Genomic DNA, 121,896 nt, shown 5'->3' on the forward strand with positions numbered 1-121,896 from the left:
GTTTTCCCCCCCGGCTCGCCGGAGAGGCCTCCGGGGGGGCCGTCAGGGCCGGGCCGGGCCGCTCCCGCCTCTCCCGGCCAGCAGCGGGAGGGAGGCGCCGGGCGGGCTCAGCGGCCGCGGCCGTGGCCGCCATGGAGACGCGATCCGGCCCGGGGGCTGCCCGGGGGCCGGGGCACAGCGAGCCCGCCCAGGGCTGGGAGAACCGAGAGAGCTCAGCTGAGAGAGCCAAACTGGAAGAAAGCAGCGCCACGCAGTGCTGGCGCGTCTGAGGGGGGATTTTTGCGTGGTGGGGTTTTTCTGTTGTTTTATCTGGGGTATTTTTGTTTGGTTTGGGGGAGGGTGCTTTTTTTTCGTGGTGGGGAGAAATCGTCCAAATGCAGTCAGCATTTAGTAACCATTTGTTATATTTATTGAATTTAATTAACATAGGAAAGCGGCAGCGGGCCGAGCTGGCGGGTTTTTTCCCCTGGGTGAAAGAGGAGGAATTGAGCGCGGGGAGGCAGCGCTGGGGCCGGCGGGCGGGAGGTGCCGGGGCTGGAGAGAGCCTGAGGCGGGACTGGAGCGGCTGGAAGGGCGGGAGGTAGAGAGCATGAGGAGGGACAGGGCGGCTGGAAGGGCGGGAGGTGGCGGGGCTGGAGAGAGCATGAGGCGGGACAGGGCGGCTGGAAGGGCGGGCGGGAGCCGCTGGAGGCAGATGGTGGTGCAAGTCTCCTCCTCCTGTGTCTGGCAAGAGTGGAGTGTGGCGGCTGCAGCTGCCTGGAGGGACCTGGTGTGCGGGGGGTGGCGGGAATGTAAAACCTGGGTTTCTGAACAAGGCAGAGATACCCTGTGTGTTGAAGGGGAGGGATTTTAAGTGTGCCTGGGAAGTAGAAACGCAGCAGGAGTACTCTTCATCAGTTCCTCCCGAGCTTGGGGGAGCGCCCATTACCCCTCGGGGCCGACTGCCCACAGCCGGTGTGGCCCCAGGGACACCGCAGCGCACACCTCTGCCTCCATCCCTCTTCATGCCCTGCACTGCCCTCTGCTCATCCTGCCCACAGCCAGGGCAAGGAGGCAGAGCGGTGGAGGGGCTCATCCCTCCCAGCTGCAGAGCTCAGGGCAGCAGGATGTCCTCTGCACATGGAACAGCTGGGCTGGAAACGTGGAGCTGCGCCCACAACTTGCTATTCCTCTGCTGTCAGTAAATAACAGTGAGAAACCATCAAGCTCTTGCACTGCTCATCAGTGTAAAAGATGGCAATTTGCCACTGACAGAGGTTAATCCTCCAGCTCAAATGGCAGAAGGCCATGTTGTGGAGTTACAGCATTCATCAAGCCTGCTAATGATCTTGTGGTGACATACATGAATTCTGATGATGGGTGTCCTCCCTTTGCTTTAAATATGATCTGAAAGATTATGCTGCAGGGCTTGTTCTTAATTTATCCTCCTCCTGCATATATTCAGCATGTTGCAGGTTGTAATGGTAGATTGTGTGTTGTTTTCCACAGGGTGCCTCTGTTCCTCAGTGCTTGAGGTGGATGGTGTTCTGGGGATGAATGGTAGTTGGACACTTAGAGGGATGTTGTCTGGGTGGCTCCTGTTCTTGTTTTGCAAAAACTGGACCATGTACAGTGAGTGATGTGGGGGAGGCATGATGGAGATGGGATGGTCTCAGGAGCAAGATAGTTAAATGCCACTTAGCATGCATGACAGAGCTGCTTACACAACTCTGGGCAGCAGCTTAAACTCTGGCTTGCTGGCCACTGGTATGTGGCCCATTCTCAGATATCCAACCTGCATTGTCATGGCTACAGCTGAGGTCACCAGACTTCTAGTCCCCCCCTCAAAAAAAAGCTAAATACTTTGAAAAAGTAAGTTAAAAAAAAAAAAGTTGGAGGTGTCTCAGATTGAGAATCCAAAGTACCTTGTCCCTTGTTCTTGTTCTCTATCAGCTATAAGGTTTTAGTTAAATGAAGATTTTCTGTCAAAATTCAGTTACATCTGCCCTTATGCTGTTCCTGCTCTGTGTGGCAGCTCCACAAATGCACTAGTGGCACTGTCTGTGCCTTGCAGTGCAGATGATTTACAGGCCAGCCTTGTAAATGATTGTGTCAGTGCTACTATGGAGGCAGCCAACTGTGCTGCCAGAGCGGGAGTGGGAAGCTGGAGACAGGAACCAAGAAAGAGAGGATGTCTGCTTTTGCCATGGGAGGGAATTTTCCTGTAACAACATCGTGAGTCCATCATCACTCAAGTAGTAACACTGGTGTGAAAACTTGCCCCTCTGCTCTTGAAGGTGTCTAACAACATCTGCATTAGCAGTGGTGAGAAACTGTGCTCTCTGAGCCCCTGAGGCTCACCAATGAATAATCCTCTGCAGAACACAGCTGGGGCAACATTTGGCTTAGGAAGATGCACAAACACAGGCAGAACAGAAAGAAATCAAATTACTGAGCAGGCACTCACCAAGTGGTCACTGGCTGTTCTGCTCACCAATGATGCTAGAATCCCACAGGAAAAAAAACACCTTAGAACATCTCACGTAATTACAGGCTGCATCTTCACATAGTTGTGCAAGAGGCACAGTTCTAAACCAGCATTTGACTAAAATAGTAATATCCTTTGAGATACTCTGTTTATCCAAAAATACCTCTCTTCCCATTTAGACCTGGTCAGGGTGGCTGTTTTTCCATTTCAGCCTGTCGGAGTGAGGCCCCTGGGAGGGTGCTGCAGGCTGTGAGACGCACCCTGGAGCCCGAGGAGTGACAGTGAGCTGATTTGGCATTCCAAGTGCCATCTGTTGCTGGGGCAACCCAGCCCAGCCCATCGCTTCAGCCAGCCCCGGCTGCTGCCTTCATTTCCCTCCCCTGAGCTGCAGGGATGGAGAGAGGGACTGCATTCCCCAGGAAAAGGCAGGCTCTGGGATAGTTATTGATTTGCTGGGGGAGGCTCTTGCTGGAGGGTAGTGAGAGAACAGGGCAGCTGGGCCCTGTGAGAGGATGGCTTGCCCAGCCACAGATCAATATGCTTCAGCAAACCAGGGAGCAGGCTCTGGCAAAGCCAGAAGTTTCCTTTGTTCTGTTTGTCTTGTGGAAAAAATAGACAAGCAAATAGGCTTAAGGGTTCTGGGATATAGAGAAGGGGAAAACCTCCTTATTTACAGAGTAGCACAACCCATCCAGCAGTGACAGTTTTAAACCAGACTGTTTTAAGTTTGTGTGTAGCTGAGGAAATGGTGACTAGTTAGGGTGGGGAATCTAGAGTTTAGTGCATGTCTGTTGGGTTCCTTTTGGTTTGAAATAAGGGCAGCTTCAGGGACAAGTGACCAAGTTCCCAAGTCAGTATTTTGTGGTTTTACAATCACACTTTCAAAAATGTTTTCTCATTCTTGTTGCTGGTTGGAAGATCCACCAAAATAGCTCTGAAGATTGCCAACACGCCAGGCCAAAGAATAAAATACTACTAATAGCATCTGTTTTGAGGTTTGTGTGACATACAATACCAGGAGACAAATAGATTTGAAATGCAAGTGTGTTTTCTATTGTTTTTAATTTGACAGTGACTCCTTAAGAACATAACATTGCCTCCAGAGTTTATTTTACAGTTCACAGTAAGTAAGAGTTAGGCTGCCAGGCATGGTTACTTTGTTTTGGGGTTTTTTTCTTTCTTTCTTTCTTTTTTTTTTTTTTTCAGTTGCTCCTAAAATCATGGTCTAAAAACTCCTAAAATGCAGATTGAACTGCTGCATGGTTTTGGAAGGACTGGGTCATTGTGTCCCCATAGCACCCCATACTCTGTTTCCCTGTTGCACAGTTGCCTGTAAGTCTGTATTCCAAAGAATTGTTTTCATAACTACTTTGTTCTCTTCTGAAGAGCATTTCCCTTTTTTTAATAACTACAATATAAAAATAATGAGCTAAACAGGGCACAAGTGGTGACTGATGAGTTCATGCTGACAGCATGCTTCTTGGGATGGCTTTGGTCCATGCAGCCCATACTTCTCAAGCAGTGCCCAGACACAAGCCAGAAACTGTTCCCAGGAGACATCATGGAGACTTGTTTTAGGAGACAAGGGAAATACTGCCACATGGACACAGGCTGTGCAGTGCCACTGGCCTTTAGAGTCAGAGGACAGGCACTAAACCTGTTCAGTGTAATGCAGATGTAACTGTGATCAGGTAACTAGAAGAAAAACCAACACAAATTTCAGCTTCGTTAAGTACTTAGCTGTCCTGTGTAGTGATCCTGGTCCTCTGCAGAATCTGCTAGGAGGGTCTCGAGCTGTTAGAACATGTAGGGTGCATGGAGCTGTTTGCTTGGAATTTTTATAGAGTATATAGTGATTTAAGTTTAAAAAAATACAGATTTCAGCAGCATCAGATATATCTGAGGAGTCTTCTTTTTATCAAAAAATGTGGGTTTCTTCTAGGCTGTGAAATATAAACTACAAGGTAAAGGGAGAAATAAGATGGATGTAATTTGTGTTTTCTTCTCCTGCTGCAAGTCTGTAACCTCTGGCAGTGAGTGTCATGTCAGCTGGGCACTTTCACGCCTCAGACATTACTGCTAAGCCTTCCAGCATTTCTCTGTGAGAGACCATTTGGAAGGAGATGAAGAAAGGAGATGTCAGGAACCTGTCTCCTTCAGCATGTCACTTCAGCTGTTCAGCCACTAAACTTAGGGATTTAGCTGTAAAACAATAAAATAAATTCCAGCTTCGCTTCCTCTCCCTCCCCAAGCCCCCTGGGTTCTCCCTAAATAATGTCTGTGGTCACCCATTTAGGTTATTTGCAAAGTTTCCACTTACCACAGTAATTTTGTAGGAATGACTGTGTTCCTTCAGTGCTTTGTGATAATAAGAATAGAAAAAGGGAATGGAAAAAAAGAGCAGAGGAGAGTAGAGGCCTCACCTAACCTAGAGCTGCCCTATTACTAAGTAGCCTGAGCAGAGTGTTAGGGAAAAGCCAGGCAGTCCTTTATCCTGAGCTATCACATCACTTCAGACTGAAAGCAATTACTGACATTTTCACAGGGCTAAGACCAGATTTAGGGTTGAATATGTTTGTTCAGGAATAAAGTCTGCCTATGCAGTTAACTTCAAGACATTTAGTTAGTCTGATCTGTGGGTTGTCACATCTGAAAATGGTAAAGTCCAGTTGAACTGGGAAACAGAACATGAGGACCCGTGTGCACCTTTAAAACTGCCTTCCTTAACAACAAATGCCTTAAATCCCTGAGGTTTTGCTCCTCACACCTCCTGTTAGGCTGTATGAATACCTGGGGACTTCAAATCATAGAGTTTCCTAGGATAAGTGTGTTGATGACATGAAGCTTCATCAGAGCAGTATCCTTATAGCCTGCAGCAGCTGTCTGTACAAGACCAGGTGGGTTGTGCACTTGACAAGCCTTTAAAATCAAGTAACAAGCTCATCTGCTACAAACTTAAGATAGACCTTTTTTAAGGCAGGGAAAATACAAATGTTAAAGAAAAGGTAATGTGCATGAAGTATTGTGTGCAGTTTGGGGCACAACAATATAAAGAGGCTGTTCCAGAGCATCCAGAAGTGAGCTGTGGTGATGGTGAAGGGCCTTGAGGGCAGCTGAGGACACTTGGTCTGTTCAGCCTGGAGAAGAGGAGACTGAGGGGAGACCTCAGTTCAGTTTAGAGCTTCATTGTGAGGGGAAGAGGAGGGACAGGCACTGATCTCTTCTCTGTGGTGACCAGTGAAAGGACCCGAGGGAATGGCCTGAGGTTGTGTCAGGGGAGGTTTAGGTTGGATATTAGAAAAAGATTCTTCCCCCAGAGGGTGTTTGGGCACTGGAACAGGCTCCCCAGGGAAGTGGTCACAGCACCAGGCTTGACAGAATTCAAGAAGTGTCTGGACAATGGTCTCAGGCACATGGTGTGACCCTTGAGGATAGTTCTATGCAGGGCCAGGAACTGAGCTTGATGATCCCTGTGAGTCCCTTCCAACTGAGGACACTCTGTGACTCTATGCATACAATAGTGAAGGAGAGCTATTTCCAGCACAGAGTTGGATGTTGTGGAATCAGGATGTAGCAGTCCAGATTTGCACAGATAACACGCTAAATTCACATACACATTTTTCTTGGGAGTTTCAAATGGTTGAAGGTGCCTCTTGTAATTAGGTATTCAATTTGCAGTGATACCAGGGTGCTTAAAAGCAGTAATTAGAAGTACAGGTTTACTGTTAAGACATAAAGAGAAAAGCTCAGAGATTCTGAGTAATAGTTCTATGACTCAAAGCAATGCCAGTGTGTGGTCCCAGCTCCCATAGCTGTGCAGCATTTCAGCAAGAATGGTGTAATGCCACATCCCTGGGAGTGTTCAAGGCCAGTTTGGGTGGGGTGTCGAGCAACCTGGTCTAGTGGAAGGTGTCCCTGCACAGCAGTGGGGCTGGAATTAAATAGTCTTTAAGGTCCCTTCCAACCCAAACCATTCTATGATTCTTGAACAACTCCAACCACTGTGTGGTAAATTGGATTTAAGGGTACTAGGCTTTCCTTATTAGCATGGAGGAGGAAAAGCACCCTGAAATATTTGTTGATACTACTCTTTATCTTATAAGCAGGGCCATCCTTGGCTTGATCCAAAGAAACTTTTGGTGCTTCAGAAATGAGTTGTCACTGCTTTTGCATTGCTCTTAAGTGGAATGCTTTCTGTGCCTGGCCTTGTAAGTGTCAAAAACCTCCAGCCTAAAGTCTACAGCCACATAACTCTCTGTTCCCCTTTTTATTTTACTCTTTTCTCAGAACCTCAGAATACAGAAATATGGTTCAATTTCCCCAAGCAGTTCTAGTAATCAAATATGAAAACTGTAGAAAAATCTGTCTATGAAGTTAAGGAGTATCTTACAGAAAATTCGAGTGGATTCTTGAATAGCATAGTTTTAAAGCTAATCAGTAGCTAGAAATGCACTTCATCTTTGTAACTTCACATGAAAACCACTTCTAAAAGAAAACACTCCTGTTTCTCCTTTTGCTTAATTCCTGGGGTAATTGCAACAGCTTGTATTTTGTGTGGTGAAATTAGTGTATTAGGCACTGAATGGAAAGAAACTAAACGATACTTGTGCTTTGTTTATCTTGTTTATTCGCCAACTTCTTTCAGACCTGAGTCAATTCCTTCTGTCCTTTACAGAAATAACACTCCTTTACATCGTGGGGCTGAGCCACCAGCCCCTTGGAACAGCCCACATTTTAGGCAGTAGCAACCTCTCCCATCCCTCTTTTAAAAGGCCAGTGAGCTGAACTTGTTAAACTCTTTTTGTGGAGTCTCATGACATGTGTAAGGGAGTGGCAAGGAGGCAAGGCCTGAACATGGTAAAGGGAAAAACTACAGTGCACTACAGAGCCAACATATGTAGAAGATGGCTAAAGATGGTACGGAATGGCTGAAGAAAGAAAAAACCCAAACCAACAGAAAACTGTTTTAAGACCCTTTCAGCAAAGCACTCGTGTGCCTACTCTATGATGCTGGGTTTTGTGGCAGTGCTTTACAGAGTTTGTCAGCCAGACCCTTTAAAAAATCTTGGCTTCCACCCTACTCACTGACATTGCCAGCTAAGCCAAAGATTTCACTGTCTTTCCCTCCTTCACCTGCACCTCCTAGGAAAGTTCCTCCTCTCTCTTCCCTTTACCCACACATGGTGCTTGTTAGCTGTCCACTACCTTCCAGCCCTTTACCCTTCTGAGTCTGACCATATGTCTCAGATACTTTTAAAATATTTTGGAAATTACTACATTAGAATGCCTCCAGTTTTGAAGCCTCTCTTCTTACATTTCCCTCAACTATACATTGGCAGATCAAAGGAGAAATTGTTGCCAGTTTAAAACATCTCTGCTGCATCTAAGCACAGCTCTTGATGAGCACAGACTGTCCTATCATTTTTCTCTTCCTTCCCTGTGGCTGCTGTCACTACAAGCCCATTTTTCAGTTTTCTTCCTCATCTTGTGCCAAAACCAGGATCCAGCTATTAAGGTATAATGAAGTGCATTAGAAGGACTCAGAAGTTTATCTTCACAGCAGGCCAACAAGCACCAGCCTTTCAAAAAGCAGGGCCAACAAAAGGGTGCCTCCTTCTCCTCCTAAGCAAACTGAGAATTTTAAATTGTACTAAGATGTGAATTACATTCATGTGAATGGCATGAGTAATGAAGAGAAGTGTTCTCAGAGTAATAATTGTGATTATTTGAACAAACATGATAGGCACCTTGTAGGACATGTAACCCTAGTCCTCTTTATCTACATCACCACTTTCTCCCTAACACCATACGCTGCCTCCCATCTAGACTTAATTCAACACCTCAAATTGTGTTTGATCAGGGACAGATCAAAGAAGTTGCCACCAGACATCTTTGACAGATTTTAGAAAGACCTAGTTTTTTATTTAAAAACAGAAACTTAAAAGGTCTGTTGCTTGTCCTCAGGGATAGTAGTTTGCTCAGTTTAAAACATGAAATTCTCTGCTTGCTGTAACCTGTCAGGCCAGGCTTCTGATATCTATCAGAAATGGTTTACATGCATGCTGGCCTTTGCTGTGCTAAACAAGTAACCAGAACACTTTCAGTTCTAGTATTTCAACACAATGTTTTTGTCTCATGTTCAGGATCAAAACTGAGAAAAAAAATTACCCCCACCCCCCAGTGAAATATGTAGAAATCTTCTCATGTGGAAAGTTTCATTTTGAAATCTTCCAATTCACACTAGTTCATTTTGGCTTTGTTTCACATGGAGATTTATCCTTACAGGTGGTTTTGGTGCTTTTCAGTCCTTGGGATCTAGATCCACTCAACACTGTCAGTTCTCCTCATGCTCCACTCCAGCCAGAAAAGAGAATGATGTGAGGGGGAAAAACCCACCTTGACAAGAACCACCATCCCAAACTTGTTTCTTGTATGTTCCAACAAGACATGTTTGAGTTAAGATGATAGAGTCATTGATCAAATAGTTCATTCTTCAAGGAAAAAAAAGTCAACTTCCCACAGTTGCATTTTCCTATAAAAATTTGTTTTGGTGCAAGTTTTAAAGCAGCTGTAAAATGTGATATATTTGACAATTATCCTCTTATTTATGGACTTTATTGTAGACTAAAGAAATCCAGATTCAACTCTTCAAAGTTTTGGTTAGGAAAGAATGTATTCAGATGTTCACTGAACAGTACTACTATATATTGGATTAATCTCTACCATATTTTTCCTAGATGGAAATGTCACTTCCAACTTGATTCTCCCCCGGTGTTGATAATCCCCTCCAGTCAGTGAGTACTGCCTGCAGTACAAGCAAAAGAGTTCTGTTGTGAAAGAAGAAAATCAGCTTGGCCACAAATTGTCAGCTCAGAATAAAAATATAGTCCCAGAAGAAGGGCTGACTTTGAGGGGGACACAATTCAGAAGATGCAAGAACCCAAATTACTCAAAAATTGACCAAATGGCAGGGAAATGTTGGGTGAAATTGAAGCAGAAGTCCTCAATACTGTGGCTTTCACTACATAAAGCTTGCATTTTCATTTTCTGTCACAAGTCTTTAGAAATGTCAATTCCTGTTCAGAGAACCTCACTGCTGACTGTACCTCAGTTGGAGGTATCACTTTTCTAGTTTGGTTTGTCTTTGCCTGTGCCTTAAGACAGCTGCACTAAATTTCCAGTGACACCTGCAGTTAAGATCCCTACAATGAGAATTCAGAAATTCTTCCCATCTGTCTGTCTGAAGAGCTGTGATAGTCAAGTGTTTCCTCTGAAGTCCACGTGCATCCTTCTCCCCCACAGCCTTTGTACCTGTGCTCTGACAGTGTTTGAAGTCAGCAAGTGAGCAGTACACACTGCAGAGCCTCCTTTCTGGACTGAGGCATTGCTGTTGCCTGCACTCTCTCCCCTTCCCCCTGATGAAACCTGGAGTAACAAGGAGGAGTCATGGACTCAAGCTCTGTCCATCTTCCACTTTGGAATCTAATCACATTAGGTTTGTCTGTATCCCTTCTGCAGATTTAACTAGACACAGTGCACAATTCACTTCCCACTAGAGCTTGCCATGTAGTTTCTTGGGTGATTGAGATACAGTTCAGCAAGAAGATAGTGGATAGCCTTTGTGTATCTGATGAAAAATAAACAGCATCTGAAGAGACTGAGCACAGCCTTGAGTCTTTAGTCTATGAAAAAAGAAAAGCCCTTACATCTGCTCCTGAAACCTGATCCCTGATGAAATATGCACCACACACTCCAGTCACACCTTAAGATCAGAGGAGAAAAACATCAAAACCCAACTCAGACCTCTGCAGCTAATGGTTCACAACTTGGGGCTCTTGGTGGCAGGAGGCTGCCCAGGAAGTTCTGACACCCCAGGAAATTCAAGAATGGCCTGAGAGAGAGAGAGCCCTTCTGCTTTGTACTGGTAGCACAGTGCAGGCTGAGCAGAGAAGCCCAGAGTCCACATCCCATGGGAACAAAAGCAGAAACTACCCCTAAACTGTCTGCCTCTCCTCTGTGGGTGTCAAGCACATCACCACATCAGACAAAGAGCAGGTTTGCACACCCATTTCATCAGTGCTCTGCCAGTTCTGGGTCCAGCTCCACCATCTGTCCACATCTTCTTGTTCATGCTGTGAACCAGCAGACTGACTGCTCAGCACATCTCTGACCAGCCCACTGAGATAACTGTTACCACTGTTATTTCAGTAGCCCTACACATGAAACACCATTTCTCTCCTAAAGCCTAGGAAATCAGAACTCCACTACCCAGCAAAAAGAAAGAAAAAAACCAAAACTAAACAAAACAACCCCCCAGAACAAAACAACAAACCCAACCAAATCAGAACCAGTCAGGCTTTCTATCTCTTTCTCTCTGGTGAATCATAAGGAACTTGAATCACCAGGACAAACAATATATTCCTCTCACAAACTAGAAGCTTTTGAAGTCTTTGAGGCTGGGCCATGCAGCTCTGTGAGTCAATTTATGTCAGCTGTGCCCATCCACACCCCCTAGGAGGGCAGCTGCCCTCCCTGGTCTGTGATATATCCCCAGCACATAAGGCTCTCCAACACTTGGTAGCCATTTGTTGGCTTGCTGATGCTAATACTCTGTGAACTCTTATCAGATGTATTTATTACCACAGTTGTTAATGTTTTGGGAAGGCACTGCCTGGCTTGAGTTCAAAGAAGAACCACAAGAACAGAAAATAAGCCCTGAAGGTGCTTATTTCAGGAGGCTGACTAATGCACCTTACTGAAGAGAAGGTTGAAAATGCAACGTGGTGAGTGGGTGTTGCTACTCACAGCTGTAAAAGGTGTTTTAGTGCGGGGCTTTTCAGTTCTTCAGAGCAAGATCCAGTTTCTTGCTCTCAATCTTAGAATCTTCAGCAATATATGAAGTATATTTCTGAGAAGGAAGTATAATTAATCACTGGGGCTGGAGAGTGGGGCTTTAGTGATTAATTGTAATTGATCAGCAGGGAACACAGGGGGCATCAATTAACTTGCTGTTGTTAAAGATTTTAAAACAGAGAGAGGATGCTGAGCTGCATCACATGAGATGTGATGGTGTGTTGAGGAGATTAGTGCAGGTGAAGAATGTGAGGTAGCAACATCCTGAGGTCTCTTTTCTAATGCAATAACATGCAAATCATTTGTGTGTCTGCAGTGTAGCTTGTAAGGGTGGCAGTGGAAACATGTTCAAGGTCGTGTTGTGATCTAAGAATACAAAACAGTGAGGTGCTGCATCTTATACTGCTCTGTATTCAAATAAACCCATCTTACTAATGGATTTATTTGAATACAGAGCAGTATAAGAAAAGACCACGGTCCCATTTAATTCCAGAGAGGCAGTGCTGCATGTGCAAGAGCTTAAAGCTAAAAAACTTAAATGCATTTTGTCTCTCTCATCTCTGCAGATGCTTTGTTGAGTGCTTATTAGCACAAAACTCACATGAAGGAAAACAAAATGAAATCACTTGTTGCTCTTCTAGAATCTCAAATAACTCTCTTCTTCCCAAGGAAGGGGATAGTGGGGACAGCATGGGGCTGGTACTCTGGAGGACACGAAGCCATGGAGAATACAAGCTGGATTTTTCTAGAAGATGTGTTGCTTCATAGAAGATTAATGTAGGCCAGGATGAAAATTACAGTTTAGGTGCTGTCCTTGTTCCTTTCTGTGGCTCCTTTCAGTGGCTCTTTTTTTTCCCTGAGCTCTTGGGGTGCTTATTTGGAATTCAGGCGCTTGTCAGGATTTCAGTGATCAAGGGAAAGAATATTTTTTCCATCATGTTCTATGTTTCTTTTAAAATCAAGAGGTTTAATTAACAATATTCATGCTACAAGCTTCTTAAATATTTTGTGGAGTTTGGTATTTTTTGACACTCTTTATCACATTCATAAATATAGAATACATACATGCAGTTGACTACTTCAGACTATCCAGGCCATTCCTTTCATGTTTCCTTTAGAGAAGAAGAATGAAGACAAGATTTCCTTGCTATCCAGGGCCAATGTGTTTCATACACTCAAAAGGATTTACCACAGCTAAAATAATGTTGCTTAAAACCAGGGAGAAGGAGAGAAAATGTGCACAGGGCTTCAGGTGTTCTTGCCTGGTGTCAGCCCTGTGCGAGACCGGCTGCTCCAGTGTGTGGGAGCTGCAGAGGGATGGGGCCAGCCCGGGCTGGGCAGCTCTGATTTGCCTCCTGCTTCCCACCAGAGGAAGCAGCCCTGGCTTGTCCTTGGGAGAAGGAGCATCTTCCCTGTTGACTTTCCAGCTGACTCTGCTCTATTCTGACATTTCCAACTATTCTGCTCAACTCCCTCAGCTCTGGGAATGCTTCAGCCCTGCCAGCAAGCCCAATTTGCAGGGACAGGGAATGGAGGGGTCCCAGGACAGGCTGGTAGAAGGGAGGCAAGGGGATGAACAGAAAAAAAAAAAGTGATTTTTTTTTTCAGAAGTTAAAAGAGAAAGAATCAAGAGGCTGCCAGTCACAGGTTTATTTCTTTATTTTCTCAGCTTAGCCTTGCCATGAAGAGCATACTTAGGCGTTCCTCTCTGTAGATGGAGGTCTTTACTGTATAAAATTGTAACTGTAACTTGTGCAAAAATAAAATGAAGACATTAGAAGGACCTTTCCATTTGCAACATTTTTACTGGAAGTAATGCCTTAAGTTTTAGCTTTCATGTTTTTCAGATTCTGTACTGCATTATTATGTAACTCTGTACTTCATATAAAGTGTTATCAAGTTCTCTTCACAGTTTAGTCAGACAAAGCGATCCTTTTCCAGCCCAAGAACCAAGGACACCATTGCAGCTTCAGGCCCAAAGGGTGTAAACAACAGTGAATTGATGAAAGCAAGCTAGGAAGATAGGACTTCATAACCTGAAGCTGTAATTGGACAATTAACCCCAATATATAAATGGACCAAAACTTATAAAATATGAAAACTCGTGTCTCGGAGTCCATCTTGGGTGGAGCCACAGCCAGGCTCTTGCACTGCCCAAGGTGTATCCTTTGAAAGCCTTTTAATAAATACCTACTTTATTCCTTTAATAAATACCTACTTTATTCCTTTAATAAATACCTACTTTATTCCTTTAACTCTGTCTAGGCTCTGTTCTAGGCAGCCTCTTTAGGCATCAGGAGCTGAATCAAGCCTAATTGAGGTAAGCAGAAAGGATTGTGGAAGGACACACAGCTTGACTGGAGACACAATGGGGAAATGAAGTTGAAATAAATGTAGGTTTTTACATATATATGCAGCAGTCACACAATCACTCATATGGCAAAAAGGCATGGATCAAAGAGGAAGAGCTAGCATGAGATTAAAGGGGGGATAATTGCAAGCAACCAGAAAGTTTTATAATAGAGGTGATAATAATATACAGCAGAGGAAGGAAATGGCAAGGAACAGAAATGAGGATAAAATGCAAATATAAGAGATCCTTTGATCCTTCTGGCTTGCTCCTATATAACAGAATTATTTTATCACCCACTTACTTCATTTCCCTTCCACTTTCATCTTGCTTTCCTCTGATAGCTTTCTAGTTCCCCTGCCCTGACACCATACCCCCTCTGCCTCTCTCCACATGTCTGGTAGCAGTGCAGTGCAGGATGTGTCCTCATCATAAAGTGCTGGTTCTAAATACGAAACATCTTCAGTGAGGGACTGTACTTCTCATTTTGCTGCTGACTTTGGGAAGCAACAAAGCTGGCAGGGGGAGGAGTGCAGAAAATGAGCACATGTAGCGAGCCAAATGGTCTAAGTTCAGCCTGAAATGCCAAAACCCCTCACCACCATTCTGGGGGAAAACACAAATATTTAAAGAAAAGAGAACACAAGAAACAAGCAGCCTGGGAGTGGGAGTTTCCAAATATTTTTGATTTTCTGTTTTTTACCAAAGCTGCGGAAGTAAAAAAAACATTTTCCTTCCTCCTTCCTTCCCTTTTTCTGTATCCTGTTTAGTTTCATAGGTCAAGAGGTCTGTGACCAGAAGGAAGGAACCAGCCCTTTTCTAAAGAGGATGTCATTTAAGTCTCCAAACAGAAATCTCTGCCCTATAGCACTGCAGAAAGCCTGGTCAGCCTTGGCTAAAAGCTGAGGCTAAACTTGGTTCTGTGAGTCACCACTTCACTGACTTCATACTGCAGGCACGACGAAGCAAGGCGGTGATGCTGATAGACACCAGGGCAGAGAAGAGGGGAGAAATAACGAGAAACAAAAATAAAGTGCCAGTTTCTCCTCTTCCATGGCTAGAAGGTGTGTTGATGGCCTGAAAAAGACTTAAAAGCATATCTGGCAGTGATTTCTAGGGGTGGTTTGCTGACTGTGCGGGGGTGGGACTTGAAAGCACAGGATCTGCAGCTAGAAGGATTTTGTGTTTGTGTTTGAGTAGCAGTTCCAGCTGTGAGGTAAGTTGAAGGCATCCTCGGTGTGCTCTGGTTTCAGAGGGTGCACTGGGAAGGCCTGCTTTACACACAGTGCTGCCTCTTTCTGCCAGTGACAAAAGAGCAAGGCTGCAGGAATAAATTTGCTCCCTCTTCTGAGGTAGGACTCAGAGCTCCCTTTTCACTGAACTCTGGTATGGGCACTGTTGGTCAGAGCCTTGTGTGTGTGAGGGTAGGGAATGCCCTGCATCCTCTGGAGAGTAGGTGAGGTGTATCCAGGGACAGGGAAGCAGGCCTAGTGGCACAGGTATAGGTGTACCAAAATGAAAGGGTACCTAGTGCAACCAGACTTCAGGGTGGGGTAAGAATATGATAATCCTGGTCTTGTCCCAGCCCTCAGGCTCAGCCAGTTCACTCCTGGCAGAGCGAGCAGTGTCTGCTTCCTGTGACCTTAAATGGGCTCACCACTGAAGGATGGTGTTAAATATATTTGGGTTCCCACTTACTGACTCATTTTCTGATCCTCTGGAGTCTAAATGGAATGAGTGATTTGAATGATGTGAGCAAGCCCTTCAAGGAGTGAATATTGAGCTGCAGAGCATGTGTGTTGCCTCCCTTGGACAGCTGTGGTGTGCACCGTGCTGGTGGGGAATGCAACAGCAGCAAAGGTATCAGAAGTGAGACAAAAGACTTGGCCTTCCACAGATTAATTAGTCAAATGGTCTCAACCACAAGTAGTAAGAGAGGGATGCTCCATGCCTTGTACACTGTGAGATAGCTCAGTGTTGGTGACGACACAAACACAGCTCTGACCTGCAAGGATGAAGGACAAGATTCCAAGCTAAAGCTGCTCATATTTCTTTGCAAGGAATTTAGAGCAACACTTCTCAAATTTAGGAACTGTTTTTACCTGATTCATTCACCATGTTTAAGTATTGGGTAAGATGCAGGATTTTGTGTGCATGAGAGTTGAACACCAAAGTTTAACGGGGCGTGGGATGTGTGTCCTCTGGGACGTGTTCCTTGTGTTCCCTACGTTCCCAGCCTGGCAATGGAGGACCAGCCTATCGCTGTTTCTCCTACCTCGCCGTGCTCTTGACTTCTGGCTACTATTTTTGGCGACTGCAGATTCCTTACGTACCACAGGAGGTCAGCACGGGATAAGTTTTTACTTCCACTGAATGCGTGGAAAAAAATGTGTCTCGATGTCGAGACTGTGCAGTTCCCACCTGCTTCAACAAACGTGGTGTTGCTTTTGGTATCAGTTGTATGTAATATAGTTTTAGGCTGCACATATTTTTATTCTCATCTTTTCTAAAAAGGGCTAGTTTATAGTTTTTCCCCCTTTTTCTGGATGTTGTCACTATGAAAACTAATTTTGTGAAAAGCATCTCTGAAATATATATACACACACATATTATCACATGTATCTTTTATAGATATATATACTAAGATATAGATATATATACTTTTATAGATATATATACTATATACCTATATATATTTTTACAGATATATATACTATACTGCTTATAGTATTTAGAAGGAAAGCTAAAACTCCTGCAAAGCTAACAGTTTGAAACCCTGGGAAAGATGGGTAAGTTTGCTTTTAGCCAATAGCCAAGGGGAATGTTCACATATTACTGAAAAATACTGAAAGGAATGTGTGGTGGACTAGTGATTGTCAGAGTCAGACAAGACACTGGGAGCTGTGGCCCTTGCTTGGTTAAAAACAATCTTGGTGGTTTAATCCAGTCCTTGGTAGTTCCTCCCTTTCTCGCCACCCGTAACTTTTAGCTTTTTACAACTTGGAAAAAAACCAGTGAAGTCTTGTCTCAGAGCAAGACTTTACAATAGGTATCACAAGGCAGAGCTGAGATAGAGTAATGAGAAATTTGCTTGACATTTGCCTTGCATTGAAATAAATGTGTTTGAAAACTCTTCTTCTTCCCCAGAAATTATGGAAAAAAAACCAAAAAGAGCTGTGTCTGTTCACAGTGGTATCTTCTGGGGATAAACAGGCAAAATATAATTCAGGAAGGTGCAAATTCGTTTTCCTCTCCAACGTTAATTTTAGAACATAAATCTTAACATAGTGTTTGCTTTTTACTTTGTAAGCCAGAAAGAGAAGTGTAGCTTAGTCTTCAAACAATTTTTATAACATAAATATTTTCCTTGGCATCATAGAGATGAGTGTGTGGGAGAAGGAGAAAAAAGTTGGCAGTTTAAGCAAATAAACTGGAAAATAATATGTTCGGTTAAGGGCACCAAAATAATATTATTGTTCTCTAAGTGACATTTGCATTGCTAAAAAGTTGCTTCTGGTGCAGCAGATTTCCATGAGGACCTCACATCAGAAGTAATATTATAACATAATGATTCTGTGAGGCCACATTTGGAGAACAGGTCTCAAATGCAGTAGAATAAAGCAGGACGATGGCAGCATGCACAGTACAAAACACACAGGTCATTGAAACAAAAATTGTTTTCTTGCAGCTAAGATTATTTGAAGTCTAAATTTGAACCTAGTGAATTATTTTACTACAAGGAATGAGGTTACAGGAAGTTACTGATGCAGGTAGAGACTGAATCATTCGGTCTCAAAATTTTCTCCGGGAAGTACACGAGACAAAAAAGAGACAAAGCCTGTGCAGAAGTGGAGGGAGGGAAGCATAAGTATTGAATTTTGGTCTAAAATGGAATCCCTTTAATGTAGAAACATGATAAGAACTGTAATTCTGAAGACAGCCCATCTGTCTTCAGCAACATCAATTACAACAGAGATTATTATCTCTTAAAGTGGCATTTAATTAGTGGAATTTAGTCTGAAATATCACTTAAATGCTTCTTTGGTAATTATACGACTTCAAATCTCTTCCTTTTTATATCTACAGGAGTCAGCCATAGGATTCCCCACTCTGATGGTACAAGTGAGGCAGCTCTGAGTACCTGCGGGGCAGGAGCGGGGCTGTGGAGACAGCGGCAGTTCCAGCAGTGCCTGGGGCTGCAGCATCCCTGCCTGCGGACGGACGGAGGGACACGCCCGGCACCGGCACCGGGACCTCTTGTTGGGAGCAGGGCGGAGCCTTCTGGCCAGAGCTGCTCCGCCTCTGGCCCGGAGAACAGGTTTGTTCACGGATTTCCTCTGCTGGAGAGGTGACCGAGTGCGCACGGAGGTGGTGGGGAGGTGCTGCTTGAAGGGAGGAAAATGCGAGCACAAGGAGAGTGATTAAAGCACTCATTTACATTGCACTTGGCATTGCAGCAGGAGGTAGGAACGCGTACGCCAAAGGAAAATCTAAATATGACCTAGCAAAGCTGGAAGGGGAGTCAAGAATTTGGACAGAAATGGTATTTGTTTATACTTTTTTTTTCCCCCAAGAAACCACTCCTTTTTTCAGGGATGCCTCTCCAGCTCGCAAGCTTCAAGCAGTAGCTTCATCAGCTTTCCTATGGCGAAGGCACATCCTGGCCAAACGATCCTTTGCTGCCTGATCTGCATTTTGCAAAGAACACTTCTGGGAGGGTAAAACTATGTGTGGCTGATAATGAGCACTGTGGTAAGCTGCAGCAGCTGCACCAGGTCTTTGTAATCCCAGAGCATCATATTTCCAGACCTAGGAGAAAGGCATTATAAGAGATATTATCCAGAGTCCCATGTGATTTAGAGGCATATGAACCGTTTTTTAAAACTGACTTACTGAGAAGTGATGGGCTGGGTAGGGCCTGTAGAGAAGTCAGATGGGCATTTTTGAAAACTGTACCCCTTATTTTAAAAGAAAGGAAAACGTGAGGCAATCACAGCTGATTCAGCATCTGGCAGCCTCAGCCAAGTCATATTTTACCTCTTCCCTTCCCTCCCTGCACAAAACTTCCAGGAAAACCTGCAAAGAAAAGGCATATGTGGGTAGGAGGAGACCTGCTTTTAATTTCTGTACCTTCTTTGCTGCCAGGATTGCTCCTTGCTGTGCACAGGGAGGCTGCCAGGCAGGAGCAGGACAGGGGAAGTGTTGCTTGCAGAATGCATCAGGAGGAGCAGCGTGGGCATGGAAGTGGGAAACCACCGTCACCAGCTAAAGGCTGGACTTCAAATTGCCAGGGGCAAAACTCAGAATTCAACATCCCTGTCCTGTGTGTCTTTGCTCACAGTGTGTAAACATCAGCCCTCTGATGAAAGGGAAGGGAATCAGCCTGCTCGTAACAAAGTCAATGCACAGGTTATCACTGACTGACCCCAGCTGGTCCCTGGTTGAGGCACAGGCATTCATGGCTGTGGAAGAACTGAGATTCACATAAACAACTAACAGAAGTTATACACAAGGGATTTATTACATGAATAATTTGACATATTCCATGGTAGTCAGATACAAGTGCATTTAATTAATGTTTTGTGGACATCATAACAGTCGGAATATTTCAGCTGAACAGTCAGTATTTGGCTGAATTCAAGCCAGTGCAATTCATGACATAACCAGAAACAGGGAGTTACAGGTCTACAATGAGGTTAGACTAGATAGCAACAGCATATTTATTGTCACATCAAAGCATTACAAAGTATGAAAGCCCAATATTTCAACTATCTCTAAAATGGTATTTGTACAAAGCTGTTGTAGATACTTAAATGTAAGGATTTGTCGCATCAGTAATGGACCATGACTTTATTTTTGGAAGTTATTTGAATATTCAAAACTATTTGGGGCAACAAGAAGAAATGTAAACATCTGACAGTCCTTTGAAGATCCCTTCTGAGAAAATACATTGTGTGCCACAGGAAAAGTGCATTCTAACTGGTGTGTCTGCTATGGCCAGTTTGACTCACATTCACTTAGCACCAGGTATTTATCCATTTCTGCAGTAAAAAGTTAGAAAATCTTTGTATTAACTCAGAAAAGAGAAAACTAAGTCAAAAGTTTTTTTTTCTTCTTCTTTCTTTAGAGGAACAACAGGTAAATTAAAAAAAACCCCACCCAACATTTAAACAGTTACCTCTTATGTACAAAGGAACCAGGAGCTAGCAAAGCGCATAGCCCCTGAACAGTCTTTATTATTTTTTTCTTCAGGTTCATGTACCTGAATATATGAGTTTATTTACAGGTGGACAGGTATCCACAGAAGTAATAATCAGAATTTTTCTATTTGGCTAAAAGTTGTATAAAAAAAGACAAAACACTGTTCAAATACTTTCCAAATATATATATATATATTAAAAGTATTCAGTATTTCCATCAGTGCCAGAGTTGGAAGCTCTTCCTCATTGTAAAAAGTTAACTTTGTGATAGTAAGTGACAGCAAAGGACTGACAGGGTCAGTCAGAGCTTTGATTTGAGGGACTGCAGCTGGAGCTACCCCAGGCCCACAGGGCAGTTGCAGATTGCAGGGAAATGAATCCATGTGTGTCTGTTCTAGTGACAGGCCTCGTCCTGGGAAGGGTGACCTGCTGCTCCAGAGAGCCTCCCACTCACACTGGACAATCCTGTGGAACTCTCTGGGGCAGGTTCCCTTTGAAAGCAACCACCCAAAAACCTCTGAAGTAGTGGAAATATTCTTTATGCAAATGAACAACATTTTTTAGCATGGGTGGGCAGGTAGCTCAAGAAATGGAAAAACATAATCGCCACGCTAATTCTTGTAAAGAATATAAAATTAAAGACTTGGCCCCTCAAATGCAAATACATACCGCAAAAATATTTTTAATTAACATAACCTAGATGAGTGCAAATCTCTGGATACATAAGAATATGACTACCTTCATACTGGTATCAAATATTTAAACAGTTTGCATATAAACAAAATCTTTCTTTGTTGTTGAGTCCATGCTTGCTTTAGTCTAAAGCAAGGATATTCTTATTACTTCTACTTTTTTGGTCTTTCTTCCTGTAGGATAAAGCATAAGAAACACACTTCATTGAGTAGACTGGGCTGATGTATATTACAGCGACAACCCAAAACTGAAGTAAGAAATGTTGCATGCAGTATCTTTTTCCCATATTTAATTACACTGGCTACAAAATCAAGACATCCATATTCCATCTTTCCTGCTCCCTTCCAACAGAAGGTACACTAAACCCAAGCTCTGATCCTTTGTCCCTTGCACACCCCAGCCCTGAAGTCCCCCAGTGATGAGGATGAAGGGCTGAGCACTTTGGGCACTGCATCACCTGGGGCAGGTGCCAGCAGTGAGACCACAACCCCTGCAGAGCCATCCCTGCCTCGCACAGCTGGGGAAGGGATGGCCAGAATGAGTCTGGGCTGCTGGGGTGGCTGGAAAGGCTGTCCCAAGGGCAGGATGGCACCTGCAAGCCCAGGGGCAGTGGCCTCTCCTTGGCACAGATCTCTGGGTGTGGCTGCAAACTCCTCCTGAGAGCGGCTGCCAGCCCCGCTCGGCCGCGCCAGCGCCCAGGATGCTGAGCCAGGGTGCCAGAGGTGCTGGGGCTGGGGCAGCTCTGGCAGGGGGAGCACAGACACCACACCTCTGCTTGGCCACACTGGGCCTGGCAGCCCAAACTGGTCCCCAAGTTCTTGACTGGCCACAGGCCCCCAGCCCCTCTGCTCCTTGGGCTCTCCAGCTCAGCATTGCTCTGTCCTGCATCTAGGGTTTTTGGACAGCAGAAACCAGACAGGAGATAAGTATCTGCCCAAGGAGGTGGGGACACACCTTCTGCTCCTTAAGTTTGGGGGTTTCTAAGCTAGGGGAAAGGTTGCAGTGATTCAAGATACAGTAAGCAGCTGTGTGAAAATGCATAGTTTGTATGTATACATTCATTTACAAAGACCAAAGGAAGGTCCTTTGCTATGTAGTTTAATCACCATCTGCTTTTAACAAAAATGTGAGCTGACAAAGCTACAGGATGTCAGTTAGACACACAACCTGGGAGTTAATAGTAGCTGAATGGCATTTCCCAAAGAGTGAATTAACTTTTCTTTTTGCTTTTTTGAGATAATTTTTTCAGTAGTTTTTCATCTGAAGTCAGTTGTTTCTCTAATCACGTGTTTTAGGATTTCAAGAGATTCCTGTTCAACTGTGGTCATCTCAGCAATGACAGACCCTGCTTTGAAGGCCGTTAAGAAGGAAAAACCCCAAAAGACAAACAAGCAAATCAACAGAAACCTGGGTTTAGCTATGGTGTGTGAACTAGATCAAAACAGGGCTCTTTTAAGCTGCTGAAATTCTAGTTCAGTAGTGAGTAGTGCTTTTTTGCTGTTTTGTTTTTGGTCCTTTTTTTGCAATAGCTGAGCTAGTACTAAGAAAATCCTATGAGTTTGCTCACTTTCTTTTCATTTAGTTGACACTTTGGAACCTAGCTGCTTCCTGTGAGGAATGTCTGTTGTCCTGAGCATTCCTGAACATACAACAGTAATGTAACAGGCAGGATGGGCTTGAATTGAGAAAATCTTGGTCTAAGTTATCTAGTTTAATGTTTTTTTCTATTTGCACTTGTTCTGAAGAAAAACTCCTTTGTCACTTGTGACACTAAAACACAGTGGTCTGCTTCTAAATGTAATTTTAACAAAGATCAGTGCTCTCTGCTAATCAATGTGTTCTATAAATATTTAATTCAGCAATGGATTGACTTTTCTCATGAGACTTTACCTTCATGTTTGTTTCATGTACTTGATTTTTACTTAGCATTTGACTTAGATTCTTCTTTGCAATTTTTATTCAACCGTATCTATGGAAATTGCACAAAAGCATTTTTGAAGGCTAGAAAAAAGTAAGAGTCTCATATAACCAGATTCACATGGAGGAGAGTAAAATTATCTAAGCATATTTTGCCATCTAAAGTCAAGAAACATTGCATGTTGCTTAGTGAACTGATCATTCACTGGGAAATGGAAAAGTAGTACAGGGTTTTTTTCCATACAAACAATGAATATTAGAAGTGCAAGAGGATAAGATTTGCTCATTCTGAAATGCATTGATCAGAAACAAATTATTCATTACTTGAACTACTTGAGTAACTTGAGAAAAAAATAAACCTTCTAACAGAATTACTCTGCACAAAGGTGGTTTACTGTGTTGATGAAACTCAGGAGCTCATGCTTAACACATCACAAATTCAGTAGTCATTCTTTAAAGTTTCAGGTGCAAGCAAATACTTCCCAGTATTATATACCTTAACTCAATTATTTTTATCAACTTTTAGGCATTAATATGCATATTGCTAATTTTGCAATGTTCCTAATTTAAGAAAAATAACTGAAATGTTTGGAGAGTCCTGACTTGTACTGAGAATGATTCCCAAGATATCTGAAGTCCACTGGAAGTACTCTTGGTTCAGCAGGCAGAATTGACTCATTTGCTGACACAAAGATTTTAACACTTTTTTCTTATGAAATAACAACAAAATTCTCAGAGGAATTTGGCAGGGCCCAAGTCTGGGTGGCTTTGATCCAGCACTAAACAAGGCATTTTCAGCGGCAATGGACTGCAGAGGCTTTTTGATGAGTTATAGCCAAGGTCCTCAGAATTCTTGAGTTCTCCCCAGTTGCTGGTGCTACAGGAGACTGTGAGAATTTGACAAAGGTCTGTAATGGTGGCATTTTGCTGTGTGTTTTTAATATTGTAAGAATGAGAAAAGCACCTGTTTCTTACAAGAAACAGTTTTTTGCAATGTCTAAGTCACTGTTAGTGGAAGCCCCTTATCTAAATGTGCTGTGCCAGCCCATAGGCTGCCCCCAGAGCACAGAATCCAACCAGACTGTGAAGGAATAGCATCTGCAAGTCTTCTCTTCTGAACCTTCCTTCAAACATACATGGAAATACAGCACCCAGCTGGACCACAGAGCTGCTATTTGTGCTGCCTGACAGAACCACCTTGCACAGGGCCTGTCCCTGCTCTTGTTCCTCAGCCAAGCATGGACTGAGTTTTCAGACACCCTGTGCTCACTATAAAGGTTTTAAGCTTGCTTTGCCCCATAGTTCCAAGAGCTGAGCCATGCTGTGCAGCCCTCATTTCTGGGGCAGGATGGACAGGTGGCATCAGCCCACACTTCTCTTCAGCACGGGTACCACTGATGATAAGCACAAGGCTTGCACAGCACTGGCAGTGTGCTTGCCTTGCTCCAGGGACTCCCAGAGGGCCCTGGAAGGACAAAACAGCTTTGCAGCACACACAAATACCTGGATAGTGCCCATCTTTTGCAGGAAGAACTGCAGCTTGATTGAAAATGGCAAGGTGATACATTTGCACTCCAAGGGGAAGCTATACCCAGGCTATTGGAGCAGCAGGCAGCTTTTACTTTTACCTATGGATGTAGAAATGAGCAGAATGTCTGGAAGCCTCTGAAAAGGAGCTGGGGTCTCTGGGAGGTGGCCAACTAAGAGCTTCTGCAAGGATGGATTTTACCTGACTTCCAAGCTGTGCATGGCCCATGCACACACACACAGCCTGGGAGAGGGGAGCCCAGCAATGATTGACCCTGGGAAGGAAATGAGCATTGCTGTCTCTCCCTCCCCTCTTCACTGCCATGTGCCTTGTTTTCCCCACTTTTCTTCGTGTGATTTGGAATAAAGAGTTTGGACAAAGTAAAAGTCAAAAAGGTCTTTATTTTTCAGCATGCTCCATAAGATTTAAAAGGATTCTGTGCTGGGGCAGAGTGGCTGTTCTTTGTTTAAAATGCTGAAACTGGCATCTACAAATTAAGACAAACTATGTGCAATAGTGTGAGTGCTGCAGCTTAACACCAAAACCAGAGGGAAGATGAGTTCATTAACTCACTTAGGAACAAAAGGATTGTCTTTAGGACACTAGCTCCCAAAACTAGTGGGGATAAAGTCAGGAAAAACCAAATGGAAATACTACTGCCAACCTGGAAGTAGCCCTGCAAGTTGGGAGAGTGGCTGTTCAAAGAGGAAAATCCAAACTCTCCTATGGCTTCTGCTGCTGCCTTGTACCAGGAGGAGTTCACTCCCTGCAGAGCCCAGGGGCCTCACAGGCTGCCCACTGCACAGCACGGGGAGAAACAGCTCCTGGCTGCTTCACCTAAACTCATTTCCAAATTTCTATGAGCTCCTGGCATTTTAAACTTGCCTATCAAACAGTTTCACACTTCTTTAAGCTAGATTAGGCTATTTGTTTAAACCCTTATCAATTAAACTAATGCAGGTTTTGCATATAAGGAAATCTACCATCTAGAACTTTGTGTCCTTCTCATTCACATTCTACTTTAAACCATGATATCCATTAATGTATTGAATTTACCAAATGATAAATAATTTCAGAAGCTACAATATTTCTCAATGTATCATTAAAAAATGTCTCTGACCCAAACAAATTATTTACTTAATTTTAGGGAATTTGCATTTTTATAAAAACATCTTCGTTTCATGGCTAATTTCAAGTTAAAACTAGATTAATAAAATGTTTACTGTTCTGTGTATCAAAAATACATGGCCCAAAAAGTGGAAAAAAATATATAAAGTGCAATGCAGAGCAAATTAAAGCTCCGTAATTTTACACTGAAGTGAAAGAGGAAATGCTCAGCTTCTAAAAATAATAATTCAGAAAAAATGTTTTTAAAAAAGAACTGGAACTTACTTTATACTCTCTGAAACAAGATTTGATAGGAAACAAAGGAAGAACAATGTATGCAGTAAGGTATTTCCCTCTTGTGACTGAAGCAAGAAAAAAGGATGTGTGGATATAAATACTGCAGTCTTCTGCAAGCAGAATGTTTTAGAAATCCCTTACTCATAAAAACTAGGCAGTTGGGGTTTTAGTTTCCTACAGCTGCTTACCCTGTGCTAAATTTACCCCCTTCTGTGATGGAAACACTTTTCTTACATGAGACAACACAAATAGCAAGTGACAAGAAAACATGCTTGCTGTTTCAGAGTTAAAAAACCCCACAATGCCACTGGTGCTGACGGTCCTTTCTCCAGTTACCTGATGACCCTTTACTTCTTGCCCAGCTTTCCCATCACTATTAAACTGAAGCTGTAAAAAAATGAGCCTGAAACTCTGCACTAGCAAAGCAGCTGAGGATCATTCCTAGCTGTTACCATGTCTGGATGAGAAGTATACCCTGGTTCTCTGTAGCCCAGAGATTTACAGAGGTCATGACTTCCCAGCCCCTTGCCTGAGATTACTGTGAATAATTCCAGACTGGTTCCAGGGAGGAACAGGATCCAGTAATGTTGTTTTTCACATCCCTTAACTCCACCAATATCTGCTTAGCAAAATCATGGTGCAGTTAAGATGCAGTCTTAAGATGCATTGGATGTAAAGTTATTGATCTAATTCCTCTCTTTTCCCCCATATATTTAATTTCATACCAAAATCAATGCCAACAGCCACAGGTGGAGCTCTCCTGAGTTTAATGTTGTAGGGTATGTGCAAGTTCAGGTCCTTAATGAGACTCCAGACAAGAGAGAGTGGGATAAAGGCAGCATTACCATGCCTGCCCCATGACAGAGCAGGTCACAGACCCAGCAGGCCATAGCATTTTACACAGACCTACACTTACAGGACTGGCTCAAGCCAGCATAACTCAGGAACCTTCTCTCTAGAAATGTCTCTGCTGAGGGTAGGAAGAGCTTTTTCAACAGCAGCACAAGCTTATGTCACCTTAACCTGCTGTGGAATTACAGCCTGATGCAGGATGCAGAGGTCTAAATCTAAAATAATACCCCAAACTCCATGACTGACCAAGATGATGTCTGGCTCTTTGCAAATGCAGCAGTGGATGGTGCTGTGTTAGAAGTGCCAAAGGCAAGCGATGGGGCAATGTCCCCTTTACAAAGGTCTACTAATGAAATACTAACCTAGGTAGTCTAAGAGTTGGGAAAGAGATGGGAAAGAGCTGGAAAGATCCTCCTTTACTGGGGGTCCAACTTGGGTTAGGGCTCAGTGTTGAGTTCCAGCAAATGCTTGGGAAAAACTTGGTTAAAGTTCCAGGGCTCTGTGGGAGCCCCCACGGGAGCTGCAGCAGCATGGCTCTGGAAGGAGGGACACAAGGGACACAACCATGCCTGATTCAAAGTCTGACAATGCTGGGACTCATTCAGCAACTTTCTGTAACATAAAAGCTATTCCACAGTTTGATTTTAATAGCTGAAAAAGAGATTCTTTCTCTTCAAAAGAGTGTTCTGTTCTATGAACACATCATAAATGCACGTGGATAACCAACCTCCCCCAAGCTGGAGACAGCAAAGGCAGCACTGGAGCCAACAGCACAGGGACTGTGGTGATGGTGACTCCTTTCCCAAGGGGCTGGCTATCCTGGATCCCATAGTGAGAAACCCCCTTCTCCCTGGGGCTGGTGTCAGCAGGACACATTACAGGCTGAATACCACCAGCCTAACAGCTCTGCAATCTGTCACCAGGTAACACATCCAGAGTGCTGCCACTTTGGTATTACCAGAAACTCTTCCAAGAGCCCCGCACATGTGCAGAAGTATCCACTGTATCCATCCCTCTCACAAAGCTGAATGCACAATCAAGCCCTCAGAAAGGGAGATTCACAATTTCACACTCCCAATCCCGGTGGAAAGTACACAGAGGAAAACCCACGTGCCTTTGTTCTACAACCATTATCTGTGTGAACAGCCCTGGTCAATGAAGTTATTCATGGGAATACCTGAACTCTCCTGAGAAAACCTCTACTGCTGTGAGGGCTCAGCTTGTTACAATGTGATCTGCATTCTGCTCTTAATTGTGGAATAAGACTTTTTACCAGACTTGTAATTCACAAAAAAGACCCCAAAACACCAAAAATCAACCACAGAACTTCTGTAATTGACTGCTTAAGACCAGGTTCCTCCTACTGGGATCCAATTCTGAGCAATTTTTTTCAGGTCTTGTCTGACTGGCTCAAGCCCCTTTGGCTACTGTCTCTGCATTTGTACTTTGGCCCTTTGTTACAAGTCTGTCAAACAGGGAAAAGAACCAAACAGTCTCTGTTCAATAGACCTGATTATTTCTGTCTTTCAGTTAATTCTGGACTCATAGCACAAGACAAAAACAGTAAGAGAGATGGGAAGATGATCTGTATTTCATTATTTATCAGCAAAAAAATCCCCAAACAGGGGTGAGATAGCCAGATACACTGTACACGGCAGCCTGTATTCCATCAACCCTGCAGTGAAGATGGAGAGAAGAAATATATGAGTGGAGCTTTTAGTTTGATTGTTCAGAACTTTCTCATGACTGAACAATGAATGCTCAATGCAATCTTTTCCTGTAATCTTCTGCTTGTATGAACTCTCTACTTAAGCTGGAGCAGATCATGTTGCATGATCTCATTCAGACTGTACAGTATCATGAAGAACTCAATTTTGAAAGTTTTTTTTCAAAATGATACCATTCAAGCCAAATACTGGTAAATTTAGGAATGTTTTCACCATCAGAATACAAAAAAACCCCAAAACTTTGAGAAAATACAATAGACAAATCAAGGGAAATTTCAGAGTAAACTATCTCTGTAACCAAGGGGAGTAGATTTTTTTTCTTTCAATTATCCAGAATTTGTGTGGCTTTGTAAAGGTGTTTTAGTTAACTTTTGTCATGGAAAATAAGATACCACTAGTCTATGTGATTTACAATTTCTCCCTCCTCCTTTTGGTTCTTAGGAATTCCCAAATCCTGTTTCATAATGTATAATAAGCAGTTATAAAATTATACCAACATTATAATTTCAGAGAGGTATTAAGATCCCAGTGCTATAAAAGTTCATTTTCAGAGAGTGCATGCTTGCAGTGATGTACAAACACACATCACTTGTTTCCCTAATTTAGCCCTTTGTAAGTATTGCACCTGGTTAATAAGGCTACTGCCTATTTTCTTCTAACACTAAAAATTACACATAGGCAACATCATGTGTGGCTTAAAAACATAGTATTCCTAAAGTTTTTAGGTAAACTCATTTATTTCCTTGCATACTCAGAGCTCCTATGCCTCCAGTTGCCTGGAGGAGTGTTGAGTGTACAGGAAATACAGATGGAACAAGAGAAATTTATTTACTGTGACCTGCTTATCATGTATTTTTTTATTCTGTGAGCTCAAGTAGATTTCTTTGAGCTTGATGTCAAATACACACCTTTTACAAACTTAACCAATGCTTTCACATGGTGAAATGTACAGCTGAACTTGTCTCTTTCTCACCTTCCCTTCTGCAATGCAAAAAACCATAATAAAACAATTCTGTAAATTTGTCTGGTCTTCTAAACACAAGATAAATTGCATAAATCCAGGAAAAGGTAGATTGTCTCACAAAGTGCATATTTCAGACAAAGCTATAGGAGTATCTGCTCTTGCCAAAGCCTGATTTCAGAAGAGCTCAAAAATGTGTGCCAAACTTTAGGAGCACACATGAGGAGTCTCATCAACAAACTCCACAGGTGGAGGCAAACACATACTCGAGTGCTCTGATGAACCTGAGCCTACATTTTGTTCTTGTAATACCAGCAGTTCTGTGTCTGTGCAATTGTACTTTGTAATTCACAGACTAGGTGCCCCCCTGCCCTGAAAGATTTGTTGGCATCACTTTAAGAATTAATTACTACAGTTAAACACTGATACTGAAAATTCTGATACCATGTAAATGCTATTTACATTTGTAGTTCCTAATACTGAGGATGCTGAATTTGTTCACTTCATTATACACATTTGGGCAGTTGCAAAACAGAGTGCCTGGACACAGGAAAAAGAATTGATAGGAAGAGATTATTACAAATCAAAAAGGATTTTTCTGTGTAAAAATAAAGCAAAATTGAGAATTTGCAAAAGTTGTGGAATTTCAAAACCCTAGACAGCCCAATTCTAAACCTTGGTTTACTGAAGCTGATACCTTTGCAGATATGACAAAAATATGTGATGACATGTTTTCTTTTAATTTCATGTAGAAGTAGCCCTTTGCGAAGTGCAGTACACCACTCTCCAGGATATCATGCTGACATACTGCTTTTTTGCTTGCTGAAGTCATTTGGTAAGAAATAATTCAATTACAGACAAAGCATGTTTTGACCAAGCAACTTTGTAGACAAGAAGCCCTTATATTTACACTAGATCCTGAAAAGATCTACACAAATGTATAGATTTACATTAAAATTAGGTTATGTTTTAAGCTAATTTTCTGTATTTTTATCTAATTTTTTTTTGTATTTGGAACTTCCTAAGCTACAGCCTTAAGTAAGATCATGTTCATCAATTAGTGCTTAATTCTAATTTTAATAATTCAAGTAGTGACATATTGCTTTTTCCATTTTGCCTAAAATAGAAAAAAAAATCATTCTCTTAGATATCTTCCATTCAAACAAACTCACATCCTGCCTTTACAGCCCTCTCACGTTCCCTGAGGAAATCTGTTTCAACTGTTTTCTTTTTTCTTGTCTTCCAGAGACAGCTTTTTACAAACATTTTAGTAACTTTTGTTTATCTGGCCATTGCCATTAAACATCATATATTAAATGATGCTGGGTATCACATACTATGTTAAGGACTCTACAATCAAACCTGAATCTTTAAGAGGATTGGCAAGCAGTAAATACCAACACTCAAACATTTTAGAATGTTCAAGTCCATCTTTTGTTTTAATTACATAAAGAATTCAGATTTAATGCTGAAAGAGCATTTATATTGCTAAATTTATTTCCCTCAAGGGTATATGAGAGATCTCACATTCAGATTCAAATACATAAGGAGAAAATTCTAGGTGTCAAGATGTGTCAAAAAGTAGCAGAACACCAGCTTGTTACTAAATTTATCTATTCTCTTCTGTTTCATCAGCTGAAAAAATTCTTGCTGTGAATGTGAGGAAACACCAGAGCAACCTGTACTTTCTTCTGGCTGCTGCCATCAGAAACAGGCTGATTTCCCTGTTCCCAGAGTCCTTCTGCACTGCTGATACAAATGGTCTGTGTGAAGCACAAAGAACATGATGAGTGCTTTCTGTATTGAGGAATAAAAGTTGCAAGTGGAGACACACAGCTCCTTCAATCCCCCATTTGGATAGAACTGAGAGCATGGTCAGTGTGAAAGCACTGTAGTCCAAGATGGAAAGAGCAGTTCAAGTGGACACTCAAGTGGAGGTGTACATTGGCTGTTAAGATTTTCCAGCTCCATATGGATGCAAAGAAAGGCTGCTCCCATCTAGCAGACAGACAGTGTATCTCAATGCTCAGCTTGATTTCTGCCCATGACTTCCTTCTAGGTATTTTCCAAAGGTGCCATAAAACTCTGCTGAATGTGTATTAGAATAAAATCTACACTATGATACCTTATACCTGCCTGGTTATGTACTAGAAAAACCTGACAAATGCAGATTAAAGCCCAAACTCCACACTGCTCTCAGTTCCAGTGCTACCACCTCACAAGAAGATTGAATAAAATATAAGATCAAGATGAGGCTTTACAAATGTTTCCATATCAAAATATTTCTAAGAAAAGGCACAGCAGCACTGTCTCCAGCAGATGCCTCTAACTTTGAACCAACAGAAGGAAGACTCAGTGGCAATCTCCAACATCTCTGCAACTGGCTACCAAGCCTCTAATTCCATGTCCTGCTTCCAAGATCATGTTCCAACACATTTACAGGCAGCAGAAGAAAGAAATCACTTTGCAGTGCAACACTTACAGCGATTGTCCTGGATTCTCAACAGGGCCATTTTAGCTGGTTCCAGGCCACAGCAAGCAATAGAGAACCATCCCAATGTACTGGATCAGAATGAATGACAGAATGAAATTAGTGCCAAGAACATCTGGGACACTGCATGGTGCTGGAATCTATTGTGCAGGTTCTACAAGAGCTTTTGGCTAAAGCTTTACCTCCTGTTCTGCTGCCTATCTAGTCATTATTGTGAAAAACAAAAGGGACAAGGAATAAAGATAGCCAATGACTGCAAGAAACTTGTAGATAATTAGACAGCTAACATTCATAGCAGGCTAAGGATGTAGGAAAAGTAAATGACAGGCATTCTGCTCAGCTTACTCACACAAGCAGGGCTGGCCTGCCAATAGGTATGTGCTAGGTGATGACTAAAGGTATTGGTTAAAAGTGTAAACTTGCAAATTGGAACAGAAGTTTTATTCACTTTGCATCTTGTATTTCCTGTTGTGTTTGTGCAAGGCACTAGAGAATCAGGCACATAGTTTTGTGTGGAAACCCTTTTATGACTAAGATGATCTGAGTTTTAATGTTCAATAGCTGCATAGAGGAGCAGCTGGAGCACAGTCAGTATTAAAAACTGCCATTAAAATTTCCCACTTCTAAAATTATCTCATTTTCCAGATCTTTTGGGGAATGGGGTGAATGGGGAATTGGGAAATAGCTTTGTTTTAACAACAAAATATTTTTCTTTTCCTAAAGAAAAATATTTGGGATGAGTATGGTTGATCTCCACTCTGATACTGATGCTGGCAATTTCTTTACCAACGTCAATAATATTAACAATAAAACAGATCCTTAAATTTTTATATCAAGTTCTGGTTCTTGACATAGATGAACCCCCATCCAATTCCCTGTAGCACACAGACACTGCATGATGTGTTCAAGACATTCTCTGGAGGGTCAGAGACAATGACCTACCTCCCACAGAGAAACCAAAAACTGGAACTGTCATCACATGTAGTGATGACAATAAATGACCACAGCACTCAGGCTAGCTCCTCCTCAGGAGAACAAAGAAATCTGACTGGTTTGGAATGGTCAGTGCAGAAGTGTGAGATAAATCAGGTGTTAGGAGGAGAGTGACACAGCTCAAAGCAACACAGAAGCAAGAGACTGAAAAATGGAAGCAATTACTCCAGATTCTGATCAGTACTGCCAGCAGAAGGGAGGCTTAGCTGACATTTCTGTTCCTGCTGGCTGTGTGAGGATCACAAAGGGGATCTCAGCAGGCACTGAGCTGCTCGTGCAACACGAGTTAACTGGAGCTCAGAGCACAAAGTGACTGCAGAACATTCTCTGCACGGCCAGGCTGCCGCCAGCCTTGCCTCACACACAGAACCTTGACAGGTGCCTGCTCATGAATCAAAATGCCACAGCCAGAAGATCCAAAACTGATTTAATATAAACCACTGATTAAAGGTTGAGTCAAAATACTGGTAATTTAGCTTTGTCCTGCAGGATTTATCAATACTTCTGACTCGTTAACATCAACTTTCTCTCCAACTTTGATGGTTTGTGGCTTTAGTCCTTTATGTAATCCATATTCAATTTGTACCAGTGGGCATTCTGGTCTGGCAACAAAACCATTCTTCTGTGCAGAAATTTATAAAGAATAATCTTATTACAATAATTCCTAAAGTGCCCTCGGGAAAGTTGCTCACAATGCCATGACATTATAGAAACAACATTCAATCTCATACATTATTTTCAAAAAAATCCTCCAAAGCAAAAAGGAGGTGAACAACAAATATATAGGCAAATTCTATTAGTCCAACAACAGTCGAATTATGGAACGCTTTATAGTCTTGGAGTGCCTTTAAAATGGAAGGCGGGGAACAAATTGACAGGAATATCTTGGGAAAGTCCCAAATTTTTTAAGTTTTATCAAAGTAAGTACACCATCAGCAAACCCAGTGTTTGAAGATGAATTACCATGAGGTATTTAACCATGGAAATTGAAAAAATAGAACATGTAAAGAAAATCCATGTTTTACTAAGAGGAAAGAAGATAATACAGTGTCTATGTATATCCACTGACCCTTAGTGTCTTTTTTTTCTATTTGTAAAGAAAACAATCTTTCTCTTCCCTGTTAATTTCAGATTTTATATACACATATAAAACTATATAATATATATAGTTTTACATGTATATACACACACACATACAAAAATACTCATACACACTCACGTGTGTATATATCTCAGGGTCTTACTGCATTTCAGAGTCTGTTTTTCTTTGTTTTTTTTGTGACTTAGAGAACACAATTGGGTAAAAAATCAAGTAATTGCATGCATGCAAGCGTATCTTGCCACTTGTGCATGTAAATTACACAATTTGTGAATAACTGCAGAAATAGCATGCTCAAATTAGGCACCTGATTGCCCAATTATTTTGTTCCCAGAAAATCAGATGATAACCTTCAGTAGCTCCTATTATAGATTCTTCTTTTCACTGCTACCCTATGGAATCCACAGTGTATATTCCAAACAACTGCATTGTTATTTTGTGCTTTTACACAGACACAAGCAGCCCTGCACACTTAATAAAGCTATCAAGTGAACTTTGGACCAGATTTTAGAAAGTTGTTTAGATACTTAAAAGTCTTCTTATAAGAATGAGCTATCTTAGACAATTAAAAAAAAAAAAAATTTGGTCTAATTTCAATTGGTTCAAATGTTATGAAAAAAAATAACCCAGGAATTTGTGGCCCTTCAGCCTCTATTAATAGGCAAAGTTTTGCTTCTGTGTCTTTGATTTTTTTAAGGTGTATAAGTATTATTTCACCATATACATTCACTTCCTAGTAAATCCTTCCTTTATTTTGCATTTTGAAATAATCATTAATTAACAGTAATTTGATACAAGTGGACACAGAACACCAGGCTGCCACACTCCAGTGTATACTTCCTAATGGACAGAGAAACTGAAATACCCCAATCAATCCGAGTACTGCAAACAGAGAAACTCATTAATTCATCTATCAAAATGAGTTAAGAAATGGTCTTTTACCACAAATGTGCTGCTTCTTTGCTGTTGTACTTCTTTTTCTGAGATGATGTTGTGGAAAGAGGGTATTTTCTTTTCTCTACCAATTTTTTGCATCAAATAAATCTTAGTAACTTTAAAAGAAAAAGCTGAATGAACCATTATCTTAACAACAATCTCTGAAATAAGAGAAAAGGGAGCAAAAGCAGAACTGCTGGGCTGGATCATTTCCCTGAATAAGGTATTACATATAATCCTAGTGGCTGCATTTACCAGTTCTTCACAGGCCTCCTGCAGCAACAGCTGTGCTGGTCCAACTGTTCATCCCCCCTTAGAAAGGGGAGAGTAATAAGAAAAGCTACTGGAGCCCCCTTATATCCTTGTGGGTTTCAATCAAGCATCACCGTATTTCTTCCCTCAGACTTCTTGTGACAGTATCTGCTGGTGACTTGCCATTGCTGCTTTTCTTCCTCTAGAGGATCAAAATCCAATTTGGTACTTAAATTACTTTGTTCCACTCCACTGGTCTGTGCCTCTTTTAAAAAACTTCCAGGAGTGCTGCTTGTCCTTCTTGCAAAATCAGCTTTGCTTTTCTCCTATAAACAATCAAATGAAAATCCCAACTCTTCCCCACATGCCCTTTTCAAAAATATAATCATGATCATTTGTATCAGGAGAATTATTTAGCAGTCTCCAGTCTTAGTACAGCTTTTGTTGAGAAAACTGTAGCTTATATGACTCTGAAGTGTTTATTAGAAAGCTTTCAAAGAGATCTTCGTTTCAGGAAAAGAAAAATTGTTCAGTTTAGCAAATACAGACGTTCACAGCAGAAAGACTGAAATGGTTAAAAATGATCCTAGGGAGCAAGCAGCTCACAGAGTTAGCAAAATAATTAACATTTTCCTTTCTTTTACAGAAGAACACTAATAGCTGCTCTGGTTTCCACACTTACTGAGACAGATTTTGTTGTGTGGTCTTGGTTTTGCTTTTTTTTTTTTTTTTTGCTCTATTGCTCCACACAGGTTTTAATTAGTGCTTCTCCTTGGCTACAAGTGCTTCAAAAAAAAAACCAACAAAAAAACCAAAAAACCAAACCAAAACAAACAAACAAAAAAAACCACCCCAAAAAGCCAAAACCCCCAACACCACATCACTGGAGGGGAAAATGGGAAGTGATACAGTGCAGCTGCAGCAATCTGCTTCTGCTGTTGTCCTCCCCCTCCCCAAATCCTCTGCATAATTTCAATGGTTAGTCGATGAACCTTTGGCAGGCCTTCTTCCATCGGCAGGCAGTGCACCACATATCTCTGTTCTCCATCCCATAGACCTTCCGACACTTTTTCCCCTCCCCTCTAGGCTTCCTGTCAGAGAGAAAGGGAAGCTTGTTAACCAGATGCTTTTGTAGTTTTGCTTTTCACCCTAAGACCAGGACAACAAACTCAGTGGAGTGCAGGAGGCAGAGAACCCATGGCCTTTCATGGGGTTTGGGCTGGTTTCATTCCAGCTGGGAGCTGATGAAGTGACAGACACATGCATGGCTGTGACTCCATCACTCTCAGGGACCAGGCCTTCTCCTTGCCTGGCTTCCACAGCTTCTGTAGCAGCTGCTGAGCCTGCTCCTCTGCTCCTGGGATGATCCCAGGAACATACTGCCCTGACTTTAGCCAGCAACTCAACCTGGACTTAATGAATTATACTTTAGCCACATGAAGTGCCAAGCTGTAATGGGCAGCCATAGCTGTTCCACATACAGGCCAGGCCATGTCAGACTAAAGTGCTGCAGAGCTGTGGTAAAATATTTGGAATAGCTCAGAGCAGCAGACCTTGACCACCAAGAAGTATCAGCTATGCCAAAGCAGAGAAAAGCTACAGCTCCTAACCTTGCTGGTCCCTCCTGCAGTTTGCTCTGAGCTCATTGACTGAAAAACAACAAAGTGAGCGGGAAGTTTTAACCCTTGCTCTCACTTGCAGCACGTTCTTGTGTGCACCTTCTCTGTGGTCCTCAAAGCCAGCAAGCTGGGCAGCACATGCTTTTAAAGCTGTAACAATTGTCCTGTTTTCCATCTTACAACCACACTCAAAAGATCACAAGTTTAGAAAATGACCCAAGTAACTGGTAAAATGGATTTTTTAATTCAACACACAGCAAGGCAGCAAACCTGAAGAGCAATGCTTCACCAAGCAATCCAATGTTCACTACTGCAATGCCACCTGTCCCAGAATCTTTCAATAAAGTAACTGTACCAACAGAACTGTTTAATACCTGATTTATATGTTGCATGGCACACATGGGATTCCTTTCTTGCATACCCACATATTTTCTGATTACTGAACATGAATTCATGGGCACAATCCATGAATTGGGAAGATCCCAAGTTTGGTTTGTACCATATGCAATGATCTGAGAGTCATGAAGAAAATGAAAAGCATAAAATCTTCTTTTTGCCTCATTTTAGGGTACAGTCACCTTTAGGACTGTGAGAAATAAAGAGTTTCTTTACTGTAAGAAATTTAGCATTACAGTCTGAGTTTTTAACCTAGCTTTTTGAAGACTTTAAAAGTAGATTCTGGTCAAATATCAGTTAAATTTAGTGGTAATGAATGCAGCTTATGTCTAGGAAGACAAGGCATAAAAAGCTTTGCCTTAATCTAATTTATTGTAAGACAGGGCTTCTTATAGTTCAATTGAAGCCAAATGCCATTCTGACTGAATGGTGATAAACACATAAGACAGTCCAGCCTTTCAGGGAAAAGTGCAAAGCCAGACAGTGCAGCCGAACTTTACCTTTGATGGTAGTGAAAAAAAAATAGGTTCTGAATGCTTACTTTGAAGAGCTCTAGTAAGAACCTGCCTGACAAGTGCAATCAGGGCTGCTGGTGGGCTTTTTCTGATCCTCTGGCCACTGACAACTTATTTACAGAATACCCTCCAGGTTGTGAGGCTGTAGTGTCAGCAGGAGCTAATGGTCCCATACCTCAAGCCAAATGCTACTCGAGGCGGTGATGAAAGAACTGTGTGGGACTGTTTCTGCTCTCCACTCCCTGCAGCACGATTATGGGTTGGTGAGACCTGTCAATACAGACAAAAAAGCTGCTTACAAAGAACATACACATATGAATGCAGTAGAAATACTTTTTCCAAGAAAATGCAAATTATGCTGCATGGTGGCAAGGATACCCAGGAAAGGTGACTATATAACATACAAACATAATTAAGTGAAAAATTAATTTAGTATTAGGTACATTACATTAACTTCTCTTTGTTTCTCTGTATTCCTAGTCATCCTTCTAGAGCAATCCAAAATACAGATCAGCATTACTGAAGGTTTTGAAAAAGACAATAAATACATCCATTCTTATTTAAAAACTCTGAATAGCTCTTATGAAAACTTTCTCCAATAAGCAAAGAAAATAACTGGAAAAATAAACTCTGTTCTGTGCTGAGATCAATACCAAAAATCTCCTATGAAATAAAGGGATTTCACTTGTTGCACCTGTCTGTCACTTGGCACTCTTTGTGGAGAGACACCCTTGGAGAAGAGAGCTTGTTGAAGAGCACTTCCAGTGGGGCCCCTCGAGGTTTAACAGGCAGGGAGCACAATGCAGCCCTTCTGCTCAAAGTTGCTAACAAGATGTATCTCCTTACCCAACACAGTAAACCTTCTCAGCAGGTGTCCTCTTTGTGAATGGTTCCAAGGGAAGGGTGTAGTTTGGTCTTCTGAGACTTTCCAAAGAAGTCTCCTACATGAGCATGGGGCTTGGCAACATCATTCAAGTGATCACACGGCATAAAGCTTGGCCTTAAATGATACCTACATTATTTTACTATGGTCTCATTTTGCTCCTGTGTGAAGGCCACAACCACTTTACATCTAAAATACCAGAAAAAAATTCTGAACACTCATTTTTTTGTTGTATATTGAATGTAGCATCTAGTGCACAGTCAGCCTCCTGCTGCCAGGAACTGCAGATATGGTCATAGTTCTCTGCACTGCTATGACTTTTCCCTCCTGCCCTTTTCAAGTTTTACAATATCTGGAAGAGAGGGAACTGACTTCACTTGAAGAGAATTACTGTATGTGCTTTGATTTTTGATACAAAGTCTATTTTAAAGCTACTACATAGTAGTAAAAAACTAATGCTTGTAATTGAGTGCACACACTCATGTCAACTTTGCTCTTGGCTAGTAGCAGGAGAAATTTTTGATTTAACTGCGTATGTGGCTCACGCTCTGAACAAACTTAGACCATTATTGATATACAAAATATACCTGCAAAACTTGGAAGAAATTTCTTCTCTCTCTGCCAGCTCATCATGTTTTGTACATCCAAAGACCACATTAGCTCCTTTTGTTCTATCCCTCCAGAATACTAAGGGCAGCTTGTTCCCTGCTACTTTTTTCCAAATTTTTATCAACCACTTTTCTTGTTTTACCTAAGAATGACTGAAACACTGAAGACAAAATGCAAAGCAATAGCATTTTTGTAGTATTTGGCATTCACCAAACACTGTACAGTCTTCCAGTCATTACCAGTAACCAGAGAACTCCAGTCATTGTGCTAGGGTTCAGAAATATTTTAAAAAGCAGAAATTATTCTATGTCTACCACTAGTAACTGACACTCAATATATTAGCTGCTTGTCATTGAACAGAAGAATACTTGGATGGCCTCCTATGTTATAAGCAATTATCTTGCTACTTCCAAACAGAGATCAGGCTGGAGCAGTAATTACAGCATGCAGACTCCTCCCTTGCATTCTCCTGAGAGGGTCTCTGCACAATGGTTCCACAGACTGGCACACCAAGGCAGCTACACAGCACTGAAGCTGAGCTGGAGTGTATTCTGATAGGCTTTGCAGCAGGTCTAACCAATACCAGTCAGCTGCTCTCTACAGGGAACACTGAGAGCAGATTAAGAGCAAGCCCTGAGAAGGCAATCCTTGCTCTTGGAGGCTTTTCATGTCTGAAGCACTGTTGAATCAGAGTGAAATAATGCTGTTTGTTTCAAGCAAGGACCTGGAGTTTCCAGTTACAAATCCTGGGGGGAAAATTGTGGTTGGAGAGAAGATTTTTGACCTGTAAAGATCAGATTATCAAAGATTATCAGATTATCATTGCCTGTTCAACCTTTTTGGGTCTTACAGCAGGCAGATGTAAGTAAGTATCAGATGGTGGAGATCATACTGACATTCAGGAAGACTTTCACCACACACTACACAGAAGTGGAAGTACATGGTCATTATGTTAAGTCCTCCAGTACCAAGACATATGGACTTCACCATGGCACATCCCATTTACATAATTTAATTCACTCTCCTCACACATCCCTAGGGTGTGGCTGATTTAGTCTCCTAATTCAGCCTCCATTGGTAGAAAAATCAGTCTGTCCTTTCTGCTTCATGCAAAGAACAGTACCTCACAGTAACTCATAACTGTTCCAACATTCAACCTTCCACCTGCAAAGTTTTCTTGGAAAAATGTTATGAAAAAGTGTATTTCCCATCTGCCTTGGAATCTAACCTGTGCATGATTCAAAGCACAAAGGGCTTTGGAGGTTCCCCTAATTACAGAACCACAGAATAACCTGAGTTGGAAGGGACCCACAAGGATCATTGAGTCCAACTCCTGGCCCTGCACAGAACATCCCCAAGAGTCACACATGACACCATGACCAGTACCTGACAGCACTGTCCAAACACTTCTTGAACTCTGCCAGCTGCTGCTGTGACCACTTCCCTGGGGAACCTGTTCAGTGCCCAAACACCCTCTGGGGGAAGAATCTTCTTCTAATATCCAACCTAAACCTCCCCTGACACAACCTCAGGCCATTCCCTTGGGTGCTGCCCCTGGTCACCACAGAGTAGAGATCAGCACCTGCCCCTCCTCTTCCCCTCACAAGGAAGTTGCAGATTGCAATGAGGTCTCCCCTCAGTCTCCTCTTTTCCAGGATGAACAGACCAAGTTACCTTGGCCATTTCTCCTCCCTTATCACTACAAGACATCAAAATAAATGCCTGGGTTTAGATGTTGTGAACCCTCCTGAGCCTAGAGCAGCCACATACTGAGCCCAACTGATCCAGCAGCAGGTATGGGTTGTTTTGATGTGCTCAGTTACTTGCTGATAAGTACATCCATATTCACAAAGGTCTTTCAGTGCTGCTCTGCTGAAGACTTTCTGAAAATAAGGACTTAACACAACTCCTGGTGTTTGAACACCCCAGTTCCCAGGACAGAAAGCAGGAAGTGCTCCATGTCATTGAAATTCATTGTCCACAAGAATGAAAGGGGGAAACAGTATGTGTCAAAAAATAAATGTGAAAGGAGACTATATTGAAAATATGTAGATCTATGCACTTTTTCAAATCTGTACCTAACCTTTTCCTATTCAGTAGTTTGTCCAGGCCAGAAAAGTATTCCAAAGCCATTTTAGAAAACTGCTTGCTTAAATATTAAGGGTCAGACAAAAAGTAATGGTTGGGACTTACTTTCTGAGGTTCCCTTGGGTGCTACAGATTTGTGTCTCATCTCAGGGACTGTGTATGTCACAATTGTGTGAGTTTGTTATGCTGGCTCTGTCACATAGTCTGGTCTTAAATAAACCCCATCAGAGAAAGAGAAAGTCTGAATGTAGGTGAAGTACCTACACTCAGTGTAAGGGTGGGAACTGGCAGATCCCTGATTTTGTAAAGCAATTCCTAATTGACTTTGAAACAGAAGTAAAACTTTAATTTAAATACAAGTATTTAACATAAATTTGCATTTGTACCATCACTTACTGCACATAATTTTTCACTGCAGCCAAGCCTTTGTAATTCATAAATGATCACACTGATGACAAAGTAGTCAAATGTGTGCAAACCTGGAAGATTTTTTTCTTATTATTATTTTTTTTCTTTGTTAAACAGCCTTATAAATGTTGTTAGAGCTATAATGGCAGTTCTAACAGTTCCTTGAGCAGTTTATAATTCTGCATCACTGCTTCCCCAGGCTTTTGTATTGGGATTACCTTCAAATTGTACTTAAATCATTGCCATCTCCACCGAATTCTCAGAAAGTGATTTAGCATTTCTTAAATTCTATTGAGAACTCTCCACTCTACAGCCACAGATCAGCGTTGTTGCCTGAACAAGTAAACTCAACGTGTATGTGTCTAATCCTGCCCTATTAAGTGTCTGATTTACAATGTGACTAATTGCATTTTTAGATTCCCAACACTCCTGGCACCAGTTTCTGCTACTTCACAAAAGGAGCCAGTTTCATAATTACTCCGTATCAACCCCATTGTTGGGAAATCAAATTCTCAGGGAACTCTGCGGATAGCACACTCTGTCATGGCACTCTTGTTGAAATTGCTGCCAGCATGATGTCTTTCACTGTTAGTTGTTCCTTGATGGAATTTAATAAATATTCATTGGCAGAGTGCAGTGTAATTGATTCAGTCACTTTCATTTTTATCAGCTCTGCAGGATGCCACAGCTTCTGCAGAAAATCTCCAAGATTTGCCAAAGGTTGACAGTAAGAAGCTTTGGAGATTCACTTGGTGAAGAGAAGGGAGGGAAAAACTATCTCTTATCGCCTTGTCTAATATTCACTGTCAGGAGAAAAAAGGCTATATGGTTCTTTGGATGAGCAATGTGCCTTATATAACACATTTTAAAAATTCATAAATTCATAAAGTGTAATATTAAATGAGATGTTATGATATCAAAAAGGTTTATGATTAGAGAATATCAATTTATCACGAAAACAGTGCTTTCCAATAAATGAAGATACTTTACATTAATATTTATTGCTATTAATCATAGAGAAAATTTCCCATTACTTATAAAGAGTGATTTGCATTTACTTTCAGCAGTCCCCACACCAGACACTACAAGCTGAATCCCTTGCAACTCTTCATGAAGGCTTTTCACTCCCCCCACAGTACCACACCTACACACTGTGGTGTACTATATGTTTAGAATCATTGCAACTCTGTGTTTAAGCAAATATCACATTTCTGCAGTCCTGTTGATGCCTTAGGATTTTAGCATCACTGTTCACAGAATTAGGCCTTGTATGCCAGTTGTTTTGAAGAAAGGGTCAGCATTGAATTTCCATCTAATACATCCTCATTAAAAAGCTATCAAACTGCAATATGTATTAATAACAAAATGCAATAGATACTGAACATGTTTTCTGTATAAAACAACATTTTCCTCATATTAGTAGGGGCTACATACTTGCAGCCTCCTAAAACAGGACTTTGCAGTTCATTTTATTGTTTCTTTCAGCTGCCTTTCAAAAATGCTTCACCTTCAGAGTTCATTTAGGTAACAGCCCCACTGCCTGAATCCAACTGGCCTGTTAGCATAACCATCACCAGGCTGATTTTCCATCTAGTTTTTTAAGAAATCTCTTAGTGGCACAAAAATGAAGCACATAGTGCCAAGCTCTGCACTTAACAGAATGTGCTTTTGTAAGCATATAGTTAAAAAAATATATATACTATAGATTCAATTGCCTGTTTGTAGATACTGATGCAAAAATAACCTAACTGCACTGATAAAGAGAGTTACAAAGGTGTTAAAAACAGCTGGCAAATTCAGGCACATGTTTAATTTGTTTCCTTTTGGTATCTGCTGTGTCACATTTAATTCCATAATTACACAGTGTGAAACAAAGCAAAAAGATCTAAAAACCCTTTTTTCTCCCCTTCTTTCCTTTTTTGATGTGCACTTACTGGAATGCCGGTGAAGGTAACTGGAGGCGACTGCCAAGAGATGCTAAAGCTACTGCCATTGGGAGTGAATTTGGCTGACCCTGGAATGTTCACCGGAGGAGTGGCCTGTGTGAAAAGAAAGTATTATTCCAGCAAGAACCATTCCTCTTCCAAAGGATCTTTCATTCCTTGAAATGGTAAATATATGAGAGATTTTCCAAGGCATAAAAAAGCTCCATGGTGACAAGCATTTTACCCTTGTGAGAGGGATAATCATGGATAAGCTAGTAAGGAAGGGACAGAGCTATATATATATACCACTGTTCCTGAACCATGTTTAGAGAAAGATGATTGCTCTCAAAAGAATCCAAAGAAAAATTTAAGAGCTAGATCTGCTAAAAAAACCAGACAAAATCAAACGGCACATACAAGTAACTTTTAAAATAATGCCAGCAAGAAGCAAAAACTACTTCACAGATGACCACTTGTTCCACAGTGATAAACAAGGCCATACTTAAACTCATGGCAGTTGTTTTACACAATTTTAGTGTGGACAGCAAGGCTTCTTGGATGGAAGCGATTAAGAGTAAGTGTTGGCCATTTCTTATTTATCAGAAAAATGTTTAGAGTCATCCCAATTAAAACAGTTTTTCCTATTAAGAACAAGGAGCTGTAAATCATCCTTTGGATTCAAAAAACAGCTCTTGAAATACTAAACTGAAGCAAGTATTTGGGCTCACTGAACTCCTATGTTCTTCCCATCTGGGCTGTAATACCTAGTGCTGCCCTGGGGTACAAGGGTGATAACCTGAGCTTAGACTGTTGAGCATTTTTCATCTTGTGTCTTTCCTTTGGTTTTCTCACTGGGTTATGAATTTCCATGAATTCTTCCCTGTCTCTTTTTTAATCCCATTTAATTTTCAGAATCATGAAATTCACAGTTGTGTAGCTACCCTGCCTAGCGGGAGCGTGAGCAGCCAACATGAACAAAGGCTCACTGTGACCCTTGAATTTCAAGCTGTCACAACAAAAAAGAACCCTCCTTGGTTTAAACTTACAAAGAATTTGCTAAAATGAGTTTTCACTTCTGCCTTTCAGTTGTCAGTACATGACAATAACACAATACACTCATTTAAGCAGTGCTTGTGTTTGGGGCTGCTGAAATTGTCTCACTGGTTCAGGAAGAGAGTGCTTCCTTGAGCCACCAGGCAGAGAGAAGTGATGAAAAACTACAACCTGATAGTCCCCATTAAAGATAGTCTTACAAGTAAACAAGGGCTGAAGCAATCCCCTACAGCCTTTCCAGGAAAAGGAAGGTGAGGCCACCAGATGCCTCTGTGTATGACAGCGATGCTCTGTGGGCTGCCAAGCTGCTGACAGCTCCAAGAAAATCCACAAAGACATGCAGAGCAAACATCCACTGAGCTCCATAAAATATAAAAACCTCTCTGAAAGGTGTCAAGAACAATTTGGCAACTTCAGATGGTACCAGGAGTTGTTCAAATGTGAAGGAGTGAATGACCATAGAGCTCCAGACAGAAAGAACTGGAGAGAGGTGGATGAGCAGTGAGGCAGCACTGCCTCTGCTCAGCATCCCACAAGGATGGCAGCTCAAACCCAGGGTCTGCTCTGCAACTTCCTCAAGTATTTGAGTAAGACCTGGAAGGGAAATCCTAGGTGCTGAAAGAGCCTGTCCGTAGTTCTTCTGTAGTTAAATTTAACAGGTACAGGCAATAGTTTTGTAAAGAAACATGAAGTTTAAAACTGATGCAACTAGCAGTTGCAAATAAATAAAATACCATAGTGCTCAATTCCTTTTTCTTAGTGCCTAAATACCTACCTCAGACATGATCAGACTTAGATATCAATCACCTTGTTCACTTGTTTCCAGATGTGCATCTTTGCTCATCAAGCACAGTCCACTTTTTCAGGCTAACATTTTAGTCAATCTCTTCCATAAGATAAGCAACTAAAACATTACAACCAACGGAAGAATTCCTATACCCCAACTTTAATTTGCTTAGAGACCTCCATCTAATTGCCAATCAAGATATGTTAATGAATAATTTGCATTTATTTGTGCCAACATTACTCTTATATCTGAAATAGCCCATGCTCATCCTCTTTAGCTCATGCCTGTCCTTTCACTTTCTTCCCAGGCAGCAATTCCATCTTCTTCTTGTCCCTTGCTTTGCCTGAGGTATCAGTCCCAGGACTGGAGAGGCTGCCCATGTCCTCTACGTCCTCTTTCTACTTCTTCTGGTTGGAGCCCATCACATCAAATTTGGCTGACCAGAATTCTAATTTAGGATTTCAGCTGAAGTTATATGGGGGTCTTGTATAATGGCATTAAAAATCCCTCTCTCTCCCAGGTATTTCTTATCCAAGAGAGCTGACAACTATTTTTTCCCCCTTCACAGCTCTGTTGTTGTTGGCTCACAGTCATTCCGTGCTTGATTAATGAACATAGGCTTCCTTCTTACATAATTTTCAAACTACTCTAGTTTATAGCAGAAAAATCTCATTAGTTCCTTAAATGCAGGACTTTGCATGTTCTGACATTTAACTGCATCCAAAACCTATTATTCTTAAGATCACCCAGTCACGTAAGCCTGATCTGTAACTCCCTTACTGCTGATGTCTTCCAGGTTTGTTATCAGTGAAGTTTATTATAGTATTTGTGTATTACCAAAATGATTTAATGAAAGTGAGATCAGGGCCAAGAACAGCTTTTCATTTAACTTCACTAATGACATTTAAAGGCCCTTTCAAAATAACTCACTGCTGTTCTCTGTGACTTTCCAGCTCCTTCTCCTACACTAAATTTAATCTCTTGCTTAACAAATACTGCCTGTATGTTTTAAGATCAAATGCTCTCCTTGAATCCAGAGGGATTTTTCTTTTGCTTCCTGTATTGTTCCAGCATCACCTTTCTCCAGGGCTCCCCCAGTGCAGTTTGCCTCAACTGCTGTACTTTCCAGAACTTCTTCAATTATTTTTCTGAATAATTTCTCGCCCATAGGATGGGGTCAGGGAAGAGCATCAGGACTTTCCTCAGTTTCCTCCTATCTTTCTCACTACAAGTAGTCTATTTGATGTTTTCCAGTCATAGAGGAAATGGCAATTAACAGATCTCTTTAGGATTCTTGCGACCAAACTTTGGGTTCTGTATTTTTCCCCCTTTTTTTTAACAGGAACCCTGTGAAGAACAATATTCAGCCTCCCTTACACAAGTTCCTCAAGCTGCTCCCAGTGAAGTAATCTCCACTTTCTCCTCTGGCTGGTGAGATCTGAATCTCCACCCTGCCTCCTGGCCCTTCTTTCAGGGCAGAAGGGATCTTGGCAGAGGATGCCACTGACCTCTACAGAAGTTGCTTCCTTTGCCAGGACAGCCTGAATGCTTAAGCAGGGACCCTGCCTCCTGCTTCCAATTAACAGTGGGGACTGTGTCACTCCTTGCTAATGAAATTAAGCACTGAAACCAGAGCAACCTGAAAAGCCCACGGGGCTCAGGCACTTGTAGTCTTGTGTCATGGAATACATCAATTCAAATCCAATTCAAGGACTTTAAACACTTGAATTAGGATTTCCTTGGCCAAGTGCTGTACTCAGAGGTTGCTTGCAAAAAAGGGTTGAGTGGGTCTCTGAACAGCAGGGCAGACTGTCATGACTACAAATCCCAAATGAAGCAAAACTTGTCATCAGCCTAGACTTGTTGCCTCACTCTCTGAGGCAGGGCTTAAGCTACACTGAGAAGCAAGTCTTTCTCCTAGCTGGTTTCATCAGCCCCCAGGCTGGCATGCTACCTGATGCAGCTTCCACCTGCAATGCCAAGCTTCCCCCCATGCTTTTCAACAAGCACAAAAGTCTAAAACAAGCCTGTGAATTCTCTACAGCTCCCTCTGACCTTTTAGTAGGTGTGCTCCAAACACACCACAAAAGTTTTATCTGCACAATGCTATATATGATAGTTATTGAATCTGGTAAATTTAACAGAGTTCTACAGGGCATACACAGGTCATGGACCACACTGCTTCAAAGCCTCTATTCTTCTTTTATCTTATGGTATCCAGACCAAAACATGTCAAGTTTTAGTGCAGTTTTATAATTAATACTTTCTGTCAAAACTTAGCTGGAATGTTCTAGGACAGCAGTTTTTGCCATTTGGAAAGCATCACCTCCAAAAATAGGAAGGTACCATATTTGTTTTTTCATTCTTCCTGCTCTACTTTACAACTGCAAACTGACATCTCAGACTGTACAAAAACAGGAAATGAATTGTTCCTGGCATCCTTGAAATCAGTCTTACACTTGTTGACTCTTCAAGCAGAGCTTGTATTTATTCAATAAAAACAAAGCTGAAATGAAGACTCTGGGAGGGATTCAGCTGACTGGATGGGAATTTTTACAACGCAGGAAACCCCACCTGAGTACATCACCTAGGGTTCTCCTTATGGTCAGTGAAAATTGAACTGATGTAGGGCAGTGAGATACACAGATCAACTCTTCTCAACCTGAAGTGTGCACCTATGTGTGGCCAAAACCAGCTGTGGCAGGCACATAAACAAACAAACAATGAGCTCAGAAGAATGCATCTCAGTTTAAATAAAAAAAATGCCTTTGACTGCTCTGAAAACCTTTCAGCCCATGAAAAGCCAAACACTGTGCTGTGACATTTCTTTCCACATGAGTGAGATAAGTGTAACCCTGGAGCTGACAGCACTGGTGTTACCTGGTAAGCATGGTCCGTGTGTACGAGGTAGAGGTTGGTAGGAGCTGAGCGGCTCAGAGGTGTCATCACTTTAGTCTCGCTTTTGGCACAGGAAGTTTCAGGACGGATTGTGTCTTGGGTGGGAAAGGAAGGAGGAGATGCTAAAGATGGAGACACTGGGGAAAGACTGCTTAAGCCATCAGCTACTGAGTCCGTGTTGAGCCTGATTTCTGTATAGTAAAAATCCTCCTCTCCATCACTGTAGTCAGACTCTCCTACACGTCTGTATCGAGAGAAAGAAGTAAGAATTGATTGAATATATATGAATATATTCATATTGTCAATAAATTAATATTTGCAGTTTCAACCCTTCCTACTTTTTCTGCATTCTGACTGCAGGTAAGGGGAAGAGGAAAATAATCTAATCTGAAGGGAAAAGAAGTAGGAATTACTTTTTTCCCCTTTATGTGTTATTCTTGACCAATTCTTTCACCTTGGAGTAGATGTTTGACTACCTGAGATCAAGTATCAGTTTCTCATCTGCAACTATTGTAAAGTTAACAAGAATCTCAATGCACTCTGTCTTTGAAAGTCACAGCAAAGGTAACAGACACAGGCAAGATATACTTCACTCATGTTCCAGCAAACAATATGCAATTGTATCAGAAGTTACTTAATTATACAAAATATACTTATGGCTGCCATTCACTGTAACTTTCTGTAACATAGCAGAAGAATTTGCTAGACAACAGTCTCACCATGCAACTCACTCAGACACAAAGAAAGCACTCATATAGGCTGGCTTGCCACAGCCAGGACTTTCTAGTCCTGCTCTCCAGAGGCAGACTTATTAAAGGAGGGCATGTAGGAGGTTTAATTGCCTTAAAGTTTCATCTGATGTGCATTTGAGCACAAGTGCCAACAGTGAACAACCCACTCAAAGCAGTAGCTCCCAGCAGACTACATGTTATCTTGAAGTCCAAACCAGAAGGTGCTGAGAGAAAACACGTCCAGCAGGTTTGAAAGGCTCTGTCAGAGGTACCATCCATAAGAATGCAGCCAGTCACTCACCAAAACTACTCTTTCCAGAAAAGTTTCTAGCTCCAGCAAATTCCAGAAAGGTTTTGCTGTTTGTTTCTGCCTCTCCCACACCACACAGAGGAAGTCCCCATAATATAAAGCACAAATTAACATTCCTCACTGCATTTTGAGAGAGATTTTCTGTTTCCCACAGCCTTACTCTTAAGCCCAATGGTAATTGTTGACTCTTCAAGACCATCCTGAGCTCCAGATCTTTCTTGTGGTGGCTTTAATTTTTAAGCTGTGGGTAACACAGATCTACAGAACAGAGATGTATTTTCACCTAACAGGTGAAGACCATGAGTCCCAAATGTAATTATAAATGAGACAGGTACATCACTCAGTGAATTACATGGGAGAGTTCAGCTGCAAACTACAGCTCTGAAATAAACTTGTCTCCTAAAAGATCAATTTGCTTTTGCTTCTAGTCCAAGTAACATACATGTGTGTTCTGGTTTTGTCTGGCCTGGAGTTAACTTTTTTCCAAGTAGCTGGCCCAGAGATGTCTTTTGGATCTAGGATGAGAAGATTGTTGATACCACACTGATGTTTTAGTTGATGCTGAGCAGTGCTTACTCTAAATCAAGAACTTTTCTGTTTCCCATGCTCTGGCAGTGAGCAGGGGCATCAGAGGCTAGAAGGAAGCACGGCCAGGACAAAGGGATATTCCATACCATGGGATGTCATGTCCAGTAAATACCCTTGAAGGAGCTAGCTGGGAGGTGCTGATCACTGCTTGGGGACAGGCTGGGCATTGGTCAGCAGGTGGTGAGAAACTGTAATCACTGTAAACTGTGCATCACTCATTTCTCTTCAGTTTTGTTTCTCTGTCTCTCCCCTTTCCTTAGAAGTATTAGAGTCATTAGTATAACTGTTATTATTATCATCAGTGTTTTGTTCTGTTTAAGCCATTAAACTGTTCTTGTCTCAACCCTTGAGATTTACTCTTTATTCCTTTGATTCTTCCAGGGAAGGAAGGGGATAGTGAGTGAACAGCTTTGTGATACTTTAAACCATTGACAACATGCAGCTCGGTTTCCTTTTATTTTCAGGTTTCTTATGTGGTTTGTGGTTTTGGTGTGGCTTTTGGCATTAATTCAACTCAGAACTGGCACAAGCACCTGACCTTATGTGAAACAAAGCTGGAAAGTATTCATGCAATACCCTGAACCTGTCTGCTACAGAGTGTCATCCCAGACATGATGTGCAGACAGCACATATGATGTAATGGCACTGAGCTGTGCATCTGACAGGGAAGTGCAGTGTAACCTCGAGCTCCATTTGACCTAGCAAAGCTGACAGAATTTCAGAAAAGAAAGTGCCTTGCTGTTGGAATAAGTGCTCATTCACCTTGATGCACTATTCCACAATTTCCTCAGAAACCCAGGGATATGAGACAGAGAAGCCAAGGGCAATCTAGTCCCCTAGTTCATCTGTCCAGCCAAGGGCAATTGCTCCTCTTTTATACCAAATCCTTTAGACCCAAAAAGACTCTCTTACCCAAGGTGAATGGTCCGTATGTGTTTCTGAATCCCTGCAGCTGTGCTCAGTACCTTCCCACAGTTCTTCCATAGGCATTTGAACATCACCTTCATGGAGTTCTGAAAATTATGAGTAAAGCAACATTAGTTGTATGGAAGTTGTACGGATATTAAGAAAAGTTTCTTCCCTGAAAGGGTTGTCAAGCATTGGCACAGGTTGCCCAGAGAAATGGCTGAGTCACCAACCCTTGAGGTATTTAAAGGACTTGTAGATGTGCTGCCTGGGGACATGGTTTAGTGCTGGACTTGGCAGTGCTGGGTTCAGGGCTGAGAATTTCTGTGACTCTGTAATTCTGGGAAGGTAGAAAAAACCCCAAACTACCCAAACCAGATAAACAGTTACAAAACCCTGTAAAGACTCAGAGCCTTTGACTCCAAATTCATAATGACCTAATAGTCTCTTATCAAATGTGTCACCCTACTGAATTCAAGAGAATCCAGTGAAAAGCTGCAGTAGCAGCTTGTGACAAAATTTTACTTCTCTCTGTTTATTGGCAACACTTTTCCATTTTTAAGTTTCAGGTCCTCCACTAAGGGAGGTAGATGATATAAAAACTTCCTATACTTTATAAAAAAAACCCTGATGACGATTTTTCACTTAATCCAAGGCACCTTCTTAAATTAAGGTCTTTCCAAAGCTCTTGTAAATGTTTCTGCTCATGATATTTGCAGCACAAAAAAATATTGTGCTAGAAAAACATAGCTTCTGTTACGTCCATATTTGCCATGAGCTGGCACAACCTGCTTTTGTTTCACTCAGAAGCTGCTGTGGACCTTATCCAGACAAGAGAATGAGAAGTTATCAGTCTGTGTTCAATATTTTAAAAATACAGATATAATCTCATTTAAATATTCTTTTTATATTCTTTAATATAACTTAATTGATCCCCACTGAGTTATCATTGATTTAGAGCACACCCAACAAGGCTATCACTAGGCCAATCTTCAACATTTTGAAGACTCAGGAGACAAGTAGGCTTAAAACAACACAGCTGTAACAAACCCTAGGGATATTTAAAAGCTATTTTTACCTCAAAAATCAAAATACTGTATTACAAATCTATAACGTCTGTTACATATACGATTAAATTAATATATTCATATAAAATTAAATTTTAAAAAAGGGGGAGAACAAGCACATCCTTAGGGTTAAGTACATTTCACTGTGCCTTGAACAAAAGCTGACTTGGTGCTTCCTTCAATTTGGACCCTTTGTAACTGCATGCCAGTAGATGGTTTCAGCATTTGTTAGAAAGATGATTATTAGAATATAACTTAAAAAATAATCTCAGTGGATGGGCTTTTTAAAATAGAAGTTGATTGCAGTAACATGTTCTCACAGTTCCCTGCAGTCTAACATCCCCTGTTTTAAAGTATGAATACTTAAGGCTTTGAGATTTGAGGTCCCTGATCATACTGGTTGTACAAAAACTTCTGTTTGGAATAAATTGCACATAAATTGCCCATTTTTTATTTGATAATACAACTATCAGTCAAACAGAGAGAGAACTCTTTCTTTTCTCAAATTAAATATAATCTATCTAGCAATTCTGATTCATACTTTTCTTATTTCCATAATACAATACTAAATACTATTATCAGCTCAAAACCACACAACCAACCACCAAATATGTCAAAAAGATGAAGGCCATGTTTATAACTGATATCCTAGAAATTCCAATATGACATCATAAACACCATACACATCTTTATGAGCACAGAATGGTTTAACATCCATCCCCAGTTTGATGGTAAAATCTGTGGTTTTTGGATTTATTGTCATTGGTAGGAGTTTGCAAAAACCCACATGCTTTTAACATAATCAAGTGAAAGCTCACTTAGTAGAAATAAAGAATATGCTTACATTTCTTCCATTTCCTTTCCAAAAATTATTTTATTTAAGAAAATTTAAGAAAATTATTATTTTATTTAAGAAAATAATGGAACATAAATGGTTTGGTGAGGAATAACTACCTTAGAGGAAACTTTTAAGCAAATAGTAAGGTTACCAATCACTCTATTTCCAGGTTTACTCCTTCTGACTTTTGCAGCCCTGAAGAAGAAATAACCTGAACATTTTTGTTTCAGCTTCTAAAGGTGCTAATATGTACTCAGATCAAGTACCACCTGGAACCAGAATGAAGAAAAAACCTGCAGGAAAGCAAGTTCATTTATAAAACTAAGTTTGTCATGGAATGTTACTGTTTATCTAAATAAAACATTTGCCAAATAAAGCCAGATCCTTGTGAACCAGAACAGATAGTGTAATAGACCTACGGTGAGTACATAAATAGAAATATTTGAAAGCAACTTAGAAAACAATAAAGATGGCAGCTGCAAACCCATCTGTCTCATCACAGCTGAGCAGTAAGAGTGGGGCTAATAAGATGAAGGTTAACTGAGAAGTAAAAGGCAAACCAGGACATTTTTGCACTCCTACTCCTCCTGCCCCACACCCCCCCCCAAATTGTCTCTCTGTTTAATGCAATGCTCAGCTCCAACTTCTAATTTATTATAACAAAGGTGTCCTCCAAAATATATTTTTTCCTTCTTAGTAAGATGCACAAACATTTTCAACCCTTTCCCATGAACAAGGGAACAATTGCATGGGTCAGCAAATAAGCAGCTTCTGGAGCAAGAGGATAATCTGAACAGGTTTACACTATCATTAAAACTTCTTCCTGCTGGTGATGAAGCAATTAACTGTCACAGACTGAGCCAGAAACAAATTCACTAAGGGAAAAAATTCTCTGTTTTTTCTCCTTACAAAAAGCCCTTTTACATCTCGCTATGTAAAATCTATCCTGCTGTGTTGGGAGGGAAGGAAACTTGGACTAGTGCCATCTCTTTGTTTTCTTTTTCTTCCAGAGAAGCTTGCTGGCTAGCAATGGTGCTTTTTTGGGGTTAGTTTTGGACCTTTTTTTTTAATGTCATGTTTTATTTAGCTTGCTTTTGCACTCCAACTGAGGATAAATTTGGCTAATGCTAATACTATACCAAAAGCCATCGGGTTTGAGCTCTCTCTCTCCATTTTCACTCCATATGTTTGCACAGAGAAACCTTCACAGTATTAAGGTATCTGACACACTGTCAGACAAACAGCACTTTCAGGGAACAAGGAGTATTAAGGCCATAGTCAGTTTTTGTGATGACATGTAAAGGCTGCCTGTTGCATCCTGAACACAGAGAATTTGTCAAAGTAGGACAGAAAACCCTTCAATGGCCAGAGGCAACACCTTCTGGAAATCCCTCTAGTGTTTTCTGAGCAGGAGGATCTGTAGCACCTCACCATCTGGCAGGAAATATGTGGTGCTGAAGGCAGCATGTATGTGCAGGAGGTGACCATGTTGAATGAGACACAGTGACTACATGAAGTCCCTATGTTAAATGCATGCCAAGGGAGGATACACAAGCAGAGCTATTTGGATGACCTGTTTCTCTCTCACAACAAAATAAACCTACCAACATCCTATCTACCCATGGATGTGGAATTTAACATAAGGCTAACCTTTCTCTTCCTAGGAATGGGTTCATCAAAGAGAAGGTTGCTTGTTTCCCCTTCATCAATACCATCATCTGCCTGGGAAGGCGTCCGAAAAGCTTTGAAGCTGTCAGCTGACAGAGGTGGAGATGGGGTGGATGGGTTGGACTGGTCACTGGGAGCGTTCCAGCTCCAGTATCCACTGCTGCTGGTGCTAGAAGGCACAAATCCTCCTTCTTTCCAAGATCCATTCAGGGATTCTGTCAAGAACAACAAAAGCTATTATCACAACCGTATCATTGTGAGAGGGCTAAGGAGCTCTTTTTTCTAAGGTTTAGATGCCATGTTGGTAATTAAATGCAAATTCAGTAAAGGAATGTGAAAGCATTGGATGTAGAGAGGACAACCATATCTAACCCACTGCACACGAATTAAATTCCACATTTGATTTTTATTTAAAACAAAAAAACAAAAGCAGCAAAGTATTTTTCTAAAAAGAAATGTTGCATTTGAAAAGATAACCTGTTCTGAAGCATAAACAGTGATAAACCATCATATATTGCATGCATGATTTAAGGAAAACATTTAAATTGACCTTTAAATTGACCTCTATGATTCTAAATACATCCTCAACTTTCAACAGGAACACAGAACTCTGGTGTGGCACCAAAGCAAGCTCCAAGCCACCATACTGCCAACAGGAGATCCCCTGGGAAGGGGACACACACTCTGAGCCCCAAAACATTAAGCAGATCCACAAAAACATGACCATTGTCCCAGTACTAAAACACCAAAGAAAACCATAGTTACACTCTGTTCTTACAATCTCTCAATACACCTGCCTCTGCCCAATCTGAGCCTCCACACGAGGTGGGGTATGTATCCCTTGGGATCCACAGGTGTGCAGGCATCTGCACATCTCAGAAGTGACCACACAGACACTGGATCACCTGCACACCCACTGGAGGAACTGCCTCCTCAGTGCTGCAGCTCCCCATCCCTTACAGGCTAAGGAGACACTGGAACTAACACTAACACTCTGCATGCAGCACCATGGCTGGGAGCACCAGCGCTGCCTGTGCAGCCTGAGGCACAGCTCGAGCAATGCTTCATTCACATGCAGAGATCCTCAGGCTTTAGATGCTGGCACGTCACCCTCACTGTCCCTAAAGGGCTGCTGGCAGCAGAGAGCATGCATGCAGGTCACCTAACCCATGGCCCAAGCCCACCCAGGGTGCAGCCACAGGCAGCTCTGCCAGAGCCCTCAGGTTCTCACAGGGCTCGGGCAAATGAGCAGGGACTGTTTAGGTGCAGCTTCTCCCTAACTCAGGCATTGGAAGCTCTTCCCAATGACACTGTGGGTGCCTGAGTATTGTGCAACACCTGACTTTGGAACTGGCAAGCAAATAACATCTTAGCTGTTCATGAAACAGTATTTAAGTGTGAGACAAGTCCTTTCAAGCCGGTGCCTGTCTTTAAAAGATCTGCAGAAGTCACTCCGTCATTCCTTCTCAATTTCTTACAGATAAATTTAACTAATAATATTGGCAAGAAAGTGAGTTATCAAAAGCTTACCCCCAAACAAACCAGTGAATTTTTGTTTGTTTTTTTTTTTTTTCTCCTAATTGAGTTGGTTTTGAACAAAATCCTTAATGACTAACATCAGATACTCAAAAAACCAGAACACAGTGCCCCCTTGAGTAGGCAGCTGCTACAGTAGTACTGATTTACTGATCAGGACCACACAGCATAAATGGAATTGATCCTCTCCCTCCAGCCTGCCCAATTCTTCTTTGGAAAAGGACAAACATACATGTTCTGGCAGCTCTGAAGCTAACATGAAAATGTCATGTTTTGTCTCATGATTACAACCTTCATGTGACTGTAATGAAAGTGGGTTTTGTTTCTTTTATATATTTGGTACTTCAGTCTTGTGCCAAAGCCAAAAATTGCATCTGGTATCAACTTGTGACCTTAGCATAGCTTAAAATTTTCATGTCTTCAGAAAAACACAGGAACACTCTTTCAACTACTTTCTGAAACAGTTATGGTGCTATTTGTATTCTCAGTGTGTACAGTTCTCCTCACCTTGCTGAGAAAGAGATGTAAATCAAGAGCATTTTTTAAGTAGCTTGGAAAATACTGAATGAGGTTAACAACAGGAAAAAACCAAACACTGGTTCTCATTCATACTAACAAATCTGTTAATGTAAAGAAGTTTAATATATAAATAAATGCAACTTACTCTTATTTTGGGGCTCTTTTCACACTGCTGGAGTTGCGTGAAAGAGAACCAGACCAAATATTATTCAACTGCAGAGAAACAAGGGCCAAACTCTGATCCAGTTTACATGGGTGATCATTCCCAGGAATTCCAGCATGGATCTGACTTTAATATTAACGCTAATGTAATTTTATTTTTTACTTCTAGGCAAAATTCCATTTGTTTTAACAAATGGTCCTTTAATTATACTGCTACTTATTGCCCTTTTTTGGAAAAGCGTGTAGAAAAAACTAATCACTAATACATTTGTTGCTTGTATTACTAGGATCAGAGCCTAGCCTTGCTTTAAATTATCCAGTCTTTATACTTCTATTCAAGTCTTTAGTAGGCCCTGACTAAGGAAAAACTAAGATATTCAGGGAGAAGGTGCCCAAAACCAGCTTCAAAATCTTGTCTGTAGCTATTGAAAACATGTGAACTACACTTTCAGGCTAGTCTTCCCAGATTTTGGGAAACAAGCAGACAAGCTAAATGAAGAAATATCAAAGAGCACTCAGACTATGCTGAGAAATATCAAAGGCAGTTAAACAGCCACCATTTGCTATTAGCAATTCAAAAGGGCTTGTTTGGAAGATCTTGACAATCGACAGCTGCAGCTAATGTGCACTGCTGCTCCTGACAAGTGTCACCTGCTCAGCCTAAGGTGGCAGATACTGCTTCACCCACAGCAGAGCAGCTCCCCAGGACAGGGATGCAGCAGGGCACATGTGTATGCCTTGGCCACACCAAATCCCTGCTTGCCACATCAAGCACAGATCCATCTTCAGCTGTGGTTTTGTCTGTGAGCTGAGCAGCTGGAGAGCAGGTGTGCTTTTACCCTTCTGCTGGCATTTCCCAGGGGCTGGCAACATCCTGTCCTGAGGTGTGACTGTCACAGGGATGTCACTGCCTGAGGTTTCCCAGGGCTCCTCAGAGCAGTGGCACTCCAATAAACACTTCTGGCTTTCAACACTGGAAAGCATATGAACAAAGGCCATGGGTGTTCACGGCCAGAATTCCAACTAAATGGATAAAACTTACATTTTCTGAAAATAAATGGAAAAAACACAGCACTGACATTTGCTATGAATTCCTTTAAGAACATCATACTGTAGATCATGCCTGTTTCCACGAAGAAAAGCAAGTATTTCTCAATCTTCCAATGACTGACAGTAGGAGAGCATCTAGTGGTTTTTTAGCAGTAACAAGTGATTAAGAAAACTCAGTCATACAAACAATGCTGAGGTACCTTAACAAGGGTATCCTAATTCAATAATTCCTTAAAATAAAACACTCCTAAAAATTTGTATTTTGTAATAAATGTAATAAAAATTGTAACTCCAGTCAATCTTGCATAGATCAATTATATTTCATAATCTATCTCCTCATTACCTGAAACTTTTTACATTTTTTGAAATTTGGGTGTCTTCTGCTATACCATGAATGAAATAGTCTTTACAGGAATTATAGATTTGATGGAAGACCATCAGAGAGTTACACAGAGCACAGGAACTGGAGGTGCAGAGAAGGAGACTGCTTGCTGTGCAGATTGCTACTGCACGGCCTCTCAGCCAAGAGATCTGGAAGTTCTTTGCCTTATTGTGGCTTTGGGTAAAATCTGATCTCATTTCCATGGAGTGGATGACAAGAACAACTGCTCTCATGTTTCCTGGATATGGCAACTCAGGACATGGTTTAGAAGTGAACATGGTGGTGGTGCCAGGTTGATGGTTGGACTTGGTGATCTTAGAGGTCTTTCCCAATCCTAACCATTCTACAATTCTAGGACTGTAAGTGTGCAAATGCAAACAAACTCTTTGAAAAATTAAGTGTTTCAGAGGCATCAAGAGACTTTTTGAAGTGCTCATATCCCATTTATGGAATGGGCATCTCCCATTTCATAAACCAGAGCTGCTCTACAGTTAAAGAAAATGTTTCTTTTCATTTCTGCCAGTGCTGCACCAGACTTGGACTAGGTTGGAGCAAAGCTCAGTATGATCCCAAACATAGCAGAAGACAGCCACTCACCATTTGCTCTCCACCATGGGCACAGCTCCTGGGAACAAGCCCCCCTTCCCGCAGCCCCGGGCTCCAAAGGCTTACCGTTGGGTCGGACAGGAGGGCTGCGGACCAAAGGGCTGGTGGATAAACTGGTGAGTACCATGGCTGCTGTTACTTTATCCATGTCCAGTTCTTCCAAAGATTTCCTGAAACACAGTGAGTGGGAGGCAGGAAACACATCAACAAAAATTTAACTCTCTTTTAATGTTTTTTTTTTTAAATACCAGCCCAAATCCTAAGCCAGCACAGCACAGTAACAAAAACAAACCACTGCACAGAGTTCTCCAAACCTTGGTTTTCTGGCAACCTGAGCATATGAAGAGGCTTCTATAAGCAAACTAACTCAGTGTTAGCAGGAAAAGAAGTAGGAAAAGAGAATAAAACTTTGTATAAAATTTTCAGGATTACTGTGACTCTCTATACCTTTGACTTTGTTCCTTTTTTATTTTTCAGAATTTCTATTCTATTCCTTTTTTTTTTCAGAATTTCTATTCATATTCTTAGAGTGAAGTGTGTTCTTAAGGTGGTTTTCTTGGATGAAGACAGAGATGCAAATTGGGTGAGATTACTAGCAACATTATCAACATACATTAGTCTCTGTAGGGTAAAGAAAAACTGTGAACTGGAACTAAGGGATGTGAGTTCATTGCTTCTGCTTAACTACTAACATTCCCATGCTCTCTGCAAAAGATTAATCCTAAATTTTTCCTGGTCAGATCAAAAACCAAATATTTTAAGAAATTAGGAAACTGGCATAAAAATGGTGCAGGAAGGGTAGGAGGGTAGGGGAGAGAACGGGAGAGAGGGAGAAGAAGAGAGGGAGAGAGGGAGAGGAGGTTGTTTTGCAGGTGTGATGGGTGCCTGAACCAGCATGATGGCACAGGGGCCCACTGCTGCCTCAGCCTGGTCTCCATGGGAACCTGTGTAAGTCAGAAGAAAGGACATGGAGAAGGAGTAGTAAGGGAAAGGAGAGCAGCCAGCTTTTCAGGGAAAGGAAGAGAAGATTTGGACAATGGTAAATGCCACCAGGAACCAGGATACAGTGATCCATTGCTCAAGGAGTCATGGGGGGTTTGTTAAGCAAGGAAGGAAATTTTTTTTTGTCTGTAAAAATTATGTTCTGTCTTTTTTACCCAAGAGTAACTCTCTCACAATGTAAAATTTCTGAGAAGTCAATGCACCAAAATAAAACTACCAATCTCACTATATTAGCAGACTTTTGCTTTCCACCCTTGTGGGCTGGAAATCCTTGTGGGATTTCCACCTTGTGGGTGGAATCAAAACAGACAATTTTTTGAAAACGTTTGCTTTCAAACATATGACTGATCATCCAAAATCATCTTCTCAATTCCTAGAGATCAAGTTAATTTTGTTCTTACAAAAGGACACTTCCCCCCCAGCCCGTATTCTGCTTTCTGGGTCTCTGGAGATATCTCTGTGCCTTGTCAGGAGCTCTACTGAGCAGATCAGGCTGAGTCTAATTTAAAGCCCAAGATAATAAGTGGCCAGTACCTGCTGTTTCCCATCAACTGTTGGTCAGTAAGTCACCAAGAGGAACAGGATGTGCTGGGTGCACTCCCTTTTCTGGAATCCTATCTCACCCATCAGGTGGAAGATTCATTAACTGGAAACTATACTACAGTGAAAGGCTCTTGGTATTTTAGTGAGCAAACTTTGACCTTGCCCATGAAAAGGTTCACAGCTGCTTTCTGGCTGATGCAAGGACACACACAGATGCTGATGAACACTCTCCCACACCGCACAACAGCTTAACTCTCACAACTGTCTTTTGCAACACATCAGTGCCTGGAGCTGAACCACTGATGATGGTTCCTGCTACATTCTGATTATATCTGTAGAAACCCTTCTTTCCTCCAGCCAAGGCTTCTGCAAAGAGCACAGCAGCCATATGGTCATCATCAAATATTGGAAAGGTCTTGGAATGTCTGCTATAATCAGCTGAATTCTTAATCTGTCACCCATTAGCTCCTCATGCCTGCAGAGGACTGTTTCACTCAGAACGCCAAATTCCTCTGGGCTCAGAAGACCCTTCCTCAGGGCTGACATGGAGATGCTACACTTTCTCAACACCAACACTGCCAGATGATTTTCCAGTTGCCTAATATCCCAGTATGAAAATCTAGTTTCTGAGAAGGCTTCACCTGCTCTGTAGCCCATTCCTGCCAGACTACACCAACTGTCCCTGTGACTATCCAGCTGTGAATGAATCATTACTATCTGCATTTCTGCAACATACAAGGACAAAATGAGCAAAAGTTCCTGATAAGATGGAGAAGCTGATCCCCAGTGTTTGCAATCAGCCTTCCAACAAAGCTCTTCTGTCTGTGTGGCAACAGGACTAACATGTTCCCATCCAGGCCTCTCCAGGATTGCAAAATCACACTACAGCAGTTGCTGCAAGTGTCTGCCAAGTTGGTGTCAAGATGTCAGAGTCTAGACCCGGAGCTAATCACAAAGTTTCCCCAAGCAGTTTATAACTACCTTCTAGTTATTTTGATTTTTTTTTGTCCCCTCTATAATGAGAAGCACTGCTGTTCTGAAAATCCAGCCCTTGCTCCAAATAATTTTACAATGTCCCAAAATTGTCAGCACTGGCATCTGTACTTAAAGGGGAAATTTTCACAAGCAGGCAAAGACTAGGAATAGTCATGGGAATCCTTGCCATTTCCAGCCATGCTAAACTACACTCTTGCAATTACTGGAATCCTTTTTTCTTCCTGATCCAATTTACCAGGATAGAAGCCCAAATGAACTTTGGGCTTTCTCTTTGCCCATTCTGAATGACAGTCATTTTTACTATTTACTGCTCCTCAACTGCATCCAGCAAGCAAGAACACTCTGCTCATACTTCCCAGCCACAAGAATTTTAGCAGCTACAAGTGTTGGCTTATGTGACTCTGTTCCATTTTTACAGTTTGGCTCATAGATGTAAACACACATATTTCATAAATCATTCAGCCAGTACTGCAGCAGCAGCCTTTGAGATATAGGCAAGGCATAAAACTGAAGACAGCAACCACTAAAGCCATCTGCATTTAGTCAGCATCACATGTGAGTTCAGGCCTTAAGATTTTCCCAATATTTTCCAGCTTTCTCTACTAGAAAGCTGAACCTGCACACAGCTGTTCAACACTATTTGGACTCAGAGGGGAGAATAACTTGTTATGCATCAATTGTTCCCAAAACATTTATCTCACCATTGCTAAGGCGATTTTCTGTGCACTGAAATCATAAGCCCTGATGTTACTGTTTTTAGGTGTAATAAAATTTAAATCAGTTTTAAGATCATGTACCATGTCAATTATGAAGACTTGTTCTTTTCTCTAACTCACATCCCAGTCTCCAAATTCCATCTCCCAACTTCTGGATGGATGCATTTGTGTCAGCCCAGTCTGCATTTGAGAACCAAGCAGTTTTGGATCCTTTCCTTCCAAGTGTTTGTAAATCCAAACACATGAAATAGCCGAATTACAATGAATCAGCTGAGATATTAGCAGTAGAAGTTACAGGTCCTTGAGGTAGACCTTTTACCACCACCCCAGGTCTCTGTTTCATGTCTCCCTGCTTCCTCAGCAGGGGGAGTGGTTTCACTGGATCCCTGCAACACACTGATCTAGCCAGCCTGGCAATTAAGTGTCCTTTTCTTTAACAGTCAAGGCCAATCAGACTTGGTTACTACACTTACCCTTGATCAACCCTTTCTTTGATTTTCTGACGAATTGATTGCTTTTTTGATAATAATTTATCAATCAAACCACCTATCACAGTTTCCCCAGTCAAAGCTATCTACAAGGAAAGGCTGGGTTTAAGCTCCAAGAGATGAGAAAAAGAGTGTCCCAGACAAGTCCGAGGCTATGCAAATGCTCCAAATCAATGCAGTGTCCAATCTCCTGCTGTCCCATTTCTTCTGCCAGCTCCTGGCCACTGTTACCTTCAAACTCCCTCCTATGTATTATTCCCATCTGGACACACCTATATGACAGTTCTATTTATTTTTTTTTTCTATTCTTCAGGCTTGCTCTCAAAGAAATCTTTAGAAATACAAATTTTATTCTAGTTTTTCAGTCTTTACACTACTCTTTATTACTTGCTTGGCTTAGATCAAAAAGCCTGCAGTCTTTCCTCTTGGAAAGACTGCATTTTAAGTCTAATGCTTTTACCTAAGCATATTTTAAGGGTACTGGAGAATATTCTCAGAGCAGAGAAAGTGGTAGCAGGTGCTTTTGATAAAATTGACCCTATTGAAGAGCACAACCAAGTTTACTTGAAGAAAAGAAAAAAAAAAATCATTAACTAGGATTGATAAGAAGAGAAGCAGTCAAGCACAAAAATGCTATTATTCCATGTTAACTGTCTACTGTCCTCCACCCAAAATTCAGCTTATGACAGTGGTTCACAAAACACCTGGAGACCTTTTGTAAGAAGTACCATATAAATATGTGTGCATTAATAAGCTATAACTGGGACAAAATAAAACTATATTTAAATTGCTCTCTCCCTCCCATACTTACATGTGCTAAATTCTCATAAAGAAACCTCTGAAACCTGAGTCTGGTCACTTGACTACAGCCACATCACACTGATAATGTCATACTGAGCACTGCACCAATACTGATAAACACGTTGTTAGAAGCTTTCGACACCAAAAATCTGATTCATTATATAATGAATCATTGTCATCAGTATACGAGTAATAACAGAAGCACTTCTGAAGTAAAAATCCTAAATCACATTTTATAGGTAAAATAAAAATATTTTCATTTTCTTCAATTCATCATTAAAGGCAAAACCCAACATCCCAACAAAGAACCAGCAAGAAAATCCATGTACATGACTGTGACTCCATGTATCTCAAGTAACTACAACCACTCTTCTATAAAGAACTACATTATGCTTCAAAATATTCTTAGTCCATACAAGATTTCGCATTTACCATAATACTTGGTTACCATGTAATAACTCAAAATACTGACAGTACAGATAAATTATCTTACTTTGTGCTCTTGTGTTTGGTTGATGATTATGGAGATTAAAAATTACTCACTTGCCAAACACAAACCCACAAATGACAGAGAGAATAATCCATACAAATAGTCCAAGGTCTTCAGCATTCTTTAGTAAAAGCCGCAACTTTCACAATAAAGCAAAAAGCAAAGGAAAATATTTCCAAATATTATATAAAATCAGTATAGTACTAGAATGATATATCTCAGAATATTGAGAGCATTACTGTTTACATATTTAAAAAGGGAACTAGTGTTTGATATTTAAAAGAGAGATACACTAATAATGCACTAATTAGAAGTTAGGGATTTCTGCCTTTGCTTATTGTGGTCAAACATAAAATTATCATTTTCCATGCTAGCTTCATATTTGCAGACTAATTCGTATGCAGAATGGAGGCCCTTCTTTGTTTCTGCTGTCTTTGTTATACACAAGCAATTTTTTTAATACTGACAGTGAATAGAATTAATTCAGATGAAAATACAAATATAAGAATTTTTTTCCTAAAAAACATATATACATGAACTTCTCAAGGAAAAAAAGAAAAATGCATCAAAGACCACCTCAAAATTCCCCACCTCCTCCTGGCCAAGCTAATGGATTTTGTGGTTCAGTCATCCTAAGGGCCTTTGGAAATCTGGCTGGTGTGTTAGAACCTGAGAGCACTTGACAGAGTCCTCAGTAACTGAGACATTGACTTTCCATTTGGACTGTGAGGCTTAAAGAGAATAAAAAGCCTTTGCACATCAGTCCTAAGAGATGGAAGACATTCACAGAGTGGTTCTCAGCATCCTGGAGTAGAAAATACAGTTTAACAGAACTGAAGAGAAAGTGGTGTGTAACACAGGCAGGCTTCTCTAAGTGTTTTATTAGAACCTGCATCTAGCACTGCTCCACAAAGAATGGGCCTGTTTTTAAAAACACCTATTTCTCCACTGTCTCCACTTTCACTAAAACCACTGAAACTTGACAGAAGACAATCCATTCATTTTTACTACCAATTTGTAGATGTAGATACCCAAGAAATTGCAGTATTTTGTTCCAAGGGCTGGCTGACGGACTCTCCCACACACAGGGCTCTCCCTTGTCTCTCCCTCTGCTGCTCCAGCCACCTCCTCAAGCTAGATGGTTTCCCAGGCCAGGTGTGTCCCCAGGAGCACCTGGAGCACCCTTTCCCAGCGCCCTCCTCCCCTGAGGAGGTACAATCCAGTGATGACACCCAGGCTGCCATGGAGGCTACCACCACACCAGGCCTCTCTGTGAGTGCTGGCAGAGCTGCATCAGCAATAAACAGGATGTCAAATTTACTGTGATTTCTGATGTAAACACATCCCACGGACATGCTCCTGCTGCCCCCTCTGCAGTCCAGTGGCAGGAATAGCTGCTTTGCATCCTAAGGCTGCCCAGAAAAGTTTGCTTAAGTTTTGCAAAACAGATGGAAAATGCCCTTTTCATAGAAACCTTTTTATTACTGCTTTTTGAGCAACTTGTCTGACTTCCTTGAAGATAACTGAAATTTCAAACCTATCCATATGGAAACAGGATTGAACTCTAGATCTTACTATCTGATTTACAAAATATGGGATACAGTGTGCTGGGAGTAGGGAGGGAGAGGATGGGTAGTAAAACACTGCTCTCATTATTGGCTTGTGATAAGATCTCCAGTTTTAAATGCCCTGCATAAACAGGAACAGTGAGGCAAGCCAAATTCCACACTGGGAGATAAGCTGCAGTTTACAGGAACAATTTATTCTATATATTGAAAAGATCGATCCAATGAATAATTTTTACTTTTCAAACAGCTGCAACCTATCAGGAAAACTTATCTGGTGAAGAGCCCTTGGGGCAATGACTGAAGATTAAGTAGAAGCATGACACAGAAATTGTCTGCTTCAAAACAGAACAACCAAATAAAGGGTAATCTCTTTACAGATTATGAGTGCAAAGCAAAAATTAAATTAAGAAAGGAATAACAGAACCCTGCAGAGAATGGTTATCCCTTATGGTCATCCACAAATCTTAAGGATTTTTGGGGAAGATTTTCTGTTCCATTTTTTCTACTTTAAAGGCCACTTGCTGATGCAACAAATAACTCTGTCTGCAAACCAGACCTCAATAGTGCCCTGAAGCAACAGACCAGTTATTCCAAATTTATCCAAAATATTCATGTTCCATGCCTTTCCTGCCTGTGCCTTATGCTACTGTTCTAGTTTGTTCACAGGTACATCCCCACTCATAAATGAGATCACTTTGACAGGGTACTGTTTACAGAAAGAAAACTTCACACTTCTGATGCTTTCCTCAGGGAAAAGGGCTGGACCATTTGCTCAATGCAATACAAATTACATCTGAACATGAAAAAATATGGAAAAGAAACAAAACAAAAAGTCCATAAATCTTCTTAGTTTTTGAGAAGAATGATTAGCTGAAGATATCCTTACAGCAGATGCTACAGGAACTTTGTCTTTCCCAAAGAGAAAATGCACAATAAAAAATGTTTTGCTTTTCCTTCTTCCCCCCTTATCTATTGTAAACAGTGTGATTCCTACACTGTATGAATATTCCCTAAATATGTTTTATAATATTACTGCATATACACAGTCCTAATGCACATACATGGGTGATTTGCCTAGCACAGTTTGTCTCTAAACAGTTGCTGTAAGTCAAGTTTAAAATAATATTTAACTTTTTTCTGCCACACATTAAAGTATAATTTTTTTCTAATAAAATATACATTGATGAAACACCTGAAAAAACCTGCAAATCCTCATCTCACCAAATCAAAGAGCCACAGGCATGTTGTTCTGCTACTAATGTGAACACTTTCCTGAAATCTAGCAGTCTCAAAAATGACCCAAGGGTCAGTTTCTGTTTATTGTTAATATTTACATGTCATTCTTTCTGCACTTTCCAATTATTTGGAAATAATTCTTTTTTTCAAGCAAGAAGCAAAGAGAATTGTAAATAAAAAGCCACTGACTCTGGACAATGCTGAAAGAGATCTGGAGACTCCAGGCAAGAAACACCTCTGAGAGGATCCCCTGCTTCCTGCCAAAGTGAGATTGTACCTCCCAAAGAGTGGAACCATTAAGCCATTGTTTCTATGGCATGCACAAGACAAACAGTCACAGCACCATAAACCAAATTTCTGTCCTTCTCCATCCATTAGAAACCTGCTCCAGAACAGGGAAGGCACACAGTTAGCTCATTTTGCCCTCTCCAGTCCTGATTTCCCTTCATCTCCTGTCCTTGGGCCAGTTCTGCAAGGCTACACAGATTACAGTACCTGTGGCAGCTAATTCAAAGCTATTTTGTCTATGCACACATTCATGGAGAGCATCCAGGTACACCTCTCAGATGGGTTCTCCTTCCATTTCCCTGACCATCCTACAAGTCTGTGTTCATCTCTTGTTAATCAGAGGACATCCATCATGAAAGGTGCTCCAAGTGTTGTTAACATGGTCATGTCAACATCATCTACAAGAACACTGTTATTTTCCTTTTCCTGTTGAAATCTATGATTTGACTCACAAGGATAGCTCAGTCACCTGTAAGGAACAGTAGAATCCCACGGGTGCTCACTTCATCACTTGTTTACAACTAATGATGCTGGAATTATTTGGTGCTAATCAACTTTTTGTTTTGAACAGGTGATGAAAATGTTTCTTTCTAAATACAGTAACATACACAACTTAGCTTTACACCCAGCCTAATTACAGGCCAGATTTTAATGCTTTTCCTTTCTTGGTTTTCATTTTCTCAGGCAAGATCATTATTGAGATAACAGCACTTCCAGATACTTTTCAGGTAGAGCAGTAGGATGCATGGTACAAATACCAAACCACATAAACTCTCATACCTTATATGTGGGACTCTAAGACCACTTGCAGTACCTGCAGCCAGCACAGACTGTGTCAAAGGAAGATGCAATAGGGACATTCCCACAATTGATGAATCATCCTATCCCCATGATCTACAAATTTTCTTACACTCTGTGACCAGATTAAAAAAGCACAAAAAGAACATTTTAGATATTTCAGTACATCTTCTATCAGCTATGGCTCTTCTTTTATCAGCTATACTCTTCCTCATTTTCTCCCTCCTCCATAGACTGTCCTCATGTCTGGGCTTCAGTCACATTCCACGGCAGGGAGCAGAGAAATCTAGTTACATTATTCAGGAGACAAACAGTGCCTTGTAGCAGGTTTGATTTAGTTACTTCTGCAACTGTTCTGTTTTCAAGCTACCAAACATAGAGAGCAGAAGAGCCAAGCTCATCATTACTTTATTTGTTATGACATCACCTCCTATCAATTGCCTTTTTGATGTGAGTATATCCAGTAACTTCAGCATTTCTTTACATCAAGCTCCTTCCGTGTTTATCAAACCACAGTTCAGGATACACCCTGAACTATTGCTGAGACGAGAAGGAGTTTCGGAATGAAAATGTCTCAGTCAGCCAGAGATGTGAATGATGTACTTTGTAGCAACCCAGAGTTTTACTGAATTACACACCAGAGATACAAAGTGAAGCCCCCGAGGCTATTCCAGTGTCAAGAAACTGCCTTCGCCAATTTTATGCCATGATGACTCAAGAGACAAACTGATGTTCTGACAACACACTGCAATGTGTTGAAGAGCTAAAGGAGACCCGAGTCCTTCTGTTTTAGGAAAGAGAATGCTAGTTTACAAACTGAAATAAATCCCACCACATTAAAAATACATTGTGCAGTAAGCATCACCACACTCTACACCATATAAACTTGTTTTGGGTGACACACAGTTTACCACTAGGTTTTTCAGATTTTTCAGATAGGTTGCTTTTAAAAAAAAATCTCACAATTACAGATGAGAGGTTTCTGTTGTTTCCTTAGCACTTGAAATTTCAACTGGACATTTTGAACTGTGAAGTATCACCGCCAGATAATCTCCAAGTCTAAACAAAACAGTATTTTTAATAAGGACAACTGACTTTGAAACAATTCAGGCACAAAGCCATCTCTTCACTGACGCATCTCTTATAAAGAAGAAATACATCAAATCAAACATCCATCTTTCTTCTTGCTTTTTAAACTCCTCCTCAAACTTTTCAAAGGTCCAAACAACTTAGTTTCTTCCAAAGGAGTCAAATATAATCTCTTAGAGAGCCATCTCCTCATCCCATGAGTTAAACTTTTCCTGAACAGTTAAGAACTGAAGATGCGTTAAAAAACAATGGATATGAAAACAGACACTAGAAAAACAGTAAGATTCAAGTAGATGAATGGACAGCAAGAAAATGCCACTGAAGCTTCTGGGCAGAGTAGGACCTATCAGGCATGAGCCAAAGGTGCTTGACACTACCTACACATCCATGTTAAAGCATCACTATGGTTGCCAGCTTTCTTTTTTCTTTTTGGCTGAGCAAGCCACCTGCAGAGTCGGTGTGTGGAGAAGTTGGGGCTTTCCAAGATCACTGTCCCCTGCATGTACACTGTACAGCATGTGCATGTGACTGTCAAAGAAATCCCAGGCAGGAATAACTGCACCAAAATTTATGTATTTATGTACAGCAGAGTAATATCAACAAGAAAATGAGAAAGTATGGACCATCTAGACTGTCTATTCTAGACAGCAGCCAGTGTTCATTGATAGCAGGTATTAGACTCCATGACCATATATATTTCTTCACCACTCAACACTAACTACTGCATTGAAGATGCTCCTCCTTAGTAACCCCACTGAAGATGAATTTAAAATAATCTGAGGTAGAAGGCCCCTTCTGAGTCTGTAAAAAAAATCCTTCTGTATTTCCCAGGATGTTCTCCTAGGGTACAATTTTCTAACTGATAGGTGTTTACAAGGAGAAGTGGTTGCAGGTAAGTAATATTTTTTTTCATTCATGTAGTATTGTTAAGTGTCCAGCATCCCAAATAATGAGAGTTAAAAACCCCAACACTAGACCTCGAGCTTTGATTTAAACTATACCATGGGTAGAAGTCCCAATGTGAAAAGGGATGTTTCACACATAGATCTAGTGATGTTGCAGCTGGGAATGATCATTCTTGCTGTGACAGCATGAACTGAAAACGTTTGTCATGAAAGGAAAAACAGTACCAAGCACCTCTACTTTGCATTACACTGCACTAAGGCCATCAAGCAAGATGCCACAGTTCACTTAAACTATGTGACATTATAGTATCTATATCAGACCTTCAGATCTACCTTAAATTAAATTAGCATTTCACCTTTTATCCCACCACCACCATTTAAAGTAGACTTACTCACTTACAAACAGTTGTAGCACCCAAAAACCAGGAGTATGAGCAATGATTCCTGACAATTATGGATACACAGTAGTCTCTCTTTGAAGCTACGGGGAAGTCACTTAGTCCCTCAGGAAATTTCTGAACTCTGGTTTCCCACCTTTGATTCCCTTCTTTCAGGGAAGTGAAAACATTGCCCTTTTAGAGAGAGATGTCAATGAAAACCAAAACCAAAACCAACCAACCAAACAAAAAAGTTAATTGTAGAATGGCCTGGGTTGGAAGGGACCCTAAAGATCCTCTAGTTCCAGCTCCCTTGCCATGGGCAGGGACATCTTTAACTACACCAGGTTGCTCAGAGGTATGCTGGTTATGTTTTCAAAACACATGCCACAATCCTGGTGGAACGAAATGGACCTGAAGTTAGAATCTGACCCTGTAACTGAGACAACTGCAACACAACAATACCAAATCATCAACAATTAAAGGTTGCATAGTCAAGCAGAGGGTGGACAACACACAATGTGAGACCAGAGGAAGGCTGATATTCAATAATGTGCAATACACAAAACACCTTCCAAAACGATAGAGGATGCAGAAAAAGCTGGAGACAGCAATTACCACATATGTTTATATGGGGATAGAAGGAGATTTGGACAAAATTAGTCTGCAAATTACTGCCTTCCCTGTCATTTGTTTCCAAGCAATTAACCTATGATCTGTAATACCTTTACAGGGAATAACCAAAATACATATTTACATTTAGAGTGAAATAAAGGCAGAGCTTCATAAATGATCTGGAGATACAAAGATGGATTAAGAAGTCCTATGAAACTTATTTTTAATAAAGCATTGTAAGCATACAAGATGGTCAATTTAGATGGAATAAAACTGAAGGGAGGTTTTAGGCTATTTATAAGTACTCTTGATCTGAATGCTTTTCTAAGATGCTTTTAACATTAAACATTCATTGTGCTATGAAATATATTTGCTCTATGAGTCCAGGGCTTTTTGTTGTGTTTCTGTTTGCTTTTTAATTACTTGAATACTTTGTATTGAAAAGAATTAAACCACTGACATAATATGTGGTAGCTGAAGAATGCATCTGGTTTAACTCTGCTGTCATCTTTAGTGTTCTTGCTCTGAATTCAACCTTTTTTTCATTACAAAAAACTACCAAAACTGTAGCCTGCAGGTATCAAGGGAAATTGAGAGTACTAGCCTCTGGTTAGTACTAGGTCCATCTTGTTTCCCAGTTTGGTCTGCTAGACAGAAACACTTCCTTGGTAATGTATGTATTTGTGTTAGAAGCTGTTTAGAAAGCCAAAATACAACAATGCTGTACAGACTCAGTTGCTGAATATGTTCTTGTAGTTTTCATATCAGGTACCAAACCTGCTCACCCCCTTTATTTTTCAATATTATTTTTGTCTAGGAAAACACTGCTCTCTCAAATATTACAAGCAATAATTCCCATGACATAAAACAGCCAGTCACTTATTGTGGGTCTGGCATTATGCTCATGTTATCCATTCTCAGACTTCCATAAAGTTACTTCTGCTGCTGAGGGAAGTACAACCATCCTAACGGTCACCAAAAGAAATCACACAAAACATGATCTTCATTAACATCTTCGCCACTTTCCATACTGTCCTATGCAAGCAGTGTTCTGTATTAAACTACAGATGCATGTTGTAAAAATCTACCAAAGTCTTACTGAAATGTCCATGTTACACTGGATACTTCAAACTTTATTTCTGTTTCCATCTACCAAAGACAACACAGACTTTAATGACAAGAAGGAATCGTTTTCCATTACAGAATTCAATTCTCTTCTTTCTCTCAGAAAAGAACTGGACTCTCTTCCACTATTAGCCAATAAAGTACAACATTTTCCATCTTTTACTTTCTATTTTCATCCAATTTGCAATGGCCTAATGGTCTAGTTTCTTTGTCTTCAGATCACAAATGTAGAAGTGGCTAAGCATGTGGAATGTTCCACACTAAGGAATTAAGAGTATTTATAGGCAGAAAGGCATTGACATTTAAACATTTAGCTAAAATTATTTAAGGAATTCTCTCCATATGCAACAACAGCACCTCTTTCTTCAGAATAGAGTCTCAGAGGAGCACTGTTATTAGTTTACTCTTAAAATTATACCCACTAGAAACACAGGCTTGGAAAGCTGGGAGAACAGTAAATGCAATCACATCCCACTCTGCACGCTTTCAGGCAGATTGTCCACAGTTTTCCTAAAATCAAACATCCTTGCCCCCAATCTTAGTCCCTCTGTGATGCTCTACTCCAGTCTTTCTACACTCTATTTTCTTCCTAACACCAGACTTCCCCTAGTATCCCTGTCTTTTCCAACAACCATCAAAGAATTTCAGGGAGAAAAAAACCCCTACGATTTAATGAAAATTCTAAGGTTAAGGCAAATAAAGACATTAACAAATAAATAAATCTTTTCATAAAACAGATGAAAAGGAGAAGCTTTAGCCTGTGAGCAGCTGGCAGGGGTCTGCTTAACATCTGCTTTTATTAAGTCCTCTCTGCAGTCCTGGACAGCCACAGCCTCCTCCTTGCTGCTCTCTGGGGAGCCCCAGTTAGTGTGTTAGCTACTCTGGACAAAAGAGACACACCCTTCATGGAGAATGTGTTATTTCTTCATGAGTCACTGAAAGCAGCATTCACCTGACAGCAGGTTTTAATACAATACAAACATGAGCACTTCCACAGGGGGGTTACATTACTATCCTGTAGACACACTGTATTTTGTACAAGCTGGAGCACTGCAGCTATACACTATCTTTGCTGAACACTATGGCATTTTGAAAATCTACCAGTTTTATTTAAAGAATAAGCTACCTTGAGAACATCCATAATTTCTGATTGTTTTTCTCCACAGAAAAATGAAGGTGACTGAATTTATGCTTTCTCTATTACACATCTCAATACAGATGTAAAAACTGCAATGCAGCTGCAACTCTCCAGTAGAGCTGATAGCAGTCTCATCTCTACCATCACCCTCTGGCTTTTAAAAATAGATAAACCATATTATTTCTCTCTTACTTCCTTTCAACAATCTTTTCTTGTCCACACACAACCTTAACTCTTCTCCTCCCCAAGCACAACTTGGCAGGTCACTAATTCCCCTGGCTAGCTTAAGGTAATTTTTGCCTTATTTCATCTCTAGCACAAAGTCCTCATATAACCAGCCATTAAGGAAAATATGTAGGTAAGAAAGTATTCCTGGAACCCCAGTATGATCTACCTGACACGAGTCACTATGGAGAAGTGTCTGACAACTTGCACTGCAAAGAGCTCCTCCCCTGGGCAGAGGGAATTGCTCTCTATCCTTTAGGATTTGGCTGTTTGCACTGCAGATCTAAGCAGATGAGGAAATTTAGGCCAGCATCTTTCTTTACAGCATGCTGGGAGTAAGGAAGCCCAAGTGATACCAAGTGCATCTTAGTAGGATGTTTCTTGTTTGCAAATAAAGATGATGATATTCTTACAGCCCTGATTATTGGGGCTGCAGCTTCAGTAGTAGGTTCAACTCACCCCTTGGTCTGCATTGTCAAAAAGGTATTAATCTCAGACAGCACACACACATCCCTTCCCAGAATATCTGTATGCTTCAGGCACAACTCCATACAGACACAACTATTAAAACTGCTGGACTTGGAACTTTGAGAACCATGGGTCTCGCAACTTGGCCAACTAAATCAGATTAAAACCATATTTGTGACAAACAAATTTGGCAAAAAAAAAAAAGCATTTCTGTGCTTCAGGGATGACTGCTAACCATGAAGAAATACATGGCAGAGCCATTGACTACAACAGCTGGACATTTTTACTCATGTTGTGATAATGTACAAGATAATGTACATGATCAAACTGGGGCAAAATGGGAACAAAAAAAAGAGCACATGTGCACGTGCACATAAAACTAAAAAAAAGTACAATTTTATGACTCAATTTTTTGTTGTTTACATTTCATATTCCATCCTCTTGTCTAAGATCTTATAGTTGAATTTTTTTTTGTTCACTGATTACATATAAAATAAGATAAAGAATCATGCACCCAATGTATATTTGTCCTTCACTTTAAAGGAATATCTTAAAGACAAGCACTAACTTAACAAAGCTGAAAGAAAAATCATAGTCACGTGTTTGTATCTGTACACAATCCAGAAATGGATTTCCTAACAAAAGACATTCAGCTATAAACAGCAATATGCAGAGCATGATAAATCACTTAGAAGCAAGCATCTGTAATAACACAGCCTCCAAAGAACATTTCACAAGCAAAAGTATTATTAAAACAATAACACATGCTTTCAGACTGATTTCTCTGGGTCTCAGTTTGCAGGCAGGGAGTTGTTTGAAGATGTGAAGATAAACTCAAGGGCAGATTGAGCTTGTGACAGTTTCCATCCGCCTGCCCTCCCTCCTGCCCTCCCTGCCCACTGCTGTGCTGAAGGGATGCTCTGTCACAAGGGATACGTCAACCAGCCGACCAGCAAGGCTGTTATGCAACGCCTCCATCTGTGGTGCCTCTGCTGGCATTGACTGCTCGCCTCAGGAAAGCCAAGAGTGTCAGCAGCCTTGCTTTGGAAAGACTCTCCTTGTTCTTTAAATAACTCCAAGGATGACGTTTGTGTGACTCCTCGCTGCCATACCTGGCTCCTGAAGAGCAGTGCGTGGAGTCCTGGCACTACAACACCAATTGCATCGCCCCTGGGACTGCAGTACTGGGAACTGGGAAAATCCTGCCTTTCCAAAGCAGAAAGCCAGCAAAAAAACCCACAACACCCAACAGAACAGGAGGTGAAAATGCAACAGCTTCATCCCTGAGCATTTTATTTTACCTGACTCTTCATCCAGGCTGACATCTGATGACCAAGCATGTTTCTGGCTGAGCACAGATCCAGACCAGGAGGGGAAAGAGAAAGATGCTCCCTCCTGCTCCCACTGGTCTCTCAGTGGCCCAACCATGCCAGCATGGGAATGGGTAAGACTCCTACCCATTTGAACTGGTCTGGTTTCTGTATTTCTGCTCAGACAATAGAACTGCTGGTAACTGCAAAGATTTGTCCCCAGTTTAGTGGTGTTTAGATAAACACATTCCTAAGTAACACCTACACTGTAGCCAAAGTTGAATAATTAAAAACTGAAGACTTTCAACTGGATAGTGCTGGGTGCAAACACACAGTCAAATTAAAAAAAAAGAAAGAAAAAAGCTTTGGCAAACTTCTGTAATTCACACCTTCCTTCAGCTCACCTCATTCCCAAACAACATACCTGAGACAAATTTAAACATCTAAAATGTGAGAAGAGACAAGTGCACTATAAAGCTACATGTGTTGGGCTGTTTAAATATATTCATGTGCTGTCAACATCAGCAGACAAATGTTATTTTGGTATCTACTCAAGAGGACCATGTCTGAACCACCTTAATCACTTGATGGTGCATGTTCTATCAAAATGTTATCTCTTCAAAATACCTAATGAAAATCTAAAGCAAAATAGAACTGTGCTGTTGCATGTGTCCCCACACTCTGGAATAACCAGTAATTTGGGACACACAACCCAGCACAACATTGTAAGGAGCAGTTTTTCAGAAAAGTCTTTAGGTGAAAACTTTCCCAAAAAAGTTAAAAGCAAAAACAAAATGCCATTGCAATCAGTTGTTGCAATCAATGTGATCACTACAGCTTCATGCATCACTCTTAAATCAGAGAAGTGCAGAAGTAAAGCTGGCTTCACATTTCAGCCTGAGTTATTCAGGGAAGCCCAAAAGTCTTGCATAATTCTGCTGTGGCATTATTGTCATGGTGAACAGCCATGATTTCAGATCAATTGAATGCAATAATCAAAAAAAGTAATCACAGCATTTGTTTTTTGACTAATCTCCTAATTTTTTAGTCCTCAAGAATAAGCAGTTTCTTACTCAGTTGATTTTTTTTTAAAAATACCATTATTGAAAGAATCAAAGAAGATTCACTAGAATCAAAGAATATGTGACTTTAGAAGTTGCCTTCACATAAACACTCACAAGTAACTTAAGTTTAGAGTAAAATACAGCAAGTAAAGGCTACATTCTCACTGACATGGAACATACTTCTATATTTAACATGGAACCATACTTTAAGTGTGCAATACGTTCTCTAACACTGCAAAATGTCTGCAAAAGTAATATCCAGTATTTCTGAGTCCTTATGAGTGGGTTGGGGGTTATTACAATATCAGTCAAAAAATGGCATTTGCTTCAAAAAGTGGTAGAAGAGAAAGTGCTATTAAAGAGAGAGACTTTATCTCATTATTTCTGGCAAGGATCTGCATAAAGTCTGTTCCCAAAGCTAAATCACAGGGACAAAATCTGTGGGGTCAATATTTATTTTTGTTAACTTGAACCTCACTTCAGCTTCATCTTGTATGAACAGAAATTTGTAAAAAATAAACATTTAGAGAAGCTTTTTTGCAGCCAGAATTTTTACTGTACTTTAAAATCCAGCTCTGGAGTATCCATTTTTCCAACTTTTTTTCCCATGGAAGTTTTTGTCAGAAAATCATGCACCTTAGAAGATGACACTGAATAGTTACACACAGAGTCCAGAGGATTTCAGCACATTTACTGATTGCATTCTTCCACATTAGACAGCTGGGAGAAATCAGTAGCTGAAATTCTGTTTCAGTAGCCTACAGTCCTCCATATTGAAGAAAAACTACACATGATGAAAAGGGCACTCTTTTTGGCCCCCATACTTGCACTCAAGAAATTTCATTAAGTTATATGTTGCCTTTTTCTTCTCTTAGACAGAATATAATTTGACAAGGGAAGTTTAACAAGGTGAACTTCACCTTGCTAATGTGGAATGGTAATTGATTGCATAATGCTTTTTAGAATCCATTTATAGTGGGAACAAGAATATAGTTATTGGTGGAAAGTGCAAATAAATATCTGCTCCACTCAGAAATCAGCTGACAGCCCTGGTGACCTGCTACTTGATTTAATTTCCATTAATTTTCCACTGGAGAAACACCCAGCAGGGAACACAAAAGATTCAACAAGAAGTTTCTACAAATATTTGGCTCCTTTACCCAAGCAATCATTTTTCCTGTGCTGTTTTTAAGCTAAATGTGCTAAAATCAATGTTTTTGATTGGCTATTCCAAGCCTAGTGGAAACAACCAAAACACAGGACACCAGCAGTGCACTGCATAAAATGCTTCAAGATGTTCCCAAATTAAAAAATCAAATAGTCAGCTAATGAAAACAATGTATTTTCTTCAAGTTGTCATAAATATCAAGGATCTAATCCTGTAAAATTTAGCTCACACCAGGAATTCTACTAAAATTAATCTTCTTTTTTCCCCTCTAAAACAGAACCTCCATCAACTCAGAAAATGCCTGTTTGGCATTTATTATAGGATAAAAATATATTGGTATTATGACTTAAGCCCTGTAAAAGGCAGTTTGATGAACTACTTCAAATTTATTTATTTGTTTATCTATTTAGGTAAATGAAATGCAGAATTAAGCAACAGCTGAGTGGATAAATTGCCATGCATTTCTAAACCAGGAGAAAATGCTCCAATTAATTTAAAACACCATTCTGCAAAGCGAGTACTAGAAATGGCCACATGCAAATGTGCGTGTCAGGTCACTCTGAAATGGTCGTTTTCAAAATGTGAGCTCCTCAAAGAATAACTAAACAGGAACACAAATTAAAATTGAAATACAGCTGCACACAGTATTTATTTATTTATTTATTTATTTACACAGACACACAAGTCAGCTTCAAGCAAACAAGCTGAAGTCCCCCTAAGTAAGATGTTTGGTGCTGGGGAGAAGGCAGCACAACACCGCTGCTTTCCATTAACATGACAACTCAGGATTAGGCCCAGGCAAGGGACCACGGGGCACAATGCCAGCAGATAAAGTTCAAACTTGCACCCACTATCTTCCAGACAAAGATCTTACAACTGCAGGAATCTGGAAATCTCAGCTGCATCTCAGGAAATCAAAACCCAGCCCCAAATTTAAAAACTGCACCCAGTTGAGTTTGTTAATAGATGAAACCAAGTGGTGGTTTCCCTCCTTCCACCCTCAAACCAATCTTCTCCCATTACACCGATATGCAGCAATATCTTAAAAAATACAACAAAACCCAGAAAAAATTCAGATAGCTTTGGTAACAAATCTAGGACATCCATGCCTGTGTTTAAGCTTTTAAATGTAGCAAAATATTGCCTCCAGCTTGATTATTTAACTGCCTGGTTACAAAAAGGGTATGGTTGAGAGCACTGAGCATTCTCACTCTCCCGCAAGCCACATGCAATGACACTTGATTTGTAGTTTCCATATGCTTAACTAGTGTAATTGAAGGATGCTTTTTAGTCACACTTCTGAAACCAATTTGTATCTTTATCAGTATCTTTTTCCTGCTAGCAGGAAAGCAGCACTACCTCTCCCTCTGCACCCCCCTGCTGAAAGCTCCACATTTTATTCTTAGTGCTTAGAACTCTGTACTTGTTGGAGCAGCACCCAAGGCTGCTCCAGCTGTAGGATCTGCACTGGAAGTCTTGGTTTCTCTCAAGAAATTCTTCTTTCACAGAAACCTTTATACATTTGGAAACAAAATGTCTTTAATGCATCAGTATGTTTTAGAATCTACTCCCATAAGCAAAGTATGTGTTTAAAATAGTCCTTTTGAGGATTTTTAAAACCAAAATACATGGGATATATGACATGGAGATTCAGTTAAAAGGATGGGTTAGAAATACATGCAAAGCTGTCTGACAGAGGGTGGAATTCAGGTGCTGTATGCCTACACTCCTGTTACTATCAACAGAAACCTGGTCACAATAATTAGCAAAACACAAGGATAGATGCTACCAGCAGGGTTAAGTTTGAGCTTGCCTAAATTTAGGTACCCAGCATCTTTGAGATGCTCTAGCATATTCTTCCCTGTCCACTATAGTCACTAGCTGCTGTGTGAGCCACCCACAGAGCTCCACACGGGCATCTCAAACACCTGATGGCCCCTAACAGGGCACTGGATGTTTGTGCTGGCCAACTCCATCTCCCACTTCATGTTCCCTTCAGGTAAGATGAACTGAACTCATAGGCAACTGGCCTCTGTACTGAGGAGAAACATATCTGACCACAACAGCTTACACAAGACTTATATTCAATCCTCTGAAAGGAAGATTCCATTCTTAATTATTTTTTTCAGTATAGCAAAATAGTCCTAACTTTACTTATGGAAAGGCAAAAGAACAAAGGAGTTTGCTCAGCATCAGCTACACCACCACCATCAGCTGCTGCTACCAATCCAGTTGTGAAACCCAGAGCAGATCCCCCTCCTTCGCTACTCCTGGAAGCAACAGCATCGCCAACAGCATTTCAGAGAAAAACAATTAATTAAACTTTACTTCCCCAAAATCAAGGTGTGGGCTTGTCTCAAAATTTCTACATCTGTGTAGCAGGCTTATTTTTGCTTTTGTCTCTGAATGTGAAGATTAAGTTCATCCTTGAGCACAGCTGTACAAAACATGCTGTAAAATACTGGAAACTAAAAAGTGTTTATTGAAGATTATGGTTTTTTTACAGGGGGACATGCTGGGTTGTTAGTCCTGAAGTCATTTTGAGTTCACTTCTGAATAAGTGTATTTTGGCAATGCTCCCACTCATAGTGTGAAATTAAAAGAGTATTATTTGGAAAATATACAAGCTGGCATATATACAATTTGTCTGTCACAGATAAAACTGACTACAAGGCAGCCAGTACTTAAACTGCAAGTCTGTTTGCTTTCCTCCAGACTTTCCTAATGCTCCTGGAGTGGGAGAAGTAAAGGAAGCATTAGCAGGCTCCCAGCTGAACCATGTTATAGGTGCTAAAGAGCTGTTACCTGCTGCCCATGCTTCTAGAATATTTTCATGAAGTTGAATTGTATCCTGCATCTTCATCTGTTCAAGTTATAGAGTCTACAAGAATTACACCAAGTCCTTCCACAACTTCAGTAGCAGAATTTTTTTAAAAACCTACCTGAAGGTAGAAATACCTGTTTTGTGTAAAAAAAATATTCTTTTCCCTTCAGAGGACATGCAGAACTGTCATGCTCTAACAGGCTGCAGTAATTTTTAGAAAACAATTATTTTCTTACTGGGCCACCTTTTGGTGAACGGACTGACAAACAAGCTTGGCCTTTGGACTGAGTTATTTTCTCCAAGTTTGAGTATTATTGCCCAGCAAATAATTCATCTTTTTCTTCACTTCCAGGATATTCAGTCTCTCCTCAGAATCTGAATGCAAATTGGAAAGGGGGACGGTGCTTTTAGAGCAAACGCCACTGCTTACCTCTATTTTATTTCATATTACTGTGTATTTGTATTGCTTACTGTTCTACAGCTACCAAGACGGATGCATCTACAAGAAGTGGCTAAAGCACCTTATATCAGGAATGGATAATCCTGTAAAGCTGTTACAGACAGCAGCAATAATTAGAATTTAGAAGTACAGCAGTTCATCCCATCCTCAACTCAGAAGGCAGGTGTTGCATTAAGGGAGAAGGTACAAGGTACCAAGAAGAAACCAAAGTAAGATTTATCTTACTTCTTAGAGGTGTCCTGAAGTATTTTCAGATGCTAGGCACAATTCACCCTTTGAAAACGACATCTAAATCTAACATCTTAGTCTTTAGTAATATCTGTTGAAATGCATTTCTGAAGAGAACTTCACTGACTCTAAGTATGCAAATGCAATAACACCTCTAGCCTGCAGCCAGGCAGGAGGCAGAGTACAACTGATGCAGTTCCCAGGTACTTTAACTGATTTTCAAATAGCTGCTCTGACCCATCTGCAAAATGACATGGTTTCTGATGAACACCCAGACTGGACTGTAAGACATTTTAGGATTTAGAATTTTTATTTATTTTTTTTAATTTCTGTACAGAAAAGCTTACCCTATCTTATATTAAACACCACCAAATTCCTTAAAGTAGTGAAAGGCAAATCTATTTAGTTCTCATGTACTTTCTTGTGGGTTATTTAAAAAAAAAAAGTTAAATAAATAATTAGTCTTAACATGGACTCTAGAAATAGAACATGCTTGTTCTTCTCTAACAGCCCAAGTTTTAGATTTAAACTCCTATTAGAAATTAAAACCCAGTTCTGGAGGGGAATAATACAGCTTTGCCAGAGCTACACTGCATCTAAACAAAAAACGTGTACACACACACACACACACACACACACATTATCTACATACCCACCTTCCACAAAAAGGAAACTCAGATTACTGCTGAAAACTAGTAGTGCAAAAATGTTAAGTAGCAGGAATTGGGGGAAAAAAAAACCAACCTGCTTAACCTTTTGGGAATGGCAGACATGCCATTCTCTAACAACATTGTGGAAGCAAATAGAGAGTTCACTCTTTTGCACTGTTGCTTGTTTTTATTTAGTAGAAGCTCTCCTAGGTCTTTAAATAATTCATAATGCAGTGCCTGTTGTTCAGTTCAAGGAGGGAGCCTGGAGAATGTTAATCAAACCAGAGATGAATTGGCACAGCTGTAAATCTGCAAGGCCCCTCCCCGATGAGCTCATCCCCTAGCAGTGCAAATGAGAATGACATCATGCTTGCAAGCCGCGGGTGCACTCACACTGCTCCCTGTCTCCTCCTCCCGAACAGGATTTCTCCTACTTTTTCATGTGGCTTTTTTCCCCCGAAAGATCATTAAAGTGATACAAGTAGAGAGAAGGAACAAAAGCTGGAGGATCTGCATTAAAATCCTGGGGTTTGTTCTCTTACATCTGTCACAGGTCCAGCAGAGACAAGAAAGATACATCTTTCTATTTAGAAAGGAATGAAACTGTGTATTTATCAGTCCAGCTGAAAAAACACTTTAAAAACATTAGAGACATGCCTTTGAACAAGATCTACAAGTACTTCACAGAGTACCACTTCTACTTGCTTTCCTATAGAGCATGCCATTAGATGACCTTTGGATCACAAAAGCACTCTCAAAACTAGGTCTCAAAGAGATGTATTTGTAAAAGAAAATGTTCCTACAGCCATGCTGCTGGAATCTCTCATTTCTCTAACCCTGTTTCAATTAGTCGTCAGACACTTAAGGCGCAGATATAAAAATATGCAACACAGATGAATAACCCACTATTAATAGTGGGTAACAGATAAACTGAACAGTTAATAAAAACCCATAAAAATAATGTATGGGGAAAAAAATGGTCCAGGAACAATTTTGATACAAACCTGCAGAAATCCAAGGTGTTTTCCTATTTGTCCATGAACAGAAGGGCCAGCTCCATTTGTTTACTTTTATGAATACGTTAGCCGAGGTCCATAACAAGCTTAGTAACTTCAGAAAGTACAGTAAGCATTAATATTAACAAGCTCATTTAGGTCTATTTCATACTCTTCAATAATTAAAGTTATTATTTACTGGAGAAGTTTATAAAATTACTGATTGCAGTAGAAAGCCCAGCTCAGCTGTCTGATGAAGCCAGCATACCACTCAATGAAACTAAATTGGGAACACCTCTCAGTCTCATAGCATCCGCTGGTCTGGTAAACAGCCCATGCCAAGATCAGGTTTCTTTCTTCTCACTAAGGAGCTACTATATAAACTCCCATATGAGAATATAATGGGGGAGAAATATAATCTAGGGAAATTTTTAAACCCTATCATCATGTATTCCTCAGAAAACACATAAAAAGTATGCTTTCTGCAATTTTGAAATCTCACTTTTTTTTTCCCTTTATAAAAATCCTTGTAACAACTGAAGTCAACATACCCAAAGCTATGTAATTTAGTTTTAACAAGCAGTATCACCTTTTAGTCCAGACCAAAACCAAGTTTCTGCTTCCTGTGAGAATGACAGAATGTGACTGCAGGAGGTTTACTAATTATATTTCCAAACTCCTGGATTTTCTGTGCCTCATGTTGTCTGTTGAACTATGCTCCCTAATATCCATAGTTTGAGGAAAGAAACCAGGCACACAGTGATTCTCAGTGATGTCTGAAGAGCTTTGCAGATAGCAATACAGAGGTGAATTGAAACAGGTCTCAGAAGGAAAAGAGTATAGCTTCTTAAATGCACAGGAAAAACAGAAAATGAGAAGAAATCAACCACAGACAGACTGCAGAAGAAGCACACTTGACAGTCATGAAGGATGCAAGGCAGCAGGATGCACCCAGAAGTCATTACCCAACACAAGAGGTTTTCCAGCCCTGCAGGAATCATGGCTGCTCCCTGGGGAACACAATTGGGATATTTCCAAAGTGATAGAAATGCTTGAGAAGCACTTGAAAAAACAGAGGGAATTGGTTAGAGGAGGGTTGGAGAGGAGTTGCAGAGGAGCAAAGGACCATTACAGCTTGACACAACCTGCCTGGTGTGAAAGCAGAGTAAAAAGGTCCAACTCTAAGGTTAGAGGACTTTTTTAGCTTAGAGAACTTCAGCACTACAACTTTGCATAGCATTTTCAGTGTTGAATACAGTGGTGTCATTCTGGACTAGGACCTTTTTCAGATACCAAGAGACAAACAAAACCGAAGAGGTTCAATAAACTGTGAGCTAATTCTTCCATTAACAAGCAGGACACCTTCTAATTCCAAACTAATACAAATCCCAATTCTATTTTCAGATACGAGATTAAGAAACCCAAAATACATACACCCAGAAAATAATAAATGCATTAATGAACCCATACTTTAGCTATAGACTTTGGGACATGTACAAACACAGGATGCCATAAACCAGTGCCTGCACAAATGCTTAAGATCCTCCTGCCATCTCTATTCCAAAGAATCCTGCCTGGCATTCCTATGTAAACAGCTGCACATTGATATGCTCAAGAGTTCAGAAAATGAGATTTCAGCAGAGGAAAAAAAGCCAAAACATCCCGTCTGATCCAAGTGCAGATTTTGAATCTTGTAAACAGACTCTGTATTATGAAGAATTGGAAATCTCCCATGTTAGCATCAAAGTCTTTGGCAATTAGCACCCAGATCCAAATTCTGTAGCTTCATTCTACCTCAGTTTGAGGAAAAACACTTATCCTTCCATATTTACTCATAATGTCAAACAGCCTGTACCTCTCCCTTCTCCAAGCTTCCCCCCTGCCCCCAGCTCCCATGTGGATATTTGGAACCCGGACAAAGTCTAACGAGAAACTTTAGAAAGTTTAGATGAAACAACAGATTGTTTGATCTCTCTGTGCTATCACTCTGCCCCAGAAGATGGTAACAAAATGTGCCAGTAATGCCTCTTCTTAAAAAAAGAAATTTTAGATTTGTAATTCAGAAAAAAACCATTTAACCTAAGCTCTTCTACATTTTGTTTCCATCTGCACAAAGCAAGTGTTTAATACAATCTAGTGACTAATGGCAAAAAGTTTTAGCCCTTAGTGCTTGCTAAGTCTCTTCAAGCAGAAAATATATACATGAAGAATTACAATATGGAAAAATACTGTTGACATAGAAGACTTTTTATTTCTGTGGCTTTCAAAAGAGATACAGAATGACACTGACTTGGACAGTCAAAATGATAGGTGCACTTTCATTACTTGTTATTAATCTTTTAAAAATAATCTAATTCTGTAAAAGTTATTCTGAAAATCAGTGGAATGTGAGACATCTTTACTGAGGACTGTGTACAGGCAAATGCAACTTACAATGGTTTAAAGGATGGTTTAAAAAAACCTTACAGAAGTACCATAATTGCATGCAAAACTTGCTTATGTGGCTTTTTTAATAAAGGGATGTGTTAATTTACATTTCTTTGATCTGCATAACACAAGCTCAGAACCAAGGACTGCTGCCAGTTTCTCACAGGCAGGGATCTAATCCATAAGATGCAAGATGGGCAGGTGCATCAATGCCAGCTGCAAAAAAGAGGCATGCCCAAAACCAGAAGAGGGAAAGCTGTGGTGTAACATCAGGCAGAAGTGGCACTTCAAGGACTATCTAAAAATCTCTGGAAAGATCTGGTTGTGCAAGCCATGAAAAACACACAGCTGGCTACAGGGGAAATATATACAGAATATGCAAGAAAAGAATTTTTGGACAAAATAACCAGAAAGACTTCAAGAGCTATGATGGTTAGATGTAAACAGAAGTGGACAACAAAGAAGGATAATGAGCAGAGAAAGGGCTATGTGCAAGTGGAAGTAAAATCATGGCTGAGAACAGAATTTTCACCCCAGTGTAGGTTCCAGTGAACTAGGGATGTGAAAATGGGAATGAACAGATCCCCAGGAAACAAAACATGCAATCTGCAGGACAAAGCTCTAAGAGACATGGAAGCTCCAGTAGAGGTGCTGAAATGCCAATGGGCAGTTCAGAAGGGCTCCCTGGCTAGTGCAGGATTTCAGAAACCATCAGAAAAGACAAAATTGCACCTTCTCACTAGACATTTAATTTTTCTGCCTATACAGTTACTCTTCGATGTGCTAGTGAAGCACTATTAAATATTACTAATAAAAGAGCAAAGAGAAAATCAGCTCAATTCTTGTGCTGCCCTGGTTAAACAGGAAAATCACCAGTTCACCAAAGCACAGCTCTACTCAATGTAAAACACAATCAAGTTACTGTTGGTTCTAAATATGCTTACTCTCCAGTTAAATAGCACCACCATAATCAGAGAAAGCTTTCTCTGCTCTTCTAAGCTCTGCATGTCCCTAACAGCTGTAAGAGAATGTTCATATTGGTTAAATGCAGCTTTTCCAGTTTCAATAAGATAAGGCAATACTCTGTTTGGGGGATCCCATTACTCCAAACTTAATATAGTATCTGCTGCTAGATAAACAACTGCAGGACACTAATACACCACTTCAGACCATCGCATCAGTCATTTACCACATTCTCTTCGGCTGATTTATCCCTGGCTTTTTTGTTTAACAGCAGACAGTTATATTTCAAACACAATTTTGTTTTCTTTGTCTCAGAAGCTTCCATTATGTGGACTAAAAATGATGAGTTTATCTAATGAGATTAGAGTCTTTTAAGCATTTTCATGCTAGTCAATCCTTATGATGGGATGCTTAATTTGGAGAGTCTTGCTGAACAAAAGCAAAGCACTGCAAGAGACCAGCAACATACAGTGTAGGAAGCACTGATGCTGTAACAGAGCCACTTCTACCACTGTGACTATGACTGACATGTATTCTTCAGTAGTACTGTTTACTTATATAGGAAGTATATATAAATATATACTTTTAAAATATGCACACATGCTCTGCACTCCATTTAAACTTTCCCACTTCTAGTAATTCTTCATGTAGATTAGGTTGATAAGTGCATAATTGCTGAGAACAGTACACAGGCTTGGAACCCCCCCATCTCATAGAGGCAGAGGAATCATCCAGCTCATTCCTGTGGCTTGAGCTGTGGAGAATATCAAACACATGAACATGTATTTCTTTCCCAAAAATGTACATTCTATTTACTTTTATATTTGGGTGAGGTGCAAGGGTTGGTGTCACAGACGCTAAGCTCTTCATAAAGTAAGCTACAATGAAAGAGTGAATGATGCTTTTATTCTGCTTTAAATCTCAACTGCTATGAATCACACTCTTCTGTTTGAAGACCAATATGACTGCAAAATGGGCTTTAAACCAGATAAAAACATAAACATCTCAGTTCTTCATTGCCAGACCACTGTTAAAATTTGCTATTTAACACCTTGTCTGGACTGATCAGAGAGACTGGCAATAACCTAAAATTGCAATGGTGCAGCAGGACAGAGAGTCAGAATGTACTGCCAAGGCCAGCAACTCCCTTGTGTCAACCTAGACAGTTCACTTAGCTCATCATTTTCAGAAAGTGGAGATTCAGTTTGATAAACTCATGTACAAGTCTCACCACAAAATGCCTGGGACAACTGCAAGTCTGGATGCTCAGTTGCTTTAAAACCACACTTCACATAATTTGTGTAAACACCCAAAGATAAAAGGTTATAAATAAATAAACATCATTTTCAGAATACATGCTTTTGACCATCATTTGAATCTAAATACAAGAAAATAAAAAGTAATTTAATACATAAGAGAAACCAAGGACTTTTCCAAGGTCATTTGGCATAAAGGCAGGAATGGCACAGATTTTAAGTATGTAAGTCCTCATATGGAGCAGAAGGCATTTTGCTTTGTGTTTGGGTCAGAGGTTTTTCTCTATTTTTCAAGTCAAATTTGAGGCAGAATTTTGAACAATGGACTTAGATGCGAAGTGTAAATGGGGCATAAAAGTCAGAAAGAGAAGCTGGCTGTTGGAAATTAAAAGAAGGAGGAGAGCAGGGCTGGCAGTCAGGAAGTCTCCACTTCTAATCCTAGTACAGCCCCTGCCTTTCTGGGCAGCCACTTCCTCCTGTTGTATTGCTTCTTGGACATCTTTAAAGTGGTTTTGCTTAGTGTTCCCAGTTTAGAGCATGTTAGTGTCTGTACAGCACTGAATCATAAAAATGCTGTATAAAGAGCTATTACTTTTACTGTCAGCACAGTTGCTACCCTATACACACTGAAGCAGACCTTTTCCCCTAAAAGAGTCATTTCTCTGTGCATGTCTGAAGTTCAGTTAAAAAGCAAAAAATCATCTCTCCTAAATTATACACACATTAATTAGCTGTGGTGCAGTACATACTTGTGTGCAGACATGGACAAGGGAAAATAAATGGGAAGTGATTCGCAGCAAATGGAGTTCATAAAGCAGCCATTCTCAGAGCAATTAATTCCTGGAGGACATGAGTTTCAACTGCATGATGCACTTGAAAATGCCTGGGTAATAGTCCTTCACTTTTAACACTGGGTCATATGCTCAACCATTCCCAGGTCTAACTTCAACGTAATTCCCACAGAAGACAATCAAATATTTTTGGATGGGGGAAGGAAGAATAGAAGTGACCCTTGAGACTCATCTAAACCAGAGACTTTTTGAATTTGTGCTCACAAAACTTTACAGGTATGCATATATCTTGATCTGTTCTATACACACTTACAGAAACGTGCTTCATCAACACTGTTTGCAATCTGGAGATTGTCAAAACCTATCTAGTGCATCACTATTCACACAAATAGTAATCAAGTTTCAAAGCTGCACAGATAGATGGTTGCCAACTTCCCTGTTCCTCCAGAGTTTAAAATAATGCTTCTGCTTTATACCTGCTGTAAACAAACTGTGCTCAAAGCACTGAATCCTCAAAGCAAGCCTCCCTCACTCCAGCAGCACTCTGCTGTGGGGAGCCTACATACATGTTGGGGGGCACAGAACCAAGAGGTGGGGGCAGAAAGCACAGCTGAAGCATACTAGGCATTATAAAAAAGAGACTACTCAGTTTAAATTGCAGAGCTAGCAGTGGTGATAAGACTACTGCTTTGCAAGTGAACAACAAATATGCTTTCTCTAAACTAGTTCTTGTGCCATTCGTTGGTGGATAGAAGTGCTTTTCTTGGCTTCCAACCACACATGAACTACAGCAGATTGAGTCAGGTCCAAGCTGTGCCCATACAAGGAATCGATGTGGAAAAACAAGGGCTGCATTCAGTTTTCAGAACAGGTTACTTGTATCAGCACACTAAAATGCCATCATTCTCACCTGGTCATTTTACTCACTAACCTCACACAGGTACTGAACCAGCGTTGGAGCTCCTCTAATCCTCTCCAGTACTATTTTACCTACTGTGTTAACTCTGGGAGAAAAGAGGCAGAGGGGGAAAAATAATAAAACCACAGAAAATACAGATGCTTAAAAGGCATGACCAACAAAATTCCTCATGAGCAACACAGAAACCACAGGCATCTTTGGTTCCTGCTTGTGCCCAAGAGTTTCTGCCACTGTGTGTCTGTGCTGATTGGTGTCAGTCTCATCCTCATCCCAACCCATTCCAAATCTGAACCCCAGCTTCCCAGAGGGTGCTTCAATCCCTTGCCCTTGGCAGAAGGCCAGAGCCTGAACATCTATGACACAGCGAAATGGGATGATCGCCCATGGGATGCTCATTTTCAACTTTATTCATGCAATCTATATTAAATAGTAATTGGATATATGGTGTCACTTCCAATATGTGAAACAATGACAGAGAAAATAAATAAATAAAGAAGGTTATATTGTTTCCATGTCCACTGGGGCATGGGGAAGAGGCAATGCATGCAAAAACAATGAAGGTTTTAGCTGTGATTGGAAAAAATTACAACAGAAAAAAATACTTAAATCCTGGAACTGACTGCCCTTCCAAATGATGACCTGCCAACAGGTACAGACTTTGAAGAAGAGATTAGACAACAGTTATCAAAAGGGGTAAATACTACTTATCTTGCATGATCTATATGCCTCATCGAGGATTTTTAAGCTATGGTTATTCTAATCCAATGCTATAAATCATATTATGCCTGTATCTATCACATCTTCTAAACACATCTCTGAAGCAACAGTATTTAAGCTACCAGTGTAGTAAGTGAGCAATTATTTGGCATAGCTGATGATACAGGAAATATGGCAATATACCAGAAATAAAATATGCAGCCATGCATATCCTAAGCAAAAGAGTTTGGGCATATTTTTTAAACAGAACTTGGTATGAGTTTAAGGCTGTTAAAATCTGTTCAAATATTTTCCATTAAAACAACATCAATTATCTGTATCAACAAGGCAAGGCTCTGCAGCAATGACAGAATATCCATTTTGCCATCAAGATAAATTCTAGTATAAAGAGTTTACTCTATGCACATACACATGGATATGTTCCAAGGGAAATCTTTATCAATTATCACCTAGATTTCTGTAAAGTCTTTTATCCATAACCTTTCTCTGCAAGTTGGGTACTGCACATGATGGTCACACCTTGCTTTCACTGCAATCAACCAGGGAGGCTGCACAGCAGCAGAGTCCCTTTGCTTCAGCAGAGCAAGAGCGCCCCACTTCATGTACATCGTGGCACTGCTCATTCCCATCTCCTGCCCATATTCCACAGGTAGCTGCCCTCCTGAGTTACCATGAACAACCACACTTCCCAATAGCCCAAAAAGGGCCTAGTTTTGTGTGCTGGGAGGAAGCAAGGTACCCTTAAGCCCATGAAACATAATTTCCGTAACAGACACCCACTCACATTTGTGCAGAACTGGCAGACTGGCAGGCTCCTGTCATTGTCTAGAGATAACTCTGTGTGTTTTGTCTCAAGTATAGTGTGAACAAACCCAACTCATTAGACTTAGCAATATATACTGACAAAACTGGTTTAGGAACAGGAAATTAGCCATGTGTTCATAATGGTTGTTCTCCAGGCTTTTGGCTGTCTATCCTTCACTTGGCTTGTGGGGCTTGGTTTGGGATTTTGCGTTTGGCATTTTTTAGTTTGTTGTTTTTTTTATATTTGCTGTGTTTGTTTGTAGTTAGAAAGATAAGCTTCTTCAAAGTCAAGTGTTTTCTTTAGGTTGTACTGTTTACAGAAATAGGAAACAATTTGTCCCTCACTGCTTACATAAAGAAAGTAATGGGCATGTTGTTTGTGGCCTCACCACAGGAGTTACTCAGCAAATTTTAATTATCCTGTTGGTGATTTAATGTTGTGTAAAAACATATCCTAGCATGTATACACATCTGCCCTTGTTTATTAAAATCTGTTAGTTTTGGCTAGCTCACAGACATGAAGATACTTCCAATCAACCAAAGCAGATTTTGAACTTTTGTCTGTTGTTCACTGCTCTCTCCCAAATAGAAACTGGGTATAATCATATACCAAATGTTAATTATTTCATGAAAACAGTAGCAAAAAAATTACAACTGGGTTCAGGTATGTAGTTAACCAGATTTGCTTTTTTCCAGCTACTTCCTTCTCTCCATGAGCTTGCACAGCTCTCAAAAGCCTTCCTTCACAAGGTGGTGGGGCAGGGAAAGGTTGCTTGGATATTTTTCCAGGCACACAAATACAGTTAGTGCAAAATGTGGGAACTATGTAATTCCTTAATAAGCATAATACAACATATTCCATACATGGTTTATAGAATACATCACAGAAACATAAGATGATTTGAGGTGTATCTTTGGTAGTGGAAGAAAAATTTTTTCCTCACTGGAACTGAAGGGAATGCTTTAGAAGAGTGACCATGAAAAATGTCAAGTATTTCAAAGAAGGTGAGGTTTGGAGAATCAGTGGTGGTCTTAAGGGATTGCTAGAGAAGAAGCATAGCCACAGATGGAACCTGAGCAGAGCAAGTGGGAGGAGGAGAATACACAGTGAAAGGCAGCAGGCTACAGAGCACAGTGAACAGATCTCTCAAAGCAGGAGGGCACTCTAGGCCAGATGCTTTCTGAAATCCCATGATATCAAGGGACACATATAGCTCAGACAAGCTTTAATTTTAAAAAGTAGGTAAGAAAGGCAGAAACACAGAGAATGGCTAAGTATTTGACCCCCAATATAGGAATGAACTGAAGGACAGCTTGTTCTCAGTTTTGAAGTCCAACTGAAGATTTTATCTTCCATATTTCCTGTTTCTGATACATTTGTAGCAAGTAAGCAAGCCATCTTTCTAAGCCCACTGAGAGGCAAGTAACAAGGGTCAACAGTACTTTGAAAGGTACTAATGACACTGAAGTACTGTGATGAATTGCAACCCTGTTATAAGGGCTGTATTTTACCAGGCATATAGAATAAAAACTACCTATCTCCTCAGCTGTACCCAGGCAGCCCCTCCATCTTGGGGGGTGAAATGAGGCCAACATCTCCAACTGCTCTGGAGGCTTAGCTGCAACCATGACTGAGGGGCAGCAGCTGCTGAGACCTCCATCCTTGTCCCACAGAAAGAAGCCACAGATGGATGGGTAGCACTGGTAGGTGGGACATCTACTGAGTCGTCATGGTTTCTTTCACAGCAACTGTATTTTTCCCTGGCTCTCAAATCCAACTCCTCACTGCAGAAATGCTGTCTCTCATATTCCTCTGCTATAATAATGACAGGCAAACTCAATTAACACTGTGAGCAGTCTGGATGTCTGCACAACAGGTTGCCAAAAAAACCCAAGGGGGAAAAAACCCAACCAAAGATAACTAAGAACATTTGTTGCATAATGTAATTCAAAGCTTCTGTCTGTAGGACCAATAAAAGACATGTTTATTATGTCTTAAATCAAGATGTAAAAGCTTGGTTTTAAACTGCTTTAATGTTAATGATTTATTATACATGCAATACCTATCTAGTTTGGTAAGACCCATCCTATACATTCAATGCAGATTTTCTCTTCAAGCTTCTTACTGAGATCAGAACATAATAAAATTGTGCATTCCCCTGCTAATAATTTATTCAGAGATAAGCAAGAGAGTAATGTATCTTCTTTTATAATACCCTGGATTTCTGTCAACATCATCATCAAATATATACCACAAAATACAGTAAGTGTAACCATAAACCTTTTTATATGACATATTTTAAAGGACTTTCAACATTGATTAGATCTTTACTACAGATGTTAATATTCTTGTGATCTAAAAGTACTCTAGACAGGTACTTGAAGTAGAAACATTAATTTTGAAAAATTAACTATCAGGAAGACATTTCTCTAGACACTAGAGACAAGCACACAAGTATGTCACCAAACAAATGCCTACCCCAAATTTAAAAAAAACAGAAGTGTGTGTGTGTGTATACACATCCATAAACATATTATTTAATAGCTACTCTTCACTTACTGTGAGAACTACTCATCTGTAATCTTGGAGCCAAGGGCCCAGTGAACCCCATAAAAGCAACCACCATTATATAAAATAAATTATGCTACACTGAGAAGAAAGATATAACATAAACATTCCCCATACTAATAGCCTTTCTATTAGAGAGAAAAGAACAAATCATTTCGTCCAAGAGGGCACTGAGAACAGTCCCTGACTTCAGGATGCAGTTGTGGGGAGTTAAGCAAGGAAAGAGCAGCCAAAACATTCTTTCTAAAGCATCAGCACAGGCTTATAAGGAAGTGACATCAAACCTTTCTTTCACAGACACTTTTCATTACAAAGGCATTTCAAAACAAGCCCAGCACACCCTCTTCATCATCTTCTCCCTCCTCATCCAGCCAAGTGAGAAATCTCCTCACACCAAGCCATCAGGTGACAGCACAGTATGTGGCACTGTGTGTGTGTATAGGAAAGCACTAAGTGCCTCTTTTAACACCTTATGTCACTGCCTGCCTTCAAGGGAGGAACCAATTGGACATAAACAATGAAAACAAAAGACGTGATCCAAATTAACATACACAGCAGGGAGCATAAGCTTGGGAACACAGGATGGGATGAAAAATGTCCCTCACATACAAAATTAAGACTACAAAGTATTTAAGAGAGGTTTTCCTGGGGAAAGCATTACCTAAACACATGCTCTTACACTGCATTATACAGCTGATGATAATGACAGTACATCTGCTGCTTGTGGAAATATCACCCTCTGCTCTTCCTCAAACAAACAGCCATGACATTAAGTTTTGGGTAACAAACCAAATCAAATTAGGAGCAGCAGTTACAACAACTTACAATATAAGAATAATTTACTAAAAGCATCAATTGCCTGTTGACTCCATTTACCATCTGGAATATTGCCATTACTATAAAAATATACATCTGTCAACAGAGAAGCAGCCTCAGTGCAGTATGCTGGCGTTGATGCTGCAGAGGACAACTATTTCCATAGGATAACACAGCTCAGTTGTCCAGCCATTTGTGGGCTTCTGGTAGGTCCCTGGAGAGAAGGAAGGACAACACTCAGATATCTAGAGCTTAGTAGAATGTATAATTAAGGAAACTCTGCTACTGTATTTTGGAAATTTTATTCTTTACTTTTCCCCTCAGTTCCCCAAGGAGGCTATCACATATGCAGCCACTAAGAGAGAATGTTTTATGCCAAAATGAGAACAAACAAATGTTTCTAAACATTGGTTTTATGCAGAGTGTAAAAATACATTTGCTTGGGAATGCTAAATATTTTTAGCAAAATTTCTAATCTAATTTCATTTTACTCATTTGATGGAAGAGCAAAGAAGCAAGTACTTTGGGATGAACCTTCTCCACTGGGACAACTAGTAGCAGAAATTTATATTCTAAGCACAGTTTCCCTCAGTCCTCTGAAGATGCTACTACCTCTGCTCTGGTCACTGGGTAGCAAGCACAGATGGGCTGAGGTCACAGTATCAGATCACCTGTAGGAATTCTTATGGCAGAATTTAAAATACAGACCCATGCAAAATTGCAAAGCTGTTTATGTACAGAGCTTGACTATCATACTTGAAGAACAGAAACTATTTTTTATTGTTGGCTTGAGAAAACTGTGATCAGGTTAAACTTTTGCAAGTTTCCAAAGAGCAGCTGTGTATCCAGGTCCGGAGCTAGGCTTTCCACACGTAGCACAGGTGTGGTGCAATACCATGTTCCCCAGTGCTGCTTCAGTTGGGGATCAGATGGCATCTTTTTTGAAAGACTAACAGCTGATAAAAATTTGTAGAGATAAAAATTTATGCAGACCTTGTGTATCTAGCATCACTTCTGTTTCACCATGTTCTCAAAATGATCAGGGATTTGAGAGGACAGAGTTATAGACTATATTAAACTATGCAGATTAGTAAAACCACAAGAAGATGGGATTCTGCTTCAAATAAAAACAGCCCTTTAGAAAAAACTAATTTACACACATATACTAATCTAGATACTGATATTTTAAAGTGATTAAGTGCTCTCTTCTTTGACAACACCCTTATTGTCACAAAACCTGAAGTAGTAATAGGCAAAACAGATGCATATCTGATCAATATAAATAATAATATAAATATTGTGTATAGTTATTAATATAAGACATCTTAAAATAGCCTTTCTTCTATACAAACCACTTATACAGCTAACACACCACATAGGAGTTTCATTGTAGTGTAGTGGTCTTAGGGATATAAACAAAATATTTATAACTCCTCATACACACAATGCAAGCATATTACTATAAATGGAGAAAAGCACACTTTCTATTTCCTTTTTTCAAAATGTGTAAAATGAACATTTTCATGCATATGATGCTAATTGAGTTAAGACAAAAACTTCTAAATATATTTTACAAATAACTGTCAGTGATATGACTTCTCTCAGAAAGAGGCATTGTGTTTTTGATGACCTCAGTGCTACAACATCAAATACCACTGAAGAAACTAGAATATTTTAATTTTACAGCATGTAAATAAAATTATAGCTGTGAACATAGCTATGATGTGTGTAATCTGTGTAACCATATATAAAGTAGCCCATTCTTGCACAGTTTTCACAGATACACAAGTTACAAACCATGTACTCACTGACTTTTTTCTTTTTCTCAGCACAGATGGCATTTCAAGAGGAATTTTTTTGTGCCACAGCTAACACAAACCACAAAGAAATTACTCTTATTGAATATTGCCTGCTGCTGAGGAGTGTTTTGAAATTACACTCCATTTTTTAAGGGAACTGAAGAGCTGAGAACAAGCCGTGCATTCACATCAATGGCTAACACAGAGAGCAGCAGGGCTCACTGAATGCAGCTCTTCACCAACCAGCGCCTGACGGCCACTGCAGATTAGGGACACATTTTTCCTCTGTGCCACTTTTGAGGAATTCATTGAAATTTGCTTCTTAATGAGATCACTGTCTGTTGGCAACTTCCATCACACAGATAAAATTATGCAGCCTTTTGTACTGGCTACCAGTGGAAGAAGATTTTTAGGAGAAGTAGGTGTACTTCAACAGATGAAGACAGATCTTCAAAGCAGTGCTTTGAATACAGTATTTCCTAGAGAAATGGGAAACTTATTTATATAAGTGTATATATATATACACATGCTCAAGCAAAGCCTCCATCTGAAGATAATAATTGCCTAAAATTATTAGGCTGTAGAACAACTTAGCTTTACCACACTTAATTGAACCATCAGATTTCCATACATTGTATTTTTCACTGGCTAGCAAGTCCACAGTTAAAAAAAATGGAAACTAACACTGGCCAAAAATCCAGATGGCCAAAGTCACCAGCTGGTGTTAAAGTTCCCTCTTCTAACATTAATACTATGGAAACCTAGGAGCAGTGAACTCAGAAATGATGACCAGGTGCTACAAAAGGTACCACCAAAGAGAGAGTCACCTTTTCATGAAAAGTAAGCTTCAGTTGTATCCTTGTTAGGTCTATTCCTGTTAAATCACATCCTGATCTCACAGAATAAATTGTGGTAAACCAGGCCCACAATCACACATAGTTGCCATTATGCCCCGTTGTGTGAGAATTATCATCAAATATGAAACAGTACAAGTAAAGAACAGCAAGAGCATGTTCCTTTATTCAGGAGATTAATATTCCTTCTGCTTTAAACACTACTGGGAAAAAAATACCTCAAGAGAAATATTAACTAACCCAAAATTTGTGCTTTAAAAAGAAAATTACACTGCCAAAATCCTCCTGGGTAGGCTATCCAGCATATCCAAGACAAGTGATGTAAATAAATTGTACTGGTCAGATAACTGGTTCCTCTAGAAGCTGCAACTGATTGAACATGATGGTCATGGGGACATCAGTAACACAGACAAGTATGAAATATCTTGCAAGTGTCAAATCTGCACACAGCACAGCACAAAGGAGAGAAATGGAGGAACTGACAAAAGATCCACTGAAAAATAAAGATACATTATGCACAATTTCAGAGCAAATTTTTCTACAGCTGGGAATGCTACACCTCTTTCAATAAACAATCCTATCCAGCATATTGCTGTGATGCTCTGGCAGCAGGGACTTCTGAATGGTCATGCCTGAGTCCATACCACCAGCTAGGAAATACAAGCTTATTTATAGCAAGATTAACCCTCCTAGTGGTCAGCCATGCCTAAAATGGGACAGCCCTGCTCTGCTCCCCAGCATGTTTGGGACTTGATGCATCTCACCACTTGAAAGGTGAGTTTCCAGCAGTTTGCAAGCTGTCAGGAATGCTGTCATTGGTCTCAACACCATGAGCAGCTGGTTCAGCTATCATGGCAACAAACACAATGCACACCTAGGCAACTAACCTGATGATGCCCTTCCAACATCCTAGAAGGCACCACACCATTTTGTAGCAGACCATGACAAGCAGTCTACTACCATCAATATTAAATGTAATCAAGGTTTACTGATTGATTGGGTAAAATTCAATCAAGCTGCACACATATTTAACTAAACAAATGTAGTAAACAAAGCAACAATTTACTACTTCAATAATTCACTGTGTATATGTTTGGAGAAGCTACTTTTAAATGCATGGTATTGCCAACTATCAGATTTTTTACAGAAGCTCTGAAATTCAGGAATGATACTGGGAATAGTTTTTGTTATATAAAAACAACTGTTATCAAAGTTTCTAAGTAGCATGACTATAGAAAACGAAACTTAAGAAACCAGAGCACTCAACCTAGAGTATTGTGAAAAAATAGGAGAAAATATCACACCTCCATGAAAAGCTATTGGGCTAGCAGGGAAATTTAGAGGACTCAGAAGCTCACAGAGCAACAGTCAGTAACTGAAGCACAGCCTGATTTCCTTGCCTTTTGTTTTCACTCAATTAAGCTGAAAATCCTCAGCAGCCAACAAATAGTTGATGCCCTCTGAAGCTGCCCCATCAATCCCCTCAGCAAAAATTGTGAGAGATACAGGAAAGAAGCTCCCCCAAGAAAACTGAGGTCTAGTCTAAAACAGATGGAGAAAAAAACCAGAAGACAATCTCTGAATAAACACCACCTCTAGATAAACAGAAAAGCACAACTTGATCTTCCCTCTACAAGCAGATTGGGAAGTCCTTCCAGTGAGGTTATCATAGTTAAGCAGATACTGCTTTTGATCTTGAAGTCAGGCTCCTGGAGAGTTCTGGCTATGAAAATATGCAAATGTTTCCATTGGAATGCATGGTGCATAATCAATCATGCCCAGCAGGCCTTACAGATCAACAACACACTCTAATCAGAAGGCTGCCCAGAGCTATGTTCCTGGAGAGACCAGGCAAGAAAATCATTTAGGAATGAAAATACATCACCATCTGTACTATTTCTTTATAATGATGGTCAGGAAACATGGCTGAAATTAATTTTCTCCCATCTTTCTGTAGCTATTCTACAAAGACCTAAAGAGACAATGTTGGAGAAAATTCCTAGAAGTATTTAATTTACTTTATTTCAATTATTTAATATATTTTCCATTAAATTATAAACTAATTAGCAGATAAAATATAGGTACAGGAATAAAAATTAATTTCACAGTAATAGAGCAACTTTTTTAATATAAAAGCATCAGAAGATAGCAAAATCCAATATATTATTGTCATGGCAAATGTCACTGCTTAACAGCAGTGAAACTGAAGAGCACAGCAGCTAGGGTTTATTGCACAATAACTATTTTAACACTATAAGGAAGTGATTAGGCAACTGATGTTTAGCTGTGGCTTGTCCTTTAGCAGCACAAACTATGTAGAAAAAGTTAGGCAGTTAGAAAATTTATCTTCTGTTCTTTTCTTCAGAGACAACCGAGTACAGGAGGGCTGGGGAAAACGAGGATGATGTATCAAGAGGATAATACAAATTTCACAATATTCTGACATATTCTAGCAGAAGACTAATAAAAGAAAATCTGTTGATTTATTCTAACACACCCACCCATCAGAGGGGTAGCAGTGATGCGTGCCTAGTGCCTTCTGGAACACCTGAAAGGACCTCCTCTGACACTGCTGCATTTAATTTCTGAAGGGTTTCCAGGTACCATTGGTCAAAACACTCCAGTCTTAAAAGGCCTTTAACACCACCACCATTTTCTGACATTTATTCTCACATCTTACTCAAAAAAAGGAAACTTCATCCTCTGCTCTCCACCACCCACCCTTCTATCCACCTTCTTCCAAGAGGTAGAAGCCATTCCCTGTTTACCTTGCCTGCACTGAGTCCCTCCTCCCATCCTCACACCCACGGTATCAGCAGCCCAGGCTCTTTCACGTCCTTCTTAGACATGCTTTGGAACTATGTGTCCATGTTGGTAAGTAACTGAAGAAAATACAAATGAGCAAGAAGGTCCTGTTAACTTCCACACCTCTGCCTGCTGGGAACATCCTCTCTGATTACATTTGACCTCCACAGACATAGCTGTCTAAAATACTGGCAAACCTGGGCCTGCTTCTGCCCACCAGACAAGGTGATTAGCCCCACAGTGACACCACTCTCTTTCCACAAAATAGCCTTTCACTACTCAGATCCATGGATCTGGCTGTGTTTGACGGCTGCTGTTTGAACTGGAGATCAACCAAAAGTGTATTTTCTCTCTTCTACAGATAACATCTCAGTTGTCAGAGATAACTGCAGTTCAAAGCCAGACCACTTTTTCCAAGACTGAAGTTCTTTATGCATAAAAACCTGATGATAAACCCAATATTTAAAGGAAAAATAAAGAATTCAAGTTTCCTCATTATATCAAATAATCCATTTGCTCAAACTGAACAGTTTCATTTATGCTTATCTGCATTTCAGAAGAAGGAACACAGTTTAGCTCAGATAAATTTTGTTCAAAATGACCAACTGAAGAAATCTGAAAAGGGAAAGAATTAATGCTGTTAACTGCCATTTAATTTATTGCATTCCAAAAATAAAAATTATTATGAAAAAGTCATGCTCTCCTCCTGCCTTAATCCAAAAGACACTTCAAGTACAGGACATAACATAGAGAGAAACATCTGTAGTATCTTCACAAGATGAAATAAAAATGTAAACAATGAACTTAAAATTCTGCATCCAATGAAATATTAATTTTACTATAATTTCCATGCACCTGACTACCACGCACACAAAACACTAGGACTCAGTTAAGATATTTTAACATTTCTAAAATGTCAGAGTCCATAAGCAATAATGAAAGCCCTGAAGCTCAATGCCTGCAAGAAACATTATGCTGGTGTTTTGCTGAACTGTTAGTTATTTTAGATACAGTCCCTCACAAAGATTTCCATTCTTATTCATTGAGATCCTTAAAACAGCTAAGAAGGGATGGCTTTTGTTTCATTTTGTGGAAAAAGTTAAGTAAATTTATCCATCTCTTAACAGCTCTTTTGCAAACACTTCTTCAGAGCTCTTTTGGACATACTCATACGCCCCTGCTAATAACGAATCCAAAACTATTATAAACTTCTGCCTCTAAATCACTTAAATATTGTAATGGATTTAGTTGGATACTGCAAAATGTAATGTCACCTCTCACTTTGGCATCTTTGAAGTGAAATGGGTTCTGCTCAGTTCCACTAGAGTTTTAAAACAAAATAAATAACAAGCTTCACTTTGACTTATTACTACATATGCCCTCTTTACAAACTAAATATTGGGGATTTTTTTTGTAAAGAGGGTATATGTAGCAATAAGAAATTAAGACCATATTAAACCCCTTATTTGTCCCACATAATTGCAAACATTATCTGATTAATTCAAGATGACCTTTCACAACTGGGTATAACAAATCTGCAAAGGCAGATGGATTTTCTCATCAGAAGAGAGGACAGGTGATGCAATGAGTCCTGCCAGGAGGCAAAGGAACAAGGAATTCATCTCTGAGGAACATGCAACTCTCTCAGCACAGTCCTAGACAGAAGACTGGAAGGGGCCTAGAAAGAGGCAAGAAATGCATGGAGTCTTCTTGGAGAATGTGACTTAGAGATGAAACTGTGTTGCCAAGGAGGAGAGACTGGGTGCTCCCCTTCATTACAACAGCAAATATTTAGGAAGATCTCCAAACAAGGGCTTAAGTGTTCTTCCTGTCAGTTGTGGACAAATAGCCCAATAATCCACCTCAGCTTCAAAGCAAAACTTGAGCTTGACTGGAAATACGTAGTAAGAATGACCAAAATGTTTATTATGCTATTGAACATAAATTCCAGGTTTCTTTCCTACTTCATTCTTTAATTCTGCTAATGCTGGAGCTCAACCTGCATGTCTGAAAACACACAACAACGTAACACAGTAATTTTTATGCCCCTAATAAAATACATGCAGATGGAAAGAACAACTTTAGAAGACACCTTTGTAAAGTGAACTTATTTCCTATCATTCTAAGTATCCTGTGCTCAAAACTGGTGTCACAATTAGCCTTAAGAAGGCATTAAGGATGTTTATTCATCCTCTTTACCAGCTCATTGGGGGAAAAATCCATCCCTCCAAGGAAGGATGATCTTGTAGCTACAGAAAATGAGGGCTTGACTACTACTTCAAGTAGATTATCTCCATGAAGTCACACAAAAATGCACTTAAACCCTGTACCTTAGCAGCCTGAGTTGTTAAATGGAAATGCTAACATATGGTTGGAGCAGAAGGTTAGCCTAGGTGACTTCCTGAGGTCCCCCCTGTCCTACATGTTCTTGTGATCCTATTTGCTTTGAGACACACAGGATGAATGAGGACACTCAGACATTACAAGGTTGATTACTAGTGAAAATCTCAAATAAGTACCCTAACATTTTCAAGGTTGTAATACATAGCTTTTTACTACATATATATGGGGGGAATCCTGTAAAAATGCTCATGAACTCAGTGCAAGTGACATCTATGACAGCCAGAGAAATACCTCAAGTGATCCTGTTCTGGATTATGTGGTAGAACCTGACAGTTATTTTGGTTTTCAGAAAGCCAGCAAACTGAAAAACTAAACATCTGTTTTGACTACAAATTTTTTAAGTAGCATCATAAGCTTGAAAGGCCTTTTACTGAATTACATGCAAGTAAATTTACCAGGTAGATTAAGCAGAAATTTTACAGACAGACTGATGCTAACATGAACAAGAAAAAGTACTTGTCATCTTGCAACACAGAAAACCCAATGAGTATAAAGTGTCTACAAGTATGACAATAAAAAATTTGAAAAATAAATTGCTAGCAGGTAAGATGATTTTGTATCTAATTTAGAAGATTACTTCTCAGGGTGAAGCTGAGTCAACAATCTCTTCTTAAGACTCATCCTTTTCTCCAGGTACCTCAGCTGCAGCACATTCTAAAAGCAAAAACAATGCAAAAGCAATAACAAGTCCTACTCTACAGATGCTCTCATTTTCAGCTACTGGTGTTTTTAATTTCCTGGCAGATCTCTCAAATAGGAAGGTTGTGATGGACTTTGGACTGCCTGGGCACAAACACTAGCCTTAGCAGCTCATAGTGCTGCTTACCAAACTTGTATCTAATGTCCTACTAAAAAATAGCAGGGAAGAAAAAGGAATAAAGCTTAAAACAAAACACAACAAAAAATCAAACTCACCTTGCTGGAGGCACATCAATATTTGAAGAAACAACCTTGCGCTTCTGTTCCAGAAGACAAACAGAACGAGTGTTTTCCTTTTCATGCTCATGAGCTCTGTTAAGTTTTTTGGTCTCTGCTGTTTTTAAATCTTCCTCCTTTGTGGTGAACAGGAGAAACTGTTGGTCTGGTGGTTTTCGACCAATGTCACTTTTTACATCCTCCTGCTGAAATGCATGGAAGGTCATTTCACGCTTGATGTTGGCTGCCTGAAAAATTGAAAGCAATTATTAAATTTTCCTTTAATTCGCCTAAAATGGGAAACAACCCACTACCCACAGGCATTTGCTTCTAATTAATTATTTGAATTAGTGAATACCATTTCTTTGTCCTTCATAAAATCTGAAACTGCCATTAATTTCTCCAAAATGACTAGCCAGGAAAATAAGCAATTTTTGTCCATTTGATAAAGCTATCAACCTCTTTATGTTAAATCAAAAAGGTTTTTGAATAAGAATGTCAGAAACCAGATTATAAACAACATATCTTTAATGCACACACATCTGTGCAGCATAGCTATGCAAAAGAAATCCTAGCTGTCTTCCTCCTAAAATGGCAGGGAAAAGAAGTCAGAATTTTTCCAGATTAAACATAACCAACAAATTAAAGTGCTTCCTACAGCCACATACTGAATTTTTTAAAAGCTGCATTTGTAAATAAAGGTTTTTCCAGGAGCAGAAAATAATTTGCTATGATCCAACTCATCTGCCAGAAGGCAAAGGGGAGCAAGTGATGGCAGCAGGATCTCTGTGAGGAGCCATCACAGAGCAGGGACACACACCCAGGAGCAACGCCAGGTTGTCTCTTTGCCAGCACTTTCCAGATCTTCTGGTCTGCCACTTCCCACAACCAAAGACTTCCCAAGCAAACAGGTGCCTTAGCAAATACACTCCCACTCTGGAATACAATGTGCTGGTGTTTATAAAGCAAACTATTTCAGAGCTGCAGGGAAGACCCTGAAAACTCATCAGAACCAAGCCACTCCATCTTCCCAGCAAGTAAAACAAAGCACAGGACCTAGATTTTCCTGTGAAATCCATTCCCTGGACAGCTACACTTCCACAGTTTCACAGGGGCACACCTATCTGTGAGGCGACCCCTCCAACCAACCCAAACAACCAAGCAAAATATGGCCCAACAAAGTGGCAGCTTCTCCTGCCTCGAGCAGAGGTACTTCTACACAACATGCACTTGCTCAGAGAAATCCATCTGCCTTCTAGAGCTGGCAAATTGGATTTTAAAAGATTTGTAAATTATTGCTGATCTTCACATTGGAGATATCCAAGCTGTATTGTCCTCAGGTAGTAACAGCACCAATAAACTGAAATTCCTATGTCAACTCTTCCAACTTATTCCTCCTTTTCATCATCCAAAAAATTAATCAATGTATTTGTGTATATATTTATGCAGTAAAATATATTCCTCTCTCCACAGATCTCTGTAGATTTCAAACCTTGGCAGTTACAAGAACGGTGCAAGCAATTTTAAGTTCACAGGAAAGATACTTGCCACAGTAATTTTGCTGTATTCTGTAAAGTGTATCACATCATTAATGCATAACTATTTAGGACTGATGATTTAATTGTTTCTAGTGCTTCCACTGAGGGGCTTCAAGAACAAACCAAGAGTTATTATTCTATGAACGTAAACAGTAGAAAGAATTAGACACTTTACACTTCACACACAAACAGATGACACATTACCAAGAAAATCTGCCTGGAAGACAAAACAGTCAGCATGTGATCACGCAGAATTAGGAGAAGACATATAAACAACACAAATTGAATTCTGATTTAATGATTTTTAAAAAAACCCTTAGATTTACAATTAGCCTTTTTCTGAGTGCCTGAGAATCACTGAAATGCTGAGTTGCATTCAATTTTCAATAAAACTGACTTGTAAGTAATGCACTGAAGTAACAAAAAAGCCTGAAAACACCCTAGGTCCAATATCCAGCCCCTAGAAATTATGTAACACCAAACAAGGTTTTACATAAGATTTGATTTCCATCCCCTCCATTGCTGCATGGTCTTCCCTTGCCCGACCACACCTCCCTTCCTCCCTGGCCAGGCTTTCCACCCCACCTGCTGCAGAGGAGGGTTCTGGGCAGGGCAGGAGCAGCTCCCCCGCTGTGCATGGCAGAGGTGTCACAGGTACTGGGCAGCACCAGCAGCTGCCTCCTTACCCTCCACAACCCTTAGTGTGGGCTGAGAGCATGGAGAGGGACAGCCTCCCTCATTTCCTACTCTCCAATGCCTGACTGAACTCAGTTTTCATCAGGATGGTTTTAATTAATCTTTTAATGGACTAAGTGCATGACTGTACCAAAGAAAAAAAGGTATTGTTGTCTTCTATTTATGAAATTTTAGGATTTTATTCAGTTTCAGCAAATATAATGTACCATACATTGCTGAGTTTTCTTTACAGACCTAAGTAGTGACAACAGAAGGTTGCAGGCTCAGACTACAGCTGTAATATAAAGCCAAAACCAAAAATAGCAGAATAGTTTTACTGTGATACCAGATAATCTATTCTTATATATCAAATTTATCCACATCCAGTTCAAACACATTTCATACGTCAATATGCCACAATTAACAGTCAGTCCCATGCATGCATATGGAAGTGAGGAAAGACAAAAATCACAGAGCAAATGCTCAGGTTGCAGAAGCAGCTCAGGTTCTTCAGCCAATGGTCAGAAAAAGCAGAAGACCAAATCCAACGCTTAGACTGATTCTCTCCCTCACGTTCATTTTTCAACAGATGATTGGAAATACTAAATTCTTTCTAAACTTTCCCTTGAGAGTGACTGCATGTAAAGAATCTTTTCTACTTTAGAAGTAGGTGATCATGAAAGAAAGCCAAGAGTTTTCCTGAGTGGGCTTTCTCCAGTAGCTTTCTCCTACTCCACATGCAGTTTTCTATTTTATTTCATCCATGTCTCTGGAAGCCATTTCCCCTTGAGACACCTGCCCTGTCTGGAAGTGTATGGTGTCTTTTGCTGGAAATCCAACCACCTACACAAGCAGCCATTGATGTGAGGAGTGCTGAGGACCACGGTCACCTGAATGATCAGGCTCCTCACTTCCTGGCAAACACTGATTAATGACCAGGACGCCTCTGACTTCAAACTCTGCTTCACCAGCACTCATAGTTCAGAGATAACACAGATAATTTCCAATATATCTTTCCAGATAGTTAACTGTTCTGTCATATTTTATCAATAACTTGATTTTTTTTTTTCATAGATCCTTAATATTCTTTTACCCACTTGAGTCTTGGGATGATCCCTCAAGTCCAGAATGTTTCAGCAAAAATTCTGTGGAAGATCTAGTCAAACCTATCTAGGCCTGTCTCACAGACAGCGAGAACGTAAGACTTTGACACCATTTTATTTCAGCTAACTTCCAATACTTCACATTTCTCCATCCTTTGCTGTTCTCAAATTCCATGATTACATTATTCCCAAATGGTTCAGCTTTTCTTGTCCTCCAAATTTGCCATCTTATTGCCTCCAGTATCAACTACTGGTAAAATTTCTGTTCTTTTCATGCACTTGATGAATTATCATTCATACAAGCCACTTGATAATAGGCTGTTTTTCTATGCAATTCACTGTGTATTTTCACCCTTAAGCCATTAGCAACCTTCAGCTTACTTTCAACAGAGTTCTTTACAACCTGGCCTCAGGCAACCACATCACTTGGAAGTTCAGTCACAGAAACAGGAGCTATAAACCCCCTGTAAATTAAAAAAACTAGTTTTGTTTCTCTCTGCAGTTACCTCCACCTGCCTTTGTCAATTTTTCCCCCACCATCACTACTGGGCAAGGGAGACTTTTGTTACCGTGCTCCTTGGAAACAACCATATTACCCAAGCCTTCCCCACTGGAGTTCAAGCATGGGGCAGGGGCAGAGCTGAGGTATGATGTGGCATTACTCCTACAATAATCATCCTGCAAAAACTGAAAACCATTTCGTGCTTTGGTTTCTAAGTAAAAATTTTATTAAGAAAGTCTTTCAATTTCTGTTTCGAAGTTGTCAAGACAATCATATATATTTAGATTGAGGGTTTTACTTTTAAGTTAAGAGTTTTACTTTAAAGCTTGATTCATTATTAAACGACAAAGTTTAATAATCCATGTGACAGCTAAATTATTAGCACAGTTACTATTTTCAGCAGTATATTAGTAGTTTTTCATTGAAAAACCCATCTTAACTTGACTATAGAACGTTTTACGTGGTGGTATTTTGTCATAACCAAATTGCTGGTCCTGAACTCCACATCAAGGCCATGTGTTGCAATGTAAGTCCTGTCCAAAATGAGCATGCTTAACACCGACACAAACTGAGGGATTTAGAGAAGTGTTTCACTATTCCTTACAAATGATGAGTAGGCTGCAATTTTTCAGTAGTTTAGGCCTTAACTTATGTGCAGTCAAGTTTTGCCCTACCCAAGAGCACATCCTTATAAGACGCTGACATTGCAGTCAAACCTCAGTCTCCTCCAATTTCAGTTAAATTTCAGCTTGCATTTTACCTTGAACAGCAAAAAATTATTGATCAAAAAGACAACTCAGGCACTGAATTGCCTATTTAAAGGATCAGCAAACACTAGAATAAGTAGACCTATCACATTTATATGGAAACACAGAGACTCAGATTTGACAGATTATTATGTCACTCCTTGAGTATAACCTGACTGGACTTTATCATCTTCCCTTGCTTATGGTACACTGCTGCTCCAAAACTTGGGTTATTTGTTTACAAATAGCTCACTAGCATTTAACAGGCATTAAGATGTCTGTGTTTCCTATACAATGGAAGGTATTGAATTCCCAAGAATATTAGCATTGTGACCCAACTGTATGGAAATATATCTTCAAATGTGAAAACTGACTCCTACCCATATTCTTTCAAATTTCCTATTTTTTTGGTGCAGAACCTGTGGATTCAGGTGGGCAGAGCAGGAATAGAAACATAATTTTTAACAGGCTTTGTAACAGACTACACAGACAGATGGAAATACAACAAACCATTGAAAGAATTGCCACACCACATACCATGCCTAATTTGCAGACAGTTTTATAAACATCTCAAGGGCTGATTTGCACATGGCAGCTGCCCAGCCCAAGAGAGCACTGTCTCCCACCCCTGTGACTCGATGAAGCACCTTCCATGAAGCTACACCGATTTACACCAGATGAAGAAGATCCTATCACTGCATCTGCCTGCCAAGAACAGGCCTGCAACCACAACCTGGCAGAGAGAGGCTTGCAGCTCCCTGCCAGGCAGCACAACAGTGAGAGCCCAGCAGGTCCCCTTAACCTTCTGGGGGGACACTGGCTAACTTCTGTTTCTCCTTATAATGTCTGCTGGGATCTGGAAGGACTAAGACATATGAGAAAGCTGAGCATGTCCCTTCCACACACACTTTGAATCCTAGAGGACTGTGTAAAGTAAATAATCTTCCAACTGTGGCCTATTTTGTGCCATGATGTTTTTTTCATACAGATAACAAAGCTAATTTTACAATAAAAGCAAAGAAGTACCTCTAAAATACAATAAAACTATTTTACAAGGCAAGTATCTGTAGAAAAGCTGACTGCATCCAAAGCTCCCTATAAACAAATACTCTAGTAGAAATACATTTTGGGAATCTAGCTCAGAGTAATCCCACCATCTCTTAATAATCCTGAGCCGTTGTCATCTGTCCATTTTTGTACAAACTTCTTTTTCTCCCTCAACCCATAAAGCTGTATTTCCTTTGCCTCACCTACCACCACTCTAACTGGATTCAAGGCCAGTATCACTTCATTCCAAAAAGAACAAGATCCCTCACAAGCCACACTAGGCTGTTTTCCAGAGTGGGGGAGGCAGGGTGGGAGGGGTGGTGGTATGTGTGTGGGGGTGTAACATGCTAATTAATAAACACATATAAAAAACCCCACCCCACCAGCAATCACCCAACTCACTGATCCAATTCTGGCTATTTGCATTGTCAATAGATAAATAATTTTAACAGTGAGTCCTAGGCCTATGCACAATACTAACACTACATAGCTGACAAAGAAGACACAGTTTTGAATGTGGATTTTTGATTTCCATCGGATTTATGATGTAATCAGCTGATCTAATTCCATCAAAAAACTCTTTAGATTAAACACCAATTAAAAAAACACCAGATTAGACAGATTAGCTATGAGATGGCTTAGCACCAGCCAACCTGCTGTATAACTCTGCTGCTTTTCATCAACAGTTTTTTGATTCTGGCTTTGTGACCACCTCTTTCCATTTTCTGAAATAGATGTAATCATCCTAAGTGTTGGGGACTGCCAATAAAACTCCCAGCTGATAAGAAAACAAAAGTTCCAGGGTTTTTTTTAATTAAACAAGGCTTTAGCAACATTTTTGATCCATTACAGAACAAATAGGCAGCTCAATGGGGAAGTGAAAGAAGGAATCAATATATTTCAGCCTAGCATGTTAATGGGAAACGAGAATGAGATGTGTATATGTAACATGACATACATTTAAAATGTTCAGCCAAAACAAGAGCTCAATAACTGCCAGGCCCTTTTCAGGCCAGCCTGAACAGCCAGGCAATGCTCTAGGGACAGGGATAAGCCACTTTTCTCAACAAGAAAGAAATCAGGAATAAAGTTCACAACAAAACAAAACAAGCAAAAATGAGAAACACCAAACTCGCTACCAAAATTAAATGCAAGTAAAAAATATTTAAATTAAATCCCTAGAAGGACAAAGGTTTTGGTTCACTCATATTGCTTCATACAATATTTCCAGTTCAGGTTCCTGTAACAGAGGGGGGTTTTTACGTTAAAAAGCTCTAATTTTTGACATTCAAAAACAGTGTCCTCAGTGGAAGGAAAGAATGCATCAAATTTCCATTTTGCCAGAAATCTCTATTCATACTGGAACACAAAGAGATAAGACAGATTCGCGTAATGATGCTTGGAAATAATCTGCCCTGAATTTCAATGTATTATTACATTTTCGAGTACACTTTGCATTTAATTACTCGCTTCACCAGCAGTTGCTCATTACACATAAATCATGTAGATCTAATCACTCTAAGCATTTATAAATTGTTGGTCTCTAACAATATAGAACACAATGCATTTTAAGGTCACTGTAAGTGTTCTTTACAATATATAGTACACATTAATATACAGTAATGTACTATTCATCTTCAATCAGGCTAGGACAAAATCCCTATCTTCATTTGACCAAACACAGAAAACCATCCATAGAATATATTTTCTATGTATTAAAACATAATTCTAAGCATGTTAAGTTGCCTGGATTCACAATACAGTGTTATGCAGCAAGAACTGGAGTCAGCAAGAAGTTTCTACTCTCCCGTATCCTCACGTGTATGTCAGCACTTACCTGGCTAAACATAACTCATCTGCAAAACCCACATATCCCAGCACCAGTTTAAGGTGTTTCTGAGTTATAGAGAATCTACCCAGACGAATGACAGAAACTTTCACTCCCACATTTGAAATCCAGTACCCAGCCAGGTACCTGTTGTATCCCAAATAAAACCACCACCAACATCAGACATCTGAAATACTGCACTAACTGGCACAGGAAGCATAAATGTTATTAAAACTGGACAGAAAGGTCTCACTAGGATTACAAGGGGAGACAGCAAGGAACACTGGGAATTCATGGTCCTTCCCATACACCATTTTCAGGTCTGAACAAAAACAATTCAGAGATATTTGTGCCTTTTTCTCTCCACCACATCAACAAATGACTGAAGATGTGGAAGTGTGGAAGCTTTCTTTCCCATCCCATATGCAGGCATAGTAAGTTCCTCACAGAAAAGTACAGGACATAACTTCCAATATTATCAGACACCAATGAGTAACTGTTACCAAATTTTACTTCTAATTACTGAAAGTATGCATCTTCAAAATTTGCCTGCAATGTTTAAGTCTCAAAGAAATAACTGTATTCTGTGTCCTGGCTATGCTGTGCACACAGGAGTGTGACCTGCAGTGACCACCCTGCAAACCCAGCTACCTGGGCTCCAACTGGACATTGGCCCCCAGGCTTGGCATCAGTGGCAGGATCTCAGCAGAGCTATTTCAGCCCTGTTTTCCTTTTCCTAAATAAAACAAGTGCCTGAGAAACACACTGCCTCTAAACATCCAAAAATATACACGGTACCTTGGAAAGCCTTAAGCAGGAGGAAAGTGGAAGGTCATAGTCACAAAAAACAGGTTAATTTTTTATTTAGGAATTCTGTTGCTTCAATCTTTGCCAAGCATGCTCACCACTGAGTGCTTGGTACTCTACCACACTTTCAGCAGGACTTGCAGGCCACGAATGGGCAGTTATAATTGCCTTCCCAATTACTGGTTGCACAGAAAGTGAATTTAAAATTAACTATACCAATTATCACATTTTTTTTCTCACAAGGACCTACGTGCCTGGCCCTGCAAGTGGGAAGGAAGGGTTCCTGCCAGGCAGCAGGTTTCCCTCACCTCTCCTGCAGTGAAAGCAGAGTAAGCAATGCTCAATGCCACCAGAGCAACCTGTGGCCACACAGAGAACAGATGAGGGTCTGGAAATGTGTGCCCTGGGCTGGTCAAGAAAAACAGGAAAAAAGAGGAGGATACACTTGGGTCTTGCTGGTCACCTCTGGGGAAGCTTAAAAAACCCTGGAATAGGAAAAAAAAAAAGCATGCTAATGTGGGGTAGCAGGGAAGTTCAGACAAACCTTTTCTGTTCTTATTTCTGTTGCATTACTAGATGGACTCGCAAGCTGCAAGTAGTGAGCAACATCAAACCAGGTGCTCCCACTGCACTGACTGAAGTTCTGAAACCTCAGGTCAGGGTATTTTTTATGGTATGCCTATGAGTATCTATGAAATGGTGATTTTACTTGTAAGAGATGCAAAAAGGGGCCTAGAACCCAGTGGTAAACTACCTACTGTCTTTTCTGCTCCTGGTTTTTCTGTCTAGATTAAAAAGTTGTACACAACAGCTTATGTAGCTTAATACAGCCGCGTGAATGGACTGTCTTACTGATATATCAATATGGCCTTTACTAGCTGAATTTCATGTGCAAATAAAATATCTTTTAACTATTTCAAGACCATTGCTGAAGATGTACAAGACACTCCACCTGTTTCTCTCTTCATCTGCTGGGATCAATAAGGATGGCAGCAGTTCAAAGAAGTACTACATACTTCTATAATCTCATTCATGATCAAGTAAGTAAGAGCTCACAAAAATCAAACTGTAGAGGCAGTGGGGAACTCCCCATACTTAGCAGAAGGTTTTGGAAATGCTGCCTCACTGCTCCTCAGAAAAAAAAAAAACCCTTGATTAGTACATGTGCATTTGAAAGCCCTCCTCTTGACAGAGATATACAGTACGATATTTTTAGTGAAAAGAAAACCAGGTTGGCTTTATTTTCAAGATCTGTTGCAATTAAGACACAGAGGTGTGAGATTTCTGAGGTCAAAAGTTATTGTCTGACTTTGAAAGCAGCCAGCTGAGATGAGATACTGCAGATCTTAGATCACTTTAAAGGGTATGGAAATGCAATCCATTTGCCTTTACATCCTGGAACTTTGCTCTTTTTTATTTGTTTGTTTAAATTATAGCATTTCAGTGAAATAAAACCAAGGGAGTTCACAGATGTATGCAAGTGTTTTAACTTCTGAATGAAGTAAGTGCTGTGAATGAAAGGGCCAAGGCTGATCCCTGATGCTGAAAGCTGGGAGGAGACATTACAAGACAAAAAATAAGCACAAGTCCTGATCTCCTCTAACAGATCTTGAGCCTGGAAGCAGAAAGCACCATCCCTCAGCAGACTAGAACAAGCAAGAAGCACTGCTCCAGTAGAAGATTCTCCCAAGTCTGGGTTCAGCTCGAGACAAAATCATGTAGCAGTTTTTCTGTTCAGATTAGGAGAGGTGCCAAAAAATGAGTTTATTTTTGTGTCTGACTACACAATAAACAGTATCACAGAGTTACAACTCATTACCCCTGGAAGCAACAGAATAACATCAGTAAAAACATGCAGAGGCGAAAGGCCACCTTCTCCAGCTGCTCCATATAGCAGCCCTCTATCAAACCACTACAGGGATGCAATAATATCTCATGGGAGAAAAGCCTTCACAAAGAACCTGAAGGACCATCAGGCCCAAAGTAAAGCACAGTCCAACTGCCACATGGCTCCTGTCTTCTAAAGGATGAAAGCTTGCTCCATTTCTAACCTTCCCTTTCCTCCATATGCCTGTGCTAGCTGTGATATCCCATCTTTTCCTCTGCACTATCAAGATGCTTGGCAAGCTCTTCCTTGATCCACTAAAACTGAAGGACACCATGGAGTCTGCAGACGCTGCTGCACATGTTTTCCACTGTTTCAGTAACCCACAAAAGCACACAATGAATTCTGGCACAACCACAAGGCTGCCTGAGTAACTGGCAGCTGGAGGAAAGGAATACTTTACCCTTTTTGGAACTGATGAAACATAAACTGCACAAACTCCAGTTTGTGGCACATCCAGTGCCCAGGCACAAAGTGCACTATGCTACCCATGTTGCTGCTCCAGCAGAGGGACCTAGCAGCATGGAGAAGGAAACACCTGCAAGACCAAGCACTTCTCTCCTGCTCTGAAAAAGTAGGGACAATTGTCTCAAACAGTGTTGGTCACACAAATTGAAGCAAAATATCACTGTAAATCCTTAGCAACCACCAAGTCACCCTTATTCATTTCACCGCTTCTTCTGTACAGCTCTGTAAACCAGATGTGAATGGCTGTCCATGGCCTGATGGATCACCACTGACTTGGACCTAAAGGCAGCAAGGGCTGCATTACAGTGTTGTCTTTAAAGTATTTTAAAGTAGAAAAATCTGATGTTTTCCTCTGGAGGTACTCACATTCCTCATCACTTCATTATAGAAAGAAAACTGCTGAGAAATATGAGGTAAAAAGCATTTTGGATCCAATGAGAGGTTTTTTTATACCATTTTAAAGGGATATGCATACATACATAAAAGATCAGGCTGGCTCAAATGTTTATCTTGCCAGCTTTACAAAGTCCAGTTTATAGAAGGTGATTGTACGATTTGCTCTCTATGTCAGTATGATGTAGGAATCAGTCACCTTATCTGCTGAAGCACAAAATAAAATTTAAGTAACCATCCAATCTTGACTGCTTGTTTTAACAGCACTGCCCATCTAAAGTTCAAATAATCTTTTATCCACCATGTAAAAAAATGCATGAAAGATGGTAAAACACTGAGCTATGTAATTTCACACATCCGCGACTGATCACTGAGGCATTTTACCTTCCCTCTGAGTCTGTGTTTGGTGATCACAACAGTCTTTTACAATTATTAGGACCACTATGAAATGCTTTTAGTCTACTAGTAGATTTATACTTGTGTTCAATTAATTGGGCTGAAATCCTAAATCTGCTTAAACTAGCAGGACTTTTCCATCAACTTCAGCTGGGTCAGGATTTTATGGAAATTAAATTCTGTATGTTTTGAAAAATACAACTAAAAAGATCTGTATTTTTATTCAGAGTCCAAGCAACAGAAGTTGTTCAGTTTCCTGCCTTCATTAGTTTTGTTGTCAAACAACAAATACTACCCACACATGTACTTTTTAATACAATACGACAAATGTCACTGCAATAATCATTTGAGATTGGAAAGTTTGGCAAGGTGCCAGAGTAGTGAAAGTGATCCTATCACAGATTGTTCAGCAGCAGCAGTGGTAACATTAAATTCCTGTGGCTCAGCTCAGCAACATGCTACAGTGAAAAACATGAACACAAGTTCATGAAATTAAAGCTGATTCCCAGAGGAGCTAATGAACATTCTTTTCATTTACCTTCTATTTCCTGTACAATTTTTGTAAATAAATAAAAACACTTAAGAGTTTCTCTTTTGACCTATTGTCCTTCTTTAGTCTTTGGGCAGGCCTTAAGCTGCAGTATTAGTCAAGCTCCTCACTATTTTTAGAAATAAGCAATTCAATAAATCACTTCAAAGTATTATAAAGCCAATGTGGACTCATTCTGAGGGAATTAAAAAAAAAAAAAAAAAGCATCATTGCTCAATCCACACAGTATTTACAAAGCAGGCACCAGCAAGGACCAGCATGCTCCTGGCTGGCCAAGCAGCCAAACTCTCATCTTTGAGGCAGCAATTTATCCCACAGTCTAGTAAGAGCTCTCCAGTGCTCTTGTAACACTGGAATTTCTAATCTAGCAGCTGGAAAAACAGAGTAGGACTTGAGGGTTCAAAGCTGATTTACAGGATTTTTAGACTTCTCTGTAACCTTGGGTCTGAAGAAAGCTTGGAAGAGCACAGGATCAACAAAGGCACAGATGGTCTGTACATCTGCACTTGTCACAGGACACACTACAAATGTTAATTACCAGCCCATGAAAAGCATTTTCTCAATACTTAGTTTTAAGATGAAAAAAAATGTCACTTCCATCTCCAAGGAAGAACTAGGGAACTACAGGCTAGCTGGGAAGGGATCACAAGACAGGGAGGAGTGGCTGATCCACCTGACAGTCATGCTGCCACGCAGAGAAACCTTGACAGGTTAGAGAAATGAGCCAACAGGAACCTCAAGAAAACCAACCAGGGGAAACGTTAATTCCTGGACCCGGGGAGGGACAATCCTGGGGAGGGACAACCCCAGGCACTAGTTTGTGCTGGAGGCCACCCAGTTGGAAAACAACTTTGTAGAAAAGGTCCTGGGCTCCCAGTGGACACGAAGTTGAACATAAGCCAGGAGTGAGTCCTTGTGGAACAAAGCTGAACCGTGTTCTGCGCTGCATTAGACAAAGTACTGACAGCAGACGGAGGAAGGTGATCCTGCCCCCTCCACTAAGGCACCGGAGAGGCCCCACCTGGAATGACAGGTTCAGTTCTGGGATCCCAAATACAGGAAAGACATGGACACACTGAAGAATGTGCAGCAAAAGGCCACCAGAATGATTTCATCATGGACAAGAAAAGGAGAAACCATTTGGAGAAACCTCATTACAGCCTTCCAGTACTTCCAAGGTATAAAGGAAGGAGAGGGATTTTTTATATGGGCAGATAGTGACAGGACAAAAAGCAATGCTTTTAAAATGAAAAGAGGGCATGTTTAGAGTAGCTGTTAGGAAGTAGTTCTTTACTCAGAGAGTGGTGAAGCACTGGAACAAGTGCCCAGAGAAGTGGGGGATGCCCCAGCCCTGAAGTGTTCAAGGCCAGGTTGGATGGAGCTCTGAGCAACCTCGTCTAGTCAGTGAGTGACATCCCTGCCCATGGCAAGAGGCTTGGAACGAAATGATCTTTAAGGTGCTTTCCATTCCAAACTGGTCTATGATTCTGTGATTAAGAGACTGGATTATCTCCTGTGAGGAGAGGTGGGACTCTCCAGCCAGGAGAAGAGAGGGCTTAGGGGAATTTTAAAAATGTCTAGAAACACCTGAATGGAGGGAACAGAGAGCCAGGCTCTTCTCAGTGGTCCCCAGTGCCAGGACCAGAGGTGATGGTCACACACTGAAGTACTGGAGGCTCCCTCTGAACATCAGGAAACACTTCTTCATTGTGAGGATGACCCAGCAAAGGCACAGGTTGTCAAAACAGGCTGTGGAGTCCCTCCTTGAAGATATTCAAAACCCATCTGGACATGGTCCTGGGAATCAGCTCTACATGACCCCACTGGAGGTGGGGGGTTCAGCCAGGTGATCTCCAAGGGTCCCCTCCCAGCTCAAACATTCTGTGACAGAGACTGAGCAGCACATCTCTATCCACTGGTACATACTGAATACCTGAAGGCTGTCAACTGATCACTCTCAACTGACCTCATTTAGATTGAGAAGTATATAGCAGATAAAGACCAGAACTGTTAGTGGCTTCACTTTTATGTAGTTACAGTTTTCTAATCCAATTCCTTTTAGAGGCAAAGGGGTTTTGTTTGGTTTGTGTCCAAACAACAACAAAATTACATTAAAAAAAACCCAGCAAATTAGTCCCATTCATTCTTTATTAGGGGAGCGTGGACAAAAAAAACTATCTTATTTTCTCACCTCCTCCATCTCTGCCTCCAGTAATCCATATTATGTATAAACTTTTAAAACTTTTCAAAAGGAAGGAAAGAAAAAAAATCCCAAGTCTAGCCATGAATTTTCCACACCAACTTCACTAGACAGGTTTTCACTCAAGAACAAGAAGCAGCCAAATGAAGTTTGAAATTTAAAAATTAATTAACTTTATCTACTTACAAAAATATGGCTAAGCTGCTGGTATTTATCTGCCTCTCTCATCTCACCCTTTAGCTGTTCCTCACAGTCCATCAGTGTCCATTCATATCTTGTGTTACTCTTTGTAGAACTGGACAGACCAGGATCATGCTTGTTCTGAGTTTGTACACAGCCTAGCCTAACAGGCTCCAAGTTCAGGACATGAGTTCTGGTGTTCTAATAACTAGCAGTATTTACAAAAATAACATTATCATTATTAGTCTGAAAAGGAACATTTTATTTTTTTTTTAAGTTCCTAATGTGTCTTGCAAGGTCTATCCTCCACTAAGCAAATCTGGTATTTGAAGCTTGTATTTTGCAAATTGCCTCTGAAAATACATTTACACACACACATGAAAGCTAAATTAAATAACACCTGCTAATCAAGCAGGAAAACCCACTTTTTGTGCAATGAGTATATAGCCCATTCAAACAGCAAAACTGAAAGTCTGATTTAATGACAGCGATGAATTCACACTGGCTTTAGAAAGAAGGAGGAAAAGAGAAGAGAGTGAATTCAACACAGTTGAACAACACATAACTAAAAGGCAACTGATTTCTTCCACACAAGCTCTAAAGATGTGCATCCCATATATCTTCTGCATCCCATATATCACACAGATGTCTTTATCTTTAAAAAACAAACAAACAAAAAAAAAGGGTGAAAAAACCAACCCAAAACACAACAAACCACAAAAACTGTGTCCAAAGGTATAATTTTTCATTAACTCCTACCAATGTGTGCCATCTCCACTCTGAAACCTCTGGATTAGACTTGTACATGCCCCTTACTCTGCACCTTTCACTTCACAAGGTGGGTGAAACTAAGCCCAATGTTAAAGTGTAAGCATGAAGTTAAAGTCTCGCTTACACTGCTTGGGCTTTTGTATTCCCCTACCATCACTGCACAGCTCTCTGGGCCTTTGGTTTTCAGACTCTTCATAACATCATTTTCCATCATTTGGGGACCTATGTATTTGCAGGACCAAATCCACTGGTGGGAAACTCATCCTTCTGAACTATGAAGAGGCGTTCACAAACAAGCCAGTATCTGGAACAGGTAGTTCCATGGGTGAGGAATAGGTGCAGCATCCACAGTCAGATGGATTAGCAATGTCCTATGTCCATACTCTCAGCCTGGGAACAGAAACTGGGCTGGAAGTAAACTGACAACTTCACTGAGCTGAACAGAAGAAAGCACCAACCCCTGTACTATTCATAACAGCAGAGAAAACATTGCAACATGCTGGCATGTTATCACAGGCCCATGTTCACTACTAGCCCACACTCTCAATCATAGTACCCTGATGGTTTACAGACAAATTAGCATAATTCTGCTACTTGCAGTGGGGTTTTCTTCTAAGTATATGATAAAGTCATCATTGGAGATTGCCGATGGACCCTACTTCAAAACTCCTTTCCCCATCATCAAACTCAACAGTTTCCACAGACTACATCAACCCCAGCCTGGTACTACTGTGGCTGTGCTATCTGAACTAGGCTGCATACTAAAGATGAATTAAACAGGACTGCAAAATAACCCACGCTTCAAGACAAACTACTAGCAATTACACTATTTATACTTTTTCATCTCATTTTAAATGGCTGAAAATCCAAATGCAGCCAAAGCAAATACGGGCTGCACAAAAAGGGTTTCATGTGCAAAATGAGTCTGCATAATCAGCACCTTGGTGTAATTCGTTTCCATACAGAGATTAATGAACTAGTTCTGACTAAGTAAGAAGCCACAGCACTTCTCAACAAGGCTTTACAGGCTCTCCAAGACTCTCTGGCTATTCTGCCATGACCCACCAACAACACACAGCAAACTCGTGCCTCTTCCAGCATGGTAGCACAGCAGGGGAGAACAGGCAACAAAGACGTTCTCCAGTGTTCTCCTCCTGGACTGCTACACAGCTACAGCAACATACACAATTTTTGTATCTTCCCCATGACCACCAGTCTTCTCTTTTTTGTCATATATGCTCTCTCTTCCCACGACTTCAGAAAATGGAGAAATAATATTTATCTTTTTAAAGTACTTCATCCTCTCTATCCCCTTGCTTAAGAGTGAGGGTCAAAACTAGACTACCAAAGGCACAGCCACAGAGTGGACTTCTTTCTGGAGCAGAGAATATGGCTCTAAGACCTGATAGTGCCAGTACTTTGCTGATTTTGACTAGTGGACCAAATTCTCAGGCACCTTTTAATAATATTAATTCCACTGCTGACCCTATGATGCTTTCATCCATGTATCACAGGGAGTCCACAGAAGTGACTGTCACAAGCCCCCAAAACCTGCAGCTTTGAAGTGCCATTCCACCCAAGGGCACAGACATCAAGTGTGCATGTGAATACACACCAGAACACCGTTTGATGCTTCTTAACTGCATTATCCAGATAGCACACCATGCAAAACCCAGATCACTTTGCTTTCAAGTCCAGATAAATTCTGAAGCTCTTTAGGATGTCTCTTATTATGAAGGTATTGGTCAATGCAACAATTTATGCCATCTCTCAGGAGTGGACACCCCTTCAATATACTTTGCTCCCAGTCCCCAGTACAGAAGTCTGTGTCTGGGAGTCAGATGCTGCTGACTCCATGCCACCTCTCCATTTGGAAGGAATTACAGCTGACAAACCATAACCAGACTGCACCAGTTCTATTACCCTCCCAGGGCCTTGCAGTTGGACCTCAGTATTCAATTTATGCCTGATTCTCTCATTAACAGAAACACAACCTGCTTGGAAAACCCACCTTCTGACACACTCAGGGCCACATGGCCAGAGCTACTTTTGGGAAGCACTTTTACATTCAGTCACTTCAGGCTTAAAAGCACTCACTAATACAATGCCAAAGGCAGAGAAGTTTAATCTGTTGCTTTAAAATTACTTGGAAGAAACCTCCCATTAAGCTTTGAGAACTCCCACACTCACAATCTCTAAAGAAATACACACAGAAACCAAAGGTAATTTATTTACAATGTTAAATTTTAAGCCCTCCCAGTTTATAACACTCAAAAGTACAAACAGAGAAAGCAGAAACCGAGGTAATGACAGTTAGAAACATTCCTCCAGAGGGTAAATATGTGCACCTGGTTATCAACTGCGACTTGACAGTTTATTATGTACACTAAACGTAGCCTAACAGGCATTACTACACTAATCTCACCTCTGAAGTAGTTTTACTATTCAGGAAGTAAATACATGCAAACACAGTATTTTGGTATGTATGCATACTCCTAGGTGTGAGGCAGAAATACCAGCAACCTCTAACAGTCCTGCTACTTGAAAGCATGTTGAGGGTTGACAAAGAGGACAGTACACTCCCATGTTATATGCAGATTATACCTATGTAATCCTGTTATATTTCAGTTCATTGTGCTCCACTTGAGAATTTCACTCTTTTTTCCTATTAGGTACACCCAGGAAACTCCTCTAAGACTCCTCTACCACTTAAGACCTTCATTACTAAGGGGAGAATGAAGGGACCAGAAGCCCATTATGGTGCTCTTCATCCTAAGGCTACCACTCAAGTGTCAAGTGATGGTTCTGTAGCAAAAAAGTTGTTTCAGCCTGTCAGGCCTCAGTACCATGGATGGTCTGACCCAGACACCATAACCACAACTCATGGCATTTGACAGACTCAGTGAAGAGCTACAGTCTCACTGATTCTCTCAGTGCTGTAACAAAACTGCTCTGAAGTAATATGGGAATAATGTGCATTTCTGCTGCTATTTTCTTTTCTGTACTGTTTGTTTTGGATTTGTTTCCTTCTTCTTCTCCTCATCTGTGGATACAGGAAAGACCCCAGTGGTAATACAGCACTCCTAACTATCCAACCCTGAACTCTTATTAAATAAGAATTATTACCTAGATTGGAAAAAATAAAAATCAATTAAAAGGGGTACCCTTTAAACTTTCATATACATTTATTTTCCATAACCAGTGCACATCTATCACGCGAATCCTCTATACTACTACTATACATAGACTTACTCCTAATACCCTGGTTATCCCAAGGAAAAAATAATTACAGAAAATGCCTCATAATAAAATCATTAAGCCTAAATCTGCGGAATCTCAGCCAGTGGGTGTGTTCATCAGGTTGTTCCAAACCGCACCGATTTCAGCGCACTGCCCGCGCACGCTTCGATGGGATTTGAATCGGGCCTCTGCACAAAAGGGCTGCATTCCTAAACTTTCCACAGGTCTCCCACCCAGGCCTCCTGGCCACGGCCACCCGCGTTCGCAGGATCCCTGTCGGGCCCCGGCAGCTCGCCCGCCCCGCAGGCACAGTTCTGCGAACACCTCCGCGCACACGGCCGGGCTGAACATCCTTCTGCAACCCCGGCCAGCCGCACGCCTCACCCAGCCAACTCTGCACTCCCAGTGCTCAAACTCCTTCAGACCCCGCTGGCTCCCCACGCCCCCCGCCCGCTTTTAGCCAGCCGCCCCCGCCGCCCGCTTCGCCTGGGACTTGCGGAGGGCCGGCCGGCCCGCCCGGCGTGGGAGTCCCCCGCAGCCTCCCGGTGCCAGCCCGCTCTCAGCCCCGCCGCCGGCCCCAGGCCGCCCCCGGCGCTCGCCGGCCCGGCCCGGCCCGCCTCACCGGCCCCGCTCGCCGGCCCGGGCCCCTCGACCGCCCCCGCCCCGCTCCCTCCCGGGACGCACCTTAAGGCTCCCCCGGAGGGGGCCCTTGCCGTGGCCGGCCAGTGCCGGGGGGGCGCTCCCCAGGCCGCCCTCCTCCTCCTCCTCTTCCTCCTCCACCTCAACCACCACGTCCTCGTCTTCGTCCTCTTCCTCCAGCGCCGCAGCAGAGCCCTCCCGCCGGGGCGGCCTCCAGGCGCTCTCGGGCTTGGGGGGCCGGACCGCGTCCACCTGCGGCGCCGCCGCGCTCAGCCGCCGGCTGCCCATGCTGGAGCGCTTGGCCAAGCGCCGCGCCTGCATGGTGCCTCCGCCCGGCCGGCCCGGCCCGGCCGCCTCCCGCCGCGCACAGCCCCGGCCGCGGGCAGCGGCCCCGCCGAGGTGCCCAAGGGGCGGCGGCGGCGGCGCTCACCGGGGGGCGGCGGTGGGTGTGTGCGGCGGGCGCGCCGCGGCCATGGGGGCCCGCGACCGCGGCCAGGCGGGCCCGCAGGCGGCGTGGCCGCCCCGCCGCTCGCCCACCTGCTCCCGGCGCCCTCCTTCTCCGCCGGCTGTCCGCCCGGCCCGGCCCGGCCCGGCTGTCGGGCGCAGCGCGCGGTCCCCTCCCGCTCGCCCTTCCTCGCCGCCGCCGGTCCCCGGCGCCAAAACCCGGACTGGATTCCCTCCGGCCGCGGCTCCGCCAGGCGCGGGGCGCTGGGGCCGCGCTGCCTTCGCCGGGAGCCGCGGGCGGGTTGGGCTGCCGGGCAGGCCGGCCCCCGCCACCCACCCGCCTCGGCCCGGGAGCGCCCTGCCGGCGGAGCGGCGCGCCGGGCCGGCCCCAGCCTGGGCTGTGCTCGCACGGCGGGAGGGCCAGGGCCGCCCGACTGGACATTGCGGGGCTCCAGCGCGTCCAGGGAAGGGCAACACAGCCGGAGAAGGGTCTGGAGCACAAGTCCTATGAGGAGTGGCTGGGGCAGCTGGAGTTGTTTAGCCTGGAGAAAAGGAGGCTCGGGAGGGTCCTTGGTGTTCTCTACAAGTCCCTGAAAGGAGGTTGTAGCCAGG

At 40.9% G+C, this 121,896-nt stretch overlaps 1 protein-coding gene across 1 annotated transcript; it reads right to left on the minus strand.

Annotated features, from left to right (window-relative positions):
- Positions 1 to 35,414: 35,414 nt before the first annotated feature.
- On the minus strand, positions 35,415 to 121,651 carry ZNF704 (zinc finger protein 704). Its single transcript, XM_071421331.1, has 9 exons — positions 120,886 to 121,651; positions 101,873 to 102,120; positions 58,334 to 58,437; positions 53,995 to 54,227; positions 50,446 to 50,546; positions 47,887 to 48,148; positions 43,176 to 43,280; positions 37,429 to 37,523; positions 35,415 to 35,814 (listed from the first exon to the last, which is right to left on the minus strand). The coding sequence occupies exons 1-9, from the start codon at positions 121,159 to 121,161 to the stop codon at positions 35,703 to 35,705; spliced, it is 1,536 nt and encodes a 511-aa protein (XP_071277432.1). The 5' UTR covers positions 121,162 to 121,651; the 3' UTR covers positions 35,415 to 35,702.
- Positions 121,652 to 121,896: the final 245 nt, after the last annotated feature.

This window comes from Agelaius tricolor, unplaced genomic scaffold (genome assembly GCF_023055355.1).
Source record: "Agelaius tricolor isolate 1412-34295 unplaced genomic scaffold, bAgeTri1.0.p SCAF_2, whole genome shotgun sequence".
NCBI lineage: Eukaryota > Metazoa > Chordata > Aves > Passeriformes > Icteridae > Agelaius > Agelaius tricolor.

Coding starts and splice junctions, on each gene's coding strand:
- ZNF704 (XM_071421331.1), bottom strand. CDS start 121,161: ATGCAGGCGCGGCGCTTGGCCAAGCGCTCCAGCATGGGCAGCCGGCGG. Junction 54,228..58,333: donor CCCTCCTGTCCGACCCAACG/GTAAGCCTTTGG, acceptor TGTTCTTGACAG/AATCCCTGAATGGATCTTGG. Junction 37,524..43,175: donor TTACCTTCACCGGCATTCCA/GTAAGTGCACAT, acceptor CTGTATTGACAG/GTCTCACCAACCCATAATCG.